Source organism: Capricornis sumatraensis, chromosome 2 (genome assembly GCF_032405125.1).
Source record: "Capricornis sumatraensis isolate serow.1 chromosome 2, serow.2, whole genome shotgun sequence".
Classification (NCBI taxonomy): domain Eukaryota; kingdom Metazoa; phylum Chordata; class Mammalia; order Artiodactyla; family Bovidae; genus Capricornis; species Capricornis sumatraensis.
This window is the reverse complement of record NC_091070.1, coordinates 122114029-122227545: the sequence shown is the minus strand read 5'-3', so window position 1 is coordinate 122227545 and position 113517 is coordinate 122114029. Positions and strand designations below refer to the sequence as shown.

The window sequence follows — 113517 nt, the reverse complement described above, 5'->3', positions numbered from 1 at the left end:
GAAGAGAGAACTGGATCTAGAAATACGAAGAAGCTGCTTGGGGTGCAAAGGATAAGTGGGGTGGTACTTGGGGAATTCCCTAGAAATGATTGGAAAAGGAAATGGTGGCCCACTCCAGAATTCTTGCCTGGAAAATCCTATGGAAACAGGAGCCTGGTGAGTTACAGTCCATGGGGGTTGCAAAGAGTCGGACACGACTGAGTGCGCACACAATAGCAATAATTTGCTAGCGTTAAAAACAAACAAATACCACTTACCAGTGCAGGAGACTTAAAGAGATGCGAACTTGACCCCTGGGTCAGAAAAATTTTCTGGAGAATGAAATGACAACCCACTCCAGTATTCCTGCCTGAGAAATCTCATGGACAAACCAGCTTCGCAGGCTATGGTTCACAGGGTTGCAAAAAATCGGACACCACTAAATCAGTTTAGGCCAGGACGGAGCAACTTGGTAAGATGTGAAAGTAAGTCAGCTGACGACTCAAGAAATAACGTCCTAAGTTAGAAAACAGAAAACCAGTATGAAAAATGGCTTACTTGCAGTCTCTCACAGTCAGATGAAAAAACTGGTCACATAACGCCCCCTTGCTCTTCTACAAGTCTGATTACAGTTGCGACCTCAGGAGCTTTCATACACAAAACATCCTCAATAGCATAAATCATCTTGTTGCATAAAAATAAGGCCCAAAACTAACATTCTTCAATGGAATCTGTCTTTGCACGCATGAAAAGCCAAAAGAAATCACAAGCACAATCCCACAAATAGCACAATCCCCCACTTAGGAAAATCGCATCGGGATCAACACATTGAGAGTACAATTGACTAGTATCACTGTGAAAACACCACCTTCATAATCACATGTCCTACCAAATACATGTATGCCTTGGCTCCTCGACCTCACACGCCCTACACTCCTCACACATGCTCACTTCACTCCCCACATCCCTGAGCCTTCCTGGACCTTCCACACAGCGGATACACGCACTTCAAAGCAAAAGTCCTCTCCACGCCACCGGAGACCATATCGTATTTAAGTACCAGAAGATGGACCAGTAGCCCCTGCGCTCAGATATCTACATACGACACGCCCCACCCGTGACGTCAACAGGAATCCGCGCTTCCCTCCAGCCCACGCCTCGCCCTAGTCCCCGCCTCCCTTCTCCCACGCCGTCCGGCCTGGCCAACCGGCCGGCGGGAGCCCTCTGGGGGAAGTGACGTCCGCCTCCCGCGCCTGTTCTCCCATCCCCCTACGTGTTGCTGCCCCGGGGCGCTCCGCTGCCTGCCTGAACTTTGTCCTGCCCAGCATCAGTCTGGCAGGCGGCTGAAAGAAGCTTGTGCACCTTTTTTCAAGTAACGGCGTTCAATGCGGAGAACAGAACATTTAGCAGTCCACGGGAAACCGGTTCCTTTAAAATCCAGTTGTCTTTGTGATGTAGTATTGTGTGTATGTCTAGTAAGACGCAGTAAGTATCACGACCGGCGGTGAAATTTATGGAATTTTTGAAAGTTCAGTTTCACTCATCAAAAATTTCGTTCACTTTATCTTCTTTATTTTGACTCTTCGAACAGATTTTAACACCTATATTCTACCCTCTGTCCTAGGAATCAAATACATTGTTTAACACATGTTCATTTGTTATAACTATGCAAGTTATGATTTTACCTTTTTCTGGAAATTTTTTAACACGTCTCCTTGCATATGATCCGTGCGTTAGGAGTTGCACATTTTTGGAAGTTTTTTTTCACATTACATTTGGGCTAAATATTCTCTGCCCTTCCAGATTTCCTCTCTACCCTTCTCCCCTGATCTGTGTGCTTGAGGCTGACCCCCACAACCACCATTTCCCAGTTTTTCTTGCCCTCGGGAACCCGGTGGCTGCAGTCACAGGAAGGGTCAGAAGTGAGAGGAGAGAGATGTGAATGAAAAAGGTTGCCTGCCATAGCAGCAAACAAAAGGTGCTGCGCCAATCTAGCCACCAGCCACTACCGACCTTAATAAGGGCAATGAAAAGAATCCTATCTGTTGCGTCCTGGGAATCCTTCAAAAGCCGAGGGAGAGACAGACGTTCAAGTGCTGTCATTCTGGGGAGGAAGAGGGGCTGCTTACTGCCTGGTCGCCGGGCCCAGGTTGTCTGCTTTGGCTCCAGCTGCTGTTGGGAACTCCACTCACCTTCACCAGCGCAGGGAGGACCGAGTCCTTGCGGACGCCGACTGCATCTTCAGGGTGTCTTTAGATGAAGAAATCACCGAGGATTTCTTATTTTCTCTTAATCTATTTACACCTCTCCCTCTGTTCCTTCAAGACCGTTTTTCAGTTACTACCCGCAGTGTTAGAACCAGGCGGGCAGTGGGCGCCGGAGAACCACGGAGTTGCACCGCGCACTTGCGCCTCGTGGGCTCTGGGCAAATTGAATCCACGCCGCCGCCGCCAGAAGCTTCTCCATCTGCGCCACCAGAGGTGTGGAGCTCCCGACCCCGACCCCGGCCCTCGAGGAATGGCCCAGGAGAGGTCGATTTTCGCCCATGGAGCTAAGCATGGCCCCAAACCAGGACCGAGCTTAAAGGTCTCAAACTATAAAGTCTTGACGGAGCGACCGTCGCGAGTTGAATCAATCTCCACACCTTTATCAGCTGAGTTGAGGGTCTAAATCACACACGAAAAAGATTGTTTGCATCAAAGTGCTCAATTGAAGAATACGCTTTTCTGACAAGTTGGAAGTGTGGTATGAAAGACTGGCGTCAAAGAGAAGTGTGTTTGGCCTGAGCAAACAGAGCACCAGCTAAGGTGGGAAAACACCCTTACCACAGGTTTCAGGGGAAAGATCTGGAATTTCAGAATTTCGTTTGGAGCCCTGGGGCCTTCCTTGGAAGTGTTTTTCATTAAGGCAGTCCCCTTTCCCATCCGTAGTGATGTTTGGGAATCCAGATCTCTGCAGGGGCCTCCTCTCCTGCCTCACTTATTTTGAAGACAGAATTCCAAAGGTTTGCACCACTCTGATGTTTCCTTTTCAAGTATCAAGGTCTTGAAAGTATCTGCAACCACACTAATCAGAGGAGTAACTGACCAGCAGCAGTCCTCTGATGTGCCTGAAATTCAGACTTCTGAATTCATTCAACTGAGTTCTCCAGAAGATGGATGAGGGCTACTAAAGATCCCTCTAGGCAAACTTGCTGGAGGAAATGTTACCCAGTTTAGTCTTGGGAAATTCTTAGTCAGTTCTCAGAGGTGCCATTGGAGCATGCAGACCTTTGCACAGGAACTGTTTTGGACTCCAGAACCCAGCTGGAAATTTGTAGCCTTGAGGAGGAATTGTGTCCTAGTTGCAGTTCTCTTCCACTTGGTTCTTTCCAGACCATGTTCCAAACCTGAAGGGCTCTCAGTTCAGTTGGTAGCTGTGCTGTCCCCCAGGTCAGATGTGGTGGTTGCAGAAGCTAACCTATTGGGGGTGTTCTGAGCTTTCCAACCAACCTTGAATTTAGAACATTGGTGACTCAGTGGCAGTGTCACTCACTGCGGTCAGTGTGAGTCATTCACTCAGTGTGGTTTCATTTGAACCACGCTTCCCAGGTAGGTTACTCCTGGCAGGTTAAGAGTCCTCCTGCCAATGCAGGAGATATGAAAGTCTGGAAGATCCCCAGGAGGAGGAAATGGCAATCTGCTCCAGTATTCTTGCCTGGAAAATTCCATGGATAAAGGAGCTAGAGGGCTACAGTCCATGGGGTCACAAAGAGTGGGACAGGATTTACCAACTGAGCACACACACCCAGTTTTGACTCCTGACCAAGGTGTATGGTTGCTATTCACTCTGCCACAGTTCATTTTCTGCCTCTGCAGAGCATGTGTGGGAATCTTTATTGTGCATTCAAGATTAAAAGAGTCACCGTTTTTACTGTCTCTGCTATATTCGTTATGGCACAGGTAAGTCTGTTCTGTGCAGAGATCTAGCAGCCAGAAGCAATGCTGCTATCAACTGAAGAAATGGTGGAGAACCCAGCAGTGATTTTGGAATAAAAGATATTCAAGAGTTTGTCTAAACAGTAGCTTGGCAGCCTTGGGGATCAGGTTGTGATCCTGGAGGGATTAGTGTTTGGCCTGAGGTGTAACAACCAGTCCTCCAGGTTGTGTCTTCCATGGTGGAACATCAACTCTGCTGTGTTTCTGCAGTGTGGAACCTTTAGAAGTAACCTCCTTGGCATATTCACCTACACATCTGGTTATCTAGACAAAGCATCCTCAGGTCATTGTTTCACCCTAATTTGCAAGCTGGCCCTCAGACTGGTCACCTGGTAGTGTCCCCAGTGCTGTAGGGATGGAATAAGTGATTTTCTAAGAAGGGTGGGTCATATACACCAAAAAGTGGAAAAGATGTTAGAGACCATGGCCTTGGGTTGGGGAAGGGCAGTGTACTAATGTACTGATCTCTTGTGATAGGAAGTCTGAGGAGGGTGCTCTGGCTTTCCAGATAAGTGACTTTCACAGTCTAGATGAATCGGAGCTTCCAGTAACACCAGAAGCCTGAGCTCAGCACCCTGCCTGCAACAGAGTCAGAGAGCCACACACGTGTGAGAGAAGAGACTGAGCAAAACCTGTCAATAGTGTCCCCCAGTTCAGACAGCTATAGTAACGTGCAAGGACAAAGCAGAAGGATGGTCAGAAATAGTGGGAATCCTGAATCTGTACAGCACACGCAATAAATGCAGTTGTAAGTTGTCAGGATATATGGGTAGCAATAATTATGAAGCTGTAGTACTGAGGAGTGTGTTTCTTTGCCTCTGGCTCCATCCACCTTCGAAGCCCATAAAGACTCACTGAATTGCTGACAACTTGAACTCTCTCTGGCTCCCTACCTAGTCTTCTGACCTCTTGACCCAGATTTAAAGGGTTCCTGTGATTAGGTTAGTCCACCTGGATAGTCTCCCCATTTTGAGGTCAAATTTATTACATCTGCAGAGTACCTTTTGCCAGGTAACAAAACATAATTATGCAAATAGCAACCATAAGGAAGCTGGAGTAGCTATACTAACACCAGAAAAAATAGTCAGATTTTATAACAATACAATGTTACCAGAGATAAAGAGTGACATTTTATAATGATAAATGGGTTAATCCATCAGGAAGATAAAATCATTTTAAACACAATGCATCTAACAGAGTCTCAAAATACATGAAGAAAAACTGACAGAACCAAAGGGAGAAATAGACAATTCAACAATAATTATTGGAGATTTCAGTTCTACACTTTCAGTAATGGATAGAACAACTAGGCAGAAGATAAATAAGATTTAAACAATAAGCCCTTACAGGCATCTGTAGACATTTCACCCAACAAGAGCAGACTACAGTTTCTCTCAAGTACACTGAGAACATTCTCAGGGAGAAACTATACACTAAGCCATAAAATAAGTCAAAATGCATTTAAAAGGGTTGAAGTCATATGCAATTTGGGACATCTCACATACCAGTACTAGAGTCTAGAAGGAGGGTGGCAAGGGGCTTGGGTAGGGCACTTATGGAGGAGGCAGCGGGCAAACGTGTAGGCCACTAACCTGGAAAAGCTAGGCAACTAAAGAGATAGTATTTCAGGGAAGCTGCCCTAGTCTCAGGCTTCCAAAGCCAGGGAGGAATTGGTATGTAGGAAGTAAGCAGAGGTCAGGGGATGACTTTCTGTCTTGCTTGTTTGTGCCTCTCTTTAAGCCTCAGCTTCTATGTCACTAAATCCCACTGCACAGGAGTGCTGTAGGTCACCACCAACCACCATAGACCCATGGTCTTGATGTTTACTATGCTCTGTCTGAGAAGACAACCACAGGTCAATAGCTTTGTATCAACACAAATGATTGGCTTTCTATGAAAACTACTCTGAACTTAAGTGATGTATTTGTGGGGCTTACCTGGTGGTCCAGTGATTACGAATCTGCCTGCCAATGGACAATAGGACCTGTGTTCGATCCCTGGCCTGGAGGATCCCACATTCCATGGAGCAACTAAGCCTGTGAGCCACAACTATTGAGCCCGTCCACTGGAGCCTGTGCTCCACAACAAGAGTAGCCACCACAGTGAGAAGCCCACACACTGCAACTAGAGAGGAGCCCCTGCTCAACGCAATTAGAGAAAGCCCCTACAGCAACAAAGACCTGGCACAGCCAAAAATAAATATTTTAAAAATTTATGACATTTTTATTCCACTTGTTTGACTTCGTATGAACAGAATGCTGAATTTCTAATTTAAAAAAAGGATACACAACAAGCCACAGAGGTTTTACTGTATAGCACAAGAAACTATGGGCTTCCCAGGTGGCTCAGCGGGTAAAGCACCTGCATGCAATGCAGGAGACATGGGCGATATGAGTTAGATTCCTGTGTCAGGAAGATCCTCTGAAGAGGGCATGGCAACCCACTCCAGTATTCTTGCCTGGAGAATCCCACGGACAGAGGAGTCTGGCGGGCTACAGTCCAAGGTCACGAAGAGTCGGACATGACTGAGTGAGTGAGTGCAGGCACACACACAGGGAACTGTAGTCAATATCTTGTAATAACCTTTAATGGAAAATAATTTCAAAAATAATATATGTGTATATGTGTAACTGAAGCACACACAAAAAAGAATTCTACTTTTTGAAAATTTAATAATGTTTATCTTTTTGCTGGTTTTTCTAAATGTCCTATGGACATCTAATAACAGCATATGAGATACAAAATTTTAAATATATTTGTGTAGGATATGATTAATATAAATTAAATCTAAATCTATTATATTTAAATTATTGACACCATTCAAGATGCTCCTATTCTTATTTTTTCTGCACTTGATAAATACTGATAAAGTATTCTCAGAGAAATGTTAATGTTTCACTATGATTATATATTTTTTCTTTTCTCTTATGTTTCTTCTGATTTTTGCTTTATGTATCTTTGTTTCTTTGTTGTTAAGATGTCTGATGGTTTATGATGTCTGTCTTCTTTGTGAATTGTGTACCTTTTATCATTAAAAATATTCATCTTTGTTTCATTTAAAATAAATTAAAAAATTCAAAATAAATATATATATTTTTTAAAGAAACAAAACCTATTTCAGTGACTTTGACAAGTTGGAAAAAAACCTTGTGGTGTTAGGATGATATTCACAAGTGACAAGCACAAAATCTTATATGCAGATTAAAACACAAAGCAACCCACAGGGGAAGAGGAAGATGGGGCTGGAGGCAGGGAGATCAAACCTAATTTCAAGTTTAATAAGAAGCCCATGTGCTTCCCCAGTGAGGGAAAAGAAGCTACCATAATATTGGTCTCCACCAAGAAGGTAATTAAGACATAATCTAGTCAGTAATCCTTATAAGTTAGTTATTCACATACCAAATATAGTATTAAATTCAGGATTTTTTCCCCACAATATTAAAATAGTGTGGAAGAAATGAGAGAAACAAAGAACACCAAGACTATCTAAAAGTTTTAAATTTTTCTGATGGAAAAGTGACTTCATGACAGTCCTTTAGACAATGAAAGAATTTGGGAAAATATTGATTCCTTGATGTTTTCTATGCTTGCAAAAATAGAAGTACAAAATAGCTTTAAAGTTTACAAAGAGATAGGTCTTTAATATCAGTATTGCTGCAGCTGCTGCTAAGTCGCTTCAGTCAGGTCTGACTCTGTGTGACCCCATAGACGGCAGCCCACCAGGCTCCCCCGACCCTGGGATTCTCCAGGCAAGAACACTGGAGTGGGTTGCCATTCTCCAATGTGTGAAAGTGAAAAGTGAAAGTGAAGGGTACACAAATACTGGCCATTGAGGGAATGTCCCCATCAGTGGCGACCTTCAGAATAGACCAGGTGGCCTTGAGTATCCGTTTGGCCTAGTCAACTAGAATACAGGAGCTCCCAAGATTCCATGACACCCCCCACCTTCCAGTTCGGTTATTGCAACTCTACATGGTTACCTGGCATGCTGGGTCCTCTCTCTGGCACTCTTGTCAGAGCCTGACCTCTGAGCTTTGGCTTCTTGTGCCTCATTTTTACAGTTAAGGATTCTTAGAGTTGAGGAATGCTGGCAAAATAGGCCCCAAAGTAAGTAATAAATTGCATCTTCATTTTAAAAACATGTCTAATACGTTTTTTTCCACTGAATGAAATCTTATTAAAGCAAAAGTGACTTAATGTAATAGTCATCCACTCATAATTGTATACTTTAATGATTTTAGTAATTTACCAGGCTGTACATTCATCACCACAATCCATTCACTTGTCTCTAATTTCTTGTTTCTTTGGGTTTCTTTTCCCCAGGTTCTGGCTCTGTTTCTTCCACCCTAAGCTTCAGCATGGCAGTATCTCACACCATTTTCTCTGGTTTGAGGACAGAAATGGGCATTTTGGAAACCAACCAGTACTTGCACTCCCAGCTGGAAAAAAGCAAACAGGAATTTCGAGACCTCACAGAGAAACTGCTCACGTCCCAAGCTACTGTTTACTCCCTGGCCAACCAGCTGCAGAAATACAGTAAGTCCTTGGGGTCACAGTCACCATAGTGATAACTGATTGTCTTCCCTCTAAGAAACAAAACAACCTCAAACTGTATTCTTTTCCCTCCTTCATCAAAATAAATTGCATCCTTACTACACTCCTAGAAAGATGGAAGCAGGTAGTTAACTCTCACTTCTCAGAGGATGGAGACACTGACGAACAAAGGGGTTAAGTTTGCAGTGACAATATAGGGAGAAATAGAGGCTAAGATCTCATTCAGGCACTAGACTTTTTTTCTGTCTCAGGAATATATATTAGATTCTGTAAACATATAATATCCTTGTTGGCTGAAACATCTCAGGATTTAATTCAAACTTTTTGTGAGCACTCATTTGCAAAGCACTGTGCTAGCTGCACTAGGGAAGAAAGAAGTGAAAGGATACCCTGCCTACCTTAAAGGTCCTTAAAGCTGTCTATTCCCAACTGAACCACAGAGATCTGGAAATGAGAACATCAATAGCACACAGCAAGAGGAGAGGTGGAGCTGTAGTGACTGAGGAACATGGGAATTAGGACTGAGGGGGACAGGAATAAAAGGGGAGAATGCTTATGGATGCAGAAGTTGAGTTTGCTTTCAAATTTCTACCATTAGTTTTCAATAAACCAATGGGAGATAAAATTTGCTATCCAACTTATTGACTGCCGAGGTCCGGTCCCGGTGGATCCAGAATAATTCGAAGGGGAGACAGAATAGGCGTCCTAGGAAAAAACTTATTTAATTACAGATATATAGAGAGATTAGAAACGGATAGTGTAGTAGGAAAATTAGTGGAGAAAAGAGGCTGAATAACTTGGTTTACGTGGAATACCAATCACCACCTACGTAGGCCACAGGCATTTTTCCATTCTCCCGAAGGAGAGGGAGGCACTGAGGCCTCCCCGGTCCGATCTAGAAGCCCAGGCAAAATTAGCAGGCTTGGTGAGTACCCACATTCCAGATGGGAATTCAGCCAGGAGGGGAAAGAAAGAATGACATGGGGGAATCAGTCTTTCCAGAAACTGATCTGATTTCTTTATTTTTTAGGTTTGCTTATATACCTTTTGTTATACATAGGGATGAATACAGAGTCGGGCGGGGTCAGCAGTCCTGACCTTTATCAAAATCAGGTGCTTCACATAAATGTATAAAAAAGGGTCTTAGGGGTTTTACATCATCTTCTGGCCATGAGACCTGCTGACATTTTATGATCCTTTCTTTCTGATAACCAAAAAACTTATTTTTTCCAAGGGTGTTTTTTCTTAAACCAGGTGCCACCCTCTGAAGGTACCAGATAAAGTTGTATTCCTATAGGGTGAGGGTGTAGTGGGTTACAACTAAGAAAGGAATTTATTCAACCTAAGGTTAACATGATTAATCTTAAAGGTTAATACTTACTTCTCCTATATGCTTAAAGGTTAATACTTATTTCTCCTATATGCTAGTTATATTCATTATAAGGGCAGGGAATATGGAGATTTAGCAGCAAACATCAGCCCAACAAATGAAAACCCTTCACCAGTATTCCCCTTAAGATTCATTTAGTCTTAAGATAGTGATAAAGTTACATTTTTACATAGCAAGGACACAGTGATTTATAACAAAGTACAGTGATCTATAACAAAAGAGAAAATTCATTAACTCAAAAAGCCTAGTATTGCTAACATCAAAAACTACTATATTTCCCTTTCTATATTCCAAATACATTGATTAATATATTCCCAGGTGCCTAAGGATATGGAGGCCTGGCGGCAATCATTGACTCAACAATGAGAAAAGCCCTATGCTAATTAAGACTTTCAAAATACTCCAAACTCTCTGTGCTGTTTATGGTTGAGAGGTTGTCACACAAGCTAGTCTGTCAGCAGAGAGGTTTGACCTGAGACACCCTTGTCACACCCAGGGCAGGGAATTAGCAGTAATTATTGGCACAATAAATGAAAAACCCTTCACTAATATAATTCCTAATCAACCCACTATACTATACTAATAATTTTATAACTTTTCAAAAGAGTCTGTATATAGAAAGTTTAAAGCATCTCATGCCTCTCACGTTTGGGAGGCTGTAAACAATCACATGCGGCCGGACGAACCCGCTCAGGCAGGCTAGAGAACCTTCAGAGGAGTTTGTAGGTTGAAACACTCTTGTCACGCCCAGGAATTTTTATTAACTGGAGCCGCAAGTTAACTCCCTCTCCGAGAGAAATGGTGATGGGGGAGAGCCCCCCGTAAAGTCAGAGGTATAGGTGAGAGCATAAAACAGACTCTGGTTTTGGGGGTAGATGCTCGGGAACAGGGGGTTTCCTGAGGCTTGATCCTGCCTTTGCGTATGCCAAGCCTCCTTCCTCATGACCTTTGCCAAGGGCAGAGTTCCTCATGCTGGCTCCCGGCAATTGACATGGATCAAAAAGTAAAAATTAAAGCCTAGTTATCAAAGAAGTGAAAAGAGCTTTCAGGTATTGGAATGTAAGGGTTTGTTTGTTTACATGTTTTATTATGATCATAATACAGCTTTTTTTAAAACTGGAGAAGAAGAAAGATGTCACCCAACATCTTCGTGTATAGGTAACACAGTGTAGTAGTTAAGAGTGTGTGCCCTGGGGCCAGACTTGCTGGGTTCAAACCCAAGTTGTTAATCTTCTCCATGCCTCAGTTTCCTCATCTGTAATGGTAACAGGAATAGTCTCTACCTCCTTGGAGAGGGGTGATGATTTCAAGTTGATAATTCTTGAAAACCTATTAGAACAAGACCTTGGCTGCTGCTGCTAAGTCACTTCAGTCGTGTCCGACTCTGTGTGACCCCATAGACGGCAGCCCACCAGGCTCCTCTGTCCCTTGGATTCTCCAGACAAGAACACTGGAGTGGGTTGCCATTTCCCTGTCAAACACTGTGTGTTAGTTCTCCCACCAACCTAATGCAGCACCTGTTAGCATTGAGCATGTCTTTCAGGGTTTTTCCCCTTCGTGTGCATTTTTACACAGTTGTATCTAGATAAACTTTAAAATCTTGGAAATATTGAGGGATTATTGAAACTTTCAACATGGGAGGACTGTCAGCCCTACAAGGAATTGCTACTGTGTGCCCAGGTTCATATTTTCCTTAAGAGGCTGCAAGGCTTGGTAAAGTGGCCCAAGATTTGGAGTCACAACTCAGAGTATGTGAATTCTGACTTTGCTTCGTTCTGGTTGAATCATCAAGTTATTTTACCCTGTATGAGGTTCTCTCTCCCCAGCTCTGATTTGGGGGGAATCAAATGCTAGTAGCTGGGAGGCTGAGGAATCAGATGTGGGATTCCGTGCATGGAGCCTGGTACCCAGGTGATATCTGTCCTGGGGTGGCCCCTCCTCATCCCTTGAAGGCTACCACAGCAGCAGGGCCAGCTTCCCCTGAGACAGTGTCTCTGTTTCCCCAGAGTGTGAAGAGTACAAGGACCTCATTGAATCTGTGCTGGAGGAGAAAGTGCCCTTTGAGGAAGGGGAGCTGGCAGAGAAGAGAAGACTGGCTACACGGCTTGGGTGAGGAGGAAGCTGTGTGGGAAGTGTGTCAAGTGGGGAAGCCCTGGGCGGTAGAATAAAGAGAAGACAGAAGGGCAGAAATGTACACGCAGGCACAGAGCTAGACAAAGACAGCCTGTGGGACTGTGGGAACAAATGGACGACTAGTTAAGTCTCTGGATTCTCCCTGAAGTAATATATGAATAAAATGAGCTCACATGCTCGTATTGGAATTCTGGCAATGTGGCTTGTGAATTAGCAATGGGCAAATGAACTCAACTTTCCATGAGTCTCAGCGACCTCATCTGTGAAATAAAAATACTGACAGTGTCTGCCTCAGAGGGTTATGGAGATTAAATGCATGATGACCAGTGGTTAGAACCATCTCACGCACATGTGGAGTTTTCAACAATATTAGCTGTAATTATTATACCTGTTCTTGCTTTTTATAGGCCTAGTACTTATCATCTTTTTAAAAATATTAGATTTGGTTTTTATTATGGAGCCTACATGAGAACCAAGTGCTGACACAAAACTGCAAGTCACATTTGGGAAGTGAGCTAAAAAAAACCTGTAACTGTTTTAGTTATACAGTCCTGACTGGAGGAATCCATGGTGGCAAAAGAGCCCTGGCTCTTGAGAGGGGTTTCTTGATGATGGCTGCCCCAGGTTATGCTGCCTCAGGCCTGGGCCTCTGTAAGACTAGGTCCCTGGCAGGTGGCAGCCTGGGGACCAGGATGACCTCTGCCCTTAAGGCTGGGGCTTAGCCATGGCTGGGAAGGGACACTCCTAATTTCTAATGTTCCCCAGTGCCTTTCATGATAATAATGTTTCTCTTCCCCACCTTTGATTGATTTATTTATTTCTAAAAGTATCAAAAAAATAGATAAACAAAAGTATCAGACTATGTGGAGTGTTAGCTGGTAGGGCCATTGGGTAGACAGGTAATTGAGCAGTCGTTGCCTGGAAAATGAATTATTAATTTGCAAGGCCCAGTATTGCCTGTCCTTAGAGACTTTCATAGATAGGGTAGATTATGGCATTGAAGACATCTTCTCAACCTTGGTTAATGAAATCTGAGAAGCTCAGATGTGTAAGAGCCACTAAAGGAGAGATGCTTGACTGAGGAGGCCTAGGTCTGGAGACCTTGTTTCTCCCTGATCTCTGCCTTCTACTCTTCTGACACTTTATAGGAACTCTAAGGAATAGAGTTTTGAAAGACAATCTGTGGATGATTACCTAGTATTGAGGAGATTTAAGCATTGGATGGGGTAGATGACTATTAATATCTAGTCTAGCATTAGGATTATGTGGTTTTAAGTATTAACTGATTGCCTACTCAGGTGTGTATGCTCCACTATGTACTGTACACTGGGTCATATGGACTGTCTCTAGCCTCACAGAGCTCACTTTCTAGTTGGGAATCTATAAAAAATATTTGTACAAAATTAGAAAACTGTGAAATCCCAGACAGAGTCATGTAATTGTTACTCAGAATTTTAATTACTCTTGAGTGCCTCCTTACCTGTTATAATAGCTTATCTTCATGTCATTCAGAGGAATGCTCTTAATCTTGACCCTCTCACTGATTTCTCTTTTCATCCTTTCAGTTAATACCAGATGCACCTGTCCAACACTTCTGTACCTGGCTTCCCCACCCCAAATTGGCCACGCTTTCTGTATAATGCTAGATGATGCATATGACATTAAAATGGATGTGGACTGAAGTGAGGAACTGAAGGGGCTTTTTTTTTTTTTAAGTGAGGTTAATGAAAAAGAAAGAAACAAATCCAATACTATTTCCTCATTCCTTCTGTTACAGGCAAGTCACACAACCTGTGCAAGTATTCAACTTGGGAAATTCCTTACAAGTAATCAAAGACACACCTCTGCTGAAATTTCCATAACTTTATCATTCACGACATTCACTTTTACATTTTAGTTTTCTTTGCCACTTTAGGAGAGATGATTACCTGATTGAGGCTCAGGCCCGAGAACTGACCTGCTTACGACAGAAGATACAGGAAGGGAAAGGTGTCTGTCATCTATTCACATAGCATGCAAAGAACACAATCAAGACTTTTGAGAGTTTCCTCAAGGGCACTGACATGACCTACTACCAGAGACAGAGATTCTGTGAGCTCCTGGCCCAAGGAAGCCAGCTGGCAGAGAGACTTGCCAGCAAACTCTCCACTGGTAAGTTATCTTATAGGCTCTGAGAACACTTAGCTCCTTCAGAGGTCCTAGCCTCACATGAGACTCCACACCTTCACAACTCCCACAGTGACGTTGCAGCCAGGTGTCCTGCAGTTCTGTGGTGTTCTCAGCTACAGGACAGCTTCCCTGGTGGCTCAGCTGGTAAAGAATCTGCCTGCCAATGCAGGAGATACAGACGTGGGTTCGATCCCTGGGTCAGGAGGAACCCCTGGAGAAGGAAGTGGCAACCCACTCCAGAATGAAGCTATCAGCTAGAAATACCTGGGAGTCCAACTCTGGGCCCAAGGTGAGCCTCCACAGACATATTCCAAAAAGGAGCCAATGTTGTCACTGGACTGGCCCTTGTGGTTCTTATGATTGCAATATATACCTCAGCTACAACCATCAGGGAACTTAAACATGAGGTATATCATTCACATTTCCCGGAGGGTACACGGCTCACCCAGGGCTACCCAGTGAGGTTAGGGTCCGCTTACCTGTAAAAAGAGGGAGACAGCATAGGACTGTGGTTCTGCCTAATTTGGGTTGAGGATGGGGTGCCTAGGATTTCATAGGTTCACTCTTTATCGGTGATTAAAGTGCAGGAAAGAAAAACAAGGGTCAGACATCAATGATCTAAATCAGCCAAGGATCTCTAAAACAAGAGAAACTTCAGACGTGGAGCACCTTGCCTCTTCATCTGGCCCTGTAGCTGCCCATGTGTTCCTTCGAGATAGCCGTCTGTGAAGTGAATGCTTTCAGAATCAATAGCCTAATATCAGCACTTGGGTTACAATTTTAAAAGAAGAGGACTGTCAGGTGCTTACAGTATACCTGCTTCTCACCCTGTATTCTGGGGACCATGACAAGTTAAAACTGTTTTCATCATCACAGGCTTTTGGAGCAGGAGGCAGCAGCCATCCAATCATTTTTGGTTTTTAAGATACTTGATATGCAGTAAACTGACCCACTGTAGAATCAGTTCTATGAGTTTTGAAAAATGTATACAGTGTTACAGAAAAGTACCACCACAATCCAGATGCAGAGCAGCCCCATCACTTGTAAAAGTTCCCTTGTACCTCTTTGTAGTCAGCCGTTTCCTCCAAATCAAGTCCCTGCGACCGCTGGATCTGTTTTGTGTCCCTTTAGATTCTTTTTTAGTCTCCAGAATGTATCAGTAGTTTGTTCCTTGTTATTGATGAGTGCTATTTCATGATAGAGGTGTACCACTTTTGTTTATCCAGTCATCCACTGAAGGACATTTGGATTGTTTTCAGTTTGGGGTGATTATGATTCGTAGTTAAGATTCACATGCAGATTTGTGTGTGAAAATACATTTTCACTTCACTTTGCTTGGATAAATATCTTAGAGTAGGATTGCTGAGTCGTACGGTGAGTGTACGTTTGTGTGTGTGTGTGTGTTAGTCACTCAGTCATATCTGGCTCTTTGTGAGTCCATGGACTGTATAGCCTGCCAGGTTCCTCTGTCCATGGAATTCTGCCGGGGTCCAGCCCCGGTGGATCCAGGGTGATTCGAAGGTGGGGACGGAATCGGCGTCCTGGAAAAAACTTGTTTAATTACAGATATAGAGGGAGATTAGGAACAGATAGTGTAGTAGGAGAATTAGTGGAGAAAAGAGGCTGAACAACTGGTTTACATGGAATACCAATCACCACCTATGTAGGCCACAGGCGTCTTTCCATTCTCCCAAAGGAGAGGAGGCACTGAGGCCTCCCTGGTCCGATCTCAGAAGCCCAGGCAGAATTAGCAGGCTTGGTGAGTACCCACATTTCAGATGGGAATTCAGCCAGGAAAACGGGGAGCAAGAAAGAAACGACACGGGGGAATCAGTCTTTCCAGAAACTGATCCGATTTCTTTATTTTTTAGGTTTGTTTATATACCTTTTTGTTATACATAGAGATGAATACAGAGTCACGCGGGGGTCAGCAGATCTGACCCTTGTCACAATCAGGTGCTTCATATAAAATTATACAAAGGTCTTATGAGTTTCATCATCTTTTGGCCATGAGGTCTGCTGACATTTTATGGCCCTTTCTGATACCGGTCAGTTAACCAGAAAACTTATTTTTCCAGGGGTGACTTTTTCTTAAATCAGGCGCCACCCTCCAAATAAAGTTGCATTCCTATAGGGTGAGGGTGTAGTGAGTTACAATCAAGAAAGGAATTTACTTAACCTAAGGTTTAACATGATTAATCTGAAAGGTTAATACTTATTTTTCCTATATGCTAGTTATATTCATTATAAGGGCAGGGAATATGGAGATTTAGCAGCAAATATTGGCTCAACAAATGTAAACCCTTCACCAATGTTCCTCTTAAGATCTATTTTGTCTTAAGATAGTGATAAAGTTACATTTTTACATAGCAAGGACACTGATTTATAACAAAGTACAGTGGCCTATAATAAAAGAAAAAATTCATTAACTCAAAAAGTCTAGTATTGCTAACATCAAAAACTACTATATTTCCTTTTCTATATTCCAAATACATTGATTAATATATTCCCAGGTGCCTAAGGATATGGAGGCCTGATGGCAATCATTGACTCAATGAAAAAAGCCCTATGCTAATACTCCAAACTCTCTGTGCTGTTTATGGTTGAGAGGTTGTCACACAGCTAGTCTGTCAGCAGAGAGGTTTGACCTGAGACACCCTTGTCACACCCAGGGCAGGGAATTAGCAGTAATTATTGGCAGGACAAGTGAAAAAACCCTTCACCAATATAATTCCTAATCAACCTACTAATACTATACTAATGATCTTCTAACTTCTCAAAAGAGTCTGTATTTAGAAAGTTTTAAAACATCCCGTGCCTCTCACAGTTGGGAGGCTGTAAACAATCACATGTGGCCGGACGAGCCTGATCAGGCAGGCCAGAGAAACTTCCAAGTTCATAAGTTGAAACACTCTTGTCATGCCCAGGAATTTTTATTAACTGGAGCTGCAAGTTAACTCCTTCTCTGAAAGAAATGGTTATGGGGGAGAGCTCCCCGTAAAGTACTCTGGTTTGGGGGGTAGATAGATGCTCAGGAATAGGGGTTTCCTGAGGCTTGATCACGCCTTTGCTTATGCCAAGCTTCCTTCCTCATGACCTTTGCCATGGGCGGAGTTCCTCACGCTGGCTCCCAACAGAATTCTCTAGGCAAGAATACTGGAGTGGGTTGCCATTTCCTTCTCCAGGGGATCTTCCCAACTCAGGGATTGAACCCATGTCCTGTATTGCAGGTGGATTGTTTACTATCTGAGCCCCAAGGGAAGCTTAAAGAGAGTGTACGTATCCTTAAAGTATACATTATAAGATTGTACATTTAACTTATAAGAAACTACCAAACTGTTTTCCAGTGTGACAAAACCATTTCACATTCCCCTGAGCAATGAGTTAGATTGCATTTGTTCCCAATACCAGCTCTTGACATTATCAGCTTGTTGTTTCTGGGCTTTTTGCCTTTTAATAGGTGTGTGGTTTCTTATTATTGTGATTTTTAATTTGCATTTTCCTATTGACTAATGATTTTTAAGGTCTTTTCATATGTCTACTGACCATCCATATATCTTTGGAAAAGTGAGTGTCAACTACATTGTTCATTTTAAAGTAGTTTTTCATATTATTGAGTCGAGAGTTCTTTATATTTCTGGATACAAGTCCTTTATTGGATATTTGACTTGCTAGTATTTTCTCCCAGTTTGTGGCTTATCTTTTCATTCTCTTAACTTTCTTTCAGAGTGAAGAATTTCTTAATATTGTTGAAGTCCAACTTATTGGATCATCATTGTCTAGTTTTATCTAAGAACTCTTTGCCTAAAACAGGGTTCTTGGCCTTTCCATATAGATTTTACAGTCAGTTTGTCATTATCTAGAAAAAAATCCTATTGGGATTTTGAGTGGCATTGCATTAAATCTGTGAAAAGTTTAAGGAGAATTGACATTTTTAATAATATTGGGTGTTCTAATTAATGATCATAATGTCTTTCATCAGGTTGAGCTAGTCTTTGTTTTATTTATTCATATTTCCATGAACAAGCAAACCTTTTTTTATTGTTTTATGATGGTGACTGCTGACAATAGAGAAGAAATTTTGTCTCCTAACACAAATATGAGCAGGCCGTGGTCCAGCTAAATAAAACTCCTAACTTATTTAAGGAAGTTCCTTATTTGCTAACAATTCTATTTTGAATTGATGTTGTTTTGTCAAATGCCTTTTTGTTCATCTAAAATATGAACAAATGATTATATACATATTTTTTATGTTATGTCCTTTGGGGTTGTGCTCTGGACATTTTGAATATTATATTGTGAGACAGTGGGTCCTATTAAAGCCCTCTGGATTATTTCTTAGCAGGCAATCAACCACTTCTAGGTTTAGACTGCAAGTTCTGTCTTATGTTTTATGGGTAGCAGTTCCAACATCAGTTTAGTGTTCAGGGGCTTTAATGTGTTGTTTGGGTCAGTTCAGCAAGTATGCCACTAGGTTTAGTCTGGACTAGCTGATAGTTTATATGATAATTCAGTTCTCTAATCCTTTGCCATGATTCCTTGTCTCTGTTCCACACAGGCTGAGTTTGGGGATGAACCCTAATATTTTTGACAGTCCGTAGATCGTTTCCCAGCCTCTCCCCTCTCTGGCATTTCTTTTCTACTTTCCAGTTCCCAAGGGGCCTCTCCCACATTCCTCTGTTCAGAAAGATTGGGTTCTCCCAGTCATTTCTCCTGTCACACTGTCCTGCAGAACTGCAGGGGGCTACTCTAAGATCAAATAGGCAAGAAAATTGAGACAGAAAAAAAAGGAGGGGACACTCTTCACATGTTTCAGACAATTAGTCCCTTTTGGACTAGAGCGGTAGGTTCTCATTTGTGGTTAACATCGCTGCTCAGCTGCCTCAACAACACAGTTCCACAGATGGGCTGGTCTCTGGGCAGGGTCAGGAGAGGAAAAAAGAGAAATGGGGAAGAGTCTCCTGACACTCATCAGCAGAGGTCCCCCCGTCCAGTCATCTAGATAGAACAGGGGGTTTCTCCTGTTGTATTTGCTCCTCTGTGGTTGCTGGAGTATCTATGCGAGAGCAGTACTGGGACTCACAGCCATGGTCCATCAACCAAGTTTGTGGGAGAAATGAAGGTTGGAGCTGAAGGCGTGCAGAAGACAGCCAGCCAAGTATCCTGTGTACTGGAGAACAGGACATTGTGAACTTTTTGCCTTTACTCAATAGCAGACATCCTGGTGACGATTCAGCCAACCAGCAATATATTGTTCACCGTTGCTCAGGAAAGCCTGCCAGGCTGCTCCTCTAAAGATGCAACTTTAGCCCTCCTGGAATAATTCTCCCAGAGCATTCTGCACAAACATATACAGTATTGTATCTCTGGTCAGATAGGCCCTTGTATTTGTAAGCATGAGATGGGACCTGCTCAATTTCCCACTAGCTGTCTCTATTTTTGGTTCACAGAAAATCACCATGATAGGAAGGATGAAGAGGGACTGGAGTCACTGGCAGCCAGGTAACTCTGAGTGATGAAAGGGCTGGTAATGGAGTGGTGAAACCTAGAGAGGAGTCCTGAAGCAAGAGACCCAGACGCCAAAGGTCCCAGATCCAGGAGAAACCAGAAGCTGCTGATTGTTCCTATTTCATTCATTCATCATACAATGATGTGTCCTTTAACCCATGTTATCTGTTCTCATTGAAGTTCTTGTATTAGTTGCCATTTCTTAGTAATTCTTCAAGTTTAGTTAACTGGAGTCATTCTGAACTAAAGGTAAACCAGCCAGAGAAACCTGGCCTCTATTTTCTGAAAACCTGTATGATTAAAAACTGAAGTGAAATGCCTGTTTCTGCCCAGTTGCCCTCAGATATGTTGGCCAATGTTTCATAGCCAGAAATATCTTGAAAAATAAAGCCAATAATGTCATATATATAAATATACATTCATATATATATGTGTGTGTGTATATATATATGGAGAGAGAGATCTAAAAGCTACAAGAGTCCTAGGAAGTTACATTCCCTCAGGAGCCAGTACTCAATGGAGCCCTTCACATATTCTTGAATAAAATTTGTCCATAGCATTTTAATGTCTGTGTTATAGGAGTGTCCTGTGTGTCAGAGTATATTTTAGAGAAGTCGTTGAGTCTCCTTCCTCATCCTCATTTAGAGGTCAGTGCACTGAACACATGCTGCTCTCTCTCCTACCCCTATTCTATGCACACTGAAATCCCAGTTAGAAGCGGACTGTTATGTTTTTTCTCTCTGAGAGGATAGGCCTTTTGGTTTCTGGTGTCTCTTCCATGAGCTTCAGATGAGCACCAGCTGCCAGGTTGATGCTGGTTGCCTTATTTTCACCTCCTGTCTTGTCTGCCTCCTTCTCCATCCCTTACTCAGGCTCAACATGGGGCTCCAGGAGGAAGAAGTGAATGAAGTCCTGGAGGACTCACTAGATGAAAAGTATCTGACACATTCCAGTCGCCATGACTCCCACCAGCCTCCCAGCAGCATTGCCTCTGTGTGTGATGTGCAGGACCAGCTCTGATATAGACTGAGCCAGTGAGTATTCCCAATACCAAGAGAATAACCCCTAACAACCAGAAGACTGAATAATGAAGCTCTGGTAGCTTCTACCTGCGCACCATCTCTGTCTAGACTGATTGAGATCATCTCTGAAGTGATTAGGCTGAATTCAGTTCTGGGACCAAGTTTTATGTCACTGGTGTGTCTGTTCATTTGCATTCTCCCTGGTCCACACCTCACCTCCCTTTCTCTGGCCCCCACTGGCATATGCAAACTGAGGAACCCCGGGCAAACCAGAGTGCAGAGAGTGAAGGGATCATAAGAAACTCTTCTGCCACGTTTTAGCACAAATAAACTTCATTATTTAAGATGAAGCATCTTAGCTTTCCTGAAATGTTCTAGCTAATTACAGTTTCTGAATGGTGCCTGTTAGGCTTTTCTAGCTTTCCGAGAATATCATCAGTCTTGCCCATATTTGGGGTCCACTTATCATGGTTCCTCAGTAATGCAGGAGACGAGGCAGGTTCCTCATGAACCCATGGCTCCTAAGTTTAAGCACCAGTGTCCATCCCCCCTCAGGTGGCTTCTCTCCCCATAAGTTTCCATCTTAGTATAGACTATCGGGTGGTGAAAGTTAAGCTTCTGCCCCATCACACTGAAGTCCCCACCCTTGAGTCCTGGTTTTGTTCTGGGCTGAGGCGGAAGCACAGGATAAGGAACTGCAGAGAGCATCCTTGGAAGCAGATGTGTGTAACTCGACTCAATGGTAATTATTTCCTGGAACAGGATGCACTTCTCACTTCTACGGGCAGATCTTGGAATCCACTGCCCAGTTGTACAATGAAAACACAGATATCAGGGGAGAAAATCAGAGCCTTCCACCTCACCTGAGTCATATTCCAGAGATAAGCAGTCAAAACCCACAGGGAAAGACCACTCTCCGATCACTCTCTTCTCTTGCCACATCTGGCTATCAAAACAAAAGATGTGGAGAACAACACTATTACACAATCCATAATTCTCAGTTTTCTCTATCTAGAAAGATGCTCCCTCTACAGGTCCGCAGACTCCAGGCTCCAGGAATGGCTCTAGGAAACCCACCATTTAGTTACAAAATTCACCCTATTATTTAAGCCTGAATTCCAGTCTTAGGTTTCTCAACTTACAGGTCATGTAGTTTAGTTGCTACTTAACCTCTTGACCTACTGTTTCCTCAGGGGCAAAGGAAGTATCCTTGAATATATTAAGATTCTAGAACCAGTTCTGACATGGTAAGGGAGATTTCCCATTCCACAGGTTAAGGTTAAATGTTCAGTCATACAAGATTACCCCACACCTCCCCACCCTATCCATTTCTGAGGGCAGTTGAAAGCCCAGATTGTTACCTGAACTCCTGCCTGATTGGCTAGAAAGCAGGATAGCACCACCACCTCCTCAGGTTCAATTAATTTCCTAGAGTTGTTCCTACAGAACTCAGAGAAACATTGTACTTACTACACTATCGGTTTATTATAAAAGGATATAACTCAGGAACAGCAGATGGAAGAGGTGCCCAGGGCAGGGCATGGGGGAAAGTGTGGAGCCTCCATGCCTTCTCAGAGAAAGCCTAGTACCTAGTACTCTCCTAGTACCTCCGTGTGGTCACCAACCCAGAGGCTCTCATAATCCTGAAAACCTTTGAACTTTATGGAAACTCATTACACTGGCCTGATTGATGAAACCACTGGCCATAGTGATTGAACTCAATCTCCAGCCGCTTTCCCCATCCATAGTTCAGGGGCTGGGACCGGAAGTTCCAACCCTCTCATCACAAGATGGACCTTCTTGGCAAGAAGCCCCCCCCAGTACTTGCTTCCAAAAGTTGCTTTGTTAATATAAACACAAGTACCTTTATCCCTCCATTGCTTAGGAAATTACAAGGATTTTCAGAGTTCTATGTCAGAAACAGGGATGAAGACCAAGTGTGTATTTCTTATTATAAGTCACAAGGCACTGATAGTGTCTGAGGACCCTCCTGGTTTCACAATAGCACCACCTTTCTATTTAAAAGGGATAGGACATGGATTTAGGAGCCAGATCCCCATTTAAACAGCCTTTCTTTCCTAGAACAGATTGCCTTTTTTGTTTTTTTGACATGTACACACTACTTTATTTATTTATTTGTCTACCGCTGCGCTGTGTCTGCGCTGCTACATGCGGGCTTTCTCTGATTGTGGTGCCCTGGCTTTTCGTTGCAGTGGCTTCTCTTGTTGCAGAGCACAGGCATCAAGAGCTGCAGCACCCAGGCTCAGTAGTTGTGGCTTGCTGACTCTAGGGCACATGGGCCCCAGGAGTTGCAGCATAGCGGCTCAATAGTTGTGGCTCGAGGGCCCTAGTGTGTATAGGCTTCAGTAGTTGCAGCTTGAGGACTCTAGAGTATGGGCTCAGTAGCTGTGGTGCATGGGGCAGTTGCTTCCTGGCATATGGATCCCAGACCAGGGATGGAACCCACATCCTGTGCACTGGCAGGTGGATTCTTATCTATTGCGCCAGCAGGGAAGTCCTAGAACAGGCTGTTTCTGAATGTGCATGCTTGAAGCTAGGCACCTCTCTCCTGAGAGGTGTGAAAGGTCTTCCTTTTTTCTCCACAAGAGTAGAATGGAGAGTAAACTGATGCTGAGCGGGGTGAGGGGGGGGTGGGGGGTGGGGAGGTGGAGGCAGTGAGGGGGGGGAGGGTTAGGGATCTGGCAAAACCACACGCAGCAGTTTTGAGCAGGGCCATCAATGTTTTGGGGTGGTAGAGTCCTATGTTCCACACCACAGGGCAGATGGTATATTTCAGAGGACTTTCCTCTCATCTACTAGCACAGCTTTCTCTTTCCAGATTGTAGCTGACTGCCACAGTTTATCCTCGTAATACATTCAGGTGGCACATGGCATCTTTCCTGTCTTAGCTCTCACTGCGACCTCAGTTAGGTATCAGCAGAATCTGACAGAAAATCCTCACTTTTTGTTGTTGTTGTTGTTTTGTTTTCTGTTTCAGGTGACAACGAATGCTGGAACTGTGTGAAAATTTTTATCTTATTTCGATAGAACATAGTCCCCAATTGATGAAAAAAACAACAAAACAAGCAAAATCCAAATCTGAGAGGAAGAGCAAGATTTCACATTACTTTAGATTTTTACTCCAGTTTGCAGAAGTCTCAGCCCTTTAGCCTACCAATATAACTGCCCAAGGGACACCAATGCCTATATTCACAGATAATCTTGAGAAAAATCTAACCCTTTTCCCTCCCATCTCCCACCTGTGGATAACTAGAGTCAGCAGCAGCTAGAAGAAAATGGCAAGGACTTGGATGAAGAACATGTCAGAATAATGTCACTGCAGACCATTCATCAGCTCTTCAGCACATGTCCCTTTTCCTGGGAGGTTGGGGGATTATAAAGATCCTAACATAAAGCTTATTTTATATGCATTCTGTTGGTTATCATCTTTTTGTACAAATCAAAATTATAAAACTTTTTTTTCTTTAGCCTAAAGCAGAGAACTCAAACGTTAATGTGCCCACTACATTTATACCCCAGAGTGATAGAAACCAAGGCTGAATGCATACTTCATTCCAAAATTACACGTTATTGAGCACCTAATATTACATGTGAGTTGGACTATAAGCAAGGCTGAGTGCCGAAGAATTGATGCTTTTGAACTGTGGTGTTAGAGAAGACTCTTGAGAGTCCCTTGGACTTCAAGGAGATCCAACCAGTCCATCCTAAAGGAGATCAGTTCTGGGTGTTCACTGGAAGGACTGATGAAGCTGAAACTCCAATACTTTGGCCAGTTGATGCGAAGAGCTGACTCACTTGAAAAGACCCTGATGCTGGGAAAGATTGAGGGCAGGAGGAGAAGGGGATGACAGAGGATGAGGTGGTTGGATGGCATCACTGACTCAATGGACATGAGTCTGGGTAAACTCTGGGAGTTGGTGATTGACAGGGAGGCCTGGCGTGCTGCAGTTCGTGGGGTCGCAAAGAGCTGGACACAACTGAGCAACTGAACTAAACTGAGTATTACATGGAAATATTCATTGTGTCCAACTGTCTGGGAACCAAGGTACACAAGCAAAAAGTCCCCCCACCACCACCCCAGGTTGGGCATCTGCAAGCAGAGCAGCAATCTCATACATATTCACCTGACAGGGGACCCAAGGACACTATGATAGAATTTTTGCCAGAGAAGGATCCTGAGAGTCTGCTGTTCACTGCTATACTTCAGCAAAAGTTCCATCCTAGAGGCCTGTGTTTAGGACCCACAGAGAGAGATCTAACATACCTAGATGGAATTGCTGCTGCTCAGTCACTTCAGTCGCATCTGATTCAGCAAGAATAGTAGAGTGGGTTGCCTCGCCCTCCTCCAGGGGACCTTCCCGACCCAGGGATTGAACCCATGTTTCCTGGCATTGCAAGAGGCTTCTTCATCCCTGAACCACCAGGAAAGGCCTCCTAGATAGAACTGGCAGCTTTCAAATTACTCCACTCTCATTTGGAGTTTTTTTTCCTGAAAATAAATTTCTCATACCCTCTGTTTGTCTTTTACTTTTCAATATAAAATCAGGACATCTCATTCAGAAGCTGTAAAACATGTAAGATAGCCTCCAACTTACCAGATTCCCAGGTTAGAAAGCTGATTCTTCTAAGGAGGGCAAATCTTGGGTGGCAGGAAGGGACCTTTACATGGGTTTGTACCCTACACCAGTGACTTACATTTTCTTGTACCAGTAAGTGGCACTGGTCACTGTCACACCCTCTGCAAGGGAGAGACCCATTGAGAGCCAATACTTAGTCCAGGACTCAGCTCTTCACAACTTCCTGTGTTTTATAATCATTTCTGACCCCTCTCCCCCACAATTATTTACCTTGAAAATTTTCAAACCAACAGAAAATTGGAAAGACTCATACAACAAACATCTCTATTCTGTTCCTCTAAATACAGCAATTAACAGTCACTTTTTTCCTTTTCTCTGTCTGGGCTGACACATACACTCATATCACTTTACTAAATGCAGACAAAAAGCCTGCTTCACTGCTAAACACTTCAGCATGTATTTCCTGATATTAAGGGCATTGTCCTATACAACCATAATCAATGATCAAATTTAAGTACATTACCATTATTTCAATAACATTTATGCTCAAGGTATAAATTTTCCCATTGTTTAAAAACTGTCATATCTACATGCTTATATGTGTATGGATATAGCTATTAGACACATTTAACATACGCCTCTATATTATACATATGTGAGAGAGGTTAAGAATTGTGTGTGTTGTGGTACTGATATTTCCCCATGTTCCAATTAAAGTTTCTAAATTTTGTCCTTATTACCTGGAACTGTCTCCTGACTGGTATGTTTTTGTTGTTTCTGATGTCTTTGAATTTCTGAAGAAATTATCTAATTATCTTGTTTAGTGTTCTACATTCTGATCAAACTAAACCTTTTTTGCAAAAGATCAGCACATCCCATTTGTGCTTCCTACTGCATCCTGTCAGGAAGCAAGCTGTCCAAGAACAAAGCTACAAAATATTGAAGGAAACATACCACCTGTCAGCCAGGCTAGTAGTCTACATTCTCTGTAGTCCTTCGATCCAAACTGCAATGTCTGCCATCTAACTTGACAGGAACTGAGTCTAGGTTTGCTTTTAATCCCTGCACCAGCTGTGATTATTACTGGCAGCCATAAAGCAGGATTTACCGCTGACTCACCTGCACAATGTGATTTGGAGAAGGGAAGGAGAATCCACAGTGAACAAACCTAGAGCCAGGCCATTGGGAACACTGGATGTGCCCCATGTCTGAGCATGCTCAGAAGCTACTCCCAAATGTGAAATTCCTGCTGTCAAGGCGGCTCTAGCTTTCACTAATGAAATGGTGCTGTAATAGACATGTTTTCTGGTTGAGATATTTTAAATATTGGGATTCTAGGGACAGATGAGAATGAACTTAGTACATTTAAAATAAAATCAAACTCTTTGCTATAGTTTACATTGGCTTATCTCAATCACCCATACTGCTTTTGTGTGTGTGTGTGTGTGTGTGACATAAGAAAAGAAAACCCAACTCTGCACCAGGAAATGGAGCCAAAGATAGGTAGATAAAGAACTTCAGGCTTCATGAATTGAGTTGTTGGTGTGCAAAAAGGAGGCAGTACCTGTGAGCTTATCAGGAGAGGCTCCCGGAGCCAGGTCAGAGGAAATAGTGAGGCCCTGCCCCAGGCTCCTAGGTGTCGCCCAGGCTGGAGGGGCTGAGATGCCAGGGTTGAGCAGCCATTCACCTTCATTCTCCCTTCGTCTCAGAAATTTAATGTCTTGCTTTCATCCAGTGAGAAACTGGAATTTGAGTTCCCAAAACTCAATAAAAAACAAAAACATAAAATACTTGAAACATAACAAAAAAATTGAAATACTAATGTTATATATTCTGTACTCCAACATGCATAGTCAACATTTTCCCGTGTTTGCTCTCTCACTCTGCACGACTGAGCAACTGAACTGAACTGAACTGAACTGATATATGACTTGCTCCACCATTTGCAAGTCACTTGCAGATGTCTCAACTCAAGATCACTGATTGGGCAGCTATTGCTGCCTTGGCATCTCTTGGCATTCCTTGGTGTCTCCCTCAAAACCAACTTCTGCAAGACTTGTCCTCCAAGGCCAGGGAAAGGCCTTGTGCTGGTGGAGAGGACCCCTTGCCCCTTCAAGAACATGAAATCCATTCTCTTTAGCCTGTAGAGAAGCTTCAGACACTGTTCTATGAACCTCTCCCCTAAGTGCAGGGCAGGTGCGCCCTGGGCTTGCAGGAACATGCTAGGCTGTCAGCCCCCACCCTCCGCAGCACCCTGGGACTCCTCTGGGTCGTCTTGCTGGGCAGTGGGGTCTTGGGTCAGCCTGAGCTCTAGAACCACCTTCCTTGGGAAAGACCCATAGGAAAGTGCATCTGCCCCATTGGCTCTTGCCTGGCTCTCTGTGCCCTGCAGACAGCAGAAAGGGTTCTAACAGGACACAAAAGGGAAGCATCTTTTCCTGTGGTGGGAGGATGAAGGGAGCTGGTGGGTCATAAGTCAAAGAGAGGGGAAAGTTCTCAAGAGCTTCCCAGAATTGTCTGCATCAGGGCTGTCAGTGGGGTAGCTGCCCTGTGATCATGGCACTTAGTCTTGTCTTGTCTTGACCCGGTTCCAGGTCCAGTCTGAGTCCAAAGACAGAGGCATTCTGGTTCGCAGTACAAATGCCAAAGTGCGTCTTTCCAAAGTGGAGTAGTCACTGAGCTGCTTGTCCCAGGAGCCCACTGGATAGCATCCATGGGGGTTTCTTGAACTTTCCTTCTTGTCTGAGAAATTTCTTATCTCTCCTTCAATTCTAAGTGGCAGTCTTGCTGGGTAGAGTATGCTAGTTTGTACATTTCCCCTCTCAGCACTTTAAATATATCATGTCATTTCATTTTGGCCTGAAAATTTCTGCAGAAAAATCAGCTGGTATGGGGGTTTCCTTGTGTATGTCATTGTTTTCCTCTTGCTGCCTTTAGAATTCTGTCTTTGTCTTTAACTTTTGCCGTTTTAATTATGATATGTCTTGGTATTGGTCTGTTTGGGTTCATCTTATCTGGGACCTCTGTGCTTCCTGTACCTGGATATCTGTTTTCTTCTTCAGGTTTGGGAAAATTTCAGTCGTTATTTCTTCAAATACATTTTTGACTCTTTTCTTTCTCTTCTCCTTCACAGATCCCTGAACTTTCTTTCTTGCTGAAATTTAGATCAGGGGAAAATTAAAAAGGAGATAAGTTAGTGATCTAGATAATTAGTGGTCTCTGTGCCAGGTATAAGAAAAAAAAATTAAGTTGACAATAAGGAGAAATCTTGAATACTTTTAAAGACTTTAAAGACTTATAAAAATTGACATATAATGGCATGGAGAATATTTATGTTATATTTCTAGAGATGACTCCTTTTATGCATCACACTGGTTTAATAATTTTGATCTAAAAATTATTTTTGCTGTCTTTCAGATTTTTCTAATAGTGAAAATATTGGTTGCAGAGTATTCTAGTTTATACATGCCTTGGATTTATGTTCTCTTCAAAATCCTCATGACACTTAATTGCCTAAGCTTCTTTTTCTGGTTCTACTAATCCAATAAAATAACTTTATTTTCAATACATATTTAAGTTTATAACACTTAAAATTATGTGTTTCAGTAAGTTAAATATACCATCTAATAGCTTTTAAATAGAAATTTACTTTTATAATTCTAGAAATCATTGTTATCATTATTCCACTTACAGTTTGGGGGTGAATGTTTTTAGGTACCATTCAATATATTAATCCAGCATGCATTTCTCTATTATGATTCAGCTCAAGTTGCATTTTTAAGATCTATCATTAAGTGCCTAGACTGACGCTAAATTCATTAATGTATAATTTTGCCTGGAGAATTTCTAATTAAGGTGGAAATTTAAAAACTTTGTTTTTACATAATGCTCATGCACATTTTTATAGATTATAGAGTGGCCATAGATTAACAGGTTAAAAGGAGGTGTGGGTACAGGTTAAAAGGAGGACATTGGTGGACACAGCCATCATGTCATTTGAAGAAATGTAAAACACATGGAATATGTGGGGAGTTTTTAATCTTAGTTACCTCCCTTCTAGATCTGGATTCATCAATTTTTCTATTGTTCCTTATGCTTCTTTTGTCTCAAACACTGCTAGTGCCTCTAGGCCCAGGTGGGCAGAGGAGCCAGGAACCACAGCCCGGACACTTTCTGATGCCTCCAGAAGGGGGCGCCACAGGCAGAGATTGGGTTTGCTGAGGATGCAGCATCTCTCCTGGAGCAGGGCCTGACACTAGAGTGCTCAGTGATTGAAGGAATTCTAAGGCAAGATCCTAGAAAGCTGAAGAGGAAGAAAAGAATGTGGGTGGATGGGGCAGTTTAGTGTGTGAGGGACAGAGGCAGATAAAAATATGCATGAACAGGGCAGAAAGAATGATCAAACACTGGTTATAAAAGCCTAGGAGCTCATGAATGCTTGTGAAATTCAGCAGAAGAACCAAGAGAGGGAGGGCCAACAGCTCTTGGTATCCAGGTCTGCACAAGAAGTGTTGTCAGGTGCAGGGTTCTGTTGCTTCCAACCTTTGGTCTCTAATTGAACAAATGTTTCTTTTCTATTTTTAGAAATAACCAAGCCCTGTCAAGAATTATACAGAGAGAGCTATTGGATTACTAACCCAGCTTTGGGTAAGAAGGTGACCAGTCCATAGATGGTGAGCATCCAAGAAGGCAAAAATGCAATTCATAAAAGGAAGGGAAGATGAATAAATGTCTGGCACCAGTGATTATTCCCCTCGAATTGATCCGCTATTTGGTAGAAAGGAATCCAGGGTCATTCTGGTCAGTCTTTTCTGGACCCAATTAAGTAGGTCACCATTAAAACCAGTAACAATTATTGAAAGACTTTCTAAACATTTTGGAAGTTATTAGCTGGACATATGCTATACAGTATCTCTGAGTAATGTCTATATTGTCCTCTGTCTGTCATACCTCCTGCTTAGTTGAGTCAGGAGGCCAACACCCCTTGTAAGAGTGTCAGATAGACATAGAGAAAGCTTGTTGTACTAGAAAAAATGTGAAGAAAAAGGATTTTTCATAGAGTTGGACAAATATATTGTTCTGTAAAAATGGTACATCTCCTTCAGAAATCAAACTGGGAACACATGAAGAGATGCCTTCAGTTTCTGGTAAAGGTGGAGTAACAGAAATAAGATTGGCCTTTCTGTCCCAAAACTCACCCTACCCTTCTCCCCTGCCCCCAAAGAAAAGAAAAAGATAAAAAGCATAAAATATCAGTTTTCAAGACACTGGAAATCAGGCAGTGTGAGATGAGAAACAAACAAGGTGAGACCTACCATGGGCCCAGCTTACTGCTTTCAGAGTTTCCAGGCTGAGCACAAGGAGGGGATCTGAGGCCAACTCCTTGGATCGTGGAGATGCTGCTGAGTGTCCATGGAAAGCAAGGCAGCTAGAGTTCACAGGACACATTTAGTGATGAGAGAGATGAACAGAGAGAACCCAGGCAATAGGAAAGCGTTTCTTTCAGGTAGTCAGCTGAGTTCTGATATGAGCATGTTTGTGGAGAAATGCCCAAGACTGAAAAAAGAAACCTTGGAAAAGATCATGGGACAGTGCCTGGTCTTCACATGGTACAGGCAATTGTACTCACTCCCCAAGCCAGACAAGACTACTCACAAGGGACATTAAGAAGAACACTCAAAGAAGGTTGTGCCTTACTACTTGGATTAATCACCCTTAGAGTGACTTACCTTAAAAAAAAATCATAAAACCCAGATTTAAAGAAATCAAACTGTTTACAAGTCACTTAATTCTATGCCAGAACAAAATTCAAGAAGATTTATAGGAATACCAAAATAACCGGTAGGTAAGAAGGTAAAGTTTGGCAATATCTGGCATCCAATTAAAGAATGTCAGGCATGCAAAGAGGCAGGAAAATGTGACATAAGGGGAAGAATAGTTAGTGAACCAAACTGAACCAGAACTGACGCCATGTTAAAATCAACAGAGTGGACTTAAAACAGTTATCATGACTGCATTCAGTTCAGTTCATTTCAGTTGCTCAGTTGTGTCCGACTCTTTGCAACCCCATGAATCGCAGCACGCCAGGCCTCCCTGTCCATCACTAACTCCCGGAGTTCACTCAGACTCACATCCATCGAGTCAGTGATGCCATCCAGCCATCTCATCCTCTGTCGTCCTCTTCTCCTCCTGCTCTCAATTCCTCCCAGCATCAAAGTCTTTTCCAATGAGTCAACTCTTCGCATGAGGTGGCCAAAGTACTGGAGTTTCAGCTTTAGCATCATTCCTTCCAAAGAAATCCCAGGGCTGATCTCCTTCAGAATGGACTGGTTGGATCTCCTTGCAGTCCAAGGGACTCTCAAGACTCTTCTCCAACACCACAGTTCAAAAGCATCAATTCGTCAGTGCTCAGCCTTCTTCACAGTCCAACTCTCATATCCATACCTGACCACAAGAAAAACCATAGCCTTGACGCATTACATATGTCCAAAGAATTGTAGAAACGTGGAATATATAAAAATGGCCAAAATAAAACTTTAGAGATGAACAAAAACTATAACTTCTGATGTAATAAAGTCACCAAATGGAATTAAAAAGACATGACTGACTGAAAACATCTGAAATGAAAATCACAGTTTAATGTTTAATGCATAGCATCATTGAATGCTAGGACAATTTTAAGAGGCCTAACATGGGAGTGTTTGAAGCTCCTGAACAGAGCTGAATGATTTTTGAAGAAAAAAGACAGAAAATATTCTAATTTTAATGAGAATTATAAAGCCACTCGTCCAAGGAGACAAGTACAATTGCCTATACCATGTGAATACCAGGCACTGTCCCATGATCTTTCCCAAGGTTTCTTTTTTTCATCTCGGGCATTTCTCCACAAACATGCTCATATCAGAACTCTGCTGACTACCAGAAATAAACCCTTTCCAAATGCCTGGATTCTCTCTGTTCATCTCTCTCATCACTAAAGCACAAGGAATATGAAAAACACACCTAGCACATTACTATTAAAGTGCTTTAATCCATATAAAAAGAAAAAAAATCTCTAAAGCAGCCAAAGCAATAAAGTGTGCTAGATATAGAAAACAAAAATAAAGGCAGTAGAGCAACATCTTTAAAAAACTGAGGGAAAAAAAGTCAACATGGAATTCTATTAATCTTCCCTCATGAAATATCTTTCAAAAATAAAAGATACGATGAATAATGTCACTTACAGACATACAAATGCTGAAAGACTTCATCACCAGCAGACCCACAACATAGGAAATGTTAAAGGAGTCCTTCAGGAAAAAGGAAACCCACACCAGATAGAATTCTGGATGTATGTAAAGGAATGAAAGACAAAATATGGTATCTGCATGGAAAATATATGATTATTTTTTATCAAGAAAATCTCTTTAAAAATTTGGGACAGTTTAAAGAAGGGGTTTATAATATATGTGAAGTAAAATGCATGACAATGATAGCATAAAGGCAGGTAATGGAGAAATGTGAAGAGGTGTGACCACTTGAGGGCAAACTGGGGTAAGCTACAGATGTCTGCTCTAAAGCCTAAAGCAGTCACTGAAATAACAAAAGAGTTATAGCTAATAAGCCAATGAAGGTTAGAGAATGGAACCATAAATAAAACCATGTAAACTCTCTTATTGAACAATTGTCCTTCTGGCACTCTACCCATATGCCTGTGTACAAGAATTATGACTGCAATATTGTTTGTAATAATAAAAGCATAGAAGCAAATTCATTTCAAAGACTTGCTCGTGCTAAATTACTTCAGTCGTGTTTGACTCTTTTCATCCCTATGGACCGTAGTCAGCTAGGCTCCTCAGTCAATGGGATTCTCCAGGCAAAAGTACCGGAATGGGTTGCCATTTCCTCCTCCAGAGGATCTCCCCAACCCAGGGATTGAACTCGTGTCTCTTTATTTCTCTGGCGGTAGGCAGGCGGTTTCTTGACCACCAGCACCATCTGGGAAGCCCTCAAAAAACAACACACCTTCCCTGACTGGGAATTGAACCTGGGCCACAGCTGTAAAAGTGACAAATCCTAGCCCCTAGACCACCAGAGGCCCATACTGTAAATGGGGGGTCAATAAATACTAGTACAAACAATAAATGAACCCTCACTGTTAAAAGGAACTCAGAGGGTAACGATGAGATGTTGACTCTCCTCTCTTTTCGCAAAATCCTGGATTTCAAATCACCTGTTTTCTTCAGGGGCTCTTTTGTGAGGATAAGATCAGCAGTGAACTTGACTTAGGTTCTCCTGTTGTGGACAAGACATGGGCGACAAGAAGGTTAAAGAAGGCGAGGCCTTCCTCCATATTTACGTAGAAAGGATGAATTAATAACCAGAAAAGAGAGCAAACCCTTAAACTATATCTAAAAGCATCGTAGAGGCAGTCGTCCCTGGGTGGGCTCGAACCACCAACTTTTCGGTTAACAGCCGAACGCGCTAACCGATTGCGCCACAGAGACTCGACGACAAGACCTTGCTAAAGAGTAACTGGCCCTTCCATGCCAGGAGCAGCCACTAGCCTTTCGCAGGACAGCGGCTCCGGTTCCTAGCCTCAGACAACCCGAGAGGTAGAGTCGATGCAGCGTGTTCGTTCCCGCGGAGAAGCCGGGCGTCAGGCGAACTCGAAGGTGGAAGGGCCGCCAGCTTCGCCGCCTCCCCTTGCTCCCCACCCGCAGCAGATGCAGCGTCCTGGAGACGCCCTAAGCCTGAGCCGAGGGTGTCCCGAGGGTGTCCCGAGGGAAGCTGACCCCCGCCCCCACCCCCTCGGTGGGCTCTGTGACGGCTCTGCATTGGCTCCGCGTTCAGTCGACCATAGGAGAAGGCAATGGCAACCCACTCCAGCACTCTTGCCTGGAAAATCCCATGGACCGAGGAGCCTGGTGGGCTGCAGTCCGTGGGGTCGCTAAGAGTCGGACAAGATGAGGGACTTCATTTTCACTTTTCACTTTCATGCACTGGAGAAGGAAATGGCAACCCACTCCAGAGTTCTTGCCTGGAGAATCCCAGGGACAGGGGAGCCTGGTGGGCTGCCGTCTGTAGAGTCGCACAGAGTCGGACACGACTGAAGCGACTTAGCAGCAGCAGCAGCACTCGACCATCTTCGCCTGTGGGCAGCTCTTTAGTAGATGTGGTCGGTTTGGTTGCAGCAAGAAAGAGATCAGGTCTCAAGAGGACACGTGAAAAGGTGCGAGAGCAGCTGGCAAAAGCATGGATGAGACAACCCAGAAAGCCGGAGGCACAGGCCATATCCTGAGAGATGAAAATTGTTTTTATTAAGTAGCTGAATAGGGAGGCAGAACCAGAGAAGGGCATGAAGGAGAGAAAAGCATGAGCATGTGCATCTAAGAATTAAACAGCAAAAATAGTGTGGATATGTTTACGTCAAAGAAATTACCTGTGGGCTTCTGGTGCATCGTGACTGTATAATGGTTAGTGCTGTGTTGTGGCTTCATTACTGAGAGGGTAACAGGCAGGAAGGCCAGGGGTCTCCAAACGGAGGAAATAGGCTGCAAGTGTCAGACAATTTTTCCCTCTCTCTTTTAAGTGGCAGGAGGAAACAAACTAGTGTTGCCTCCCCCCTCACCCCTTCTCTAGACAAATTTAAAAAGAGGTTTCTCTTAAAATTCTGTGTTGCCATAATGACACCTGGTTCCACCTGAACTTAACTTTTCTCAAACCTTGAGCTAACCAGTGCATTTTTCTTATGGAAATGTTTGTCTTAAGCTATGTTAATATACTATGTACTTACCTTAGACTCAGAACCGACTTGACAAATCAGTATGTTATACATTGTTCTCCTAATCTGTGTTAATGAAACTATATATTTTATGGAAATCTGCCTTTCTTCAAGATTCATGCCAATCGTTTTATGGCTCAGGATGACTCACCTGGTGCCATTCTCTGAGTTTTGAGACATTTCCTTTCTTTAATTAGCAGACTGCTACAGAGTCGGACACGACTGAAATGACTTAGCAGCAGCAGTAGCAGCAGTGGCTATATAACATCCAGCTAAAGACTAGCAAGGGGGGTACTTCTGCCCCCTCCTGATGTCTATGTCAGAAGCTTTCTCTATCTCTTTTATACTTTAATAAAACTTTATTACACAAAAGCTCTGAGTGATCAAGCCTCACCTCTGGGCCTGGAATGAGTTCTTCTCCTCCAGAGGCCAAGAATTCCGGCCTCTTTCGTGGTTCAGCAACAACCTTTCAATCACCCTCAGTACAAATCCAAGTTACAGCAACTAGACCCCTTAAGAAGCGGTCAGAGAGCAGAGTTTACTCCTGGCCACACAGCGCAACGCCATGAGAAGAGGAATAAGTCCCAAAGCGCACAAACCTGCCAGTGGCTGGTCAAATGGAAACTAAGGAAGATTGCTTGTCTCACTGTTGAGCAAGAAATGCCCCTAAGGGTGAAATACCGCCTCTTAAGGGGCCTTGTCTGAGCTTAGCCATTTTGCTGTTAAAGATAATTCAAATACCAGTGAGGGTTTTTACACTAAATGAGAACAAGTTTGTATAAAATGCAAAGTAGTTGTCATGGTCTACTTGGTCTACACCTTCTTTGTCATGCAAAGATGGGCTCGATAAAGGACAGAAATAGTATGGAACTAACAGAAGCACAAGATATTAAAAAAGAGGTGTCAAGAATACACAGAAGAACTGTATGAAAAAAATAAAAAAAGCTCTTCACGACCCAAATAATCACAATGGTGTGATCACTCATCTAGAGCCAGACATTTTGGAATGTGAAGTCAAGTGGGCCTTAGAAAGCATCACTATGAACAAAGCTAGTGCAGGTGATGGAATTCCAGTTGAGCTATTTCAAATCCTGGAAGGTGATGCTGTGAAAGTGCTGCACTCAACATGCCAGCAAATTTGGAAAATTCAGCAGTGGCCACAGGACTGGAAAAGGTCAGTTTTCATTCCAATCCCAAAGAAAGTCAATGCCAAAGAATGTTCAAACTACCGCACAATTGCACTTATCTCACATGCTAGTAAAGTAATGTTCAAAATTCCCCAAGCCAGGCTTCAGCAATATGTGAACCATGAACTCCCTGATGTTCAAGCTGGTTTTAGAAAAGACAGAGGAACCAGAGATCAAATTGCCAACATCTGCTGGATCATGGAAAAGCAAGAGTTCCAGAAAAACATCTATTTCTGCTTTATTGACTATGCCAAAGCCTTTGACTGTGTGGATCACAATCAACTGTGGAAAATTCTGAGAGAGATAGGAATATCAGACCACCTGTCCTGCCTCTTGAGAAATCTGTATGCAGGTCAGGAAACAACAGTTACAACTGGACATGGAACAACAGACTGGTTCCAAATAGGAAAAGGAGTACGTCAAGGCTGTATATTGTCACCCTGCTTATTTAATTATATGCAGAGCACATCATGAGAAATGCTGGACTGGAAGAAACACAAGCTGGAATCAAGATTTCTGGGAGAAATATCAATAACCTCAGATATGCAGATGACACCAGCCTTATGGCAGAAAGAGAAGAGGAACTAAAAAGCCTCTTGATGAAAGTGAAAGTGGAGACTGAAAAAGTTGGCTTAAAGCTCAACATTCAGAAAATGAAGATCATGGCATCTGGTCCCATCACTTCATGGGAAATAGATGGGGAAACAGTGGAAACAGCGTCAGACTTTATTTTGGGGGGCTCCAAAATCACTGCAGATGGTGACTGTAGCCATGAAATTAAAAGACGCTTACTTCTTGGAAGAAAAGTTATGACCAACTTAGATAGCATATTCAAAAGCAGAGACATTACTTCCAGACTAAGGTCCGTCTAGTCAAGGCTATGGTTTTGTATAGCCTTTGGTCATGTATGGATGTGAGAGTTGGACTGTGAAGAAGGCTGAGCGCCGAAGAATTGATGCTTTTGAAGTGTGGTGTTGGAGAAGACTCTTGAGAGTCCCTTGGACTGCAAGGAGATCCAACCAGTACATTCTGAAGGAGATCAGCCCTGGGATTTCTTTGGAAGGAATGATGCTAAAGTTGAAACTCCAGTACTTTGGCCACCTCATGCAAAGAGTTGACTCACTGAAAAAAACTCTGCTGCTGGGAGGGATTGGGGGCAGGAGGAGAAGGGGATGACAGAGGATGAGATGGCTGGATGGCATCCACTCGACGGACGTGTGTCTGAGTGAACTCCGGGAGTTAGTGATGGACAGGGAGGCCTGGTGTGCTGTGATTCATGGGGTCGCAAAGAGTTGGACATGACTGAGTGACTGAACTGAACTGAACACCAACTTGTCTTCATTCACCAGCCACTAATTTTGAACTATATAGTTCACGTACCGTTAAAAGCACAAATCTGTAAAACACAATTTGTGGAAATTTTAGTAAACATAATCATCACCCAGATCAAGTTATAGAAAATAGCCATCATCCCAGAAATGTCCTCTGAGCCCCTTTCCAGGCACTTGTTACCCAATCTCAGTTAGTTAATTGCTATTGCGAAGTCTATTGCAGAGGTTACTATTGCTACTGAAATTTAAATGAATGAATGTACATTTCTTTGTATCTGGCTTTTAAAATATTATTTTCATTAAGCATATCTGTATTATTGTGTATGTGTGTGCACGTGCTAAGTCAGTTCAGTCATGTCCAATTCTTTGTGACCCTGTAGATTGTAGCCCACCAGGCTCCTCTGTCCATGGATTCTCCAGGCAAGAATACTGGAGTGGGTTGCCATGCCCTTCTCCAAATATTACTATGTATATCACTTCTTAATTTTGGTACTGTTGTATTAATTTTGGTGTTATTGTTATTGATGAATATTGTTGGTGTTTTGGTGAATATTCTGTACCAGTCTTTTTGGTGTACTTTTGCATTCACAGAAGTACTGCTACTGCTGGGTCATGGAGTAGCTGCAAGTTTAACTTCATTAGAAACTGATAAACAGGGCCCTAGAATGGTTTCAAACCAGCAGCTATGGTTGCAGTTGCTCCACATTCTTGTCAGCATTTGGTGTACTAATTCTTTTAAACATAACCATGCTGGAGGCTGTGTGATGATACCTTCTTATAGTATTAATGTGAATTTTCCTAATAAATAAAAATATCAAGAATATTGTCTTATAACTTTTGGTTATTAAGATATCTTCCTTTGTTATCCAGTAAGACATCGGCTTAGCCTTCCCAGAAGGAAACCAGGTGAAAAAGTCCATCACCACAGTGCAAGTAGGTCCTCCCCAGACGTCTCTTGAGACAAGAGACCCAGACTCCTGGTGTTTGGAGCAGCAACAGGCACAGATCAATGACTAGCACAGCACCAGCCTACCCACCTGGCCTCCCAGGTCTTTGCCATCTCCATGCACTTGTCAGTTGAGCGAGAGCAGAATATATTTTTTAAATTGCCAGGGTCCAACCCCAGTGGATCCAGGGTAATTTGAAGGGTGGACGGCATCGGCAATCAGGAAAGAATTGTTTAATTAAGTATTAATTAAAGATATAAAGAGAGATTCGATAAGAACAGTGTAGTAGGAAAATCCAGTGGAGAAAAGGGGCTGAATAACTTGGTTTACGTGGAAAACCAATAAAACTCCAAGACAAGGAGTTTGCACCACCTGCATAGGCCACAGGCATCTTCCCGGTCTCCCGAAGTAGTGGAGACACAAAGTGCCTCCCCGTTCCCATCTTAGAAGGCCCGGCAAAATTAATAGGCTTGGCGAGCCTCCACGCTCCAGATGGGAATTCAGCCAGAGGTGAGAGAAGGAACGACACAAGGAGACCAGTCTTTCCAGGAACTGATCCGTTTCTTTATTTTTCAGGTCTGCTTATATACTTTTTGTTATACATAGAGATAAACTATAAAGTCACGCAGGGTCAGCAGTCCTGACATTTATCAAAATCAGGTGCTTCATACAAATGTATACAAAGGTCTTAGGGGTTTTACATCATCTTCTGGCCAGGGGCCTGCTAACATTTTATGACCCTTTCTTTCTGATAATGGTCAGTCAACCAGAAAACTTATTTTTTCCAGGGGTGATTTTTCTTAAACCAGGCACCATCCTCTGAAGGCACCAGATAAAAAGTTGCATTCCTACAGGGCAAAGGTGCAGTGGGTTATAATTAAGAAAAGAATTTACTTAGCCTAAGGTTTAACATGATTAATATCAAGGTTAATACTTATTTCTCCTATATGCTAGTTATATTCATTTATGTGTATAAGGGCAGGGGATATGGAGACTTAGCAGCGAATATTGGCTTAACAATGAAAAACCTCCACCAGTATAATTTCTAACCAACCCACTAATACTATACTAATAATTTTATAACTTCTCAAAAGAATCTGTATTTAGAAAGTTTAAAGCATCTCGTGCCTCTCACGGTTGGGAGGCTGTGAACAATCACATGTGGCCGGACAAGCCTGTCAGGCAAGCTAGAGAACCTTCAGAGGAGTTTGTGGATTGAAACACTCTTGTCACACCCAGGGGATTTATTAACTGGAGCTATAAGTTAACCCCTTCTCAGACGGAGGTGGTGGGGAACAGCCCCCCGTAATATCAGAAGTGTAAGTGAAAGCATAAAGCAGTAAGGTAGGCAGACTCTGGTTTTGGGGGTAGATGCTCAAGAATCTCCAGGAGGACCCCTGAGGCTCGATCCTGCCTTTGCATATGCCGAGCCTCCTTCCTCATGACCTTTGCCACAGGCGGGATTCCTCACAATGGCTCCTGGCATAAAATATTCTCTTTCATTCAATTTATATTGATTTCCCTGAGTAATTTGACTTTTCAATTCATCTCACTACCACAAATGCAAAACTATTATCAGCACCATAATCAGAAGTTGGGTATAAAGATCGATGCCAGAATACCAAAAGGATGGTGATCTAGGCAACTTCTCCAACTGCTCTTAATTCAACTTCCCATGGTCTCTGCCCTGCAGAGAGGATGTTTTCATCTCTCCCTTGGACTCTCAAGCTGAAGACCTGTTGGGACAAATGTTGCTTCCACTGTAGGGCAAGAGGAGAGCCAGGGAGAGGGGAAGGGGGGATGAGGTAGACCAAGGATGCAGAGGCAACAGGTGGAGTACGTGAGACAGAGCTGAGGCTGTGGGTCCATCCTTCTGGTGGGTGGGCTATGGGTTCTCCTGTGTGTGGGAGAGGGTGTGGGGCTGGGTGGGAGAGGTTTGGAGGGCATTCTCTTGAATTCGTTTGGGAAAAGCAGTTTAGAAGAATAGCGAAGGGCAGGTGGAGAGGAGGGTTGTGACCCCCAAGTGAACCCTGGAGGGGACAGGGGCTGCACTGTGCCTATAGGTTTTGTGTCCCTAGTTACCTTGCAAGAGAGATGCCATGGTCTTGAAAGTGTTTTCCCAGGGTGTAAGCCTTGTCTGTTGCACTTGTGAAAGCTGATGGCTGTGATTTCCCCACCTGTGGGAGGGACGTGGTGCTAGTGAGGGGTTCGAGTTGCAGCTGTCTCCCAATATCCCTTGGTTCATGGCAGATGACACCTCTTCCATAATGCTTCTTTGTGCTATGCTGACCCAAGGCAAGAGCCACACCATTCTGTGTACTCAACTGCCTGGGAATTAGGGTAAGCACCTGCATTTTCATGGCCCTCCTGTTTCATGACCAACGTGTATAGATGGGTCCTACTTCATTTGCCAAGCCTCCTGACTGTGCTGTCTATGGGCACACGGGTTCCCCACCCACTGGACTTGGCACTTGCCTGGGGAGCCCTTGAGGGCTGGCTGGCAGGCACCAGCAAGAGAGAAGCCACACCTCAGGGGTTGTGGAAAGACATGGGAAATGTGGCCCAGAGTCCTCATACCTCTGGGGCCAAATGGGGATCAGGTGGGGGCAGTGGAGGCACCCCTTCCAGGAACAAGGAGGCCAGAGGCTCTCCAGACCAAGGGGCACTTTCCCTTCCAGGCCTAGCCAATTCTAAGGCCTCTCATATGGCTTTCCCTTCTCCCTTTCCCTTTTCCACACCAGCTGTGTTCTTGGGGAGTATAAGCCACATTTCCCAACAAGCAGAAATCTTCCAACAAGCAAAATGTCCCAACACACCTCTAGTGCTTGGGGAAGGAGTTGGATCAACGTTTTCTAACAACAGGAGGACAGAGAACTTGTGGTGGCTGGAAGCAACCTCTTGCTTTGTTGGTTCTCTTGGCTGACACGAGGGCCCAGAATGATGCTCCTCGTTGAGGGCTTGGGTGGCACAGCCCAGGGGCTTGACCAGGCTGGTGTCTCTCCCACTGTTTCTTAGGGAACAGCAAGAAATCTGTAGGTCCACTCTTACAGAAGAGATGCCCAGAGAATGCTCCTGTAGAGCCCAGACTGCGCTAAACCAGTTTGGAATGATGATTCCATGGGCCATTCTTCCTTCAGTGAACCTTGGAGAGTGGAGAAATGATTGACGATGCTACGCCCTTCATTGGCAGTAAAAATTCCACTTTCCTCTGACTTGCCTCACTGTTCCCTTCCACTCCCTCACTCCAGCATAGAAGGTCACTGGTGTTGCTTTCCTGAACAATTTTTTGTCCTTGGCTCCGTTATCTTTAATAGACATTTATTCTCAGATAACTTGTGAAGTTACACAAGAAAGTTATAATAGAAAGGTATTCATATTAGCCTTTCCCGATACTGTAGCTTGAAATCATCCCAATGTTCATCATATATGAAGTAGTTTTACGTTAATGTAATGGCTATCGTTAGTATCAAATTAAGGTGTGAGAAACGCAAATACACACAGATATATACATACATGTGTATATATATATATATATATATATATAAAACATAATGTTGGCTGATAATAGCTAGATAGAAAACTGTACACACATTCACTTGAACTTGAAGAAAGGACAAAGCCTAATTTGCGATAGTTGACATTAGAATTGTTTAAAGTAGTACAGGATGCGGGGGCATTATCTGGTAAGTGTATCAAAGGGGCATGCTTGAATGACAAAAAAAATTTCTCTGTCGTGATTCTGGTAATGATTACACATGGCAATATTCTAATAACCGCCCTTTATTGTTTTGTGTATTTTGTTCTGTGAACACTTTTTAATAATTTCCTTTTAGGATAAAAATTGTGGGTAAGATGTCAGAGAATCCAGTGAAGACAATGACTGGATTGGAGTATATTATAAATTCTTTATTTAAATTCTATTTCGTTTTGTGTAAAAAAGCCTCACTGCTGTTTGAAATATTTCTGCTGCTGCTGAGTCGCTTCAGTCGTGTTGCAACCCCATAGACGGCAGCCCACCAGGCTCCCCCGTCCCTGGGATTCTCCAGGCAATAACACTGGAGTGGGTTGCCATTTCCTTCTCCAGTGCATGAAAGTGAAAAGTGAAAGTGAAGTCGCTCAGTCGTGTCCGACTCTTAGCGACCCCATGGACTGCAGCCTACCAGGCTCTCCCGTCCATGGGATTTTCCAGGCAAGAGTGCTGGAGTGGGTTGCCATTGCCTTCTCCGAGAAATATTTCTATACACACACAAAGATTCTTGTCTGAGTACACAATTTCTTTTGTGGAAGCTACACACAAGACTTATTTAGAGTTTGCAACTGATCTTTAGATATTTTCTAGTAAATGGTGAGACCTGGATCAAGTCCAGAGTGTTTCAGCCTAGAGCACCATTGGGTTGACTTCCGTTCTCCTGACCTTACTTCGTTTGGTGACTAAAGAGTTGTTATATATACAATGCAAAAGAAAAAAACACTGCCGTGACTCGGATTCGAACCGAGGTTGCTGCGGCCACAACGCAGAGTACTAACCACTATACGATCACGGCGCGCCACCGTGCTGGCAATAAGCTGTGTCTTTGAACTCCTACATTTTAGTATAGTGGTTTCGTTGAACAACCGTCAAGTACTCCTGCGTTTCCGTCACGTCTTCCTTCCGTTATTCTCTTCCCATTCTGATGCAATTTTCATCTCTTTCAGCCCGCGCCTCAAAACAGGTGTCCTGGGAAGTATCTTTGCTTTGACCTTGCCTCTCCTCCTCGTTACATTTCCCGATTTGACCGATCCTCCCCAAAGCCTCCTTCCGGCTCACGCCCACCGACCGCAACCTAGCGGAGGGAGGGCAGCGCCAGCGGCTCAGGAGGTCAGATAAGGCGGAGAAAAGAACCGAAAGAACCACTGCTGAGCCCAGCGGGCGTCAGCTTCCCTCGGGCCCTCCTCGGCTCAGGCCCGGGGCGTCTCCGGGGCGCTGCATCTGCCTTGGGTAGGGAGCCAGGCGCGGCAGGGACGTTTGGCTGGACTTCTGCCTTCGAAATGCCCAACTTCCGGCTTCCCCACTGGTTCCTCCCGTTTTCATAAGCTTCGGAACGGGTACTACTGTCCTGCTAAAAGCAGGGAGCTCCCCCTAGAGTGGAAGGCGTGCTTGCTTTCTGCCGGATGAAGTTGTGGGCGAGGTAGGAGACAAACGCGGTTGTTCCAGAGTCTCTGTGGCGCAATCGGTTAGCGCGTTCGGCTGTTAACCGAAAGGTTGGTGGTTCAAGCCCACCCAGGGACGCCCCCTCTCCTATTTTAGGACGTAATCTGAGGATTTGCGGTTATTTCTGCTTTGTACATTCTTTCTTGAAAATTTGAAACTAGGACTCCTTTACCCTCCTTGTCACCCATATCTTCTCAACAGGCTAAGCTAAGACATGATTATCGCTGATCTTCACAAAAGAATGTTGGCTCTGGAGGAAAACAGGTAGGTCACTTGGAAACCAGGATCGAAAGAACAGTCATTTCATCGTTGCCCTCCGGGTTCCTTTCAACGGTGGGTTCCGTCCATTGTTTGTATTGGTATTTATTAACCCCTTTACATACACCTTTAAAATTAATTCCCATTTATCACGAAGTTCCCTGGTGGTCTAGTGGCTAGGATTCGGCGCTTTCACCGCCGCGGCCCGGGTTCGATTCCCGGTCAGGGAAAGTGTGCTTTTTATGTTATTTTATTTTATTTTTTGCGGCTTTGCAGGTGGCACTAGCAGTCAAGAACCCGCCTGCCTACGCAGGAGACATAAGAGACGCGAGTTCCATCGTCGCGAAGTTCCTCCGGAGAAGGGCATGGCAACCCACTCTAGAATTCTTGCCTGAAGAATCCCATGGACAGAACTTGGTGGGCCACAGTCCACAGGGGTGCAAAGAGTCGGACATTACTGAAGCAACTTAGCAGGACGAGTTTAAATTAAATATAAAGGCGTTCATTTTTCATAGCTTGGAATGGTGCCATTTTACTTATTTGGAGCTATTATATAAAGACATATTCTTTGTGCCACCTTTACCCACACATTTGATGTTTTTATCACCTGCAAAGGCGAAGAAAGCAGTATAGCTCTGCTGTTGTTGTTCACTCACTAAATCATGTCTGACTCTTTGTGACTCCATGGACTGCAGCACGCAAGCCAGGTTCCCTGTCCTTCACTATCTTCAGGAGTTTGCTCAAATTTATGTCCACTGAATCAGTCATACTATCTAGCCGTCTCATCCTCTATTGCCCTCTTCTCCTGTCTTCAATCTTTCCCAGCATCAGGGTCTTTTCCAGTGAGTTGACTCTTCACATTAGGTAACCAAAGGATTGGACCTTCAGCTTTAGCATCTGTTCTTCAAATGAATATTCAGGATTAATTTCCTTTCGGATTGACTGGTTTGGTCCCCTTGAAGTTCAAGGCACTCTCAAGAGTCTTCTCCAACACATAGTTCAAAAGCATCAATTCTCTGGTGCTCAGCCTTCTCTATGGTCCAACTCTCACATCAGTACATGACTACTGGAAAAACCACAGCTTTGACTATGTGGACTTTTATCATCTTTTAGGCTTTTACTTTCGCTTTTCACTTTCATGCACTGGAGAAGGAAATGGCCACCCACTCCAGTGTTCTTGCCTGGAGAATCCCAGGGATGGGGGAGCCTGGTGGGCTGCCGTCTATGGGGTCACACAGAGTCGGACACAACTGAAGTGACTTAGCAGCAGCAGCAGGCTTTTAAATAGTTCAGCTGGAATTTCCATTATCTCCACTAGCTTTGTTCTTGGTGATACTTCCAAGGCCCACTTGACTTCACACTCAAAAATGTCTGGCTCTAGGTGAGTGACCACACCACTGTGGTTATCCTGGTCATTAAGACCTTTTTTGTATAGTGCTTCTGTGTTTTCTTGCCACCTCTTCTTATTCTCTTTTGCTTCTTCTGTTAGATCCTTACTGTTTCTGTCCTTTATCATGCCCATCCTTGCAAGAAATATTCCCTTGATCTCTCCATTTTTCTTGAAGAGATCTCCAGTCTTTCCTTCTATTTTTTTCTTCTAGTTCTTTGCATTGTTCACTTAAAAAGGCTTTCTTATCTCTCCTTGCTATTATCTGGAACTCTGCATTCAGATGGGTATATCTTTCCCTTTCTCCTTTGCCTTTTACTTCTCTTCTTTCCTCAGCTATTTGTAAAGCCTCCTCAGACAACCATTTTGCCTTTTTGCATTTCTTTTTCTTTGAGATTCTCCTTTCTATAGGAGGCAGTTTTGGTCGCTGCCTCCTATACAATGTGAGAAACTCCTATCCATAGTTTTTCAGGCACTCTGTCTATCAGATCTAACCCCTTGAATCTATTTGTCACCTCCACTGTGTAATCATAAGGGATTTGAAGTGGTTTTCCCTATTTTCATCAAGTTAAGCCTGAATTTTGCAGGAAGGAGCTGATGATCTAAGCCACAGTCAGCTCTGTGTCTTTTTTATGCTGATTGTATATTGCTTTTCCATCTTCAGCTGCAAAGAGTATGGTGTGAAGTCGCTCAGTCGTGTCCGACTCTTTGTGACCCCATGGACTGTAGCCTACCAGGCTCCTCCCTCCATGGGATTCTCCAGGCAAGAGTACTGGAGTGGGTTGCCATTTCCTTCTCCAGGGGATCTTCCCAACCCAGGGATCGAACCCGGGTCTCCTGCATTCCAGGCAGATGCTTTAACCTCTGAGCCACCAGGGAAGCAAGTCAATCTAACTTCAAAGTTGACCATTTGGTCATGTCCTTGAGTAGGGTCATCTCTTGTGTTCTTGGAAAAGGGTCTTTGCTATGACCAGTGTGTTCTCTTGATATAACTGTTAGCCTTTGCTCTGCTTTTTTTAGTTTATTAAGGAACCTCCAATCTGTTCTCCTAAGTGGCTATACCAATTTACATTCCTACCAAGAATGTAGGAGGGGACCCACTCCACTTATTATCACTCACTTCTAACCAAGGGTATCACTACAACAATACTAAACACAGTAGAACAATGGCACCATACAAAGATGACTAGGAACTTCAGCATACTGAAAAGTTATGGATTTCTAGTATCATATCACTTTCTTGTGCCCAAATATACAAATTAAAAAACATTTCCTCCTGCCCACATATTAATCAGGCATTTATTTTTTCAGTAAAAACAAAGCAAGACTTAAACTACCTTGGAAGCCTCAGTTTTCTGTTCCGCTTGCCTCACCATTCCTCTGCTTCGTCTCATTAGATTTTCATTTATTTGTGCCATCCTGCAGCATTTCCTTCTTCAAACCCCGGGCCCCCTCTCTCAGCAACAGAGGTAAATGGAGAATTGTATTATTGTTGACATTACAGACTTGTTCCCTGGATAGAAATAACTCAAAGAAGAACATTTTTTTGTCCATCCCAGGATTTTTTTTTGTTTTAAAAAAAGAGCTTAGAAAAGTAACACTTAAATATTTGCTTTTCTGACAAAGAGAAATTTGAAGTAACACTGCTGGCATCTGGTTATTAAGCTAAACGGAAGCTTTTACATTCACCATGGTGCCGAGGAGAAATGACAGTCAAAACTGGTTGGAAGGAGGCTTCTGAGTCCATAAGACATGTCACTTCCACTAAAGGGAAGTAATGTTTTCACCTCTCCATTTATAGTTGGAATATGCAGAAACTTTTATTCTGAAGGAGGTAAGGAGCAAGTTATAGGAGGGCAGTTGACTCAGTCTGGCCTTGAAATCATTTAACTAAAGGTGTTCCTGTGAGCCCCCAAATTGTTCTGTGACATGACTTCCTCAGTCATGTCTCCAATGTCTGAAACCTGCTGAGACCTCCAGAGCTAGAGTGGTTTGAAAGAGCAAAGGATGAAAGAAACACTAGCCTAGGTTCTCATAAAGCACATTCCAGAGTGTGGTACGAAGACCTCCAGTCCCTTGGTCTATCAACTAAGTGGGTTTGGAGCATGAACCTAATTGGAATCAAAGCTTCCTATTGAGTCTTTTCAGGTAGATTCCCTACATGGTTGACTTTTGCTGTCATTTCAGCAGTGATCTCATCCTATTTGCCCTTACCATTTAAATCAAATAACAAAAAGCCCTAATTAGTAGAGTGTTGGTGGACATAAAAGAAATATTTTCATCCAAAGCTCTGGGAATTAAAGGTAAAATTTGCCCTCAAAGTAATTTTCTTATGTTGGCAGAATTTAGTTCTTGGTAACTGTGTATCCTTGGAAGGCTGATTGGTGTGCTCCAAACCTATTTCCAGCTCTTGCTTAGTTCAATGAGCTTAGATCTATCTCCAGGGTTTCTTTGGGATCCAGGATGTCTTTATATTTCTTGTATTTTCAAACAAAACCTTCTGAAAAGAGTACATCAGTGTCTTTCCAAAAAAGAGATGATTCTACCCAGTTTTTGAATGAACATTTTTCACATTGAGGCAACCGGTCCACTGTAGCGCCCCACCCTCTCCTGAATTCAGTGCTCCAATTTCAGACTATGTGATGTCCAAAATTCAATTGCACCATATACCAGGAGCAATATCTCCAGAAAGAATTAAGACAGTGCCTCAGTGGAAGGAGAACATAGGCTTCTGCTTGGGGCCTGTATTGCCTTTCCCTGGAAGCAAGGACCCAGGATTTTCACATCTGGAGTAGCAACCCACATCTCAGTCAGGAGTCAGAATCTCAAATCTCCTGATTTGAAAACAAAATACCAGTTGAAAGTTTTCACCCCTTGAATCTGAGAGCTCCTGGATGTTGCCTGCGGGAGTTAGAGCACATGCACAGATCAGAGGCGTGAGAGAGCTCTGTGTAAGTCAAGATCAGTGGGACTCCTCCCATCTACCACCCATTATTCCCCTTCATTTCATTGCTCTGCCAGCTCATTTCTCTTAAGCTTCAGTGTTTCTTTCTTGCTTTCCCTCAGAAATGGGAGATCCCTCTGGCTCTTGTCACTTTCCTTTGTTCTGTTTCATCAGATTTCAGGTCTAATAGTCTAACCAGGTCTTCATGTTTTAAACAGTGCCATAGCCAAGCCTGAAGGTCTCAGGGCATTTGGCTGTTTTAAAATGGTAAATCTCTTATCCAAGTCAGCTCTTGATTACATGCTTGAATTGAACAAAAGACCAGCCATGAGGCCAAGTGTGAACTATTCACATCACTGGGCGACCACCTAGCGGAGGACCAAGGTCCAGGAAACACAGACTGTCATGGTGACTATACTTCTTTTGACTTTAGGTTCTTTATCCCCTTAGTTGGTTCTTGTTGCCCTAATGGCCTGGGAGCAAGTGACGAGAATGAAGACAGAAAACGAAATCTGGTGCAATGGGTCAGGGGACCTGCAGCCTCTATTGGACTGACGTGCAGAGTCCACTCTGAGTCCAGCTTTTAGTCCTAATTGCAGACTACAAGACTTTCTCAGATCTTATCTTTCTCAAGACACATGCTGTGTTAATCATGTACACCCAAATGTCATGGACTACACCAACATAGTCCAGATCTCCTTGTGTTTACTCCAGGCCCTTCCCTTCTGGACTAGTCTTTGGAACAACTAGCAAGTGCATAGGCAGAGTTCTGGAGAAGGAAATGGCAACCCACTCCAGTGTTCTTGCCTAGAGAATCCTGTGGACGGAGGAGCCTGGTGGGCTGCCGTCTATGGGGTCACACAGAGTCAGACACAGCTGAAGCGACTTAGCAGCAGCAGCAGCAGCAGCAGCAGCAGCAGCAGCAGCAGGCAGCGTTCATGCCTGATGCCAACCCAGTGTTCCAAGGTCCATGCTTTCATGATCCCAGTCATACTCCCTTCTGGGTCTGGCCTTGGGGTTTGTAACAAGGAGATTATTCTTAAGAAAAACATGAAAGATAATTATTAACATGATTTCTTAATATATGCTGTTTTTCCAGATGATCAACCCTGGAATTTCTTTGGAAGGAATGATGCTAAAGCTGAAGCTCCAGTACTTTGGCCACCTCATGCGAAGAGTTGACTCATTGGAAAAGACTCTGATGCTGGGAGGGATTGGGGGCAGGAGGAGAAGGGGACGACAGAGGATGAGATGGCTGGATGGCATCACGGACTCGATGGAAGTGATTCTGAGTGAACTCTGGGAGATGGTGATGGACAGGGAGGCCTGGCATGCTGCGATTCATGGGGTCGCAAAGAGTCAGACACGACTGAGCGACTGAACTGAACTGATTTCTGTGGAATTTCTCAAGGCTGTGAAAGTATATTATTAGGAATTCCCACTACAGGTTCTTCTTATAGGAAAGTATCTCAGATGGAAAACAGGTAGAAACTGCTTTTGTGAAAGACTTTCATGTCTCCTTTTTTTTTCAACGTCTATGGAAGGGCAAGAAAAAACCCCATCAAGTGTGTCTCTGGATTCCTCTGGAATCCTGGCTGTAGAAGCTTGGTCACTAACCTATGTTGGAGAGAAGCACAGTTGAATATGAACCACAAATCAAGATACCTCAGACTGGGGCCAGGACCATTCAAGACCAGGACAGGACAGGGCCAAGCACCGTTATTTCTTGGGTTGTTAAAGCGTGGGTTCAGTAAGTAAGTGTTAAGTAATCTAAATATATGAAAATCCTTGAGCAGTTTCAGGGTGGTTTTAGAGTAGAACAATGTTGCATACTGCCAGATTCTTAAAAAAGACATTCCCAAAATATTTTTAAAACATTTAATGAGATTATCTTAAAAAAAAAAAAAAAGACTAAGCACCATTATTACAAGGTAGCCATCTACCTGACAACAGTGATTCAGACAACTCTGGAAACTCTTGAGAATTATCCCCTACTTTTGAGGAGATAATTTGCCACTTGCTCCCTTCATCCTTCCACCACAGGAAAGATTCTTCACTTTTTTGTGGCATCAGAAGCATTTACAACGTTGGTAGGAATTCAAATGGTGCATCCACTATGGAAAAAGTGTAGAGATTCCTTTAAAAATTAATAATAAAACATATGATCCAGCTATTCCACTTCTGGGTCTTTACCTAGAAAATACAAAATCACTAATTGGAATAAATATATACACCCATATGTACATCACAGCATGATTTACAATAGTCAAAATATAGAAACAACCCAAGTGTCTATCAACAGATGAATGGATAAAGAAGATGTGGCATACATACACAATGCAGTACTACTTGGCCTTAAAAACAACAAAATCTGCCATTTGCTCTAACATGGATGGACTTGAGGGTATTATGGTAAGTGAAATAAGCAAATAAATACAAATACTATGTGATTTCACTCACATATGGAATTTTTAAAATGTTTTAATGAATGAACAAACCAAATCATACAAAAACAAGCACATAGGTACAGAGAACAGAGTAATGGTTACCAGACGGGAAGGAGGAGGAGGGGGAGGGAAGTGAGTAAAGTAATTTGTTATAAACATAAAGTATTCTAGCAGGACGCAGAGAGCCAGGCTAGAAGCGAGGAGGCAGCGCCACTTTCTTGTCTCTCCCAAGGTGAGTGGTTCCAGCACTCAGTTGAACCCAAGACCACACAGCCCACTAGAGTAACTAAGCAGAGTCCACAGGGCAGCAGGGCTGAGGGGATACTAGCCTAGTCCTATTCCTTCTAAAAGCTCTAGGCCTGCCCGGCCTACACTATCAGAAGAGCAGGATTAATTTTCACCTGAAGCTTCTTATAGCCTATGGAGAACAGGGCGAAAGGACAAAATCTTCCCCTGGCCTTGGAGAACAGGTCCTGCAAAAGCTGGTTTTGAGGGATGTGCCAAAGGAAGGGAGCAACAGTGGCCCAAAGAGTGATCTTGAGACGTCTGCAAGTTACTTTCAAATGGTGGAGTAAATCATGTATATGGAGAGGGAGCGAGAAAGCAAATGTAGGAAAATGTTAACTGTACACTTAGGTGAAGAATGAAAGTGAGAGGGTTGCTGCTGCTGCTGCTGCTAAGTCGCTTCAGTCGTGTCCAACTCTGTGCGACCCCATAGATGGCAGCCCACTAGGCTCCCCTGTCCCTGGGATTCTCCAGGCAAGAACACTGGAGTGGGTTGCCATTTCTTTCTCCAATGTATGAAAGTGAAAAGTGAAAGTGAAGTCGCTTAGTTGTGTCCGACTCTTAGTGACCCCATGGACTGCAGCCTACCAGGCTTCTCCATCCATGGGATTTTCCAGGCAAGAGTACTGGAGTGGGGTGCCATTGCCTTCTCCAAAGTGAGAGGGTTAGCAGTGTCCAACTCTTTGCAACCCCATGGACTGTAGCCTGCCAGTCTCCTCTGCCCATAGAATTCTCCAGGCAAGAATACTAGATTGGGTAGTCATTCCCTTCTCCAGGGGAACTTCCCAACCCAGGGATCAAATCTAGGTCTCCCACATTGCAGGCAGATTCTTTACTGTCTGAGGCACTGCGGAAGTGAAGAATATATACTATTAATATACTTGTAAAATTTTATAGGTTTCAAAATTGTTTTTCTTTTTCTTTTTAAAGGAGGAATTGATGCTCAGTAATTCTTTTTAAAGGAGTAATTGGTGCTCAGGTCCCAAGTTCTCTTTAGATGGACACTCAAAGTGAGATTCTGGGTTCCTGAGATGAAGGGAGGAGTGGAGGTGAAGGGCTGTCCAGACTGCTCCTCACATTTCCCCCCACCACTCTGGGAGATGCCCTGGACCTGTGGCCCGATCTCACTGACCTAAGGATTCAATGCAGAAATTTTACTGCATGGGGACACTGGGGTGCATCACACTTGTGGAAAATGAAAGTGTTAGTGGCGGACTGTAGCATGCCAGGCCCTTCTGTCCTTGAAATTTTTCAGGTTGCCATTCCCGGCTCGAGGATATCTCCCCGACCTAGGGATAGGAACTCAGGTCTCCCGCATTGCCGGTAGATTCTTTACGGTCTGAGCCACAGGGAGCAAGTGAAAACTCTGTACGGGGAGATGAAAGCAAAAGACTCCACTTTCCCTGACCGGGAATCGAACCCGGGCCGCGGCGGTGAAAGCGCCGAATCCTAGCCACTAGACCACCAGGGAACTACGTGCTAAGGTCCTCGTAAGTGAGAACAGGAAACTGGAAAACAGTGTGTGGCGTCTCTCGCCCTCCTAACTGAGTCCCGTACCCTCCTCCAAGGAACTGTACCCAAAGAACGTTCCTTCCCTGCTTTCTCCAAATGAGGAGCTCCACACCAAAGGCCGAGCGCTCTGCGTGACAGTGGACGCGCCCGGAGGTCCACCAGATCCTCACGTGCCCACGACTTGCCCAGTCCCGGCGCACCTCACAACTGCCCTGGAGACGCGCCCTTTCCCGGCGAGCGCGCGTGGAGAGCAGGTCGCCGGGGCGGGGGCGGGAGAGGCGGGAGAGGCTGGAGGACAGCCCGGCGGGTGAGACCTCTGGATCCCCAACGACACGAAAGACTCCAGGCGGGTGCAGGAACCGGGAGGGCTGGATGCAAAACTCTTGCGAACAAGGCTCCACACCCAGACCTGGATTCCGTCCGGTCTTCCCCCACGACCTGCTGCCCTGCGGTTCTCCCGCCTTGGATGACGCCATCTCCAGCTCCCTGGGCTCAGGCCTCCAGTTGTCCCTGACGCCGCTCTTTCCTCAGACCCACATCCAATTAGTCAGGACTTGGAGTTTGCTTCTCGGTCCCACACAGTCCCAGTCCCTCCTTTTCGCGACTCTGGACTTGGGCAAACGACTCTCCCGAGAAAGGTGGTCCGTCTCCCCGCCCCCCGCCGCCTCTGTCGGGGAAAGAACCACCCCCCTCGTCCAGTCTACATGGAAGGGCAGCGCGCTGGACCGGACCGGAAGACCGCTAATCCGCTCCTCTGGCTGGAGAGGTGAAAACTAGGACCTGGATGGGAGGAAAGCAGGGGAATTTCATGTAACGTCCTGATCTAAAGCAATTTTCAAGTCCGCCTCTGTGGGGACTCAGACTCCAGCGCTGGTGAGGGTGCTGCCGCGCGGTCGCACCCTCGACCGCACTCGGAGTCCACGCGGAACCAGGCGGAGCCCCGTAGCCTGGGGGCCGGTGCGCACGCGGCCCGCGCCTCCCTCGGGGTTGGAGCCCCGTGAACCGCACGCTGGAAGGAAATGGCTGTAACTGCCGCGCTAAGAAAAGAAGAAAACCCACTGCAGGAGAAAACGCACCTACATCCCCAAGCTTGTTACCTTTTACTTCTAAAGGTAACCAGAGGCAGACAGACACACAGACAACACTGCATTAAGTTTTTCAGCAAAAAGAAACTGCCTGCTGTGAGGTGAACACGGAAACCCCTCCAGACGCCAGCTTTCTGGGAAAATTGCCTTGACCTCTGCCGTCCTAGGTTAAAATTCTTACTTCATGACCTGTTGAACTGGAAAATTATAAAAGGCGTTTCAGGCATTGTAAAAGGTAAAACAAAACTGTTTCTCAAGAAGAATCTCAAGTACAATAAGCGAGGAATGAACGACCTTGAGATCTGTGTGGACCGAGCCTGGCTCCCCCGCGGCTTTATGCGGGGCCTGGTCTGCAAGCGAATTCAATACAGGCAGGGAAGAAAGTCTCGGCCTGCGTTGATACTCGCTATTTTCAAACAGACAGAAGACCTGAGCCTTCAGCCTTCGCTGCTCTTCATGCGAAACGTGAAAGCGTGGTGAAAGTCTTGGATTTGAACTATATTGGGCAACTAGAATAAGCCATAGCAGCAGTAACCTGAGGAACCCCGTTTGCCGCGGACGTCGGGGGAGAAGCGCTGCGGCCAAAGGGCTGCAAGGCAAGAGCGCGCGGAGCTTGGGAGCAGAGAGGAGGGCCGGGCCTCGCGTTCCCGGGTGAATTCGAAACACCGCTCATTTCCGAGAGCCAAGAGCGCTGACCGACCACCTGTGCCGTCTGCAGCCGGGGAGGGGCGGCGTCTACACTGAAGGGCATCCAGGTTGCTTGCGGCTCAGACGCGCCCATCACTCCCAGCTCCTGCGGCTTCTGGAAGATGGGGATTCAATGGAGAGATCCCTGGTCTCTGGCGCTAGGCTGAAGAACTGGAGACTCAGTTGGAGGTGGGGGCCCCAGGGACCTCGCTTCGCGGGAGGCGAGAAACCCTAACCTTAAGGAAGGCCTCTCGGGAACTGCAGTCTACGTGCTTGGGAGATCGAAGGTGCTCCCAGGATCCTTTTTCTTCAAAAAATTTTGGTGGGCCAGTCTTGGCGACAAGTTCACTTCTTGGAGCTGTCATTAGGCGTTGGTACCCACGGGGTTTCCGTAGTGTAGTTGTTATCACGTTCGCCTAACACCCGAAAGGTCCCCCGGGCGAAAACAGGTTCCTTTTTTTTTTTTTTCTCCCTGAAACTTTCCCCCTGAACTCCTGTTTTTTCAAAAACGGGGGCAAGTGGGGTGGGTTATGGCAAAATGTGTAGCTGCGTTTATCTCCCCTCAAACCCAGAAGTTCTACTACCGTAAGCCAACTCAGCACTAGGAACCAGGCCTCCTTTCTTTGCTCTGAGTAAGCTCTTTAGAGGCCAGGCCACAGACATTCCAAGGAGGACACAGGAGAAGGCTTGCCTTCCATCTGAAAATCCCCACACCTTTTCTTCAGGGGCCTAAATCTCCTCTACACGTTGACAGGGATCATGTCTCAGAAAACCAAGAAATGCATCCCTGTGAAGCAAACTTGGCTTTCCCTCACCCCAGCACACTTGTGAAACAATTTGATTTTCACGACAGAAAAATAGAGAACGAATTCAACTCTGCATGGGGCTCAAACCAAAGACACAAAGATGAAGAATTTCATGCTCCACAAATTGAAATGGTTGGGGAGGAAAGGAGCCGGTACACATGCTTTTAACCAGGAGAGGTGCCCCGCAGTCAGGTCAGGAAACAGGAAATAGATGAATCTGCTCATCACCCACTGCGAACCAAGTCTGCCCCTGATTCAAAAGGCAACTGAGGTTCGAAAGAGACCATCACATTGGCTCCCCCAGCACACAGCGCTAAAGCTAGAGTAGGATGGAATCCATCTTGTGGCCTGACCTCTGAGCCCAAAGCCTCACTCAGGAGGGAGAGGGTGGTGAAGGGTGATGAGCAGTGAGGCAAAGGCTGGGAGCCTTGCACAGCTACATTCAGCCCTGGGCTCTGAGAATCACCTCTTTTTCTGCTCTCTGTATCTCTGAAATCTAATCTTTTCTGGGGTAGACCGCCTGCTGTTGTTGTTCAGTTGCCCAGTTGTGTCCATCTCTTTGAGATTCTGTGGGCTGCAGCATGCCAGGCCTCCCAATCCCTCACCATCTTCTGGAGTTTGCCCAAGTTCATGTTTATTGCATTGGTGATGCCATCCTATGATTTCATGCTCTGACGCCCTCTTCTTCTACCCTCAATCTTTCCCAGCACCAGGGACTTTTCCAATGAGTCTGCTGTTCGCATCAGAGGACCAAAATACAGGAGCTTCAGCTTCAGCGTCAGTCCTTCCAACGAGTATTCAGGGTTGATTTCCCTGAAGATTGGCTGGTTTGATCTCTTTGTTGTCCCGGGGACTCTCAGGATTCTTCTCCAGCACCACAGTTTGAAGGCATCAATTCTTTGGAATTCTGCCTTCTCTACCGTCCAGCTCTCACAACCATACATGACCATGGGGAAGACCATAGCCTTGACTATACGGACCTTTGTCTGCAGTAATGTCTATGCTTTTCAACACACTGTCTAGGTTTGTCACAGTTTTCCTGCCAAGAAGCAACCATCTTCTGATTCCATGATTTTGGGCTGTTTTTGTGGTGCAATCTGTTAACTTGTTTGGCTGTTAACTGAAAGGTTCGTGGTTCGAGTTCACCCAGCGATGCATCTTTCCTGCTATAGACTGCAGCTCTACTTTTCCCCTTCATGAATCACTCACTGTCTTGTGGGGGTGAAGGGGCTTGCCATAACTCAATGAAGCTATGAGCCATGCTATGCAGGGCCACCCAAGATGGACTGGTTATAGCAGAGAGTTCTGACAAAATGTGATTCATTGGAGGAGGGAATGGCAAACCATCCCAGTATACTTGCTGTGAGAACCTCATGAACTAAGTAAAAGACTGCCTATCTCCACTTCACTTAAGTTTGGAGTTTTATCTTGTTCCTTCATTTGGAGCATGACCTCATTTTGCTAATGCACTGTTTTTATTTCTCCATATCTGGTAGGGTAGTTATGTATCCTGGCCTTAGAGAAGTGGCCATTTGTACGGGACTTCCTGTGGATCCCAGCAGCCTGCTACCCTCTCATCACCAGAACGATATGCTCTAGGGGTGCCCTGTATGTGGGCTGCATGGGTCCTTTTGTTGTGGCTGGCTGACCACAGTGCATGGTCTGCCAGGATTAGCTGGCTCCAATCTCTTTGATTGCTAGGCCCTGCCTTGTTTGGAATCTCCAGCCGCTGGTTAGCATGGCAGGGTCAAGAGGCAGCTGGCTGTGGAACCCCTGGGTGCTAGGGCTAGTACTGGCGGGCAAAGCCAGGTCCTGAGGTCTGGTCTGGCTGGAGGGCCCAGGAGTCCCCAAGCTGGTGTCTAACTGCTGGTAGATGGGGCTAGTTCCAGACAAAGGTGACTCTGAGGGGTCCAGACACTTCAGTTGGCTGGCTAATGGGTTGGGCCAGAGTCTAGTCAGTCCCAGGGCTGGTGAAAAAATAGGACAGTTTAAGAAAAGTAATAACCTTGGATTGTTGTTACTTGGATAGTTATAAACTCTGGGTTTATAACATATGCAAAGTTAAATGCAACAAAACAAATAAAGGCAGGAAGGGGAGAAATGTGAACTGGTGTGACTTCTCTTGAAGGTGGACTGTGGTAAGTTGCAGATGGATGGCATAAAGCCTAAAGCAATTGCTGAAATAACAGGTTATAGCTAACAAGTCAACAAAGGCAAGACAATTATATACATGGACTTATATACAAAACCATGTATAATCTATGATAGAGCATTTGCTCTTCTGGCATTCTGTCCTATGGATATGTGTATAAGAAAGATGACTGCAGCATTATTTGTAATGATACAAACATGCATGCGTGCTAAGTGGCTTTAGTCGAGTCTGACTCTTTGCAAGCCTAGCCTCCTCTGTCCATGGGATTTTCTGGGCAAGAATACTGGAATGGGTTGCCTTGCCCTCTGAGCTGAACTGCCGGTGGGCTCACAGGTGGCTCTGGGTTTGCTCCGCCTTCATTCTACCAAGTTCGCCCCTGGGCAGGAATTTGTAGATGTGGCCCTTCTGGGTGCAGAAGAATCTCTCTGCAAAAAGATCAGATAAAAAGAGGAAACATGAAAAGGAGCTAGAGCAGGCAAACGCAAGAATAAGACAACAATACCTCCCAGGAAGCCTGTGAGGAGGCTTGGGCCAGATCCTGAGAGAGAAAAATTGTTTTTATTAAGTAGCAGAGTGGGGATGGAGAATCAGAGAAGAGCATGAAAACGAGAAAAGCACGAATTTCTGTAAGTGTGCACAAATAAAACAGCCAAGACAGTGTGAATATATTAGCCTTCAAAAACTTACAAAAAGTGCTGTGGCTGCCAGCTGGCCTGTGGCTCATCGTGACCATACGGTGTTGTTAATACTATTGATGGTTATAGCAATCTCGGCTCAAATTCGAGCTACAGCGAGGGGAGCAAAGCATGGTGGGGACGCTGCCCTTCTTCCCTCGGAATCGCAGGACTCATGGCTTCCCCACGGGTTTTCCCGGTTTTCCGAGGCTTTAGAGACGATATAACTATCCTTCTAAATGCCGGTGGCTCAGCATAAGCGGAGCTGTAGAAGTATCCAAAAATAACATTTTAAGAGAATCCACTAGTCACTAGAATTCAGTTATAAATATAAGAACAAAATCTCTCGTGTTTGAAATTTTAGAAACACTTCTACCACTCCTGAGTCAAAGCATATTTGAAAATAAAAATTAGGAAATATTCTGAATCAAACAAAACTGAAATACTACGTATATACCAAAGATGAAGCTAAACCCGTCTTTAGATGATGGTGATCAATACCGAAATCAGATTGATTATATTCTTTGCAGCCAAAGATGGAGAAGCTCTATACAGTCAGCAAAAACAAGACCAGGAGCTGACTGTGGCTCAGATCATGAACTCCTTATTGCCAAATTCAGACTTAAATTGAAGAAAGTGGGGAAAACCACTAGACCATTTAGGTATGACCTAAATCAAATCCCTTATGACTATGCAGTGGCAGTGAGAAATAGATTTAAGGGACTAGATCTGATAGATAGAGTGCCTGATGAACTATGGATGGAAGTTCGTCACATTGTACAGGAGACCATCCCCAAGAAAAAAAAAATGCAAAAAAGCAAAATGGCTGTCTGAGGAGACCTTACAAATGGCTGTGAAAAGAAGAGAAGTCAAAAGCAAAGGAGAAAAGGAAAGATATACCCATTTGAATGCAGAGTTCCAAAGAATAGCAAGGAGAGATTAGAAAGCCTTCCTCAGTGATCAATGCAAAGAAATAGAGGAAAACAATAGAATGGGAAAGACTAGAGATTTCTTCAAGAAAATTAGAGATACCAAGGGAACATTTCATGCAAAGATGGGCTTGATAAAAGACAGAAATGGTATGGACCTAACAAAAGCAGAAGATATTAAGAAAACGTGGCAAGAATACACAGAAGAACTATACGAAAAAGATCTTCACGAGCAAGATAATCATGATGGTGTGATCACTCACACTCACCTAGAGCCAGACATTCTGGAATGTGAAGTCAAGTGGGCCTTAGGAACCATCACTACAAACAAAGCTAGTGGAGGTGATGGAATTCCAGTTGAGCTATTTCGAATCATGAAAGATGATGCTGTGAAAGTGCTGCACTCAATATGCCAGCAAATTTGGAAAATTCAGCAGTGGCCACAGGACTGGAAAAGGTCAATTTTCATTCCAATCCCAAAGAAAGACAATGCCAAAGAATGCTCAAACTACTGCACAATTGCACTCATCTTACACGCTAGTAAAGTAATGCTCAAAATTCTCCAAGCTAGGCTTCAGTAATATGTGAACTGTGAACTTCCAGATGTTCTAGCTGGTTTTAAAAAAGGCAGAGGAACCAGAGATTAAATTGCCAACATCTGCTGGATCATCGAAAAAGCAAGAGAGTTCCAGAAAAAGCATCTATTTCTGCTTTATTGACTATGCCAAAGCCTTTGACTGTGTGGATCACAATAAACTGTGGAAAATTCTGAAAGAGATGGGAATATCAGACCACCTGACCTGCCTCTTGAGAAATCTATATGCAGGTCAGGAAGCAACAGTTAGAACTGGACATGGAAAAACAGACTGGTTCCAAATAGGAAAAGGAGTACGTCAAGGCTGTATATTGTCACCCTGCTGATTTAATTATATGCAGAGTACATCATGAGAAATGCTGGGCTGGAAGAAGCACAAGCTGGAATCAAGATTGCCGGGAGAAATATCAATAACCTCAGATATGCAGATGACACCACCCTTATGGCAGAAAGTGAAGAAGAACTAAAGAGCCTCTGATGAAGGTGAAAGAGGAGAGTGAAAAAGTTGGCTTAAAGCTCAACATTCAGAAAACTAAGATCATGGCATCTGGTTCCATCACTTCATGGCAAATAGATGGGAAACAGTGGAAACAGTGACAAACTTAATTTATGAGGGCTCCAAAATAACTGCAGATGGTGATTGCAGCCATGAAATTAAAAAGCACTTGCTCCTTGCAAGGAAAGTTATGACCAACCTAGACAGCATATTAAAAAAGCAGAGACATTACTTTGCCAACAAAGGTCTGTCTAGTCAAGGCTATGGTTTTTCCAGTGGTCATGTATGGATGTGAGAGTTGGACTATAAAGAAAGCTGAGCACCGAAGAATTGATGCTTTTGTGGTGTTGGAAAAGACTCTTGAGGGTCCCTTGGACTGCAAGGAGATCCAATCAGTCCATCCTAAAGGAGATCAGTCCTGGGTGTTCATTGGAGGGACTGATGTTGAAGCTGAAACTCCAATACTTTAGCCACCTGGTGCGAAGAACTGACGCATTTGAAAAGACCCTGATGCTAGGAAAGACTGAGGGCAGGAGGAGAAGAGGATGAGATGGTTGGATGGCATCAATGACTCAATGGACATGGGTTTGGGTGGACTCCAGGAGTTGGTGATGGACAAGGAGGCCTGGTGTGCTGTGGTTCATGGGGTTGCAAAGAGTCAGACATGACTGAGTGACTGAACTGAACTGAACACAAACATAAATGCAAATTATGAAAATTAAGGCTGATTGCTGAAGAGATAAATCTTCATCTTACAGTTACTAAAAGAATAACAATAACAGAATCAGATAGGAGTAGAAATTAACTAGAAAAGCAGAAATTTTAAAGTTATAAATATACAGAAGAGAAAATATAAATGGTTGATGTTGAAAAGACTACTAAAGCTCATAAAACTGTTCAGAGAGAAAAAGGAAGTCATTGCTACTAAACTTGTAGACATAAGGGAACAATAAGTGAATCTCTTAAACACAAAATAAATATTTTAGAGGAACTGAATCATTTGTCCCAATAATGAATTTTTTTTTTTTTTGCAGGGGTGGGAAGAACTAGTCTACAAGCACTAAAGTTTTTCAAGTCAGAATTTTAAAATCTTCCTGCAAAGAAATCTCCAGGACTAAAAAATGTTCATTAGAAGAAATGGCTCCTGAGCAAAGAAATTCCAAAAGAATTAAAAGATGGCACATTTTCTCCAATTTATTTTATGAGTTTAGACTAAAGCCAAACTCTCCAAAAAATATAGTGTAACAAACAGAAGTTATAGGACTGTCATTGCTGAATATAGCTGTAATTTAAAAATACTGAGTCAAGTAATGTGTTACAAAAGTATGTGAAAATAAAAATAAGAAAAAAAGTATGTGGAAAGTGTTAAATACTGAATCAAATAATATAGTAATGATGTATGTAAGAAGTAGTCACTTAGTCGTGTCCAGCTCTTTGGGATCCAATGGGATATATAGCCTCTGTATTCATCGAACTCCCCAGAAAAGAACATTGGGGCAGGAAGAAGGGAGCAAGGAGTTCCTCCTGACCAAGAGATTGAACCGAGGTCTCTTGTATCGCAGGCAAATTTTTTACCATTTGAATCACCAAGAAAGCTCATTGAATGCTATTACAAAATTGGTCTTATCTTGGAAAATAATTGATGTTGTTTAGAAAATAAATTAATCTAATTAGCCACATTAACTATATAGAGGAAGAAAATAATAATTACTACACAGAATACGGGGTTCCAAAATCACTGTGGACAGTGATTGCAGCCACAAAATTAAGACGCTTGCTCCTTGGAAGGAAAGCTATGACAAACCTAGACAGCATATTAAAAAGCAGACACATCACTTTACTGACAAAGGTATAGTCAAAGCTATGGTTTTTGCAGTAGTCATGCAGGGATGTGAGAGTTGGACCATAATGAAGGCTGAACGCGAAGAACTGATGCCTTCGAATTGTGGTGTTGGAGAAGACTCTTGAGAGTCCCTTGTACAGCAAGGAGGTCAAACCAATCAATCCTACAGGAAATCAACCCTCAATTGGAAGGACTGATGCTGAAGTTGAAGGTCCAATACTTTGGGCACCTGATGCAAAGAGCCAACTCGTTGGAAAAGACTCATGCTGGGAAAGATTGAAGGCAGGAGGAGAAGGGGACAACATAGGATGAGATGGTTGGATGGCATCACCGAATTCAATGGACAGGAACTTAGGCAAACTCGGAGAGACAGTGAAGGACAGGGAAGCCTGACATGCTGCAGTCCCTGGGGTCGCAAAGAGTCGGACACGACTTAGCGACAGAACAACTATATATATAGTACTTTTGACACGCATTTCCAGGTACATGAGATCCTTCCTGGAACACCGATGGGCTCACAGGCCACGCAGAGGCCGAAGTGGCTGACGATGTTAAATTCACCACAACGGCCGACGCACAGCCTCAGAGACATCTTGCCACTGCTGCGCAAGACCCCGTCTTTGCATCTCCGCTCCTGTTGGCGCGGATTCCTCCGCTCAGGCTTTCCTCTACCTTGGCCGCTGGCGCCTCCTTGGACCCTGGGGGGCCGGCCGGGCCGCAGCTGCTCTCTTAATTCTCGCTCCGTGGTGGGTTATGGCCCATTCGTCAGCCCAACCTCCAGAGTGTGAATCAGCGACCTGATGGCTCTTTGGGTTGCTAAGACCTTCTGGGAGAAAAACTGAAAAGTAACAAGTCCAAATATTCTAAATCGAAGGCCCACAGAAATACACATTGAAAGGTAGGAACCCACCAGCGAGCCAGCCACCAAATGCTTCTCCATATACCCAAACACCTCACAGTTTTGCAAAGCCCCAGTTGACCTCGTCCCCTTACAGTCTTCTGTTCAGAACCACCTCGAGGTTTTCAGTTCTCCTTTTCCTGCTCCTGGTGGCCAGAACCGCGTAGTATTCAGACCTGACTGTGCACTAGGCAAAACATGAAAGTGTCCAAAGCACTTGGGCACTATGCATTGGCCGGGAATCGAACCCGGGTCCCCCGCGTGGGAGGCGAGAATTCTACCACTGAACCACCAATGCCTTGCCACAAGTGACCTTTTGACAGCTCTCCAGAAAGAATCTCCACAATAACCAAGGGCCTGGTGGTGGGGAAACAAAAGACTTCCCAAATAGGTGTTGTCTTTGGAAGATAGAACTCACGGACTGAAAGGCACTCAAAGGAAAGGCTTGCAAAAGAGACTGACAATCAGGCAATAGCATGCGGTGGGGACAACCAAATGAAATATAGAAATACTGGTTTTGTTCGCTCACGTTACAGCTCTGATAAAGGCTCTTTCCAATCACAGAACAGACCCTTGCAGAAAAACATTGGAGATTCATTCAGATCCCTTGTTTATAACCCTAGATCTTCAACTGTCAACCTTAAGTTTTACCTAAAAGAGTCTATGCAATGGTCTTAAAGAGTCTGAGAAAATGGTCTAACTTGCTAAAATAGGCAAGTAAAAAAATATTTTTAATTGAAAATTTTACATTTAAGATTTCAAAATATACAAGTTCTAAGGTTACTTTCCATTTACAGATGTTACTAAATATTGGCTATATTCATCATGTTGTATAATACCTCCTTGAGCCTATCTTACACCTAATAGTCTGAACCTTCCGCACTCCCAACCTTATGTTGCCCCCCAACTCACTGATAACCATTAGTTTGCTCTTTTAATCTTTTTTGTTGTTGTTGTTATATTTACTAGTTTGTTGTGTTTTTTAGATTCCACCTATAAGTGCTATCATACAGTATTTGTCTTTCTCTGTCTGACTAATTTCACTCAGCTTAATGCCCTCCAAGTTCATCCATAAACAGCAAATGGCAGAATTTTGTTCTTTCTTATGGCTGAGTGGTATTCATTTGCCTCACTGTATCCTCAGTGCCCTTGCACAGCCCAAATCTGGACATGCCTGTTGCCTAAAGCCACCCAGTGTCCCCATATTCCTTCACTAAAATGTCTTATTACCTCTAGGACATGTACCTGCTTCTCCCCCTCCTTATCATCGAGATACCTCTTGCCAGTTCCCAAGTCCAGCAACAGTGAAGTAACTTGATGTTTCAGGAACTCTTTCCCTTTCAGGGACTTGCTTCTCCTTACAGGGAGGCCTTTCACAACTCCCTCTTCATTCTTCAAACTCATCCTCGTTCTTCAGGTCTCAGTTCAGAAGTTTCCCCTGGAGAGACTTTCCTGACTGCCGGAATGGAATGTGTGATATGTCCACTTTGCTTTTGACATTGTGTTCTAACAAAACCACATTTTACTTGACTTTGTCTTCCAAAGACATATTTTCATAAGAAAAAGATTTATATTTCCCACAAAAACCAAGACTATGTATGTAAATAAAATATTTTCAAGAGATAGCACAGTGCCTAGCATAGTTGGTAGTCTAGAGTTGTTAAACAAGGGAAGAGAGAGAGAGGAGCAAATAAAGGAAAGTTTCTCTCTCACACACACACACTAACAGATAAAGAAAAAATAAATTTAGCGAGATAGGCAGAATGATGAGTCTGCAAAGCATCGGAACTGCAGCATAACAACTGAAAAAGGTGGAGAATAAAATGATCAAAAATAAAGTTTTGCTTGAGTGTAATGTGCTAAAAAGATCTTGAGTGGATCTTCAGCGCTGAAAACAACTCAAGAGCTGGGAAAGAGAGGGGAAAGGTATGGTGTGGTGTGATGAAGGGAATGAACCTTGGTGCAAAAACTTCACTTATACTTTTGTGTAGGTCTCTGTGAGACACCAGAGTCTGAAAACGGGCTATTTTGATCCTTGGGCTTTTCTAAGGACTTAAAAGAGATGCTCAGGAGGAGAGAAACTCTGGGGCTCTGCACTGTGCAGTGATTGTGCATGGATTAGTGCTTGGCCTATTCCAGGCTAATTTTTTTTTTAAAGAATAAAAAAGGGATAATTTGAGTATCAGACAAGGCAAAGGGCAAAAGAAATTTATGTTAGACAGAAGAGTAGCAATCCAGCATCTATCCAGAATCAAATGCAATCATTCTTCTCTGCATGCTCTCCTTGAATGACCAAAGAGGGTGGGGCTAAAGGAAAATCTTGGAGTGAAATTTTAATTTATTCACCCTTTCGTAGGTCTCTCTCAAACACAAGAGCTTAAAAGCAAGGCCATTTGATTCTTGGCCTTTTCAACAACTCAAAAGAGTATCTTACCTGGTTAATCATTAATTCTGAAGAGAATAGATTAAATTCACTTAGGTGAATAAATTTTTGTTATAATTTATGTTACTGTTATTGAATCAGGAGAAGAGGATATCAAATTGCTTTAAAATTTTTTAAAAAAAGAAAGAAAGAAAAAGAGCCTTAGGAGAAGAGAGGCTTAATTGTCATTCAGATCTTCTGAAGTAACTCAGGCACATCTCCAAATTTTGAGCCTCCCAAACTGTCTCTGGGTCCGGAATGCCTGTTTAGGGAAGAATTGGTGTTTGTCTCAAGAGTGAGGGGAAAGGGTTTGGAAGGCACCATGCCACAGGAGGGCAAAAAGAATGCATCCTAAGTGAGGAAATGAGTCCAGTATTTTGATTTGAATTCCACATCTTGATGGTGTTTCCTGACCTAAACCTCCTATACAAACTTCTGTTCTGGGTGTGCTTTTGGGCCTTTGTTCTGCATTTTGAATAAAGAGGCCTGTATAAACTGATTTTTTGATCTGGGTTTGCAACATCATTCCTGTGACTCTTCCTGGTGAAGCTGAGAGCAAGCACTTACAGGAGAGCACTGGTGGTTTAGTGGCAGAATTCTCACCTCCCATCCAGAAGAGTATGGGTTCAATTCCCAACCAATGCACAGCTTAAGATGCTGTGCTGGAAAAATCAGTTTTTGCAGCCCTCTGAAGCCACAAAGTGCTTCCAAACCGCTAATGCTGCAGACCTCTCCTGTTGGGAGTATGTCTTTGAAGTACCGAGTTTATCCACTAAAACCTCTGAGGTTTGGAATTTTTGAAACCGAAACCATTGCCACTACATATCCTTTTTCCTATCCCAGTCTCGGACTACATCGCACTATGGAGTTTCATACCCAGGAAACTTAGTGTCAAGCCTAAGATCACATAGATTTTCTCCTATGCTATCTTCCAGAACTTTTATAATTTAGCATGTTCCTTTTAAGTCTATGAACTATTTTGAGTTACATTTTGTGAAAAATGTAAGGTCTATGTAAATGCACTCAGAAATTGCATAAGTGAGAGGAGGCGATTTTCTCCAGCTGTTGCTAGTGGCAAATAAGGTTATGGAACCATGAGTGTTTAGTCATGGTAACTGGCAGCCACAATCTACTTCCTAGTCACCTTTTTAGTGCTCTTCAGTGGCAATAAATATTCCACTTTTCTACGACCTGCCTCACTGCTCCTCTCCACTCTGGCATACAAAAACCTCTAGGATAGAAAGCCATTGGTCTTGCCTTCCTTGACAATTTCCTGTCCATTACTCCCTTTCTTTCAATGGAATTTTACGTTCACATCCACAAATAACTAGTAGAATGGCATTTATATGAGCCTTTCCCAAAAGCTGTAGTTTGAAATTATCCTAATGTCCATCATTTGTGACATAGTTTTATATTGGCATAATGCCAAAATTAAGGTGTGAGAAATTCAATAACATACATATGTATCAAAAACATCATGTTGCTTGTTAATAGCTAGATAGAAAAATTATATATTCATTCACATGAACTTGAAGAAAGAAGCCTGAAGGAGTAGACATCAGAGTTAAGTATCAGAGGATGGATATGCATTGCCTGGAAAGTATCAAGGGCAATGCTTGAATGATAAAAATTTTCTGTCGATCCTGGTGACAACTACACATTACAGTATTAAAACAGCTGCCCATTAATGATACAAACATTTTGTTCTGTAAACACAACTTAATGATTTCCTTTCAGGCCAAGAGTTGTTTTGGCAGATACAATGCAAAAGATAAAGATAAACACTGCCGTGACTCGGATTCGAACCGAGGTTGCTGCGGCCACAACGCAGAGTACTAACCACTATACGATCACGGCGCGCCACTATACGGTAGGCGAAACGCGATCTTGCTCTTTTAACTTTGACCAATCCGTTCCAATTACTGTGCTGCTTTGTTGTTGGATAATTGCAGGCACTCCTGATTCTCTCTCCCACCTTCCCTCCGTTACGCCCTCTCAAGTCTGTTGCAGTTTTCATTTCCCCTGCGTCCAGTCCTTGTCTCTGCACCGGCTTCCGGAAGTTATCTTTGCTTTGTCCTTGCCGCCCCTGCTTCATTCCCGCCTGTTTATATTTCAGTTTTGATAAACCGTCCCCAAGCCCTCTTTCTGGCTCCCTTGGCCGGCTGAACGCAGGGAGAAAGGGGGCAACGCCAGGGGCGCAGACGGTCGAATGAAGGCAGAGCAAACTGGGAGGCAGCACAGAATCCACTCGGGGTTCAGCTTCCCTGGGGCCCGCTCGGATCAGGTCCGGAGCGGCTCCGGGGCTCTGCATCTGCGGGGAGCGTGGCGCCAGGCGCTGCGGGGACGCTCGACTGCACTTCTGCTTTCGGATTCGCCCGACCCCCGGCTTCCCCACAGGTTTCCCTGGTGTTCGGAGGCTTTGGAGCGGGTATAACTGTTCGGAGAAGGATGAGTGGCTGCTCCTAGCGTGGAAGGCTTGCTTGCACTCTAAGGGAATGAGGTGGGGGAGGGGGAATAGAACGACACCTCCAGGTGTCTCTGTGGCGCAATCGGTTAGCGCGTTCGGCTGTTAACCGAAAGGTTGGTGGTTCAAGCCCACCCAGGGACGGTTCCTACTTTTTCAGAATGAAAACAGGGTGCGGTTATTACTACCCTGCACATTCCCCTAAAGGTGCAGAAGTCCTCCATTACCCTTTTGTTCCCTGAATCTTATGCACAACAGGAGGACATAAGCGAGGACATCACTGATCCCCACGGAAGTGCTCTGGAGGAAAACAGGTTACTTAGAATCCAGGATTCTTCATCTCATCGTTATCCTCTGGGTTCCTTTTAGCAATGAAGTTTCTCCCATTGTTTGTACTAGTATTTATTGAATCCTTCCCATCTAACTTTGAAATTCATTTGGCTCTATGCATTTTCTGTTACAATGAATACGCATTCATCAATCTTGTGCACATATCTTATAGGACAGAGTTCCGGAAGAGCAACTGCTCTATCATAGTGTTTACATGGTTTTGTATATGGTTCCGTTCTCTCACCTTCGTTGGCCTATTAGCTATAACTGTGTTTTGTTGTTTTAGCGATTGCTTTAGGCTTTACAACATACATCTGTAACTCACCACAGTCTGCCTTCAAGCCATGTCACACCTTTTTACATTTCTCCCCTGCTGGCCTTTATGCTATTGTCATGCATGTTTACTTTGCTTATGTTATAAACTCCACAATCTATCATTGTTACTTTTCTTTAAACTGTCGCATGTTTTTAAAAAAGTTTAAACAGTAATGATAATGCCAATAATAATAATAAATGTTGTTATTACAACATTAATAAATGTTGTTGTTACAAATGCCATTTTCATTGTCCATCAATTTGTGTACATCCTTATTTCCAGCTAGTGTGTTTCCTTTTTCCTGGAGGACTCTAACATTTCTTGTAGTGTGGTTCTGCTGGTGATGAAGTCTTTCAACATTTGTATGTCTGTAAAATTTTCATTTTTATCTCTCCAAGACTTTCGGAGGGGGGGTGGGGAGAAGAAGTGTAGAATTCTACATAAACTGTTTCCCACCCCCTCCCCCCAATCCTTTAAAGATGTTATTCCACTATCATCTTCTCTTTTTTTTTGTAACTGTATATAGCAGAGTTTATTTTCCTATTTCTTGTTCCTTTCAAAAAGTTTTTATTTTTAAATTGGGGTATAGTTGCTTTACCACTATCTTATATCCACTGCTTCTGATGAGAAATCTAATATAATCTTTTTGTTTTCTGGATGCAGCTTGTCAGTATCTGTGCTTCTTTTGAGATTCCTTCTTTTTCAGTGGAATTGAACAGTTTAATTACAGTGTGTTAGGCTCCATTTGGTTCCTTGTTTCAGTGGGCTTATAATTTTAATTATGATTGGAATGTTTTCTGTCATTATTTCTACAAAAATATTTTCTTTCACGAAATTTACCCCCAGTGTTTTCAGGGACTCCAATTATATTAGACTTTCTAAAATTGCCCTACCCTTCACTTACGCATGCTATTAAAATTTTTTTTTTGACTGGGAATTTCACTCTGGATATTTAAAAATGGACTGTGGCTTTATGTTCCATAATCCTTTTTTTTTTTTCCCTGCAATGTCTCATCTATTGTTAATTCTAGCTGGTGAATGTATCATCCCAAATATTATATTTTTCATCTCTGAAGTTTGGGTCTCATCTTTCGTCTATGTTCTACATCTCTCCTTAACTGGACATATGTAACACAGTCATAATAACTATTTTTAAATCCTCTCTATAATTTAAAATCTGGTTCAGTTTGGATAGATTATTTTCCTCCTTATGGGATATGTTTTCCTGCTTCTTTTCATGCTTGGCATTCTTTGGATGCCAGACATTGTCAAAATTTTGTTTTGGGGAAACTGGCTATTTTGGCATTCCTCTATATCTTGAGATTTATTCTGGGGGACAGGTAAGTGACTTGTAACTACTTTCATGTTTTTGGACCTTGCTTTTATGATTTTTAGGTAAGTCAGTCTAGGACTGAGTGTTCCCATGAGTGAGGCAAAATTGCTGAGGTCTCTAGCCAATGGTCCATGAATGATGAGGAGCCCAATATGGCTGGTGGGAGTGAGTAAGATTTTCTGCCCTGTGTGAGTACCAGACACAGTTCTATGATCTTTTCAGAATTTCTTTCCTTGGCATCATGCAATTTCTCTGCAAGTAGGCTCTGATCAGAACTCTGTTTACTATTTGAGGGAGATCTTTTTCATATGTCTGGATTCTCTCTTCCATCTCTCTCATCACTGGATCTTTGTCCTATGGACTCCAGCTACTTTGCTCTCCACAGGCTCTTGGCTTTATCTTCACTATCAAGGAGCTGGCCTCAGATCTTGTTCCCCATCCCCAGTTTGCAGTCTCTCTGAAATTAGTAAGCTGAACCAATGGTAGGGCTCAGCTTGCCTGTTTTTCATCTCTCCGTGATTTCTCTTTTTATTGCCTATTTCCATTGTTTGGAAAGCTAGTGCTTCATGTCTTTCCTTTTTCCACCCCCCTTGGAAGAAGGGAAGAAGGGGAGGGTATTTCAAGCAAGAAGATAAATAAAATTTCTGTCACTCCACATTTGCCAGGAGCTGAAGGAATCTTTTTATGTTCCTAGTTGAGCTTCAGTAGGAGTTGTGTTTATTGATATTCCAGTGTATTGTTCCAATTTGATGAAAGATCTTTTTCTTGTCAGTATGACAAGCTTTCTATACATCTATCTGTTCATCCAAACTGGGGAGTGGTGCCCTCCTAAGCAAGAAATACAACAGAAGGGCAATGTGGCCATTACCCACAGACACCCTACTGCATATGTTCAGCAACTAAACCTCCAAGATGTTTAGAAAGTCTTCGAACAACTTCCAATTGTTTTTGTTGTAGCCAAGAGCCCTGGGAAGCAAACTCACTCAGAAGGACAGCGCAGATAGTGGAATAGAGTTTATTATACCAGTGGGTCTGAGGCAGAGATTCCCCTTTAGTGAGGGACGCTGACCAATTTTTGTGACAACTTTTTATACCCAAAGCATACGTGCCCAAGCTCACAACCCCCAAATTCTCTAAAGCCCACTCTGGACAATGTTAGTAAGAGATACAATCAGGTTACAGCCATAAATTTACATTCTAAAGCCATCTGGACATGCAGTTTAGCCTACATCAACAATGGGTATTATTAAGATTACAGATAGTGATTGATTACATAGTGGACATTGCATTCTTTTTGGCTCCGGGAAGTCTAGGTACGGGGTCAGCCTGGTTTGGTTTCCCTGTACCAGAGAGGCCTCCTCTGCATTTTATTTCCATGGCCTCCCAATATACAGTCCAAAGTTCACCGAGAGTGTAAGATGGAGTTCCCGTTCTTTTCAAAATGGAGTCAGTCCAGTCAGGGCAACTTGTTCCGTTCCTTCTGCATTTTCAGTAGCGACCTACGTAACTGGGTACTAGAATGACTTGAGATTGCCTCCTGCCACGTAGCTTACCTACTGGAGTTAGGGAAACCACTGGTCTCAGACATTTGCTCCTCTTGCCTTTCCTTTGTGGATTGCTTTTTTGCCTTCATTGTATGCACACACTTTAATGACTGGGCTGCCTCCTATACCAGGGTGAATTAGCAAGCTGAAAACTGTCTCCATGTGATTCCTTGACAGTGTTTGAAAAAGAAATTAGCCTACTTGAGACAAATCACCAGAACCAAGAATCCTGCTGCTGATAATGCATCATGTGCAGACCTGAATACCAAGAATTATTGCAACACCTTCCCTTGGTTCTTCTGTTGAATCTCCGGAGCATAATTGGGCCCTTTGCCTTCATACACTAAATATGGTTCTCGGACAATCTATGTGTGTGTGTGTATGCGCGCACATGCGCACATGCCTGTGTATCGGTATTTCTCTTTGTCTGCCTCTGTCCCTCGTACTCTAGGCTGCCCCCAATTTTACCCATTTTTCTTTCCTTCTCTTCTGTTTTCTGGGATCTCTCGTTAGAATGCCTTTCATTACTGAACACATATTAGGGGCTTACTAAGTGCCAGGCCCTCCTCTGGGAGAGATGCTGTGTGTTGAGCAAACCCAGGACAAACCCCTGCCCTGCTGAACCCACATCTGGAGCATAGCAGAAGCATAACAGCTTGGCACTGTGTCCTTTCCAGGTGGGGTCTCCCATTTCCCTCCCATGGCACTAACAGTGAAAAAGACAAGGAAAACCTAACAAAGAACAGGAAAGAGTGACTCACAATCTAGAAGGCAGGTAACAAGAAACACATCTGCCTCACACATAAATTTTTTTTAAAATAAATAACATTTTAGGGAAAGAAGTCTCCAGTGACACCTCCTTAATTCCTGGCACAAACGTGTGTTTTACACTTCTTAAAGTGACAGTGATGGCCATGCTCACTGACATCCCTTAAGGTACTGACACCTCCTCTTAATCTGTGACCATATGGACACTTTATAATCTATAAAAATAATGAGGTGGTTATCCCAAAAATGGTAGGTAGAATAATCAACATAGTGGCTTCTAGAATTATGACTTAGTCTCCATTTATCATATGGTATATTATTTAGGCTTAGTTGCTCAGCTGACTCTCTGTGGCCCCATGGACAGAGAAGCAATGAACTGGAGCCCACCAGGCCTCTCTGTCCATGGAATTTCCCAGGTAATAATACTGGAGCTGATTGCCATTTCCTGCCCCAGGGGATCTTTGCAACCCAGGGATCGAACCCTTATCTCTTGTGTCTCCTGTATTGGTAGGCGGTTTTCTTTACTGCTAGTACCATAGGAAGCCCATGGTACATTTAATTTATTACAACACACATTTTAAAATTTTATAAAAAATATTTATAAGATTTAATTTTGCTTATTGGACCAGTAAAACCAGTGTAGGAAAATCAGACAGTTCAGTGTCATTAGAATTTTGAAGAGAAAATAAATCCAAGACTTCTACAAACACTGGATTAGAGCTCTTTGCCACCAATATTTTTTTCATTATTAGAAAATCTGGAAGACAACATAAAACAGCTTTTAGACTGAAGTTACTAAACTAGTGTAATGCATACAGGGCTTCCCAGGTGGTGCTTAGTGGTAAAGAACCCACCTGCCAATGCAGGAGACATAAGAGATGCTGGTTCCATTTCTGGGTTGGGAAGACCCCCAGGAAAGGGCATGGCAACCCACTCCACTATTCTTACCTATAGAATCCCCATAGGATTGCAAACAGTCAATTGCGAACGTGCACACACATGATGCATAAAAGGAGTCATTTTTAGAAACATAACATGACAAGAACATTGTCTATGTCATTATATGTCAATTATTAGAATTCTTTAAAGTCTTTAAAAGTATTTTTTCTTTTGCCTAACACCGACGATCACAAATTTATCCAGAGCTAAACTTTTTTCCTGAGCTAATTTTTTCCCCCCTTGAGTTACGGATCACCAAGAAAGGAAGTTCAAGGAAAAAGGAGAAAACCCAACCCATGGATTCCATCCACTGGGATCCTGGAACTAGAAGTTCAGTGACTACCTCATTTTGGAGAGAGGCACAATGGATTATGTACTGCAAACCAGGTTGCCTCTCTTTGCTTGGACTCAGATTGGACCCAGGGCCAGGCCAAGGCCAGGGTGAGACAAGACTACATACCATGATCACAGGGCAGCCAACCCTCTGGCAGCACCAATGCAGACAATTGCGGGAAGCTCTTGAGAACTCTCCCTCTCCCTTTAATGCATTTCCCACCTGATCCCTTCATCCTCCCACCACAGGAAAGATCCTTTATCTTTCTGTCCAGTTGAAACACTTTATGCTCCCTGCAGAACAAAAAGAGCCAGGCAAGAGACAAGAGGGCAGCTGCACTTCCCAGAAGGGTTTTTCAGGAGGTGGGTGGTTCTAGCGCTCAGGCTGACCCAAGACCCCACTGCCCAGCAAGGCGACCAGGAGGAGTTCCAAGAGCAGGCAGTGCTGGAGGGATGACAGCCTAGTAGAGTTCCTACAAGCACAGGGCAAGCCTGGCCTACACTTTGGGGAGAGCAGCATAAAACACTGCCTGAAGCTTCTCTGCAGCCTAAAGAGAACAGATTTCAGGTTCCTGAAGGGGCAAGCAGGAACTCTGTGCAAGGACAAAGCCTTCCCCTGACCTTGGAGGACAGGTCCTACAGGAGCTGGTTTTGAGGGAAAGACCAAAGGAAAGGAGCAACAGTGGCCCAACCAGTGGTCTTGAGTTGAGATGCCTGCAAGTTACTCTCAAATGATGGAGCAAATCGTGTAGATGGAGAGAGTGAGAAAGCAAACACGGGAAAATGTTAACTGTGCAGTTGGGACAGAATATACGATATGAGGATTTCAATTTTTTTTTGTATTTTAAAAGGTTTTATGTTTTTGTTTTCTTAATAAGTTTTTAGAACTCAAGTCCCGGGTTCTCTTTGAATGAAAACTCCATATGTGAGACACTAGGTTTCTGAAATAAAGGAAGAAAAGACTGAAGGGTAAAAGTCCTGGTGGTTCATCACATTTCTCTTGCCTGACCTGAAGGGCACCTGGCCACAGGAACCCTGCACAGGGTCTTGCCTGTGCCTTGCAGCAAACCACCTCTGGTCAGGAAGAGGAAGATTTAATGCAATTTAGAGCTTTCCTGGGAGAAGGCAATGGCAACCCACTCCAGTGCTCTTGCCTGGAAAATCCCATGGACGGAGGAGCCTGGTAGGCTGCAGTCCATGGGGTCACGAAGAGTCAGACATGACTGAATGACTTCACTTTCACTTTTCACTTTCATGCATTGGAGAAGGAAATGGCAACCCACTCCAGTATTCTTGCCTGGAGAATCCCCAGGGACAGGGGAGCCTGGTGGGCTGCCGTCTATGGGGTCGCCCAGAGTCGGACACGACTGAAGCGACTTAGCAGCAGCAGCAGAGCTTTCCTGACCTGGAACTGAATCCAGACCACAGCAGTAACAATGCCAAATTGTAGCTACCAGGCAACCAGACATTACCTTACTACCTCCTTCCTCTAATTTGGCTTTTCCAGTTGAAAACTGACAGTAAAGGTTAAATTTCTGAGAGTGGCAGAGCAGAAAAGGAGGTGAGTCCCAGTGGCCCAGGGCTGCATGCACCTGGGCAAGGCTCTAGCCCTTGTCTGCTCAACTCCCTTCACTCTCTCTCCTGGGTGATGCTCTGGGCTCGGAGGCCAGGCCGAAAGGTGATAGGCTGGGTCCCTCCTGGTTTGGTTTTAGTGCTGTGTACAGCAGAGCCCAGGTCATGCTCTCTTTCTGAATCTCAGTTTCCTTGTTAGGCGTTCTCAGCGGGTGATGAGGGGATAGGTCTGCTTCCTGATCTCTCACCTGACTCTGGGGTCTCTCCTGATAATGGCACATGTAAGGACTCCTTTCCGTGCAATTCTAGAGCCTGAAATCCTTCATCTATGTGTCTTTGGGTTGAGCACTGGGTTGTTGACAGTCTCTTAAGTTCTGTCGGGCAAACCAAGTTGTTCCACAGGTGTGCTGAGGTGGGGAAAAGCGAGTGAACTTCACAGGGAAAAGCTTCTTGGTTTTCAGAGATGAAATGCCTCTCAGCGTGTAGAGGAGATTTAGGCACCAGATGAGAAGGTGAGGGCATTTCCAGAGGAAAGCTAACCTGAAGCTGGCTTTGTGCCCTCCTTGGACTTTCTTTGGCCTGGTCTTCAAAGTGACTCAGAGCAGACAAAGGAGGTCTGGTTCCTAGTGCTGAATAGGCTTTTAGGTAATTAGGGATTTCCTCCTGTATTTGTGGGTGGGCCATAAAAGTGCAGCTGCACACGCTGCTATAATCCATCTCTCTAGCCCAGTTTTTTGTGTTTTGTTTTTTTTTTCTTTTTTGATATGTGTATGTTGGGGGTGGTGGTGGTTTAGTCATCAAGTCGTGTCCGACTCTTGTGACCCGGTGAACTGTAGCCCGCCAGGCTCCTCTGTCCATGTGATTTTCCAGGGAAGAATACTAGAGTAGGTAGCCATTCCCTTCGCCAGGGGATCTTCCCCATCCAGGGATCGAACCCTGGTCTCCTGCATTGCAGGCAGATTCTTTATCGACTGGGGCGGGGAGGGCGGTGGGGGAGCGGTGGGAGGGTTTAAAGGTGAAAGTAAGCTTCAGGGAGAAGAAAAAGCATGTAAACGTAGAGCTCTGTTTTGAACCGGGACCTTTCACGTGTTAGGCGAACGTGATAACCACTACACTACGGAAACCAGATAACTGTTGTTGTCTAATGACACATCTCAAGAACTGTACCTCTTACCACGCCTGGCCACAAACATTCTTGAAAGGAAAAGGACTGTAGGGGCACAGGCGATCCCTCAGGTGAGGAGACTGAACTCTGGCTAAGGTTCCTCGCCTTCCCCGAAACGAGGTCCCTGGGTCCCCAACAGTCTAGCCTGGAGGTCCGGCACCCAAGGCAGGGTCTCCAGTTTCACAGCTATGCATCCGAGTGTAAGGGTCGCTACTGCTGACTCGCCAGTTTCCAGAAGCCGCAGAAGCCGGGGGGTTAGATGTCAAAAGACTTCCATCACGCTTTCACGTTCAGCAGGAAGCCCAGCAAAGGCTGACGGCTCAGGTCTTTTATGTTTGAAAATAGCGAGCATCAACGCCGGCAGAGCCATTCTTCCCCGCCTGTACTGAGTTCGTTTGCAGACCAGGCCCCGCCTCAAGCCGCGGAGGAGCCAGGCTCGGTCTACGCAAATCTCACGGTGGTTCATTCCTCATCGGTTGAGGTTCTTCTTTAAGGATAGCTTTGCTTTATCGTTTACAATGTCTAAAACTTCAAAAAAAATTAAATTAAAAAGAACTTTTTATTTTATATTGGAGTATAGCTCATTAACAATGTTGTGACAGTTTCAAGCGGACAGAAAAGGGACTCAGCTGTACATAAATATGTATCCATTCTCCCCTAAACTCTCTTCCCATCCCGGTAAGATGTCTAAAACTTATTTGCCTTTTATAATATTCCAGTTCAACGGATCATGGAGTGCGAATCTTAACCTAGAACCACAGAGAGGTAAAGGCAATTTCCCCCAGAAAGCAGGATGGGTTTTCGTGTTCACTTCACAGCATAACGCCAACGGGCAGAAAGCATTTCTTTTTGCTGAAAGAATTTAATGCTTTGTTGTCTGTGTGTCTCCCTGGTTTCCTTTAGAAGTTAAGCTTCAAAAAAAAAAAAAAAAAGAAGAAGAAGTAGTTAAGCGTCACAAGCTTGGGAATGCATATGCGTTTTCTCCTGCAGTGGTTTCTTCTTTTCTTAGTGCGACGGTCACAGCCATTTCCTTCCCGTCTGAGGTTCAGGGGCTCCCACCCGGAGGAGCGCGCGGGCCGCGTGCGCACCGGCCCCCAGGCCGCAGGGCTCCGCCTGGTTCCGTGTGGACTCCGAGTGCAGTCCCGGGTGCAACTGCGCGGCAGCACCCTCACCAGCGCTGGAGCCTGAGTCCCCACAGAGGCGGACATGAAAATAGATCAGGACGTTTCATGAGATTCCCCTGCTTTCCTCCCCTTTAGGACCTCCCACGTCTAGCCAGAGGAGCGGATTCGCGGTCTTTTCGGCTGCGTCCAGCGCGCTGCCGTCCAACGTGGACAAGAGGAGGGGGTGGCAGTCCTTTCCCCGACGGAGCGGGAGCACAGCGGGTGCCCGAGTCGTTTGCCCAAGTCCAGAGTCGCGAAAAGGAGGGACTGGGACTGTGCGGGACCGAGAAGCAAACGCCAAGTCCTGACTAATTGGATGTGGGTCTGAGGAAAGCGCGGCGTCAGGGACAACTGGAGGCCTGAGCCCAGGGAGCTGGAGAAGGCGTCATCCAAGGCGGGAGAACCGCAGGGCAGCAGGTCGTGGGGGAAGACCGGACGGAATCCAGGTCTGGGTGCGGAACCTTGTTCGCAAGCGTTTTGCATCCAGCCCTCCCGGTTCCTGCACCCGCCTGGAGTCTTTTGTGTCGCTGGGGATCCCGAGGTCTCACCCGCCGGGCTGCCCTCCCGCCTCTCCCGCCCCCGCCCCGGCGACCTGTTCTCCACGCGCCCTCGCCGGGAAAGGGCGCGTCTCCAGGGCAGTTGTGAGGTGCGCCGGGACTGGGCAAGTCGTGGGGACTTGAAAACCAGGCAGACCTCGCAGGCCCGTCTACTGTCTCGCAGAGCGCTCGGCTTTTGGTGTGGGGCTTATTCGGAGAAAGCAGGGCACAATTCTTTGGAGGGGGGCGGGGTGCAGGACTCAGAACTCGAGGGCGAGAGACACCACACAGTCGTTTCAGGTTTCCTATTGTTACTTATGAGGACAAGAGCACGTAGTTCCCTGGTGATCTAGTGGCTAGGATTTGGCGTTTTCACCGCCGCGGCCTGGGTTCGATTCCCGGTCAGGGAAGGCTGGTTACTTTTTTTTTTTTTTTAAGTTTTGGCTGCATCTCCAGCAATCTTCACTTCCTGCCCACAAGTGTTATGTGTCCCACCGTCCAGTTGCAGTGGAGTCTGCATCAAATCCTTCAGCCAATGAGGTAGAATCCCAGGGTCCAGGGCATTTCCTAGGGTGATAGAGGGGAGATGTGAGGAGCAGTCGGAACAGCCCCTGGCCTCCACTCCTCCCTTCACCAGAAACCTAAAGCCTCACTTTCAGTGTCCCTCTAAAGAGAACTTGGGGCTTGAGTACCAATTGTTTTGTTATTGTTCGGTCGCTAAGGCCAATCTGACTCTGCCACCCCATGGACTGCAGCACACCAGCCTGTCCTGTACCGTCTCCTGAAATTTGCTCAAATTCATGTCCATTGAGTCAGTGATGCTATCTCACCATCTCACCCTCTGCTGCCCTTTTCTTTTGCCTACAATCAACATCAGTTTTTTCATCAGTCTTTTCCAATAAGTCAGCTCTTTGCATCAGGTGGCCAGAGAATAGGAGTTTCAGCTTTAGTATCAGTCCTTCCAATGAATATTCAGGATTTATTTATTTTAGGGTTGACTGGTTTGATCTCCTTGCAGTCCAAGGGATTCTCAAGAGTCTTCTCTAGCACCAGAATTTGAAAACATGAGTTCTTTGGTGCTTAACCTTCTTTACAGTCCAACTCGCACATCCCTACATGACTACTGGAAAAACCTTAGCTTGACTATATAAACCTTTGTTAGCAAAGTGATGTCTTTGCTTTTTAATATGCTGTCTAGGTTGGTCATAGCTTTTCGTCAAAGGAGCATGTGCCTTTTAATTTCATGGCTGCATGAAACTGGCTGAGTACTTATTCCTTTAAAAAGTACACTGAAACTTATGAAAATTTGCAAGAAGAGTAACTGCATATATTCTCCATTTCAATGCATCAATTAACATTTCCCCACATTTGTGTTCTTACTCTCTCTCCGTATACATGACTTGCTCCACCATTTGAGAGGAACTTGCAGACATCCTAAGATCATTGGTTGGGCTGCTATTGCTCTTTTCCTTTGGCATCTCCCTCTCAACCAGCTCCCATGGGACCTTGTCCTCCAAGACTCGGGGAAGGTATTGTCCTGGCAAGGAGGCTCCTCTTGCCCCATTCTCTTCAGGCTGTAAGAAATTTCAGGCAATGTTTTATTCAACTCTCTTTGGCAGTGCAGGCCAGTGCCTATAGGAACGCCACTAGGCTGTCATCCCTGGCCCTCCACAGCACAGGCTGCCCTCCAGCCTCCTCCAGATTCCCTTGGTGGGCAGTGGGGTCGTGGGCCAGACAGAACACTAGAACCACCTACCTCAGGAGAGAGCCTTCAGGGAAGTGCAGCTGCCCCCTTGGCTTTTGCCAGGCTCTCTGTACCCTGCTAGGATATCATTTTACTTATTTTTTCATTTATAACTATATTTTTTATGTGTACAGTATATTTTAACTTCTGTATACATTACAGCAAGTTCACCATTAAATAGGTTTTCTTTCCATCTCTTGCCATACAGTTGACTCCTCTTACTCACTTTTCCCTCCCCACTTCAGTCTTCCCCTCTGATAACTGTTACCTGTTTGATAACCATTACCTGTTTATATGTTTGTTTTGAATGGTTCAGATGGTTCATTTTAAAATTTAAAAAAATATTCCACATGCGGTGAAACTGCATGCTGTTTGTCTTCCTTTGAATGATATTTCATTTAGCTTAATACCATCAAGTCTATCCATGTTGTAGCAAATGGTAAGATTTCACTTTTTTTTCCTAAGGCTGAGAAATCACATGGATTCCAAACCACTAAACATTCCCATAATGTGTGATATGTCAGGATGAAATCCCATCATTTCTGGTTTAAAAGTTTTGTTCTGTTCTCTGAATATCCAATGTTCATGGATATGTGCCAGATAACTATAAACTAATAAAGGGTGATCAACACAGCACCTTCTATGTTTATGGACTTAATAAATAACCTACTAATGATAACAGAGCATGGAGTCCCTTGTGACTGTGTGGCAGGGTGAGATAGGAGGAGTAGTATCAAGACAGTTATGTCTGGAACAAAGCAGAGTACAAAGTGCCCACAGCACATGGCCATAGAAGGGGCTGGCAGGATGACATCCATGTTATTCCAGATGCTCCAAAAAGCAAATGGTGAGAATTAATTAAATGTGCAAGGACTTCATTAGGGAAAATACCCAATTGCAAGGAAATAGGAAGGTACTTAGGAATGATGAGAGATGCCTCAGGTCATGAAGCAAATCTGACTTAGTAAGGAAGAGAAGAGAAGGTGTCCAAGACTGCCTGCCATGAAGTCTAAGTTCATCAAAGTCATTGTGGAGTCACTGAGCCAAAGCCAGCCAATGAAGAGTCTTGTCTCTCCCAGGAGTGGGTCTGCCTTTCCATCCCCACTGCACTCAGCTATTGGCAGGGAGCAGCCCAGGGGAGATGCAGCCTCAGAGATAGATAGATAGATAGCATAACTGGGACCTTCAGTCAATTTTATCTCTGCATTAGGAAGGTCTATAAGGCCATCAGAGCAACCAAACCCAGGACAGATGTAAGACTACATAAAAGTATTAGTGACTGGCTAAGTACAGGGAACAGAAATAAGAACAATGGTAGAACTGTCTCCTCTCCTCTCCAGTTTGGTGAAATACTGTCACCCCACCTTCTTTTGTTCTACCTTCGGTTTAAGCTATAAGTGGCAACAAGGAATTAGTGGACCCATGAGCCACAGATGTGATTATCTCTGTGCCCTGGGCTGATCTCATGAGAGAAATCATCTTGTTTACAGAATCTTGATTGAAACTATAATTTTTCCTTATTTTAAATTATGAAAGAATGATAAACACATTTACAGGAGACTTGGAAAATACAGAAGAAAGTTACATATATTTCCACTATATGTTACAATTCTTTGAAAGTAGGTAACTTAGGATTTTTAGTTGGAGTTTCAATATCAAACTCTCAAAAATAGAATAGACAGAAAAGTAGAAGGATATAGTAGACCTGAAAAGGACTATGAACCAATTCAACAGAATTATGATTTATACAATTTTCACACAACAGCAGGGTACAAATTCTATTCAAGTTCCCATAGACTATAAACTAGGAGCCATTGGAACATATCCAGGGACATAAAACAGGGTATAAAAATTTCATGGTATAAAGGTATTGAAATCATACAGTCTGTCATATATATGACAGATATTTTCTGGTTGTTCAGTTGCTCAGTTGTGTCTGACTCTTTGTGACTCCATGGAGGGGTCTCCCTATACTTCACCATCACCCACAGCTTGCTCAAACTCATATGTCCATTGAGTTGGTGATGTCATCCAACCATCTCACCCTCTGTTCTCCCCTTCTCCTCCTGTCTTCAATCTTTCCCAGCATCAGGATCTTTTCCAATGAGTCAGCTCTTTGCATCAGGTGGCCAAAGTATTGGAGTTTCAGTTTCAGCATCGGTCCTTCCAATAAATATTCAAGACTGATCATCCTTTAGGATGGACTAGTTGGATCTCCTTGCAGTCCAAGGGACTCTCAAGAGTCTTCTCCAACACCACAGTTCACAGCATCAGTTCTTCAGTACTCAGCTTTCCTTATGGCCCAGCTCTCACATCCATACATGATTACTGGAGAAACCATAGCTTTGATTAGACGGACCTTTGTTGGCAAAGTAAAGTCTTTGCTTTTTAATATGCTGTCTAGGTTTGTCATAGATTTTTATCAAGGAGCAAGTGTCTTTTAATTTCATGGCTGCAGTCACCATCTGCAGTGATTTTGGTATATATATATATATGTATTAAAAAGGATTTATATAAGGATGTACACACTACTACATTTAGAATGGATAGTCAACAAAAATCTGTTGTATAGCACATGGAACTCTGCACAGTGTTATATGGCAGCCTCGATGGGGAAGCGTTATGGGGGAGGAATGGATACATGTATATGTAATGGCTGAATCCTGTTGTTGTTAATTGGCTATACCCCAAAACAAAATAAAAAGCACAAAAAATACAAATAACATTCATTCTCATAAAAAATAAAGCTTTAATTAATGTAACAAAAAAGTTACATTTTTCATTAAACTTTTTTTTAATGAGTCTCAAATTCTGTGACAGACTTTTAGTCAAGTTGTTTTAATTAAAAAGTACTGATTTTAAAAACTAATAACTTAAAACTGCCACACACAAAATATATGGTCCACAAAACATTCGCCTTTCCTTCTGAAGGTTTTATGATGCATTTTTATCATTAGCCAGTCTTTTACTATTAAACTTAAATGGCCAATTGAGACGAACAGTTCTAAGACTGTTCTTCCACCACTGGGATGGCAGATTTGGGGGATAATATTCATTTAGCCTTCTGAGCTTTCTGGGCAGACTTGGTGACCTTACCAGCTCCATCTGCCTTCTTGTCCACTGCTTTGATGACACCCACAGTGACTGTCTCATGTCACACACAGCAAAACGGCCCACGGGAGGATAGTCAAAGAAGCTCTCAACACACATGGGCTTGCCAGGAACCATATGAACAATGACAGCATCACCAGATTTCAAGAATTTAGGGCCATCTTGCAGCTTTTTCCCAGAATGGCAATCAATCTTCTTCTTCAGCTCAGCAAACTTGCAAGCAATGTGAGCTGTGTGACAGTCCAGCACAGGTCTGGCCAGCACTGATCTGGCCTGTATGGTTCAAAACAATCACCTGAGATGTGAAGCCAGCTGCTTCCATTAGTGGGTCATTTTTGCTGTCACCAGCCACACTGACACAACGAACATAATTTGACAGACATGTTCTTGACATTGAAGCCCACACTGTCCCCAGGAAGGGCTTCAGTCAATGCTTCAAGTTGCATTTCTACACACTTCACTTCAGTTGTTACATTGACTACAAAATGCCAGGCTGGATGAAGCACAAGTTGGAATCAAGATTGCTGGGAGAAATATCAGTAACCTCAGATATGCAGATTGACACCACCCTTATGGCAGAAATTGAAGAACTAAACAGCCTCTTGAAAGTGAAAGAGGAGAGTAAAAAAGCTGGCTGAAAACTCAACATTCAAAAACTTAAAGATTATGGCATCCAGTCCCATCACTTCATGGCAGATAGATGGGGAAACAATGGAATCAGTGACAGATTTTCTTTTCTTGGGCTCCAAAATCACTGCAGATGGTGACTGCAGCCATGAAATTAAAAGACGCTTGCTCCTTGAAAGAAAAGCTATGACAAACCTAGACAGCATATTAAAAACCAGAGACATTACTTTGTCAACAAAGGTCTGTCTAGTCAAAGCAATGGTTTTTCCAGTAGTCACATATGGATGTGAGAGTTGGACCATAAAGAAGGCTGAGCGCTGAAGAATTGATGCTTTTGAACCATGGTGTTGGAGAAGACTCTTGAGAGTCCCTTGGACTGCAAGGAGATCCAACCAGTCAATCCTAAAGGAAATCAGTCCTGAATATTCATTGGAAGGACTGATGCTGAAGCTGAAGCTCCAATACTTTGGCCACCTGATGCAAAGAGCCAACTCATTGGAAAAGATTCTGATACTGGAAAAGACTGAAGGCAAGAGGAGAAGTGGGTGACAGAGGATGAGATGGTCAGATGGCATCACCGACTTAATGGACATGAGTTTGAGCAAGCTCCGGGAGTTGGTGATGGACAGGGAGGCTGGCATGCTACAGTCCAGAGGGTTGCAAAGAGTCAGACATGACTGAGCGACTGAACTGAACTGACATGTCCTCTCATTAATATCAATCCATTCTTAGTTTGAAAAAGATCAAAATAAAATTTGCTATTCTATATATTAGCATATATTTTTTTACCATTTTGGAAATTCAACAACTACTATCTCCAGACTTGAGGCAACTCTGATCTTCATGATTCTGAGAAGCAGTTTCTGTCACTCTCTCGAATGGAGTTCACCTGGGTCTTGCCAATGGTTTTCATTATAAACATTTGGATTTTATCCTACTATATTTTCACATGTGATAGTTTTTTTTCTTTCCAAGCATGTAATACGGCTCAAGGATCCCACAGGCCCACTCTCAATAGATCTAACCTTTCCCCTACATTGGCCTTTCTGATCTAGTTCTTTAAATAGAGATAGATAATGGAGAAAATGTATTTTTCCTTTAATATTTTCTCTGAATTTCAGGCCATTATGGCCTGCACAAATTTTACTTTTTATAGTCACTCAATAAATACATGCAAATAATTTTTAAATAAATTTATTAATTTGATCCATTCATTTAAAGGTAATATCTGATGCCTCCAAGTTTACACCCACAAATGCTGTTGGATAGGGCAGGAGAATCTGGAGAACATTCCTCTAGACCCTCCCGGTGTTGTGTCACAAGATGTCCTTACCAGAGCCGGAAGAGTGACTCTCAGTGTATGAATGAGGAGTGGCGAGGGACACATCTGAAGCTGACTGCGCAGCACCTGGGGAGGGAGAGACAGAGCAGTGAGGTCTAGAGGGATTTAGGGAACTCTCTTCAATGACTGCTCCCAACAGTAACTGACATTTTTTTCCCCTCCTATTCACAAGCAACAGGAAGTGGGAAAGGTAGAGAGAGAAACACCAAGCTGGTATCCAGTTCACAGCCAGTAACTCTCTGGTTATCTGGGGAAGGGACTTACACGTGAAATGTGAATTTCCCACTGTGCTTCACTCCTAGAGCTTGTGAATCTAGGGACTTGCAAGTGGGACCTCATAAGAAGCAACCTTATCTAGATTGGGCTGTGTGAGTCTGGGCAATTTTTATACTCTCCACTCTCTGTGATTCTGCAGTTGGCTATTGCTGCAGAACGGAGGGATATGGAAGTAACCAAGTTTGGGTTTTGCCCTGTGTAAGTCTGAAAACTCCAGCTTGCTTCCCTCAAGGCCCTTTTCTTGTTATAGAGCTGAGGTATGGACTCTGGGTTCTATGCATGGAAGCCAAAGGTAGATACTATCTCTGGAAATAAAAACAAACCAGACAAGTCACACATTTGGGTAACAGACGCTTTCAAAGATATACTTCCCTTCACCCACCAAAATTCTGGCAAAACCTGGGAGCCTCATGCACTGGGACAACAGTCTGATGTGGCTGAGTCACACCACTATGGGCCACACCCTCATGTCAATGGCTCCGGTTGTGGAACATAGTCTTTCCCCCTAACTGGCTGCTGCTGTGATGTTGTCAGGGCCCTGGTCACCATATTCCTGATCATGACAAGGGAGAACATTTGGGCAGAAAGTGTAGAAATACAGTCCATCTGCATGAGGGGGAGGAGGGTGGCAGGTGGCATCCAGAGCATGTGGTAGTGACATGAAGGTGGGATGTGGTTCTCCCTCTGCTGAGGGCACCATGGAAGCCTTGGCTCTATCATCTGACAGTCAGGCCATAAGCCCTCAGGGCAGCACCACGTAGTCCAGGGAGATACAAGAATGGGCATCACATTAGATAGCTCTGAGGATGAGAACAGCTTCCCAGGTGGTGCAGTGGTAAAGAATCTCCCTGCCAATGTAGGAGGCCCAGGTGATGCAGGTTGAGGCCCTGGAGCAGGGAGATCCTCTGGAGCAGGAAATTGCAACCCACTATACAACATATTAGAAAACAGAGACATTACTTTGCCAACAAAGGTCCATCTAGTCAAAGCTATGGTTTTTCCAGTAGTCACTAATGTGTGGATGTGAGAGTTGGACCATAAAGAGGGCTGAATACTGAAGAACTGACGCTTTTGAACTGTGGTGTTGGAGAAGACTCTTGAGAATCCCTTGGACTGCAAGGAGATCCAACCAGTCCATCCTAAAGGAAATCAGTCCTGAATATTCATTGGAAGGACTGATGCTGAAGCTGAACTCCAATACTTTGGCCACCTGATGCAAAGAGCTGATTCACTAGAAAAGATCCTGATGCTGGGAAAGACTGAAGGCAAGAGGAGAAGGGGGCGACAGAGGATGAGATGGTTGGATGGCATCACTGACTCAATGGACTTGAGTTTGAGTAGGCTCTGAGAGTCGGTGATGGACAGGGAAGCCAGGGGTGCTGCAGTTCATGGGGTTGCAGAGAGTCAGATGTGACTGAACTGAACTGAACTGAACTGAACCAGTATCCTTGCCTGGAGAATCCCATGGACAGAGGAGCCTGCTGGGCTACAGTCCATAGGGTCTCCAAGGAGTCGGACAGGACTGAGTGACTGAGCATGCATGCAAGAAGATGAGAACTAGCCCCACCCAGGGCAAGCCATTGAGTGTCTTCATTTACAAAGTAGGGGCAAAAATGCCTGTCCTGCTTACCTCTCTGGGCTGACTGTGAGGAAGAGCAGGGTAGTGCACACCAATGTCTTTATAGCTGCAAACCTACATGCCCTGTGAGGTCCCCAGATGTGGACAGAGCCGGGAGGTTTCAGTGTCCTTCCTACCTTTTCCTTGGCCGGCATTGCTGAGCACATACTCCAGCCTCTCCCGTAGGCGGTCATTGATGAATACAGATTCCTCCAGGCGCTGGCGCAAGTTTTGGATCTCAATAAGATTCTTTTCCAGCAGGTCGGCCCCTGTTGCATACCACCAAGACATGGGAGAGGTAGGAAATAAGGAAGGCGGATCCCTAATGGGAGCCTCTGCAAGGTCCCTGCCCATATCCATACTTCTGTCAACTTCCTCTGATCATCTCGGCACCCGGGAAGCACCAGGCAACTTTGTTTAAAGTGGTCTTAGGCTTTCAGTCCCGGAGAAGGCAATGGCAACCCACTCCAGTACTCTTGCCTGGAAAATCCCATGGATGGAGGAGCTTGGTGGGCTGCAGTCCATGGGGTCGCTAAGAGTTGGATACGACTGAGCATCTTCACTTTTACTTTTCACTTTCATGCTCTGAAGAAGGAAATGGCAACCCACTCCAGTGTTCTTGCCTGGAGAATCCCAGGGACAGGGGGGCCTCATGGGCTGCTGTCTATGAGATCGCACAGAGTCGGACACGACTGAAGCGACTTAGCAGCAGCAGCAGCAGCAGCAGGCTTTCAATCCCAAGACAGCCCTCTGCTAGGAACTCCATGAGGCCTCCTCCCAGGGAGAAGTTGAGTATATCTGAGGGAGATGGACACTGGGCTGGTGAACAAGGGTGAGAAGCCACTAAAGTGCTCTTGGGAGGACTGGCCTAACAATGAGAAAGTGTGTTCACCTCCTTTGGTAGAAATCCAGAGGGCATCCCTCTCTACTTCAGACCTCTCTTATCCTACGATTCATGACTGAACAACTTTTAACATTCACCCAGTGAAAGAAACTAAGGCAAATGCTTTTGAAATTAGATCAGGCTGTGAATAATGAGTGACATTGAATGTCTTCCTTGGGTGAAGAGTGATGGGAAGAGCCTGGGGAGGTGTCACGACCTGAAGGAGGAATGAGAGAGGGGAACACTTTCAAGGATGGAAAAAGATGCAGAAAGAGGAGGGTAAAAAGATCAAAAATAGGCTTCACCAGGACATCTTGCTTACGGCTAGGTTTTTCCTCTGAGATTTTCAAATGTTGTTTTGTTATACTGTCTGCATACTGAAACCAAGCTGCTTCCAAGCAGTTCCTCCAGGGGTGCACCCCTAGCCACTGAGGGCCAGGAGGCCTGGCTCCAAACCCAATGGCAAAGAATGAGCAGCAGGACTGGCTTATAACTGTATACAAAGTGTGTGTGTCTCTCTCTGTATGTGTGCATAGAAATAGTCTTCCATTCTGCAATAACTCTTGAGTTAAGAAGACTTACCTTCCCCTTGGAAGTCTGAACATCGAATTCTAAAATAGTCCAAAAAATCTAGACCGAAAAGGTTATAGCACAGAAAAGAGGGAGCACACAAATGTGAGGGAACTCCTCCTCCTTGTAGAGTGCCTCAGCATGCCCTTGCCTTCCTTTATTCTCCTGCCCAGAGTGAGCCCCTAGCTAGTGGAAAGGAGAGAGGCACGTAGTAAGGATCAGCACTGAGCTGGGGCTTCATTCTCTGGCTGGCCCATGGGATATTGCCCCTTCATCTTCTCACCCACTTCTGGGAGCCAGGGTCTAACTGAGGAACAAAATACCCTCTGGCCAGGAAAAGAATGTGTCTTTTCTGTCAATGGCTGTATTTCACCAACTGCTCCTTTATTATTTTACCAGAGGGCTTGGAGTTGGGCCGGTCCAAAGAGGAGGAGGAGGATAGGTTCCCGGAGGCATTCATCTTCTGAGGCTTCATCTCTTCCCATGGGTGATTGCTGCCATGATGCCCAGGGTCTGGTGTCCCATTCTGCTCTGTGGTGCCACCCAAAGGATAGGAGGGCTGAGCAGATACAGCTTCTGAGTGGTTGCTGGGCAATGAAGATGAATCAGCAGGAGTGGCTGGGCTGACATCTGTCCAGAAAGGAATATTAGCGAGAAACAAATGGGGAAGTCAGAAATGAAGTGTTTTAACAATAATTATGCTGGGTTTAATAGTATCCTCCAAAAATTCATGTCTACCTGGAACCTAAGACTGTGAGCTTATTTGAAAATAGAGTCTCTATACATTTAATTAGTTAAAAGGAGATGATATTGGATTAGGGTGGACCTTAAATCCAACATGACTGATGTCTATATAAGAAGAGGAGAGGAGACAGAGATAGGAGATTCACAGGGGAGAAGACCAGGTGACAATGGGGGCAGGGATTGGAGTGATGCATCTTTAAGGCAAAGGATGCTGCCCAAAACCATCAAGTCAGGAAGAGGCAAGAAAGAAGGGAGCATGGCTCTGCCTACTTGATTTCAGACTCCTGGTTTTCAGAACTGTCAGAGAACCAATTCTGTTGTTTTAAAACATCCAGTTTGTGATACTTTGTTACAAAAGCCTGAGAAAACTGACACAGCAATCCATGGAATGAAGACTAAGGTGAAAGACAGTGATCAGTCAATTGCTCAGTATCAGCTAAGAACTCATTTCCCAAGGACTATCAATTTAACCCCAAGGTTCCTGGCACTCCTGGCCTATGATATCAAGAAGCAGTTGCTAGATACAATGTCTGAGGGTCACAGTGCATACAGAGGAAAAGTACAGGGGCCTCTCTCCTCGTTCTCTCTAAGATCCTCAAATGCTGGAATGATCCCAGGGAGGGACTTCAGAAATGTCTCCTCCAATTGTAGGAATCACTGCCAATCTTAGAAGTCATGAGAGTAAGGACTCTCAAACTGGTCTGTGAACATGTGATCTTCTCACCCAACAGTCTATGCCCTTGCCACCAAACAGCTGATAATCCTTCCTGAGCTTGTTCTGTATTGGGATTGTTGGTAGAAGATGAGGAAGAGAAAATGGCCTTTGCTTTTGGCTGATGAGCAGCAAACCTAGACAGAGTGGCCTACTCCTGGTGGCTCCCACTGCTCCTGCCTGAGTTGACTCTGGATGCCTTCTGAGGCTGAGGGGGTGTCTGAGAAAGGCAAGTGGTGATTTGCAATCCACCAGAATGGCTCATGAGAATGTAAAAAGAATTCTTAAGTATAGCTCAGATTGTCTGGCTCCTGTCCAAAGAATGACTGGGGTACAATATTTTTGCATAGGGGATTATAGAACCAAAAAAAAAAAAAAAGGTATCGTACAGCTCAATGATGCTATGAGAACATTTATATCATGTTTTTGCTGGTTCCTTTCAGACAAAAAACCCGGCTGGGTGACAGGGCCATAATTCAGAGAAAAGTTTAAGAGCCTTCTCCTTTCAAGGATAATTATCAAGGGCCACAGAACAGCCAGGTTTCTTCTCTGAGCAGGGTCAGACTGAGGTCTTATTTTCCTCAACCAAGCCAAATTCCTTTAGGGAACTGCTTACTTGAATCAGTATCCTTCCCTGACTTACACAATATAACACTGCTGTGAAATAAAGAGTAAGGTAGACTATGTTAAGCCTTTAGTTCAAGGCATAACTTAAACTAGAAACTCAATCAAAATGTGACTCTTCATCTTTTTCCTTTATATCCCCTCCCCAGAAAATCAGCTTACTCTCAGCCAAGGGCATACGAGGTTTCTAGTCGGTCAGCAACAGTGATCAGCATGTTCTTGTCCCATTCTTTCCTTGCCACACAACACAGGACACACGTCCTACACTGTACATGGAAAGCAGCAGAGACAAGCCTCCTGGGAGGGGAATTAAGTCTCACAGTGACACTGCCACACACCATTTGTGGCAATAGAAATTTTGGCCCCCAAAGAAGGAGTATTGATAAACCATTGCCCCTCTGAGAAAAATGATGACTTCAGGTGGGAAAAAGAAGGGCTTAGTTTCCTTCAGAAAAGACAGAGATAATAGAAAACAAGGCTGATACTTTCTGAGAGTGCCACCCCCGTGGTCACATCTCAAATGTGGCCATTCTAACAAGTAGTGGCAGGAATTGCAGCTAAGGAGAGGGTATGTTTGCCCTTTATCTGCTGTATCTCAGGGAAGCGTTGAGGTGGAACCAAGTGCCTCTGGGCAACTGAGTTTCAGGATGCACCACAAACTCCCATCAGCCATCTTGGACAATGTCATGTACCTAACAAGGGCAGCCTACTCATTTATAGTGGGCTTCCCTGCTGGTTCAGTGGTAAAGAAGCCACCTGCAATGCAGGAGATATAAGAGAGCCAGGTTTGATCCCCGGGTGGAGAAGATCCCCTGGAGAAGAAAACGGCAACCCACTCCAGTATTCTTGCCTAGGAAATCCCATGGACAGAGGAGCCTGGAGGCCTAGAATCCATGGGGGTCACAAGAGTCGGACAAGACTTAGTGACTAAACCACAACCAAAACCATTCATTTATAAATTCATGGGTGAAAGTATACGTGCATAGAGTCTTGTCTTCTTTGCAGAGGCTAGGCCTTTGTGCTGGACATAGGGGAAGAAAGAGTGGAATGGGGAAAACACTGGCTCCAGAAGCCTAGAGAAAGAGGTGTGCACAGGGGTGACTCCCTCCCGGCTTGGTCCGTGACTGCTCAGGCCACAGTGCAGAGGGCACTCCAAGCTTTAGAGTCAGCCAGGATCACAGTCAATGTTACTCCAAGCTGGACTGCTTCAGTAAGTTTCCTGACCTCACTGGGCCTCAGTGTCCTTAGCTGTGCTGTAAAATCAAGACACCACCACTAATTTAAAAGGATTGCTGTCCTGATTAAATGAGGCAGCATATATATAGTGATCAATAATATGAGCATAATAGATGCTCAATAAATGTGAATTTTCTGTCTTTCCTTGACTGCTATACTCAAGAGGAGACATGCTGCTTTGCTTCTCATGTAAAATGAGAAACAGGAATAGTTCCAGGTCAAAATCCATTATGGCTTATTCATGCCTCATTAGAAAAGACCCTGATGCTGGGAAAGATTGAAGGAGGGAGGAGAAGGGGAAGACAGAGGATGAGATGGTTGGATTGTATCACCAACTCAATGGACATGAGTTTGAGCAAGTTTCAGGAGATGTTGAAGGAGAGGGAAGTCTGGTGTGCTACAGATCATGGGGTTGCAAAGAGTTGGACACGACTGAGCGAATAAACAACAAAAACAACATGCCTAAAATATTCAGAAAAAATAAAAACAAACACATATAGCCAGGGACTAAGGATGGTTTCCTGGCCCCTGGTTGTTTACATCTGACTCTGTATGAGTCAGATGCTTTCCTCAGGAGGGAAAATAAAGGGAATGCTGAGCAGGAGAAAAATGAAGCCTTGATTTTAAACTTATTCTTAAACCAAAGCTACCCAAGGGCCTTCTTTGGGGAATTCTGGGGAGTGTCATGATGGTGATGGATTCAGTCAGTCCCAGTAACTGATGGTTTAGAGGATATTACAGCTGAATTATTAGAATGATGGGTGGGGTCTGTAAATTCACAGATGATAGAGAATATTTAGTGGTGAATAAAAATAGGAAAAAGTAAAAAATATAAATGTAAAAATAAACAAATGATAGGAAAAAATGGGCTTCCCTGGAAGCTCAGATGGTGAAGAATCTGCCTGCAATGCAGGAGACCTGGGTTCGATCCCTGGGTTGGGAAGATCCCCTGGAGAAGGGAGTGCCTACATACTCCAGTATTCTTGCCTGGAGAATTCCATGGACAAAGAAGCCTGTTGGGCTACAGTCCATGAGGTTCCAGAGTTGGACCCTACTGAACGACTCACCCACACACAAAAGAGAAACTGTGGCTGTTTACCCAAAGGAGTTCAGGATCAAAGGTCCAATGTTAATGACATTCGTGTCTGTGGTCTGAAAGGTGACATGACTGTGTTGCAGGTATGAGGGAGCAATTGTCCCCTCCCCTTCCCAACTCATGACCCCTCCCCTCAAATCCAGCACCATGTATGTGCCTGAGTCAGGGTCTGGTGGCTGATAAAGTGAGGCACTAGGAATGAAGAAAAGCTATCTGACACCCCTGAAGCCTGTGCTTGGCACTGAATCCCTGACCTGTGCTCAATCAGGCATGTCACAGTAGGTCTGCAGGGTGTGGCTGCCACGATGCCTCCTCTTGGTCTAGACAAATAAGCAAGCGCCCAGAAACTGGAGGATGTCTGGGTACTTACTGGCCATGTCCACTGCAGAGCGCACTTTCTGCTGATTGAGCAGCAGGTAGGCGCTGCTAGGAGAGTGATGGGCGGTGGACTGGGCATGGCTGCTGGAGCAGGTCTGGGGCCAAGTCTGCGGCTGGGCATCCTGCTGCGTCTGCAGGACTTCTGTCTTCTTACCCCTCTTCTGCCTCTCCCTTAAGATACTAGGAAGTAAGAAAGACAGAGGAAAAGTGAAAGTCACCCAAACATCACAGTTATACTGATCTGGGGGCTTAGAGGAGAGTCCCCAGGAGTCAAGGAGACTGTTCCTTCAGAGAAGCAGCCAAACAATCCATTTTCATTTGGGGGTAGAGAGTTGGGAGGCAGGGAGAACAGTGTCCAGTGCCTTGGCCACAAACATCCTGAGAAAGAGAGAAGACCCATCAGGCTCTTTAACTCTTTGACAAGACACCCAGAGGCCCATAAGAGTTCAACATACTCTGTGACATAATCCATTAAATAGTATTTGTGGTGACCCATTTAAAACTGCTTCCTGAGGCAATGCTCCCTTCTAGGTGTCTTGTACTTTTCAGACCTCCTTGGGCTTCCCTGGTGGCTCAGTTGGGAAAAAACCTGCCTGCGATACGGGAGACCTGGATTTGATTCCTGGGTTGGGGAGAGCCCCTGGATGAAGGGAATGGCTACCCACTCCGTTATTCTGGCCTGGAGAATTCCATGGACAGAGGAGCCTGGCGGGCTATAGTCCATGGGATCACAAAGGGCTGGACACAGAGCCAGACACAACTGAGTGAATTCTTTCCCTAGTCATACATCATATAAATCTATGTCATATTTATAATATAAATCTTTTTTGTTTGAAAGAAATTTGTAGCCATTCAACATCTGCCAGCATTTGTTGGGTCACTCTTAAAGATTTCAGATATGATCTCACTCCAGGTTTTAAAGATCTAGGGGAGACCAGAGGTGATCCCTGGGAGGATGGGAGACTCCTAAGACTGGAGAATTAGGCTAAATTACTACATTACCAAATGAGTGAATTAATATGAGCCTTGGAACTAGAAGAATAATAAACTAAAAAAAGGGAAATGAGACCACCTTGTCACTAAGGTACTAATGGTATAATCAGCTATTCAGTTCTCATGGGGTGAGAGAGCTGCTGCTCCACTGATCTTCTGGCCCTTGCTCTGGATTCTTGACTAGATTTTATCTTTCATAGCCTCTGAAAATTTGGAGTTACCTGAGTCTCTGCAGCACCTGTTCTCTTTGCTTCTTCTTACTTATACAGTCATCTGAAAACCAAATTGAGAAAAGGAGCAGTCTTACTTTAAACAGCTCTCATTTACCAAATACAAGCACACACTGGGTTCTCTCTCTGGGGTCAGAGACACAAAGCTCCCTGATGCTCAAGTACAGGCTTCTCTGAATTTTTTCGGGAGACACTGGGTTGACTGTTTAGAGAGCATGTCTGGCAAACTTTCCTGCTGCTACTGCTGCTAAGTCACTTCAGTCGTGTCCAACTTTGTGTGACCCCATAGACAGCAGCCCACCAGGCTCCGCCATCCCTGGGATTCTCCAGGCAAGAACACTGGAGTGGGCTGCCATTTCCTTCTCCAATGCATGAAAGTGAAAAGTGAAAGTGAAGTCGCTCAGTCATGTCTGACTCTTAGCGACCCCATGGACTGCAGCCTACCAGGTTCCTCCGTCCATGGGATTTTCCAGGCAGGAGTGCTGGAGTGGGTTGCCATTGCTTTCTCCTGAACCCACCTCAAAGATCATCAGTAACCTCTACTTGCTCTGCCCTGAGTCAGAGTAAAAAGTTGAAAATGTCTCTTTTCCCTCAGATCATGGGGTATTTGTCCAGCTGGCCTCTTGATCACCCCAGCCAGAGCCTCCCAGTCCTGCCATGGGGCAGGTTCCCAGTCCCGTGTCTGTGTGTCCCATCAGTTTTCATGCAGAACCTGTCTCCATAAAAGTAACAGCCACCCTGTCCCACCTCTGCATCTACCATCAGGAGCCTGCACAATGGCCTCAAACCAGCTCTTACTATGTGCCCTCAGGCCACTAGACAATATTCTATGTAACTGCCTTCGGTAACATTCCCACAAAAGGTACTTATACACAGAGTGCCTAAAGCATTCCCAGGGACTTCCCTGGCAGTCCAGTGGTTAAGACTTCACCTTCCAATGCAGGGGGTGCATATTCGATCAGTGGTCAGGGAACTAAGATCCTCAGGCTTCATGATCAAAAAACCAAAACATACAAAAAAAAAACCAGTATTCTAAACAATTCCCAAATCAGCACGATTCTCTTATCATTCTTTTCAAGTGCACTGATTAATATTGTTTATTTGATCCTAAGAACAATCATGCAAGAGTTAGGGGCTTGTATTATTTGATCTAAATTTTTTTAGGTGAGGAAACAGATTATCAAAAGAAATATGAACATGTCCAGAACTAGCAATGAACACATACAGGCTAGAGCAGAAGTCTTTAGATTCCTAGTTTAGGACTCTTTTCACAGCAGCCAGCTGCCCCATTCCACCTCTCTTTCTACCAATTAGTTTCAGATATGTGCTGTCACCCCCAGTGATGCCTCCTGCCGTAGCGGCCATACTCCATGAGACACAGAGTAGCTGGCAATCATCACGGCATCCCCAACCCTGTGTGCCTCTCTGTTGCTTCTCACCAGCCAGCCCTGACTCTGCCATAGCCCCAAGATGGTGATTACAGGACAGGACACCAGATTGAAATGTCACTTGTGAATGAGTGCAGGTCTGGGAGTGTGAATGGGGGAGGGACTAAGGGCCCTCCTGAGTCCTGGGCCTGGCTTACCTGTGTTGAACTTGCTGGCGAGGCTCTCTGCCAGCTGGCTGCTCTTGGCCAGCTGCTCACGGAAATGCTGTTCCATGTTATAATCAATCTTCCTACTGCTGAGGAGCTCTTCAAAGGCCTTCACTGCATTCTGAACATGTTGGATGAGAAGGGAAGAGACAGCCCTCCCAATCCTTATCTTTTCCCGCAGGTGGGTCAAATCTCGAGCCTGATCCTGGATCAAGGAATATTTCCTAAAGTGGGAAGTGGTAAGGGTAGAAAGGGGTGACTGATAGATTATGGTGCTTCAGCAGAAGGTGCTTTGAGAATTTCACCAGTAGAGTCCCCACGCGGAACTCTAGCTGGTGTTTAGTGACGGGAATGGGTAAAGGGAATGAAGGAAGGAAAATAAGAGAGTGTCTCTGGGTAAAAGATTCCTTCTAAGATCATCTTTTCCCCTGCTCCCATACTTCTAAAAATGGTTTTCTTTTCAAGTTCTACTTTATCAATTAATTAATTAATTGGAGTATAATCACTTTACAATGCTGTGTTAGTTTCTGCTGCACAACAGGGTGAATCAGCTATGTGTATCATTTATCCCCTCCTTCTTGAGCCTCCCTCCCTCCCTTCTGGGTCATCACAGAGCACTGAGCCGAGCGGCCTGTGCTGTGCAGCAGCTTCCCACTAGCATCCATTTCACATGGTAATGTATATGTCAGTGCTACTCACTCAATTCGCCCCACCCTCTTCTTCCCACTCTGGGTCTACATGTCTGTTTTCGACATCTGCATCTTTATTCCTGCCCTGAAAATAGGTTCATCTGTACCATTTTTCTAGATTCCATATATGTGTGTTAATATACAATATTTGTTTTTCTGACTTACTTTACTCTGTATGACAGACTCTAGATCCGTCCATATCACTAAAAATGACCAAATGTCATTCCTTTATATGGCTGAGCAATATTCTGTTGAACATATGTACCACATCTCTATCTATTTATCTGTCAGTGGACATTTAGGCTGCTTTCATGTCTTGGCTATTGTAAACAGTGCTGCAAGGAACATTGGGGTACATGTGTCTTTTTGAGTTATGGTTTTCTCAGAGTATATGCCCCATAGTGGGACTGCGAGTTCATATGGTAGTTTCATTTTTAGTTTCCTAAGACACGTCCATACTGTTTCTCCATAGTTGTTGTATCAGTTCACATTCCTACCAATACCGCGAGAAGGTTTTCTTTCCTGCACACGCTCTCCAGCATTTATCATTTCTAGATTTTTTCATGATGGCCACTCTGACCAGTGTGAGGTAATACCTTATTATAGCCTTGATTTACATTTCTCTAATAATGAGCGACGTTTAGCATCTTCTCATGTGTTTGTTGGCCATTTGTATGTCTTCTTTGGAGAAACATCTATTTAGGTCTTCTGCCCATTTTTCAATGACATCCTTGTCATCATGGAACTGCCAATTAAAACAAGAGTAAGCTACTACTAAATGCAAATCCAAACTATAATAAGGTATCACCTCACACTGGTGAGAGTGGTCATCATGAAAAAAAATCTACAAACAGTAAGCTATTACTAGGGGCTTCCCTGGTGGCTCAGACAGTAAAGATTCTGCCTGCAATGTGGGAGACCTGGGTTTGATCCCTGGGTTGGGAAGATCCCCTGGAGAAGAGAATGGCTACCCACTCCAGTATTCTGGCCTGGAGAATTCCGTGGACTATAAAGTCCATGGGGTCACAAAGAATCGGACATGATTGAGTAGCTTTCACTTTCACTAAGCTACTACTATACATCTGTTAGAATGGTGACCATACAGAACACTGACAATACTAAATGCTGGTGAAGATGTGAAGCAACAGATACTCTCATTTATAGCTGGTAGGAATGCAAAATGTTATTTATAGCTATCTTTGAAGACAGCTTGACAGTTTCTTACAAAATTAAACATATTCCTACATATGACCCAGTAACTGCATCCCTCACTATTTACCCAAATTAAATGAAAATTTATGTCCACATCAAAATCTGCACACAATGTTTACAGCAGCTTTATTAATAATTGTGAAAACTTGGAAGCAACCAAGATGTTCCTCAGTAGGTGAACAGATAAATAGACTGTGGTAAATCCATAAAATGAAATATTTTTTGGTTCTTAAAAGAAATGTGCAGTCAAACTGTTAAAAGACATGGAGGAATCTTAAATGCGTATTACTAAGTGAAAGAAACCCGTCTGAAAAAGCTACATAGCATATGATTGCAACTATATGACATTCTAGAAAAGCCAAAACTGTAGTGACAGTAAAAAGGCCACTGGTTGCCAGGGATTAGAAGGCAGAGAAGGATGAGTAGGTGGAGCACAGAGTACTTTTAGGGCAGTGAACACTCATTCTATATGATACTGTAACGATGGATGCATGTCATTATACTTATGTCAAAACCCATAGAATGTACAAGACCAAGAATGAACCCGAACGTAAACTGTTGACTTTGAGTGATAATGATTTTCATCGACTGCAACAAATATCAACAAATACACCACTATGGTGCAAGATGTTGATACTAGGGGAAGAGGCTATGCATGTGCAGGGACAAAGATAGGTAGATGGGGACTCTCTGTACTTTCCGCTCAGTTTTGCTCTAAACTTCCTGTTCTAAAAACAAAGTCTATTTTTAAAAAAGAACAATTGTGAGAATATAGAAATTTTAAATGCATTTGACAAAGTGGGTGGAGGCTTTGTGAACTGAGAGCCCAGCATTTTGATATTATTTCTGCCAAAGTCCACTGTACAACTGTGAGCAAGCAACTATATCTTTGGGCCTTGGTGTTCTCAGTTCTAAAATATTTCTCGTTGTTTTAGCTCTAACATTTTCTGGGTCAGTGAAATTTAAGTGTTACATATTAACAGAGATTCAATGGCGTATGAAGCAAAACCTGAACCACCTTCAAAGCTGATCCTCAACCACTAAGCAAGTTAGTGATGATTTAGTATTTCAGTAACTGATGCTCACAGGTAATTATATAATAGATTAATTCTATACTAATTGAATGTCTTTGAAAAGTTTCAGGAAAATGGCCATTAAAGACTGACAAATCTAGCGATCAGGCCATTATTGGGCAATTTTGTAAGCTTATTTTTGAAATTGAGCTAATCACACTGTAGTGCATACAGAAATGGAAATATAAGATTGTACTCATGGAAGTTATATAATGTCATAAACTGATGGTACCTCAATAAAAAATAAGTTTAAAAAATTAAGCTTATACAAATTGCTATTCTAGAAACCAGGGATGTGAGCTTCTGAAGAGAATGGAGTAGAGATGGAGGAGCCTCTGTATAACCACCTCTTCAGCACTAATATGGGTCAACTTTTCACCATCAACACAGATGAGGTAATAGGAGATTCTTATGTGCTCCCATCAATGCAGAAAAGAGACACCACTCACATGACTGGAAGGGCTCCATGAAATCTCAAGTATCCATGAGATCGTATATTTGGTGTATATATGTACAGGCTTCCCTGGTGGCTCAGTGGTAAAGAAACTGCCTATCAATGCAGGAGATGCAAAAGACTCAGGTTTGAATCCTGGGTCGGGAAGATCCCCTGGAGAAGGAAATGGCAACCCACCCCAGTATTCTTGCCTGGGAAATCCCATGGACAGAAGAGCCTGGCGGGCTACAGTCCATGGGGTCGCAGAAGAGTCAGACACAACTTGGTGACTATTCAACAACACATGCATTGTTAATTAGAATAAAACCAAATTTCTCTGAATAATATAAAGTACTTATAATAAAAATACTATAGACTTTTCTCTAAAGAATTTCCAGGCTGGTCTTAAGAGCAAGCCCTACAGTTAAGGCACATAGTTTGCATACAGACCCTGAAAGCTGCTATAATAGTCTCTGAAACACAGAGTCCCTTACTCGCTGTAGGACAAAGAGGAGAATCTGGCTTTCTCAGGCTGAGTCTTCGGCTCATTCACCCTCCTCTCAGAAGGCCCCTTCTTCTCCAAGGGCTGATGCATCCCAGGCTTCAGTTGGAGCATTTTCTCACGAAGAAACCTCTTGCTGCCTCCTTCAAAAGGAAAGAGAGAAGAAACGCATCTGGGTATCCACAATGACTAGCCTCTCCTCCACATCTACCTAGAGGAATCAAAACAAAATAATGGTTTAAAGAGGTTGGACTATAAGAAGGGTCCCCCAGGAGCATAAAAATCACAAGAGCAGAAGCTACAAGGAAGAAAACAATGAAACCTACAAGGTGCTCCATTGAAGAGTTCTTTATCAGCCATGAGAACCATGGTGATCCACTGGGATTGAGAAAAGATGCAGCAAGTAGGGGCAGATGCTGCCATAAGGAGGAAGGGAGGGTTCAGAGAAATTTTAGCATTAAAAACAAGCAAACAATGAAGTAAACACATGAAAACAAGTGGGCTTTAAACTGGGCTAGAGGAAGAGTATTTTTGAGTCTTACAGTTGAGACAAAGTTCCTTGTGAGTGTCCCCTCAGAAACCAGCAAGCCTTTCTATCATTCCTAACTTCTGACAACTATGTGGGCAGAAACAAAATTTGAGATGTCAGAGTTCAAATCTCAGTAACTGGGACTCAACGATAGCACCATGATAAGAGTATCTGGTGGCAAATTGTAATCATACATAGAATGTGGAGGTAGCTACAAAACCCCGGGAAGCCTTGCCTCCTGATGGCCTGCCACACTCAACACAAGGCTGTTTCTCTCTGGTCGTCTCTATCAATAAAGACCACTTCTCTCACCAGCCAGTTTTAATATCTGTGTATTCTTTTGCTGACAGTACCAACCAATCACTCTTGCCTCATAGCTTAGTTGGTAAAGAATCTGCCTGCAATGCAGGAGACCCTCATTCGATTCCAGGGTTGGGAAATTCCACAAGCCATGTGGGGTGGCCTAAATCAATAAATATTTTTTTAAGAGAAAACACCAAACAATAATATTTTCTCAACACCTTTTATTTTCTTGAAGATAGTTTCAATGAAAACAACTCTTGCAGCTTTTCTTAAATGAGTTTTTTAAGACTTCTAGGGATTCTTACCATTTCTCTTTGGGAACTCTCCAGATTTTGCTTTTTAATATTCTTCTAAGAGCACAGTAATCAAAAGCTGGAGTTTATGTTCTGACTAATAAATTTAGCATAACAATTTTCCATTAATCATAATCTTTTAATTCCATAATTATTAATATATCCCAAAGCAAAGCAATGTTGGGTTTCTTTCCCTTGAAGTAGGGATATATGCAGGGGGTTTCACTTAACAAGAAGTCAGTTTTAACTTTCCAAACTACCACTCTCACCCAACTTTGTTATTTACAGATGATTGTTTTTGCTTAAAAAAAAAAAAACAACTGTACAAACATTATACTACTAATGTCTGTTTTCAATTGAATTCTGGATCTACAATTACTTTCCACCTTATCATGGCCCTTAAAATATTTTATCTCCTTTAATATAATTAATGGATGCTTCATGTTGGTGCTGATTTAAAAAATCTAACATATTTATTTATTCTTTCACTTTATTTAATAGAGTTGCCTGGGCTGCCAATAAGCCTATTGAAAAAGGCCCTTGACAGAACCCAGTAAGATCTAGGCCATAGCAATTGGACTTGAGATGGTACAAACCAGGCTGGTACAGGTGTATGGTAATGTACAATGTGCTGCTTTTCATTAGGAATCACTAATATTCTAGCATCAACATTAGAGGGTATTCAATGTGCAAAGTAGATCAAAAGATAAGAAATTCTCATGGTCCTCACTTCAACAGTTTAATTTACCCATCAGAAAGGAGAGTCATAGCTATGAAACAGAAAGAGGTGTTAAAATTTTTTAGTACCACAGGCTAACACCACCTAGCATCTGTGTGACAGTGGTTCATTATAAGCAAACTTGTTACTATCTTCTTTTTGGGGTGGGCAGTACTTATCTGTTTTTAAATTGATGTATAGTTGGCCACTTGATGCAAAGAGCAGACTCACTGGAAAAGACCTTGATGCTGGGAAAGACTGATGACAAAAGGAGATGTGTGTTAGTCACTCAGGTCATGTCTCACTCTGCAACCCTGTCAGGCTCCTCTGTCCATGGGATTCTCCAGGCAAGAATACTGGAGTGGGTTGCCATTTCCTTCTTCGAGGATCTTCCCAATCCAGAGATCAAACCCGTGTCTCCTGCATTGTAGGCAGACACTTTACCATCTGAGCTAGGAGGTGGCAAAGGATGAGATGGTCAGATAGCATCACCAACTCAAAGGACATGAATTTGAGCAAACTCCAATAGATAGCGGAGGGCAGAGGAGCCCAGTATGCTGCAGTCCATGGGGTCGCAGTGTCAGATACCACTTAGAGACTGAAAAACAACATTATTATAGTTTTGAACAGTAATATTTGATTTACTTACATATTAAACCTATTCAATGTTCTTCAATCCATGTCCTTCATTTCCATGTTTCTCTTGGGATCACTTAGTGAAAGTAAAAGTGTCCCACTCTTTGGGATCCCATGGATTGAAGCCCTCTCCAGGCTCCTCTGTCCATGGAATTCTCCGGGCAAGAATACTGGAGTGGGGCACCATTCCCCTTCTCCAGGGCATCTGCCTGGCCCAGGGATTGAACCTGAGTGTCTTGCATTGCAGGCAGATTATTTACTGTCTGAGCCACCAGGGAAACCTCTGGGATCACCTAACTTCTGCCCAAAAAACTACCTTCTGTATTTCCTCTAGTGAAGGTATGCTGCTTATCTGGAAAGGCCTTTATTTCACCTTCCTTTTGAAGGATATTTTGTCAGGGACTAAATTGTTGATTGGAAATTATAGTATTTTAGTTCTTTAATAATGAATACAACGTGAAATTTTTTTCTTTTGGACATTTCTATGATGTTTCTGTTTGCCTTTGATTTTCAGCAGTTTCACAGCCATGTACCTAGATGTGGCTCTCATTTTTATTCTGTTTGGAGTTGGTAGAATTTCTTATATATTTGGCTTCCTAGCTCATCAGTTATTTTTTTCATTGACTGTTACATTTTATAAAATTGTTTTCAATTCACATTCTATCTCCTACCATGTGGGACTTTGCCCTTTATAACATGATCTATGTTCTTTTTGTTAAATTTATTTTTAGTTGAAGGATAATTGCTTTACAATATTGGTTTGATTTTTGCCAGACATCAACATGAATCAGCCACAGGTGTATATATGTCCCCTCCCTCTTGAACCTCCTTTCCACCTTCCACCCCTCTGGGTTGTTACAGAGTTCCACTTTGAGTTCTGAGTCACACAGCAAATTTCCATTGCCTATTTATTTTATGTTTTTCCAGTAGTCAAGTATGGATGTGAGAGTCGCTCTATAAAGAAAGATGAGTGCCGAAGAACTGATTTGGGAAAGATTGAAGGCAGGAGGAGAAGGGGATGACAGAAAATGAAATGGTTGGATGGCATCACAGACTCAATGGACATGAGTTTGAATAAACCCCGGGAGTTGGTGATAGACAGGGAGGCCTGGCATGCTGCAGTCCATGGGGTCGCAAAGAGCCTGACATGACTAAGTGACTGGACTGAACTGAATTGAATTCCACATCCCTGACCCCAAGAGATTACCCAAAGTGCTGCTACTTTTTCCCCCCCTCTTTGGCATCTGCCCTCTACCTAGCTTCTCAGCCTCTTGTTCCTTGCCAAGACTTGGCAAATGCCCTGAGGGGCAAAGGCAGAGAATTAGTTTCCTTCCAATGAGCCTCTCTCTAGAACTGGCTCTGTGTGTCCTGACTGCACTGGTAGTTTTCCAAAGACTTCAAATATAATTCCTTTAAATCAGATTTTATCTACTTGTTTTCAGAGTATGCGCTAGTTTGCTACAGATACTCCATTCACAACTGAAAGAGGAAATCTACAAATTCCAGGTAAATTAAATTTTCCTACTTTGATTCCTTAAGAACAACAAAAAATAAGGGGTCACTGATACATACTTAGATTTTTCTTATATTTGGGTAAGTCTGATTTGGCTCCTGCATTGCAGGTGTGTCGGGGCTTCCCTAGTGGCTCAGTGGTAAAGAATCCCCCTGCAATGCAGGAGATTCAGGTTCCATCCCTGGGTTGGGAAGATCCCCTGCAGAAGGGAAATGGCAACCCACTCCAGTATTCTTGCCTGGGAAATCCCATTGACAGAGAAGTTAGCAGGCTACAGTCCCTGGGGTTGTAAAAGAGTCAGACATTACTTAACGACTAAACAAGTCTGGTTGTATACTTACTAAAAGCACTTCCTAGAATCACGTGCAAAGATTTTCTACCATGAGCTGAAAAATCATTATGCCTGCATAGAAGTCCAAGAATATGATGAAGTTTGCTCCAGTTCCTTGCTGAGCTGTCTGCACTTCAGTTAGATCACTATCAAACCTTGCCAGTAACCAGTTTTCCAGTACTGGTCACTAATATGTGGGAGAAGAGGCCAACCAAACCATTCAGTTCAGTTCAGTGGCTCAGTCGTGTCCGACTCTTTTCGACCCCATGAATCACAGCACGCCAGGCCTCCCTGTCCATCACCAACTCCTGCAGTTCACTCAAACTCATGTCCATCGAGTCGGTGATGCCATCCAGCCATCTCATCCTCTGTCATCCTCTTCTCCTCCTGCCCCCAATCCCTCCCAGCATCAGAGTCTTTTCCAATGAGTCAACTCTTCGCATGAGATGGCCAAAGTACTGGAGTTTCAGCTTTAGCATCATTCCTTCCAAAAAACACCCAGGACTGATCTCCTTTAGAATGGACTGGTTGAATCTCCTTGCAGTCCAAGGGACTCTCAAGAGTCTTCTCTAACACCACAGTTCAAAAGCATCAATTCTTCTGTGCTCAGCTTTCTTCACAGTCCAACTCTCACATCCATACATGACCAAAGGCTATACAAAACCATAGCCTTGACTAGACGGACCTTTGTTGGCAAAGTAATGTCTCTGCTTTTGAATATGCTATCTAGGTTGGTCATAACTTTTCTTCCAAGGAGTAAGCGTCTTTTAATTTCATGGCTGCAGTCACCATCTGCAGTTATTTTGGAGCCGAGAAAAATAAAGTCTGACACTGTTTCCATTGTTTCCCCATCTATTTCCCATGAAGTGATGGGACCAGATGCCATGATCTTCGTTTTCTGAATGTTAAGCTTTAAGCCAACTTTTTCACTTTCCTCTTTCACTTTCATCAAGAGGCTTTTTAGTTCCTCTTCACTTTCTGCCATAAGGGTGGTGTCATCTGTATATCTGAGGTTATTGATATTTCTCCCGGCAATCTTAATTCCAGCTTGTGCTTCTTCCAGTCCAGCGTTTCTCATGATGTTACTCTGCATAGAAGTTAAATAAGCAGGGTGACAATATACAGCTTTGACGTACTCCTTTTCCTATTTGGATCCAGTCTGTTGTTCCATGTCCAGTTCTAACTGTTGCTTCCTGACCTGCATATAGGTTTCTCAAGAGGCAGGTCAGGTGGTCTGATATTCCCATCTCTTTCAGAATTTTCCACAGTTTATTGTGATCCACACAGTCAAAGGCTTTGGCATAGTCAATAAAGCAGAAGTAGATGTTTTTCTGGAACTCTCTTGCTTTTTCCATGATCCATCAGATGTTGGCAATTTGATCTCTGGTTCCTCTGCCTTTTCTAAAACCAGCTTGAACATCTGGAATTTCACAGTTCACATACTGCTGAAGCCTGGCTTGGAGAATTTTGAGCATCACTTTACTAGCCTGTGAGATGAGTGCAATTGTGTGGTAGTTTGAGCATTCTTTGGCATTGCCTTTCTTTGGAATTGGAATGAAAACTGACCTTTTCCAGTAGACATCCTTAATTTATTCCTGGGAATGTTGAAAGTCAGCAGTGGTATAGTTAGAAGTGGAAATAAAAGGCTTAATAATAATAACAAAAATAACATCTTTCTTGGAGCTTTACTGTGTGACCAGCACAGTTCCTCAGTGCTTTACTATGTAATAATTTACTAAGTCCACATAACAACTCTGAAACATAGTGTAGGATTTTATCACCCTCTTGTTGCAGAGGAAAACACTGAGGCAGTAAAAGGCTGAGCTAACCTTTTAAGGGTCCCACCACTACGATGATGAGACCCAGCACTCAGACCCAGGCAGAGCCCTTCTCCTTGGCCATCATGCTCAGTGAGAAGGCTTCACTAAGATTTGCATCTCTTCCTTCTTGTTCTACCTCCAAGATTTCAAAGAAAAAAAGAAGACTGAAAGGAAGACTTACGAAACATTTAGTCCCAATTAACAAAATAAGGAAGAGAAGAAAGTAAATAAAAACCATTTAATCTACCCCAAAACAGAATACATGGGTCCAGAGATGATGTGATCATATTTCCCAACCAGAAGTGTTTATAGGCCTTCATTCTCCTGGTCTGAACAAGGGAGTTCCCTAGAGAGGCTCCTAGGAAACAAGGTTAACAGGGTCTTTTATGTTCAAAGGGTGGAAGGGACAGCTGAGCACCTCTTCTTGACTTAGAGAAGAGAGAGTGCTCCTAAAGGGACAAGGAGGAGGGAGAATATCCCATAAAAAATGAGACAAATTCATGCATTTCTAAGTTCATTAATGACATAACCCTTTCATATTTAGCCATATCCATGTACCTTTACTGGGGCTTCCCTAGTGGCTCAGTGGTCAAGAACCCACCTGCCAATGGAGAGAGACAGGAGAGGTAGGTTCCATTCCTGGGTCACGATGATCCCCTGGAGAAGGAAATGGCAACCCACTCCAGTATTCTTGCCTTGAAAATTCTATGGACAGAGGAGCCTGGCAGGCTGCAGTCCATGGGGGTCGCAGAGTCAGACACAACTGAGTGACTAAGCATGCACGTGTACCTTTATCATTGAAAATTTAATGCTTTCTTTACAGTGATTCACATTTTTTTCTTCCTCTACTTTTTTGCTTGTTAGGTCATTTAACACGTCTTTGTTTATTTTCAAGTCCTTGTATAACAGTCCAGCATCAAGGCCACCTGAGAGTTGTCTTTTTTGTTGTTGTTCAGACGCTGTCATGTCCAACTCTTTGCAACCCCACGGACTGCAGCATGCCAGGCTCCCCTGTCCTTTACTATCTCCCAGAGTTTGCGCAAATTCATGTCCATTAAATTGGTCATCCCTTTTTCTTTTGATTATATGTCACTTTTTGCTTCACTGTGCCTCCAGTAACTTATTAATATGTGTCAGACAGTGTGTTTGACAGTGTAGAGACAGAAGTAAATATTTACTCTGCAGTATGTATATGAAAGAAGCAACAGTTAGAACCCTGTATGGAACAACTGATTGGTTCAAGATTGAGAAAGGTGTATGACAGGCTGTCTGCTGTCACCCTGTTAGTTTAACCTATATGCTGAGCACATCATAAGAAATGCCAGGCTGGATGAGTTACAAGCTGGAATCAAGATAGGTGGCAGAAACATCAACAAACTCAGATATGTGGATGATACCACTCTAATGGCAGAAAGTGAAGAGGAACTGATGCGAAGAGCTGACTCATTTGAAAAGACCCTGATGCTGGAAAAGATTGAGAGCAGGAGGAGAAGGGGACTACAGAGGATGAGATGGTTGGATGGTATCACCGACTCAACGGACATGGGTTTGGGCAAACTGCGGGAGTTGGTGATAGACAGGGAGGCCTGGCGTGCTGCGGTTCATGGGGTTGCAGAGAGTCAGACACAACTGGGTGACTGAACAACAACAATAATGAACATGCAAAGAAATAGAGGAAAACAACAGAAAGGGTAAGACTAGAGATCTATTCAAGAAAACTGGAAATATCAAAGGAATATTTCATCCAAGGATGGGCATAATAAAGGACAGAAATGGTAAAGACCTAATAGAAGCAGAAGAGATCAAGACAAGATGGAAAGAATACACAGAAGAACTGTATAAAAAAGATCTTAATGACTCAGATAATCATGATGGTGCAGTCTCTCACTCAGAGCCAGACATTCCGGAGTGTGAAGTCAAGTGGGCCTTAGGAAGCACTGCTGCCAATAAAGCTAGTGGAGATGATGGAATTCCAGCAGAGCTATTTAAAATCCTAAAAGATGATGCTATTAAAGTGCTACAGTCAATATGTCAGTAAATTTGAAAAGCCCAGCAGTGGCTGCAGGACTGGAAAAGATCAATCTTCATCCCAATTCCCAAGAAGGGCAGTACTAAAGAATGTTCAAACCACCAGACAATTGCACTCATCTCCTATGCTAGTTAAGTTATGCTCAAAATCCTCCAAGCTGGGCTTCAGCATTATGTGAACCGAAAACTTTCAGATGTTCCAGCTGAGTTTAGAAAAGGCAGAGGAACCAGAGATCAAATTGCCAACATTTGCTGGATAACAGAGAAAGCAAGATGCAACAGTTAGAACTCTGTATGGAACAACCGATTGGTTCAGGATTGAGAAAGGAGTATGACAAGCCTGTTTATTATTGCCCTGTTTATTTAACTTATACACAGAGCACATCATGCAAAATGCTGGGCTAGATGAGTCACAGGCTGGAATCAAGATCACTGGGAGAAATATCAACAACCTCAGATATGCAGATGATACCTCTCTAATGGCAGAAAGTGAAAAGGAATTAAAGAGCCTCTTGATGAGTGTGAAGGAGGAGAGTGAAAAGGCTGGCTTAAAACTCAGTATTAAAAAAATAAAGATTATGGCATCTGGTTCCATCACTTCATGGCAAATATAAGGGGAAAAGGTGGAAGCAGTGACAGATTTCCTATTCTTGGACTCTAAGATCACTGCAGATGGTGACTGCAGCCATGAAATTAGAAGATGATTGTTTCTTGGCAAGAAAGCTATGACAAATCTAAACAGTGTATTAAAAAGCAAAGACATCTCTTTGCTGACAAAGGTCTGCATAGTCAAGGCTATGGTCTTTCCAGTAATCATGTACAGATATGCTGCTGTTGCTGCTGCTGCTAAGTCGCTTCAATCATGTCCGACTCTGTGCGATCCCATAGACAGCAGCCCACCAGGCTCCCCCATCCCTGGGATTCTCCAGGCAAGAACACTGGAGTGGGTTACCATTTCCTTCTCCAATGCATGAAAGGGAAAAGTGAAAGTGAAGTTGCTCAGTCATGTCTGACTCCTAGCGACCCCATGGACTGCAGCCCACCAGGCTCCTCCATCCATGGGATTTTCCAGGCAAGAGTACTGGAGTGGGGTGCCATTTACAGAAGACCAAAAGGCACATGAACAGATGCTCAACATTGCTAATTATTAGAGACATACAAATCAAAACTACAATAAGATATCACTTCACACTAGTCCAAATGGCCATCATAAAAAAATCTACAAATAAAAAAATGCTGGAAGGAGTGTGGAGAAAAGGGAACCCTCCTCTACTGTTGGCAGGAATGTAAATTGGTACAGCCACTATGGAGAACAGTATGGAGGTTCCTTAAAAAGCTAAAAATAGAGCTACCGTACGACCCTACAATCCCACTCCTAGGCATATCAGTTCAGTTCAGTCACTCAGTCATGTCCGACTCTCTGCGACCCCATGAACTGCAGCACGCCAGGCCTCCCTGTCCATCACCAACTCCCGGAGTCTACTCAAACCCATGTCCATTGAGTTGGTGATGCCATCCAACCATCTCATCCTCTGTCGTCTCCTTCTCCTCCTACCCTCAATCTTTCCCAGCATCAGGGTCTTTTCAAATGAGGCAGCTCTTTCCATCAGGTGGCCAAAGTATTGGAGTTTCAGCTTCAACATCACTCCTTCCAATGAACACCCAGGACTGATCTCCTTTAGGATGGATTGGTTGGATCTCCTTGCAGTCCAGGGGACTCTCAAGAGTCTTCTCCAACACCACAGTTCAAAAGCATCAATTCTTTGGTGCTCAGCTTTGTTTATAATCCAACTCTTACATCCATACATGATTACTGGAAAAACTATAGCCTTGACTAGACAGACTTTTGTTGACAAAGTAATGTCTCTTGCTTTTTAATATGCTATCTAGGTTGGTCATAACTTTCCTTCCAAGGAGTAAGCATCTTTTAATTTCATGGCTGCAATCACCATCTGCAGGGATTTTGGAGCCCCCCAAAATAAAGTCAGTCACTGTTTCCACTGTTTCCCCATTTGCCATGAAGTGATGGGACCGGATGCCACGATCTTAATTTTCTGAATGTTGAGTTTTAAGCCAACTTTTCACTCTTCTCTTTCATCAAGAGGCTCTTTAGTTCTTCTTTACTTTCTGCCCTAAGGGTGGTGTCATCTGCATATCTGAGGTTATTGATGTTTCTCCCAGCAATCTTGATTTCAGCTTGTGCTTCTTCCAGTCCAGCGTTTCTCATGATGTACTCTGCATAGTAGTTAAATCAGCAGGGTGACAATATACAGCCTTGACATACTCCTTTTCCTATTTGGAACCAGTCTGTTGTTCCATGTCCAGTTTAACTGTTGCTTCCTGACCTGCATACAGGTTTCTCAAGAGGCAGGTCGGTGGTCTGGTATTCCCATCTCCTTCAGAATTTTCCAGTTTATTTATATCTGGAGAAAAACATGGTCCAAAAGGATCCATGCACCCCAATGCTCACTGCAACATTGTTTACAATAGCCAAGACATGGAAGCACCCTAAATGTCCATTGACAGAGGAATGGATGAAGATGTGGTACATATATACAATGGAATATCACTCAGACATTAAAAAAGAATGAAATAATGTCATTTGCAGCAATATGTATGGACCTAGAGATTGTCATACTGAATGAAGTAAGTCAGAAAGAGAAGGAGAACTATCATGACATCACTTATATGTAGAATCTAAAAAAGAAATGATACAAATGACCTCATTAACAAAACAGACTCACAAACTTAGGGAATGAACTTATGGTTGTCAGAGGGGAAGAATTTGGATAAGGGATAGTTAGGGAGTTTTGGATCGATGTGTACATATTGCTGTATTTATGGACAACCAACAGAGAGAGAGGGCAATAGCAACCCACTCCAGTACTCTTGCCTGGAAAATCCCATGGATGGAGGAGCCTGGTAGGCTGCAATCCATGGGGACGCTGAGTCGGACACGACTGAGCAACTTCACTTTCACTTTTCCCTTTCATGCATTGGAGAAGGAAATGGCAACCCACTCCAGTGTTCTTGCCTGGAGAATCCCAGGGATGGGGGAGCCTGGTGGGCCGCCGTCTATGGGGTCGCACACAGTCAGACACGACTGAAGCGACTTAGCAGCAGCAACAAAGTCCTACTGCATAGCAAAGGGAACTCTGCTCAGTGTTACGCGGCAGACTGGATGGGAAGGGAGTCTGGGGGAGAATGGATACATGTATATATATGGCTGGAGCCCCTTTGCTGTCTACCGGAAACTATCACAACATTTTTAATCACCTATATTTCAATATAAAATAGTTTTTAAAATGCTATGAACATTCTTGCTACAACTTCTTTTTGTATGAACAGGTGTATTTCTCTTGGAAGAATATCTAAATGAAGTGTTTCTGGGATGTTAGGGAAATTAAAATAGAGGAAGTTTTGTTCAGGCTTCAAAGCAGGAGAGCAGGCCTCTGACTTTGCTTCTAACCTGCTTGGATTCTGAGCCTGTCTGCAAGCATAGCAAATCAAGTGGTACTTCAGAAAAGAAAGGGAGTGAGTCTTGGAATTCTTGAACCCCTGGAGGTCTGGCCAATTGCTTGGGGTTTAATGAAATCCTATGACTCACAAGGTGACACAAACAGCATTGTGCAAATGTTATAGTAAAACCCGAGCTGCATTTTTCTGTGTAAACTGATAACATCAGTTTGTGGCCTGGGATTATAAGTGGGAGCCCTGGAAAGGGCAATTTGAAGTCTCATTTGTGAAGTGGATGCACTGCCCTTCTCCTAATTGGGACTCCAGACTGCTGTTACTTGGGACTTCCCAGCACACTGTTTAAGTCTGGATGTTGGTCGGCTCAATTTGCTGACGTATATGCTATTACTCTTCTCTGTTGTTTCTATTTCTCTTTTCTTTTAATGATTGCATATTGAAATTAAATAATCCTCTTTTAAATATTGAAATTGTTTATTTGTACGTAACAAGTGTTTTTTTTTAATTAAGGAATCCTTTGAATCTGAAATGAAAGTAAAACTTCCAGAAAAACATGAGAACAGAAGGATATTTATGTAAATTTATGTTTAAATGTATAAGTAATCGTCAAATCAAGGTGATTATAACATTTACATCCCCGGATGAGAATTCTGGTTTTGTCCACATCTTCACCAAGATTTGATATTTTCAGACTTTGTAATTTTAGCCATGCTACTGAGTAGAGAGGTATCTCAATGTAGTTTTAATATCTATAATGATATTGAACACTTTTTTATATGTTACTGGCCATTATTGTATCTTCCTCTCTCTGAAGTGTATTTAAGCTTTTGCCTGTTTGTTTCAGTTTTTAGTACTGAGTTATAGGAGTTCATTATATATTCTGGAGACAGTCTTTGTCAGATATCTTTTGTAACTATTTTTTTCCATTGTAACTTGCCTTTCTACTTACTTATGGTATATTTCATGAAAACACTTTTTAATGTTGTTAAAAAGTTTTTTAACAAGTTGTAAAGTTGTTTAAAAAGTTATATTTTATAGTTATCCATAAATACAGCAAAGTTGTTATCATTGTATTTTTTACTTATTTCTTTCTGTGTCTATTTAGAAAACCTTTGCTTACTATCATGTCACTGGATATTCTCATGTATTCTCATATTCTCATGTATTTTCTTATAAAATGTTATAGTTTTAGTTTGTATGGTTTGATCTATGGTCCAACTCAAATTAGTTTTTGTGTATATTGCAAAGTAAGGATTGCAGGCTTTTTGGCGACATAGATATCCAGTTGTTTCAGCACTATTTATTAAAATGATATTCCTTTTCCCATTGAATTGCTCTAGTGTTCTTAAAAAAAAATAATTTGCCCATATAAGGTGGGTTTGTTTTAGGTATCTCAACTCAGTTACATTTATCTATACATGTATGCAGTTTATTGTTTTGCCTCGCCATACTATCTTGTTTGCAGTAAAATACAGTTTGATAGTAAATCTTAAAGTCTTCCGGGTTTGACTTCTTCACACAGCTCAAGATATTTTGAAATGTGTATACTGAACTAGCCACCATGCAAATCAAGATATACTGTCACTTAACTCCTCTCATTTAATTGCAGGATACATGCCTTCACATATTATAGCTGACCTATTAGCCAACAATCCTCTAGCGCAGCCTCCAAAGAAAAATCTCTAGTTACCTCCAGAGCTTATTGAGAGACAAAATATTTGTAACATTCAACAATGAATCTGGGTTTTTCTTGGGGGAAAAAAAAAGTTTGTTTTCCTTATGAACATGAATACAATGTTTGCTATGGAATTTTCTTTATTTTTGGCTGTGCTGGGACTTTGTTGCTGTGAGGATTTTTCTCTAGTTGTGGTGAATGGGGGCTACTCTCTAGTTGAGGTGCACCGGCTTCTCCCTGTGGCTTCTCTTGTTGCAGAGCATGAGCTGTAGATCCGGCCGGCTTCTGTAGTTGTGGCTCATGGGCTCTAGAGCACAGGCTCGACAGTTGTGGTGCACAGGCTTACTTGCTCCCCAGCATGTGGGATCTTCCCGAATCAGGGATCGAACCAGTGTCTCCTGCATTGGCAGGTGGATTCTTTACCACTGAGCCACCAGGGAAGCCCCTGTAATTTTCTATTCGTTGTAGGGAGAGTCCCTTGGAGGACTTCTACCCTAACTTACTAGGCTGATTGTTGGGTTTGGGGTTGCAAATTAAAGACTGAAGTAGAATTTACTTTTATGGTATAGAAAAGATGATGGGAAGATGCTGAGGAAAGTCTTAGGGAAGAGTAAGCTGGAACTAGAAAGCTGGTATTAGGTTCTTGCAGTGGTTGACAGATTTCATTGAATGAGGAGTTAGATGCTACCTATCCAAAGGGGGAAAATATTGATGGAAAAAATAATATTTAAATTCATTTTATTAGGTCTTGTCATTTATATATCATCTTTCCTTTTCGTTTTTGTAAAGCATAAAGGGGGGCCTCAAGTGTTTGTTACATAACTTCTGGAATGTGTATGTCCATTTAAAACTACTAAAATTAAAATATTCATTGTGAA

General features: G+C 43.6%; 2 protein-coding genes and 10 non-coding genes across 12 annotated transcripts; 5 read left to right on the top strand and 7 right to left on the bottom strand.

The window, feature by feature from the left end:
- Positions 1 to 8314: 8314 nt before the first annotated feature.
- Positions 8315 to 20730, top strand: LOC138074446 (neuroblastoma breakpoint family member 6-like protein). The gene is given in 5 exon segments (XM_068966587.1): positions 8315 to 8492; positions 11907 to 12009; positions 13949 to 14184; positions 19653 to 19704; positions 20583 to 20730. Coding segments are annotated over 5 exon segments (717 nt in total).
- A 13012-nt stretch (positions 20731 to 33742) lies between these two features.
- TRNAN-GUU (transfer RNA asparagine (anticodon GUU)) lies at positions 33743 to 33816 on the bottom strand. Its single transcript has one exon. It is a non-coding gene; the product is annotated as a tRNA-Asn (tRNA).
- A 9214-nt stretch (positions 33817 to 43030) lies between these two features.
- On the bottom strand, positions 43031 to 43102 carry TRNAH-GUG (transfer RNA histidin (anticodon GUG)). Its single transcript has one exon. It is a non-coding gene; the product is annotated as a tRNA-His (tRNA).
- Positions 43103 to 43753: 651 nt separating this feature from the next.
- Positions 43754 to 43827, top strand: TRNAN-GUU (transfer RNA asparagine (anticodon GUU)). Its single transcript has one exon. It is a non-coding gene; the product is annotated as a tRNA-Asn (tRNA).
- A 338-nt stretch (positions 43828 to 44165) lies between these two features.
- On the top strand, positions 44166 to 44237 carry TRNAE-UUC (transfer RNA glutamic acid (anticodon UUC)). The gene has a single exon. It is a non-coding gene; the product is annotated as a tRNA-Glu (tRNA).
- A 1964-nt stretch (positions 44238 to 46201) lies between these two features.
- On the bottom strand, positions 46202 to 46273 carry TRNAS-GGA (transfer RNA serine (anticodon GGA)). The gene has a single exon. It is a non-coding gene; the product is annotated as a tRNA-Ser (tRNA).
- Positions 46274 to 52469: 6196 nt separating this feature from the next.
- TRNAE-UUC (transfer RNA glutamic acid (anticodon UUC)) lies at positions 52470 to 52541 on the bottom strand. Its single transcript has one exon. It is a non-coding gene; the product is annotated as a tRNA-Glu (tRNA).
- Positions 52542 to 62974: 10433 nt separating this feature from the next.
- On the bottom strand, positions 62975 to 63045 carry TRNAG-CCC (transfer RNA glycine (anticodon CCC)). Its single transcript has one exon. It is a non-coding gene; the product is annotated as a tRNA-Gly (tRNA).
- Positions 63046 to 66954: 3909 nt separating this feature from the next.
- On the bottom strand, positions 66955 to 67026 carry TRNAH-GUG (transfer RNA histidin (anticodon GUG)). The gene has a single exon. It is a non-coding gene; the product is annotated as a tRNA-His (tRNA).
- A 677-nt stretch (positions 67027 to 67703) lies between these two features.
- On the top strand, positions 67704 to 67777 carry TRNAN-GUU (transfer RNA asparagine (anticodon GUU)). The gene has a single exon. It is a non-coding gene; the product is annotated as a tRNA-Asn (tRNA).
- A 10193-nt stretch (positions 67778 to 77970) lies between these two features.
- TRNAE-UUC (transfer RNA glutamic acid (anticodon UUC)) lies at positions 77971 to 78042 on the top strand. The gene has a single exon. It is a non-coding gene; the product is annotated as a tRNA-Glu (tRNA).
- Positions 78043 to 84430: 6388 nt separating this feature from the next.
- LOC138072584 (myomegalin-like) lies at positions 84431 to 99433 on the bottom strand. Its single transcript, XM_068963592.1, has 7 exons — positions 99312 to 99433; positions 95402 to 95634; positions 93808 to 93859; positions 92586 to 92773; positions 88200 to 88433; positions 86488 to 86619; positions 84431 to 84522 (listed from the first exon to the last, which is right to left on the bottom strand). Exons 1-7 carry the CDS (start codon positions 99431 to 99433, stop codon positions 84431 to 84433), a joined length of 1053 nt encoding a protein of 350 aa, XP_068819693.1.
- Between the last annotated feature and the right edge of the window lie 14084 nt (positions 99434 to 113517).

What these genes read in the sequence shown, in the direction of transcription:
- LOC138072584 (XM_068963592.1), bottom strand. Translation starts at nt 99,433, where the DNA reads ATGCTCCAACTGAAGCCTGGGATGCATCAGCCCTTGGAGAAGAAGGGG. An exon ending in CTCTGCAGTGGACATGGCCA is followed by an intron (nt 88,434 to 92,585) that starts GTAAGTACCCAG and finishes CTTTCTGGACAG; the next exon opens with ATGTCAGCCCAGCCACTCCT. An exon ending in GCCCAACTCCAAGCCCTCTG is followed by an intron (nt 86,620 to 88,199) that starts GTAAAATAATAA and finishes GGTATGCAACAG; the next exon opens with GGGCCGACCTGCTGGAAAAG.